General features: G+C 40.9%; 10 protein-coding genes across 15 annotated transcripts; 6 read left to right on the forward strand and 4 right to left on the reverse strand.

The window, feature by feature from the left end:
- Window positions 1-428: 428 nt before the first annotated feature.
- On the forward strand, window positions 429-1,683 carry LOC115746752. The gene has a single exon (XM_030682662.2). It carries the CDS (start codon window positions 968-970, stop codon window positions 1,547-1,549), a length of 582 nt encoding a protein of 193 aa, XP_030538522.1. The 5' UTR covers window positions 429-967; the 3' UTR covers window positions 1,550-1,683.
- Window positions 1,684-9,059: 7,376 nt separating this feature from the next.
- LOC115746768 (pectinesterase inhibitor 3) lies at window positions 9,060-9,940 on the forward strand. The gene has a single exon (XM_030682681.2). The coding sequence runs from the start codon at window positions 9,094-9,096 to the stop codon at window positions 9,760-9,762; it is 669 nt and encodes a 222-aa protein (XP_030538541.1). The 5' UTR covers window positions 9,060-9,093; the 3' UTR covers window positions 9,763-9,940.
- Window positions 9,941-12,138: 2,198 nt separating this feature from the next.
- On the reverse strand, window positions 12,139-20,793 carry LOC115746735 (3-oxoacyl-[acyl-carrier-protein] synthase II, chloroplastic-like). Of its 2 annotated transcripts, XM_048277543.1 has the most exons (15): window positions 20,021-20,793; window positions 18,891-19,096; window positions 18,600-18,803; window positions 18,103-18,213; window positions 17,915-18,010; window positions 17,711-17,756; window positions 17,527-17,606; window positions 16,793-16,861; window positions 16,640-16,687; window positions 15,328-15,412; window positions 13,743-13,897; window positions 13,567-13,647; window positions 13,280-13,339; window positions 13,009-13,160; window positions 12,139-12,530 (listed from the first exon to the last, which is right to left on the reverse strand). In XM_048277543.1, exons 1-14 carry the CDS (start codon window positions 20,370-20,372, stop codon window positions 13,044-13,046), a joined length of 1,710 nt encoding a protein of 569 aa, XP_048133500.1. In that variant the 5' UTR covers window positions 20,373-20,793; the 3' UTR covers window positions 12,139-12,530; window positions 13,009-13,043. The 2 variants fall into 2 exon arrangements, with proteins under 2 accessions (XP_048133500.1, XP_030538491.1); XM_030682631.2 differs by lacking the exon at window positions 16,640-16,687 and having other exon boundaries at window positions 20,021-20,791.
- A 9,392-nt stretch (window positions 20,794-30,185) lies between these two features.
- On the forward strand, window positions 30,186-35,761 carry LOC115746755 (DEAD-box ATP-dependent RNA helicase 17). The gene is made up of 10 exons (XM_030682664.2): window positions 30,186-30,402; window positions 30,495-30,567; window positions 30,725-30,834; window positions 31,196-31,339; window positions 32,093-32,201; window positions 32,308-32,666; window positions 32,748-32,821; window positions 33,285-33,586; window positions 34,018-34,264; window positions 34,911-35,761. Exons 1-10 carry the CDS (start codon window positions 30,294-30,296, stop codon window positions 35,157-35,159), a joined length of 1,776 nt encoding a protein of 591 aa, XP_030538524.1. The 5' UTR covers window positions 30,186-30,293; the 3' UTR covers window positions 35,160-35,761.
- A 16,113-nt stretch (window positions 35,762-51,874) lies between these two features.
- On the forward strand, window positions 51,875-60,719 carry LOC115746728 (auxin response factor 19-like). 3 transcript variants are annotated; one of them, XM_048277179.1, is made up of 13 exons: window positions 51,875-52,786; window positions 53,611-53,723; window positions 53,814-53,909; window positions 54,177-54,233; window positions 54,340-54,486; window positions 54,575-54,659; window positions 55,242-55,332; window positions 55,419-55,583; window positions 55,674-55,869; window positions 56,289-56,427; window positions 56,859-58,723; window positions 59,782-59,972; window positions 60,054-60,719. In XM_048277179.1, exons 1-13 carry the CDS (start codon window positions 52,744-52,746, stop codon window positions 60,232-60,234), a joined length of 3,369 nt encoding a protein of 1,122 aa, XP_048133136.1. In that variant the 5' UTR covers window positions 51,875-52,743; the 3' UTR covers window positions 60,235-60,719. The 3 variants fall into 3 exon arrangements, with proteins under 3 accessions (XP_048133136.1, XP_048133135.1, XP_030538477.1); XM_048277178.1 differs by having other exon boundaries at window positions 51,876-52,786; window positions 54,331-54,486; XM_030682617.2 differs by having other exon boundaries at window positions 51,877-52,786; window positions 54,331-54,486; window positions 56,862-58,723.
- Window positions 60,720-61,716: 997 nt separating this feature from the next.
- Window positions 61,717-64,105, reverse strand: LOC115746732 (20 kDa chaperonin, chloroplastic-like). 2 transcript variants are annotated; one of them, XM_048278383.1, is made up of 6 exons: window positions 63,940-64,105; window positions 63,675-63,823; window positions 62,815-62,994; window positions 62,525-62,680; window positions 62,188-62,265; window positions 61,717-62,026 (listed from the first exon to the last, which is right to left on the reverse strand). In XM_048278383.1, exons 1-6 carry the CDS (start codon window positions 64,103-64,105, stop codon window positions 61,853-61,855), a joined length of 903 nt encoding a protein of 300 aa, XP_048134340.1. In that variant the 3' UTR covers window positions 61,717-61,852. The 2 variants fall into 2 exon arrangements, with proteins under 2 accessions (XP_048134340.1, XP_048134339.1); XM_048278382.1 differs by having other exon boundaries at window positions 63,645-63,823.
- Window positions 64,106-69,710: 5,605 nt separating this feature from the next.
- LOC115746734 (ethylene-responsive transcription factor ERF017-like) lies at window positions 69,711-70,699 on the forward strand. Its single transcript, XM_030682629.2, has one exon. It carries the CDS (start codon window positions 69,833-69,835, stop codon window positions 70,469-70,471), a length of 639 nt encoding a protein of 212 aa, XP_030538489.1. The 5' UTR covers window positions 69,711-69,832; the 3' UTR covers window positions 70,472-70,699.
- A 7,157-nt stretch (window positions 70,700-77,856) lies between these two features.
- Window positions 77,857-79,034, forward strand: LOC115746733 (FCS-Like Zinc finger 13-like). Its single transcript, XM_030682627.2, has 2 exons — window positions 77,857-78,493; window positions 78,638-79,034. The coding sequence occupies exons 1-2, from the start codon at window positions 77,913-77,915 to the stop codon at window positions 78,798-78,800; spliced, it is 744 nt and encodes a 247-aa protein (XP_030538487.1). The 5' UTR covers window positions 77,857-77,912; the 3' UTR covers window positions 78,801-79,034.
- A 6,018-nt stretch (window positions 79,035-85,052) lies between these two features.
- Window positions 85,053-91,257, reverse strand: LOC115746729 (oligouridylate-binding protein 1-like). 2 transcript variants are annotated; one of them, XM_030682623.2, is made up of 12 exons: window positions 90,924-91,257; window positions 90,129-90,193; window positions 89,635-89,737; window positions 88,753-88,829; window positions 88,619-88,680; window positions 88,430-88,517; window positions 88,212-88,287; window positions 88,053-88,083; window positions 87,342-87,458; window positions 86,890-86,975; window positions 86,224-86,397; window positions 85,053-85,529 (listed from the first exon to the last, which is right to left on the reverse strand). In XM_030682623.2, the coding sequence occupies exons 1-12, from the start codon at window positions 91,002-91,004 to the stop codon at window positions 85,245-85,247; spliced, it is 1,245 nt and encodes a 414-aa protein (XP_030538483.1). In that variant the 5' UTR covers window positions 91,005-91,257; the 3' UTR covers window positions 85,053-85,244. The 2 variants fall into 2 exon arrangements, with proteins under 2 accessions (XP_030538483.1, XP_030538484.1); XM_030682624.2 differs by having other exon boundaries at window positions 90,129-90,190; window positions 90,924-91,255.
- Window positions 91,258-96,834: 5,577 nt separating this feature from the next.
- Window positions 96,835-99,235, reverse strand: LOC115746731 (protein TIFY 10a-like). The gene is made up of 5 exons (XM_030682625.2): window positions 98,999-99,235; window positions 98,146-98,299; window positions 97,466-97,767; window positions 97,297-97,354; window positions 96,835-97,195 (listed from the first exon to the last, which is right to left on the reverse strand). The coding sequence occupies exons 1-5, from the start codon at window positions 99,156-99,158 to the stop codon at window positions 97,093-97,095; spliced, it is 777 nt and encodes a 258-aa protein (XP_030538485.1). The 5' UTR covers window positions 99,159-99,235; the 3' UTR covers window positions 96,835-97,092.
- Window positions 99,236-108,155: the final 8,920 nt, after the last annotated feature.

The following is a 108,155-nucleotide window of genomic DNA, read 5'->3' on the forward strand; positions in this document are numbered from 1 at the left end:
TTCCCGATTCTTTTGCACACCCGTAAGGTCGCATATGTGTTAAAATTAGTCACTAGATTTGCTTTGTAATAAATGGGTCATAAATATGTTAGATTAGTCTTCTTGAGTCAGATCATTTATGGCCCATCCAACCAATTCGTTTGACAAGTTTACGCATGCCATCAATCCATTCACACTTCACGCGTACTGGCCGATATCCCAGTCCGGGGAACCAGTGATTCGCTCCATTTTCACGACCCATTACGCTTTTACTTTCGGGGGTTCTGCACGCCACCATGAAAGGATTGGGAGTAATAGAATACGGTCTATCGGAGGATAATTCGAGCTTCACTGAGCCAAGCCAACTGTGTTTGCCTGTAAAACATTGGGATCAGACGACCATTGACTCTGCTCTTTATGGCCGGAGAAGAAGATGTAAGATCTGTGACATGAATCACGACGGTTTTGCTGGTCAAGCTTCAACCAGTTTTCCTGACGTCACTCTCCAGGATTCCCATCAGTGCACACTTACCTAATTTTCTACAAGTTCCGGCAAAGTACGTTAGCCTTTAATGACTTTAGGGTTTTTACACCGGAATTCCTCAGCTACCCTGGTCGTGCACCACGTGCACACTTACTGCTCACGACACCATTCTTGTTTTTAAATGCGCCATTCCCCCCCGTCGGTGAAACTGTGTTCGTCGCCGTCGACATGTGTTTCTTTGTTTCTGTCGTATAAATTCGGGGATCTAGCTAACGCAGTTTGGCGTCTTCTGCTCTCGGTTCTCGGCTTCACCTTCTCTCCCATACTTCTCTCTCTTTCTCTCTCTCTCCTCTCCTTCTACCCTCTTCGTCCGGCCCCTGACTCCTCGTGGGTTGTCTTTCGATCCGCCGCAGCAACAGACGGCGAAGGCGTCGCTTGTCGATCAGGCTGTTGGAGAATTTGCGGTGGGGCCTTCGGTTTTCGAAAAGGAACGGTTGCTCAGGCATGAGCGCCGTGCTGGATTCTCCGCTTGTGGCGCTCGCGTCCGAGTACGCGAGCTTCGGTTTCCTCGCCGCCGCAAACAGTTTGTGGACCTGGATCGCCGTCATCGGCGCGGCTGCTCTCAGTTTCTGGCGAATACGAGCCTCCGCATCGTCCGCCTCAGTTTCCAGTCGAGTAAGCGAAGAACCCTCGCCCCCGTTGCCGTCTCCGTCGTCTCGTGAAGATGAATATGTAAACGCAGATCCATCTTTTCCGCAACCGGCGTCTTGTGGCGCCGTGGAGGAAGAAATTTCATCTGGTGCTTCGACTTCTTCTTTGTCTCCTCCTCCGTCTCCCACATGGTATGAATGTGACGGTGGCGCAGTTACAAAGGGGAAGTTCACGATATATTACGAGGAGGATCGGAGAGAGGACGAACCGGCGGCGGCAGCGGCAACCGTAGATGAAGCTGAGCTTGGTGGCAGAGAGTGGTGGTGGCGTTGGGAGAGAGCGGTGAGATGGAGGGATGGAGAGAGAGGGTGGTACAAGCTCCAGGACTTGAGGGCGATCAATGGCAACGTGGTGAGGCTGTGGGATGAGAGTTAGCAGAAAGACAGAAAAGATTAGTAAATTAGGAACCATTATTTGCTCCTTAATTTTCCTTTCATTTCGGTACGAGGTTGTTGGTCTATCAATATAGTTACGAATTAGATTAATAAGCTGAGGGGTTTTTAACGAAATTGCCGTCGATAATAAATCTTACTCGTTGATTTTAAACTCTTTTAGCATCACGGTCTTGTATGCGAATCGGGATAAATAACCTCCTATAAACATGTATGCACAACTAATTTACACAAGAATGCAACACGAAATGGATGGCGATTGCAATGTTGGGAGCACACTCTTGATCATCGCATCGAAGTGATGCTCTGGAACATCTCGAAGATGGGGTATTACAATTCGTGTATTGCGTAGATTTCGCCAATTTTTTCCATTGTTCAGGCTGAGCAAGTATCACTGTGCCGAAATGGTTTTACAAAGCATTATTAGACGTTTTTCATAAGAGGTCGGATCCATCCTAGAATTTATCCATACTAACTAGAGAGAGGTTATGCTGCTGCCGATTTATGCACTTAACTTAAAGATCAAGAGAAGAGACCATCTATCAACGAAAAGAAAAAAGATCCAATCTAATAGAATAAATCCCCTGTCTCTTTCTCTATCTCTCACATGGGCCTGGTCGGCTAGGCCCGCATGAGAGATCATCGGTTACTGTTTGTGCAGTCGTTTGGCGATGCACTTTCCCCTAGGGTGAGCGGTTCCCGGTCCGGTCCGGTTTCCGGGCAATCCAATGGAACCATAAAAATGTCTAATAATCAAGTGAAAAGAGCACTAAATAAAGCAACATGCCCAATTTTTGAACAATCTCGTCTCATTTGGCCTCACGATGTGGTGATTTGTGAATGATGAAATCGCAATGCGAGCAGAGCAACCATAGGAGCAACAATTGAATAAAGAAAAAGAACAAGGTAAGGACAAAATAAATTTCTTCAGTTCTCCATTCTGTGAGATCAAACTGAAGAGAATAAAACTCTACAGTCCTTACCACAGACACAGACACAGGGTGTGAGAGAGGCGGCTAGGAAAGCAAGAATGAAACAGTAGGGTAACTTTTTTTTTTTTTTTTGGGGGGGTAGTAAAAAAACATTAGGGTTATTTAAAAAAATTAAAATTAAAAAATCGATCGGTCTGGTTCTATACCCCTAGACCGAGAACCTCGTTCGGCCACCTGTTCCAATGTTAAGGATCAAGAATAGGACCGCCGCTCTCTGGAACAGAGAACCGGACCATCGGTCCAATTCAGGCCAATCCCAATTCCGTCGGCCCAGCTTGCTCACCCCTACTTTCCCCCTCATCCTTCCATGGAAGCCTATTTTCTTGATTTGTTCGTTCACTCCATTTTGTTTTTATTCTAGTATTTTCTTAGGTTAACCTACTACGCCCAAAGGGTACCGGATAAAGCTCCACTCATGAGACGGTGGTCCACATCGTGGTTATCATGACCGGGAGACAGGCGTGGTTTTGAGCAAAGGAATTTGTGACATTCAAATCAAGCGCTTGATGGCCCAACCAATCAGTCGAACTTTTGCTCCTTTTAGTTGCTTGAACGAACGTATACAAGCAAGTAGTTAATTTAGTAAACCGAGCCGAACGACACGAGACAACCGAGTGCCGGCTCAACGGAAGTAGCTCCTCGCGACGCAGAGTAGTCTCATCTCTAACCAAGCCGATAAAGCGGACTTGAGTTTTGTTTGGGGAAGTGACCCCATAGCTTTTGCTGGCGGAGAAGAAGGACGATCGATGGCCATCACAGACGATGATAAGGGCCAAGATAGTGACCGCTGAGGGGCACTTGATTTGTGCTGCAACAAAGAGAGGCATCGTGGGCATTTTGCCAGTACCGCTTTGGATTCGTACACTTAAAGCATGACTTTTTAGGTCGAACTCATCGGCTCCGGGTGGGGTTCTCACATTCCATGGCCACCAAGAATTGAATGCGGCCATGGGAGATAGGAATCCGCTTTAACCAGAGGACCCACCCGCGATGGATGGACCCGAACCCGGGTTTGGGTTCGGGTTCAGGTTCGGGTTCTTAGGGCATCGATTTTTCTTGAAGTAATTGGACGAACCACGAGGGTGTGATATATACAGTTCGGGAATAAGAGAAAACTCCTCGTGCTCTAAGTACATTTGATTTCGGTGGGAAGTTTCGAAGAATTTATTTAACCGGAATTTAACATAAGAAAGAGGAAGCAATATGTTTTATATTAAGATCAAGACCAAATCAGAAATTCTTATGAGAACTTGGAATTCCCTCTTCACATGTCCAAAACTTCAAATAAAATTGAAAAACAAATATAACGTTGCTGGTAAACTATGGATAGCATGCCAATCCAAATATAAATTATAACGTGGAAGAAGTGATCACACAATCTGCAAAATCACATTTGACCACCTCGGTAATTGTCTGGTTTGAGACACTTTATAATTACACTAGGAAAGATTTTATCGCCACCACGTGTCTTCAAAAAAGTATTAAAAATAAGATAAGTGGGCATTTTTCGTTAACGAAAAGATTTGATTGAACCAATTTAACATGTTTTCGAATTTGATTGCGCTGCTTGAAAATTTTAGGGCTTTTGATACAATTATTCTTGACTCTAAATACCAGACAAAAATGGGGGCTAAGCTTTGAGGGAGGGGGTGGTTCCGTACGTGGTGTGAGCAATAGCCAGCATCGAAGCGGGACCTCCTGTTTAAGTAGGGATCAGAGTGTGCTCCAGAAAGATGGGGTCTACTGCTCTTGTATCCTGGTTGAAACCTTGTTGATGGTTCTGTTCGCAACCCACTCGTATATGAGGTTCAGAGACTTGCTAGATCACCCCCCTCCAGTTCAAGAAGATCTGCAATGCTTATCTTAACAAACGGTATGAACTTACAACAAAAGGCAAAATCGCACATCAGAGGCGTCCACGCTCTTGTTCGACATGCGAAGTCACCGTCGAACTTCGATTTTAAACCGGTTCGTCCTCTCCGAAATGATCGTCGAGTTAAAAACGAGATGGTTAGCTCTTAAGGGCAAGGAATATGCAGCATGCAGTTCCTCGCGATTTGGTTTCTTAACCTCGCGCCTTGATTAACTTCGTCCGTTTAGGATGTCTCAAACATTTATCATGCATATCCCAAGGAGCTTAGTGCAAATAATTGATAGGTCATATAATTGGGAACATTGATATTTGTTGGGATATGGTTCATACTCCCCCATCGACAGAAAAGTACGGGGTCCTACTCCGGCAGAGATTTGCAAGTGGCAACGCCCCCTGTATACCAAAGAGTTTTTATGATTTGAGGTCATATTTTATTAGTAGTTTGGGCTTAGGGCCATGAATATCTACTATTTTATATACTTTTTTTCGTTTGTAATTGAGTAATGTAATAGAGAGGTGCGATGTGCTAATTATAGTGAAATTCTTAGCTGGATGTAATCTTAATTTAATAGTGAAACAGAATCAATCTTGTGTTTGGATTTCTCTTTCTCAATTTTGTGATATTTCGTTATAATTGTGCCCTAAATCCTAACACTATTTAGGAGAATGAGGAGCATATCAAGATTACATCAATGCTTCCTTTTGGCTTTCCTAGAAACATGAGGCGTGGAAAGTCACACCCATTCGAGACCCGAACGTCCCACTTCGTGTCTTTATCCCATGCTCAACGTCAAATCAGGAATCTCTACTTGGAACTGTCTATTGAGAATGATGGTAGTGTGTTTGTAAATTAAACTAAGAAGTGTCTTACCCCACATCGAAAAGATGTGAGTGCGCGCGTGAACAAGATTTGACACTAATCAACAATTGCCATTGTGTCCTATTGAAATAGTACGACTATTCACAAAGGGCAGTTACCATTGTGTCATATTGAAACAATGCGACTATTCATAAATGGCCCTTACAACCCCTCAAGAGATATGTTCGAATTGTGTCTATTCGGATATAACTGCTTAACTTTTGAAATGTCGTATCTATTCGGACATAAATGCTTAATCTTGTGTTTATTGAAAGATTTTCTATATAAATTCATGAATGTTTCTCGTTCATTTGAGAACTTCAAGTTTTAGAACTTTCAATTTTCATTTTTCTCAAAGAAAATACAACAATCTTCTCTAATTATTTCCCTTAAGAGATTCCGGAGAAATATCCGAATCGTTATATGTTATTCTCACCAAGACTTTGTTGTATTCTAATGGATATTTGCCAAGAACCATTAGCAATATTGCGGGACAAATAAATCCTTAAAGAGAGTATTATCATGCCAGTCTGATTTCGTTGTTCATCTCATTCGACAATATTTTTTCAACAGAGAAGCTTGACAAAGTGCCGGAAAGAGAACCTCTTTCAAGGGGCAAGGCGGTGGCCATCACCAGAAAGAAAGAAAGATGAGACATTCTATTTAGAGAAAACACGACCTAAGAAAACACTTAGGATGGTACATATTCGGAGCACGCAGCGAAAGCTCGATACTTTCGTCCTGAAGAAATCACCAAGAGAGAGTCCGAGTCTAAGCCCATCAATATATTCAGTTAGACCCACCTCCACTCAAAAATCTAAACCAGTGAGTTATGGGCCAACTTGGATACACGAACTGCTTCTCGCCACACCACTTGTCCGATATGCGACTTTTCCAACACTATCGACACATGTACCTCGATAGCATAAGCAGATCTTTGTGTGATGGTTAGCCATCGGTGGATCAATGCCTGCTCTGCGATTTCGCAACCGGCACGTGTCCTGCTCTTGAGGGCACAACATGGCCCGTGACTGTGATCAGATCACGAGGCTTCTTCATTGGGTCACACAGACACCCATCTTCTCCTTGAATCTTGATTCCCACCAATAATGGAAAAGCAGGGGCCACAAGCACGGTGCTTTCCCATTACATGGGCTTCAGGTTTTGGGAGACCGAAAGATGTCCAGTAGCCCCCTCTCCATCAAGCAGTGTAAGTACTCACTCACTAGATCTCCCGTGGCGGTGATTAGCGGCATTTTTGTCTGATCTCAGCATTTAATCATCCGGTTGGGCCTTCAAGATTGTATCAACCTTGTGATGTTAAAGTGACTCGAAAAGGACAATGGCCCCAACGACAAGAAAGGGTTTACTAGGGAGGACCTCGAGATTACATTCAAATCTCGCATTACGCGCGTTCAGAGTTTTGGTTTTATTGTCCGGCTTCTACTACAGATTTAGTGATCAGAGAAGATACATTCTAGGAAGTTCGCGGGGAAACCTAATCTTGGTGTGCGCGGCTTGTTTAGATCTTATGGCCAATATATATAGAACGTCACGGTTAAGACTCAAGATCGGTGATAAGAAATCACGTAATGACGAGCTGACGGAAATGAAGCGATTAAATAATCTACAGATCATTTCGTGCAGATTTTGCGTGCTTGGGTATATAGTCTTGAAATAAGCCGCGACATAGCAGCCGCAGAAACCAGACATTTAGAGGAGTCATGCGAACTTAAAACACATATTACGGATGTGAACAAGGATGAGAGATTTCGGCGACAATATAGCCGTGCCTTTAATGCTAGTCACTCCTCTTTGTCAATCTCCTGTCTCCAAACAAGTGAAAAACTCACTTGCCGCGCTAGTTCTATGTCGCGTGACCTCTGAAAACACACACACAAACACATATATATCGAGAAACATCCCTTGAAATAAGACAGTTATAAAATGATGGTACTTATATAAGATCTCAAAGGACGCTGAGCGGCCGGACAAAATTTTATTCTAAACTATATATGATTTAGCCATATTGAATCAAGATGTTGATAAGATGAATTTTATACAGTATTTCTTCGTAGTAAAGGTAAGGTATCAATCTTAGTTTAAAAAACACAAAAATAAAAAATAAAAAGTGATTTCTACATTGGAGGCGGAGAATTATAGGGGACTGGTGGGGTTAGGTAGTGAATTATTGAGGCTGAGAATAGCCTCGAAAGGGCATGGGGACATTGGCTGCACGAATGAATGTCCTCCATTAATGTGGACCATAGCTTACCCATGTGCGCTCCACAAGTGTAGATCTCACTTTTAACCTAAAGCTAGGATTTCTCTAACTCTGGACGCTATTTCGTGTGCTAATTGAAGTCCATTGCACTCTAATAAATGCAATATAATAGCTTAAAAGGACCCAATAACTTCGAAAGAATTGAACGAGGAGTCGTACGAGGTGAAAATCTCATCTACGATTCTGTAGGGTGGCAGTAAGGTTGACTTATGTGGCAACTTTTTCATTATCATACCCTAAAAAATCAAACTCTGCCTTACAGAAAGTTGCCAGATTACAATTAACCTCTAAATTTGAAATCAAAGCTTATATACCTGATATTAGCCATAATTTATGAGAACATTATGTAGTCTTAGTAAGAGTGGGAAGGGGTAAAGGATTTACCTGGTGTGAGATATCACATTGTTCGAGGAATCCCAAATGCCGTCGCAGAAAAGGAACGTCAACAAGGGCGTTCTAGTGCGTTGCAGATTCTTATCCAAGACTTGTATCATTTGATGATATCATGTGAATCGCTAGATACGCAAAACTACCAATTCAAATGAAAGAATAAGTTCAATTGACAATCGTTAATTCGTCGATCATTATAGGCGGGATTAACAAAAACGTAGAGCGAGGGAGGTAGAAAAAGAGATCAATTAATCATTTGTAATATCTACCCATCCCTTAACTTCGAATCCTTTTCCGAGAGCATTATTGCTCTCGCCGGCATCAGAGATAACATCATCGCGCAAAGAAGTTAGATGAAACGAAACCCCGGATTGTTCCGGCCGGTGCGCACATCGGTCTTTATCATGTGGTTGTCGGATGGAAGGTTGCGTGACCGGTGCGGGTTACACTGGACTCTTGAAGAGCCTTTGTAGCCATCGTACGAGAGTTGTTACGAGCGAAAAATGGATAGCTTTGCATAAGGTGCGTAGCCAATGGTTCATAAGGTGTCAACTTCCTCCTAGAGTCTTCTAGGTGATCTTTTTTTATTATTATTTTATTTAGCTATGCTTAGTCCGCCATTTCATATATAAGATCCGTCGAATTAGTTCGGATTTGAATTAGAATTCGAGTTCAATTGAGGCGTCAAGTAAGTCTACTTTCTCTTTATTTATTTATGATTATTGGCATCTACTTTGCAGTTTTCGAGGTCTAGGCTATTTGATGGGTGGTTTATCAGGGTCCAGATGAGAGGGTATCACCACGCTATGGTGCGGGAAAATTGGCGTACTCGTCTAAGTTCCTTTACTCGAGTTAACTGCATCGGATATTGCATTTTCATTGCTAGAAAACCAATTTGCAAATAGATTATTCACCCTACAAATTAAGTACATGGGAACGTTATAATTCCTTAGAATTCGTGACTAAAACGTAAAGTATAAGTTTTTATCGACTCTCGAATTTATGATGGCGCGAAATGTACAATTTAAAATGTTAATTCATGGGCATTAAACAAATGGAGACTCTCCCTATAAAACCGTCCAAACCACCACCTTCACACCAACATACTTCCTCTCTCTCCCTCCCTCCGATGTCTCCTTCCACACTCACACTCTTCACTCTCCTTATTCTCCTCCCGGCGGCGACCCTCAGCTCCGCCGCCCTCCGTGGCCACAATGCAGCTCGCCATGGTGGGGACCTCGTCCGCTCGTCGTGCTCCCACGCGCGCTACCCGGACCTCTGCTTCCACACGCTCTCCTCCTACCCCGGCCCCACCGACAACCCACGGGACGTCGCCCGGGCGGCCCTCAAGATCAGCCTCGCCCGCGCCCGCCGCGTGTCCAGCTACCTCAGCGGCCAGGCCGCCTCCTCCAGCTCCAAGTCCAAGCGGGAGCGCGGGGCGCTCGCGGACTGCCTCGAGCAGATGTCGGACTCGGTGGACGAGCTGAGGCAGTCGCTGGCGGAGCTGAAGCACCTGAGGGGCGGGGAGGAGCTGCGGTGGCAGCTCAGCAACGCGGAGACGTGGGTCAGCGCGGCGCTGACCAACGAGGACACGTGCCTGGACGGGTTCCAGGAGGTGGAGGCGAAGGTGAAGGGCGACGTGCGGCGAAAGATCTCGAACGTGGCGAGGGTCACCAGCAACGCGCTGTACCTGATCAACCGTCTCGACGAGGGCACGAGCCGTCGCCAGAGCGGCAGGGGGAGGAGGCCGGCAAGAAGGGCCGGGTTTGTGATGGCCGGCGATGATGGACGGCTTTGATCCCGCTGGCTCGTGGAATGTGTCGAAGCAGATTACTATTCTCGTGGGTCCTTCAAACCTTCCCTCTCTCTCTCTCTCCATAAAATTATAAATGAGTAATGGTTCGAATTTTGGACCGACGACATAGATGGATTTGTAGATTAACGTGTTTATGTTGGTGTGATTTTCAGTTTTCGAACTATTTTTGCTTCTGTTGGCCTTTTTGCTTGTGTTTATAGAGTGTCTATATACTATATGCACGTACATCTTAACATGTGAATACAACATATGCGTCTGTTGGCCTTTTTGATCTAGCTGATTATGGGCTGCGAGCTCTTCTTGTTAACACGATAAGTTCCCATGATCGCGTAATATGTTCGAAGATTTACGAGCGTGAATAACTCATCAGAGCACCGTTCGAAAATCCAATCTAAAAAAGCTTAAATTAATAGGTGGAGAAAGACCACATGAATACAAAGAACATTTAAGATCCATTATCCACCGATATTGGGCATATTTCAACATCTTCCATCCCATGTTCAACCTTACTTTCGAGTGTGGAAAGGAGTTGACTTTTTCGAGAGCTTAGGATTAGGACATCATATGTCTCTAACCTAAGTCCCTTTTGAATCCGAGGAATTCAAGCTCGTTTAGCAACCCAGCTAACTTCACTTTCCTTCCGAGGGACCTATTGAAAGCAGTGGTTGAGCAGCAGCCTCGAATCTCATATCATAATGGTGAAAATCGCCGTGGCTGTGCTGCTGATTATGAAACCTAAGTTACTACCTAATTCATTGACAAAAGGGTGTTTAGGACGATGGCCAAAAAGTCAATTTTTCTAGAAACACGCACTCACTAACCACTCCGGACATTTTTGAAACGAGCGAACAGATAATTCTCAATAGGTGAAAAGAAAGAAGTGAACACGAGAGGGAAGTCATAAGACATGTAAAGAGGAGAGGGAATTAGGGCTCTAATTTCCTTTAATAAAAAAAAAAAAGAACCCCTCAACTTTAAGTCCAGTCCTCATTCTATCTCGAGCTATTTTTTTGTTTCATAAATAAAAAATTCAACTTTCACTCTAGTTCCAAATTTATCCACACATGCTGCTGATTTTTTCAATATTATCATCATCAAGAGGTTGATATTGTTCCTTACGAGGTGAAGGGTGTTGATAAAAAACGCGGACTCCGATAATAAACTTTCAATGGGTTCTGATGTCGACGATTTTGAGTAAATTAGTGGCAGCTTTTGGACATATGGGCAAATTTGGGACAAAAGTAAAGTTTGAGAATTTTTATGAGACAAAAAAAAAAAAAGGTTCGGGATAGAAATGAGTTGGACCTAAAGTTTTTTTTTTTTTTTTTTGGCGGGGGGTTGTTGTTTAGAGAATTAGGTGACATTTATTGTTTCGGGAGATTTTTTCCGTTGAAGACGGAGAGGTGGATGGCTGTCCATTGATGGCGTGATTTCAGTTGGGTGTTGGGATTCAGACTGGGGATACGGACAGAGGGCGAGAAGCGTACATAATGGAGGCGTGTCTCGTAAAACTGAAATCAAGCGTTCTTGTTTTTAGCTCTAGGATATCATATGTTTTTTTTGGGGTAAGGATTAGGATATCATATGTTTAGTCGTTCTTTTACTGAAAAACTGGCAGCCGAACATCAAAAAATACAACGTTATCATTTTCCTGAAAAATTACTTTCCAAAAACCATTTTTCATAAACATTGCATTTTCCGCAGATTGAAACGGAGCCTTAACGTGCCATACACAAATCAACATCAACTAATTTGTCACGTGATTGGTAATACTAAAATGACAGAGGCGAGCGAACCGGTAAGGAACATCCCCGTCCACAAGCCAAATAGCTATATCACGTGACATCGGACGTACATTGGCAAGACTTCATCTCTTTTCCCTCCTGCAGCAGAACCATACATGTGCCGCGAAAAAACTTAAGCATGATAAAACGGAATTTCTTTAGACAGCTCGTTTTAGCACTCGTCTTCCGCGATATCGCCATCTGAGTTTTGGTACCCATTGAATTCGGGTTGGTTCGTGCATTTATGCACAGGTAAGCACACTGACCATCACTGGCCCTTCAGATGGCGACCTTACGTGCGCACCGACGGAAGCTAAACTAGACGATTGATGAGGCCTGGACGCCACTCATTTAAGGAATTCATCAGGAACATGAATGAATCACGGGTCATACAATCTTCTTGTTCGTTTCTGGTTCTTCCTAGCTTGCTAGACAGAGGGAGACAAAGCTCGAACGACTCCGTGACTGCGAGAGCAGAATACGTGGAAATTGTCCGTTTCCATCAAAGTGCAGAGAGTCGAGAAAACCCGCTAGACAATAGAGTCGATAGTTGTTGCCTCATCAAACAAGAAGATTTGTTCCGAGCTCATCATGAAACTACAGTAAAAATTGACTAACGGCTAAGTATCTGATTCGGTAATGAAAATGGTAGGCGGAACATTTTTTGAGGAGCCATCTACTTGTACAACGGCGCTAATGGAGGTAAGCTTCCCGCGGTTCAGCGGGGCTATAATCAAGGCCCGCTACGGCTAACACCAATGACTAAAGGAGTAACTCTAGCGAAAAATGATGGCAGAAGAGTATGAGCAATTAGCGCATCACGAGTATCGACCTTCATGCTACAGATGGTTCTGTAAAGACTTGCTGCATCGCACCCCCAGCTGTACCGACCAAATTATACATGGCCACATGCGAGCGATCAGCCACGAAGTAGCGCGTCTATGAGATGCCATTTGCCCGCAGTAGCTGCACAATTTAGATCAAGAAATTATCAACACCCAATCTCATGTTACGAACAATAATCCAAGAACTCGTTAAAGCGAGTTGTAGCAATGATGTTGAACATAATCGTGGAGCCCTACAAGTAGGAATATCTCACTTAAGTCCAACATTGCACGACAAGTGGTGACTGGCCCCGCCTTTCCCCAAACCCCTCAATTCCTTGTTTAAGTAGGAACACGGTACCGGATGCTTGCATCCTTAATTTGAAGAACTGACCACTTGAGCCAGGCTATAATCTTCAAAAGCTAAAGCATTGATTATGCGCCCCATGAGACCCTCTCTGTTCTCAAGGCTGTACATGTAATGCAGGTTTTACGTGCATCCACAGCCACACAACACATGAACAAGAAGAGAAAGAAAGGGCAAAAAAAATTCAAGAAAGTTTCTGCAAAATCATCTTTCAACAACTAATGTGATTAAGAAGCAGTATGTACCAACATACCTCTAGAAATATCAAAGGTAATTCGAGTAGCCATATCATTTGTAAGGAGCAAATAAGATCGAGGAGTTGTGGCCACCAAAACCGAATGAATTAGATAAGGCAACCTTGACATCCACTCTCTCCTTTCTTGGACCGACCAGCACGCTCGTGTCCTAATCAAAGTTCATCATAGATTTATAGTAAGATTATCCACTGCTGTAGAACCATGTACATCTCACGTAATGGTTTGAGCTCTAGCCGAAAAAGAGACAAGGACAAGAAGGAAATGTACCACTCCATCATCTGGTGATTCCAGGTTAACATTTGGATGGACCCACCCTGTCCTTATTGCCTGCATGTGAAGGGCACGTGATTAAAAGCAAAATATCTGAGGAGGAGGAGAAAATACATATGATGGGGCACCAACATTGATCCATATAATTTACTGAAATGATTTGTAGCCAAGGTAAGCGAAGTTAATGCATTTATTAGATACCTTATAACTTCAACAGCCACCCACATAATACAAAGTCCCATAGTTTCTAACACTCTATCTAGAACAAAGGGGGAATTAATTACCTGAACTGCTGCAACAGCTTCCACTGCACCAGCTGCTCCAAGGAGGTGACCGATCATAGACTTTGTAGAGTTCACTCTCAACTATATGATTGATGGAAAAAAACTCCATGAAGCACCAGAATATTGTCGAGAACCAATTTAAGGAGCTGGAAAGGAAATCTACGTTTTCAACTTACCTCCCCATTCTGGCCAAAACAGTGAATGAGAGCTTGGTACTCCATCATGTCTCCCGCCATAGTGGATGTAGCATGAGCATTGATGTAATTTACATCTTCCTTGGACACCCCAGCCCGAGATAAGGCATTCTCTATGCACATAATGATGCCAACCCCTGTTTATCAAAGGACAAATTTGAAAAGTTCCATATTTTGACGAGAAAGTTTATTAAAGCACCCACTATAATTTGCTGAAGCAACCTGTCATATTGGAGGAGGTTTGCATGCCCAAATGACATACAGCAATTAGAAAAATATCAAACAAGTGATTGCTCCATACCCTCATTCCCGATAGGCGATCCTAACATTTATAAGTAAAGGAAAATTGCTACGAAATAGACTAGAGAATCAGATCCTAAAAAAGAAAAACTGAAAATTGATTCTTACTATGACAAGTTTGTGTTTTACTGTGCCTTTTGACTGTTCTCAGTGGGGCAAGCCGGCGAGCTAAACTTCCATTACAGACATACAGCTTTGAGAAACTCTTCTTTATCGAAAGAGTTGTAGTTCACTGGGATCTATTTGTAACCAATAATTAAGTCTACTTTACTATTCATAGTTTAGGACTAATCTGCCATGGTGTACAGTTTTAATAGCATGAAACAATCAACTGGATGAATAGTAGATGAGATGGTGGAAACGAAGTCAGAAGAGGAACTAAGAATAAACAGGTAGGTTTTTTTTCCTTATTGATGAATATAAAGAATTTTGATATGGTTGAGAAATATGCAACTTCAATGGAATATGCAAGAACACAATCAACATTCTATCTTCTATGTCATTTAACCCTCTACCATATGTAGAATATAAACAGGGCTAACTCCCTAAAAAAGCACCAACTTTAGGTCTAATGATGATTATGGCCCGAACTTTTTTTTGTCTCATAAAAAATCACCAACTTTAACTCGAGTCCTAAATCTGGGCCCCCTTAACTTGGAACCATTTTCTGACCCAAAAAAAAAAAAATGGAACTGTTAGTTGTCCAACACGACAATTCTACGCCATCAATAAATTCATGTAGCTTGCTGACGTGGATTTAAGGCACGATTCATCGATGAACAGCTTAACCATCGTCCTTCAAGCTGTGACTGAGGTGAAGTGGATGAACAACTTTGGATTCCATGCTAAAGAAGATGATGAATAGTGCCCTAAATCCACATTAGCAAGCCATGTGGATTTATTGATGACATGGGATTGCCACATTGGACAACTAATGGTTCCAAGTTAAGGGGGGCCAGATTTGGGACTCGAGTTAAAGTTGATGAGTTTTTATGAGACAAAAAAAGTTTGGATCAGAATCGTCATTGGATCTAAAGTTTGTGCTTTTTAAGGGAATTAGCCCAATATAAATATGTCTACTAGAGTAATTACCTAATCATGTTATCAACCATCCTCTCTTCAAGCAAAAGTTGACGGAATGAAGAAGAAATACTACCACAAAAAGCTCTGCTACAATCATTTAAAGGTTACTATCTGCTACTTTAATTAACTAATCTAATGTTCAAAAGAATGCATTTGTTTAACCAGAGAGACAAAAAAAAATTACCATCTGGGCGAGGCTCAGTTATGTGATGGGCATCACAAGAAAAACTTCCACCAAGAAACTCTGCATAGATATTCGCACCCCTTTCCTGCAAAATGAATGACAAATCAAGCAACTATGCTCTAACTAGAAAGGTTTTGAGAGAAAATGCCATCTAATCAACTGTTAAAGATAGAAAGCTAGCTTACTTGACAAAGCATTGACTGACTTAACCACTAACAGAGTTCTCTCCGTAATACCTGTGAGTAATACTAATGCACGGAAAGGCATGCATGCAGATGATCAAAAGCTGTGCATAATTAAGAGCTCCCTGGAAATTAGGCAGCATCGACACTTTAAAATTTAAACAATGAACAGCTCATCAAACCAGGAAAGAGAGGCTTGAAATCCAGAGACTTAACCAAGTGAAAACAGGGGTTCATTTTTTATCAGTTAGTACAATACTCTTCGAAAGTTCAGCATAATATCAAGGTTCTTCCACCTTTTAGTACAATGTGGGTGTTTAAAACAGAGACCACTTTCAAGATCTCAAATTAAAAGCTAAAATCTTTAAACAGCCCTGGTAGCTAACAAGAGTAGCAACAGCTCCTTGCTTTTAGGAAGAAAAACAGTGTTGCATTTCAGGTATGTACAATTTGAATAGTGCTGTCGACTTGACATTTGCTTCTTAGACTCGGGGCAAAGTATAGTATAAGTAATAAACATTTGTCCAAATAGGATCAAAGCACAAGTTTTTCAATTTGTACAAAAAAGTTCTAAACTTTCTTTCAAAAATGCAATTAAGTTCTTCCATTGAACAGATCCACAAAATCGCCTACATGGCACTTGGAAATTGCCTGCTTAGCAGCATTATATTACACTTTTTGCTCTAGGTTAAGGACTATATTGCACTTTTGGCTAATTGTTTGAGACTTGATTAAATTTCTCCGTGCATAACATCCATAATTTCTAATGCAATCTCCCCCTTAAACTCCACATTCGTTCTTGAGCTAAGGTGCAGAACAGCATCGTAAAATGAATGAGTTCGTCAAAAAATTGAATTTGAAGCAGCATACAATAGGTCCTTTTTAACTTCAACTAAGCCAACTATTAGAAAAATAAATGTAATTTTTTTAGCATCAGCAAAATTGGTAGAGTAAAATATGACTGTGTGCACAGGATCCCCAGTTCAAGAAAATGAATTAGCACAAAGTATGAAGAAATACTTAAGAGAGCTAAATATGCCTATAGAACACACAGTATGTGAAATTCTTGAGCTAAATGGAACAATAAACGTAGCATATTGGACTGAATCTTGAAGAGGGACGGATCATTCTCTTTTTCCAGTTGCACCATAACAGTGGAGAATAGAAGCAGGAAACCACTACATAAGCAAAACAGATCCTTCTATATTCAATTGGTAAGCTGAGCAGCACAAGATTGGTAATGCCCTAGCATCAAGTAGCTGTGATGGGATTATCAGATATACCTTAGCATGCTCTAATTCCTCTAAGAGCAGCACACCAGCTCCTTCTCCCATGACAAATCCATCACGACACTGCAGACAAAATAGAAGGTTAGGATGCCAGTAAAAGTGATTCCTTATAATCTCACAAGAGATGGTAGAAAAGAAAAAGATGTTTGCAAGTCTTCTTTTATTATACGTGCCATATAAAAGAATGATTAAAGTCTTTCAGTCAACAAAGTAGAAAATTCCATCGAAATCCTGATAAGAATGACTTAAAAGTTGTTCACATGTATAACCTATGTGGTGCCACTCAGAGGAGATACCATGATGCACCTACTGTGCAAATCCCGATACACAGGCAAAGTTACCTCAGACATACATATAAGTTCTCCATGAAAATCTAGCCTAGTATGCGACCTCCCCTAATTTATGAAGTCGGCACTAATTGTAGAAAAAGTTTCAAAGACTACTTTTTTTTTTGGTCGAATAAACACAGACTACTTCAAATGGCTCAATTAGTTGAAAACAAGAAAAAATTTCTATTTGTGATGTTTGCAGCAAAAAGTTGTAATAGTGCACTACCATCTGGCACTTACTTAAAAAACCAGACCAGAGACTATCGACAGGGGAAAATTTGGTGTTAACAACTCATCAGACTCAATCTCTCACTGCGGAAATGTTAGTCCAAGGAAAAGTAATGATAGTAAAAGATAAGAAGCAAGGCAGTAGAAAAGCAACGGGTGCGGCAACACTACCATATCCCATGGTCGGGAAGCTTTGGTGGGATCATTGTTCCTTTGCGATAGTGCCCGACAAGCAACAAAACCTCCCAAACCTGCAGCATACATTATTGAAAATATCAATGAAGGCCTCTCAACTTCATGGCCCACCAAAGCACTACAAGCACAATACTTGGAGCAGCCAGAAGGAGATGAGTACCTATAGGAATTATTGCTGCATCAGAACCACCACAAAGCATGACATCCTGCAAAATCCTCACAACTTAAATGAAGAAAAGACAGTTGAACCGACAATCTAATATTTGAGCTTCCAATTTAAAGAATCGTTTTAACCAAATATCAAGGACAAATTAGGACCTAAAGGGTTTTCATTCCGATATATGGTTTGTTTTTACACACTTACAGCTTCGCCTCTTATTATATGGTTTGCTGCATTCATTATACAAAAGTTGCTTGTCGCACATGCTGTAGATATTGAGTAATTAGGTCCCATCCATCCCTGCAATTGAGTGTGTAAAAGTATCCATTAAATATATCTTTTCCACCAAAAGAAAGAAAAGCCATATAATTTCATGCAATCAATGAGCTGACCAGATCCATTGCAAGCATAGCAGATCCCATGTTTGTAGTAGCGAAAGGTACACAAAAGGGATTCATCTTTCTATACGAAATCCTCAAAGCTTCAATGGCATCATTAAATACCTGCACAGTCGACATAAAAAACGGTATCAAAATGCAAACTAACAAAACAATGATGAATTGCAGGATTAATATGCCTCCTTGTTCCATCTGGGAGCAATGCGGCTGTGACATAGGCCATTTTAGTGGCAGCCAACTTATTACAGAGCATAAAGCTTCCAATATAGTTACATTCACTAGTTAGATTCTCTTCAAAGATACCCTGTACATTTTGAAGCACACAAAGCCCAACATAGGCATCATTCCCAACTTGTCATTGTCCTCATACAAACAAGATAGCTGCAAATGTGAAAAACAAGTCGATTGAAGGAGCTTGTCCTCAGTCTCGGCACACATTTTCCCTCTTTGAAGCACTCATCTCAAGAAACATCACAGGAGTTAGATGTTACCTTCATGCCCCCCATTGCAGAGCCAATCAGAACACCACATCTAGTTTTGTCTAACTCATTCATTAGATCTTCTGTGATTCCACCATCTGCTAAGGCTTTCTTTCCGGCAGTAAGCATGTAAAGCATGAATTTATCCATCCTTTTAGAAAGTTTTGGTGCTACCCAACCATCAGTTGAAAATGACTTGATTTCTCCTGCAATCCTCTGTAAAAGTAAAAGATGGCGCGTCATAAAGAAGATTCAGAACAAGCAGTAGCAGAGTAGAAATCTTCCAGAAGCAAGAAGCGTTACCGTCGGAAACTGGGAACAGTCGAAGGCCTCTATCTCACTTATGCCACTAGCACCTTCAAGCAAATTGTTATAGAAAGTGTCCAGATCATGACCAAGTGGGGTTACGACGCCCATCCCTGTCACAACTACACGTCTTTGCTTTGTCACAGGTTTCTTCTTCGTGACAAACTCTGGTGCAGCTTGCAATGCCACAGCCATAACTTCACCTAAATCGTCAATCACAAAATGTTGTGAGATTTTTGAATCTCAAATGGTAACTCAATCAGGTAGAAATGCAACTTGCAGCTTAACAAGTTTATGGACATAGCACTAATCCCACCCTACGATAATGATACGATGGCAGGTAACCGAAAGCAGTGAGCTAGGATGTCATGGCGAGTGTCACACGAATGATGGCAGTGATGATAAGAGTAAAATTCCTATGTCAAAGGTCACATCCCCTGAAGCAAGAAAAACATGATTGCTTCCATCATTCACGTGTAATGATCAAACAGTATCACCGTCTAATTGTCTTGATATCCATTCATAGAACATTAAATTGCTGATTGATTGCCCGATGAAAACAACAACTCAAAAAGCTCAGAAGGGAAATTTCTCGAGATTCATTTTCACCGGAAAATCCATGGAAGGAGTAATTTCTCAAAAATTCTAGGGGAAATGTGGACATCAGAAACCTACTTCCTCTTTAATTCACATAACCATCCTTGTTTTTTTTCTATTGTTTGGAAATTAAACTTAGTTCCAATTTTCCTTCGTAACGTGCATGTCAGCCAGATTAAAAAGTCAGCTAGGGTGATAACGAGGCAAACACATTAAATTGATTGGCAGAGTCTCAACCTCAATCATTGAATATGCATTTCTATCTCCAAGGTAAGACTCCTGTCTTCTAGCTTCTTAAGCTTAAACGAAACTAATGATGAATCAGAACAAAAGATGTAGCAAAAACAAATATATTTTAAATAAATAAACAAACAAGTAACAGCAAATCAAGCTTTCGACAACAAATGGAGCACACCAAGCCCGTGTATAAAGTAACTCTAACTGGACTACAGTGAAGACGAAAAAAAGCTATCACCGTACGATAACAGCTCAAATAGCCTATAACAATAACAACAACACTATTATTATACCTGAACCAGAGGCGCGATTCAGACGCCTCTGCCTTCGATTCATCGGGCGACTCCTCGATCCGAAAAGCGAAGCGAATCCATTCTCGCCGAAGAATCCCAAGGACGACGCCGCTCGCGAGCTGTAAAACTCACCGCAAGGCTCAAAGGCCAGGCAAGAGGTCACCAGGCCGAACGACGACGCGCTCCCGGCGCCGCCCCCGCCACATTTCGACACGGGAAGCCGCCGCCTCCTCCGCCGCGAGAGGCCGCACGAGGTCGACCTCTTCGCCGCGCCATCCGCCTCGCACGAGACCGACATGCAAGCCGCGACGAGCCACGTGCAGAGCGGCGACGCAACCGCGGGCGCAGCCATCGTGGGGGAATCGATCCGCAGCAGGCAAGGGAGCTCGCGCCGATTCGCAGCACGCAAAAAAAAAAGGCGAATCCCGAAGCAAACAAGAAGAGAACACCCGAAGAGGGAAGGGAAGGGAAGCCAGGCGACGCCGAGGGGTGGAGATTCACGTGGAGATGGCCAATCTGCGCGGGATTTGCGGATTGTTGACGGCGCGGATCGAAGGAGGTCGCATTTGGGATCGCCGCCGGCGCGAACGGCTGAATCGGCGATTGCAGCTTCGCTGTGGTGACGAAACGGTTCGGGCCAGAGAGAGAGAGAGAGAGGGAGGGAGAGTTGGATGGTGGTGAGAGCAGAGGATTGCCAAGTGCTCTCGAACACTTTGGCCTTTGTCTTCTTTCTGTGTTATGACATTATTGCGAGAGAGAGAGAGAGAGAGAGAGAGAGGTGGGGGAACGCAATCTGACTTATGTAAGGCAAAATAAATATGCCGGGAAAATTAAATAACAAAAAAAAAATGATAAAGTAAATAATTAAAATGGACGCGTGGATCTGCGGCCAGGAAAAATCGGAGGCTCCTCTTATAATTTAATAAATGTTTACTTATTCAATATGATTTTGAAAAAGGAAAAAGATATCCAATATTCATTTAATAAAGGCAAAATAACACCAATGATCCCTGCACTTTGATCCAATGTGTAATATGATCTATGAACTTTTAATTGGACTAATATGGTCCCCGAACTTTCATGTAATATGATCCATAAACTTCTAAGTTGACCAATGTGGAGTCCATGAACTTTCGAAATATGTTCAATTTAGTTCGTGAACTTGAATTAATGAAAAGACTGTATTGAACATCTTCATATAGTTCAAGGACTAAGTTGAACATGTTCCAAAAGTTCAAGGACGACACTGGTTAAATTAAAAGTACGGGGACCACATTGCACATTGGGTTAAAGTTCATGGATTATATTTGTCAAATTAAAAATTCATGCACTATATTACATATTGAGTCAAAAGTTCAATGACTACTTGTGTCGTTATCCCTTTAATAAAAGGACGAATTGAGGTCTCTGGCGAGCGCGCTAAAATGCCCACATGCTCGTCACGTGATTTAAATGCCGCGTTTCTCTTCTGACCATTTTCAATTGAAGCCATTGAACTTTGAACATATTATTTGATGATCCGGATGAGTTTGCCAATTGAATGCGAGAAGATTACCGGAGATAAAAGCTTTGCTTGAACGAGTTTCGATGCCTAAGTTAGTCCATGATAAATTTATCGCAAGTGTACCAATTAAATATTTTTCGTAATCGAAAAATTAGTTTGGGATAAAATTTATCATAAACATACCACTTTTGGATTTTTCATGATTTTGGCGCTGCCTTTGTAATTCGAGAACGTGAACATCGTTCGAAGCAATCCTTGTGACGGGCGTCTTCGGGACGCTGAACCGCTCTTCTCGTGTCATATTAGGGGTAATCATCGTCTTCTTACCAGAGACTGTAAATAAACTTGTTAACGAGAACCCTTTTACGAAAAGAAGAAGAAGGTAAATATGGTTAATGGTCTTTTCAACGAGTTAAAGTCGCATTATAGTTTATTCAATGAAAAGAAAAGGAACAAGCAATCGACGACCAATGTAGATCGAACTGAACTCGAGTTCTTTCTTATTCCGGATAATTGCTTTATCGGAATTACCACCTTGCTAGGAAAGAAATGTGCTGGCCAAGATTATACCCGCATGGCGCTACGTTAACGCGATACGTATTACAGTATTTATATTTATTCCATTCTTTTGCTATACCGCACTACTAGAGATCGATCTGAAAGTGACCAAAGCTCGGGGGTAAGCATGGATTCCAGGTAGAACTAAGAACTGGATCGGACTAATCAAAAAAATTGATATGATCTCGGGTTTCAAATTTTTTATTATTATGCGGTGCAGTTCCCGGTTCTCGATTTTTGGTTCGGTGGGTAGGAACCGAACCGAACCAAATCGAGAATCGGACCTAATCGAGGTAATCCTAAAATTAGTAGCACCAATTTTTATACGAGTACTACAAAACTTTCAGAATTCAGAAAATCATTTCATTACTAATGCTATTCAACATGTTCTTCCATTACTAGGATTGGTTTTAAACTCACTTTGGTGTAGGTGGGAGATATTTATCCATTAGAATCCACTTGCAACATATATACTCATTGCCGGAGAAATTCAGTCCGCCATGCACTTTGAAAACCTCAAGTTAACTAATCACTATTCGTTTACACGTGTTTCTAGTTTAGTCTTGAATCAATTCCTTTCATTTAACTCTACGTGATAACATAATACGACTTCTCTTATTAGTTTTTACAGATTACTTCACTTTATATATAGTTTTGTCTGAGATAAATAGTCTTGCTAATGAAACCCTATCTATTTGACGGGGAATTTTTGTTGTTTCTTTAACTAAAAATGAACAAAAAAAATTAAAATTTTGAAAAAGAAAACCACCAACTCCAACATACACGGGGTAGATTTTATGTTGCAAAAATTGGAAACCGATCCGAAAGAAAGAGTAGGTTCTAGAGGAACCTACACTATCCCGAAACCGCTCGCCACGGACCAGAGTCGCTAGACAATGTGGTCTGGACGGTCTAGTGAATCTCCAGATGTCTTCTCTCGTGGGATCGAAATTGAATCTCAGCGGCTAAGGATAAAGATAGGATGGAGAAGGACAAAGAGAGGCCGTGACTAGAATGTGACGTTGATTTTAAGGAGACTTAGCAGTGTCTTTCCATGGCTCGCCATGAGTCATGACGCCGACCACATATATTGATACAAGGATAAAAAAAAGACAAGATTTTCTTGCTTTTGGTACCTAATGGAAATAGTACGATCAACGAATTTGAACATCACTATGTTAGTACTTTTCTTTACAAAATTATTCTCGAAGAGGCGTGATTAATATTGTCGATTGTTTCAAATGGGTACTTGCGTACCGTTCAGATCGTGCTATTACTTATGGCGCGTGCAGTGGTGATAATAATGGCCGCCACATTATGGATGTACAGCGGATAATTTGACTGTTATGTTGGTTACTTGCGTGATAGTTAGTGCAGCATAAATTCTATCACGGTCGCGTTCTAACAGTTATTTCGAAAACCCCACGTCTTTTTTCTCCACTCGTTGTGCCAATGTTAGATAATTAATTAGACTTTGAGTAACGTGATCTACTTAATGACAACACAAATTTTGATTATTTCGACTTAGTCGCATGTACGCGAGCGTTGAGAAACATGTAGATTTAAGATGAATAATTGATGCGATCCTAATGAAGTTACCTTGGTAGCGTGATGCGAAAGATTCCAAGTTCACGCCCCTTCGCCAATTTCGTAAGCGGATCCAAAAGTCTCGAGAATCACGATCTGTATAAATCGTTCATTATGGTCGACACAACGTAAACACCGCATCGATAAGGCAACATATAGACACACACACGATAAACATCTTACCGCAATTGTGCATCCTTTCCTCTCAAATCAATCACGATGTATTGATGGTTGGAAAAGCTTAGCCTCTCACTAAAATGCACAATCCATACGGAGCTAGAATTTGGGAAAATTACTACGTACACTCCCGGAAAAACTCATAAATTGCAGGATTCTCCCAATTAAAATTTCACCAACTTGTTTTTTTTATTTTTTATTTTGTCGTCTCTCTTTCCACTGACGAAGCATTTTGGACCCATTAGCTCCAAAGCCTTGTGGGCATCACATGCTACAATTTCTCGTCTTTCTTTTATTTATTTGGTGGAAGCAGATGAGAATCTCAGAGATTTTGTAAATTTTTTTTTCCAAGCGGGACCGGCTGTTTTTTTTTTTTTCTCGCCATATAATTAATCGAAAAGATTCGACTGTCCACGTGTGCCATCAATCAAAACAAAAAGAAGAAATAGAAAATAAAAAAAAGGAGCAATAAATTTAATCAGTACTGTCCCAAATAGGCTGCTAAAAAATGAAGGGGGTTGACCCCCTCAAAACCGAAACGGTGCCGTTCGGTGAGTTTGGAATCCGCCCCCCAACTATTTCAGACCAACCACGAGCAACATCGATATTTGCTCGGGAGACGATGAAACACCACCCACGTCACCTTTTCCCTTCAAAGTAAAGCTCATGTGACAGCTGACGTGGCGAGCGTCATGGTGTGTACAAATGACACGGTATCTAAGCAAAAATTCGGGTGACGACGTGTACGAAACGATTTGGATTTTGTTGTGAATCTAAATTGATATTCAGCTTTGTAGATTCAAAATGACGTTTTGTATACATCAACACCTTAGTTTTCGCACGTGTGACGTATAATTTGTGCGTAGACGGATTGGAGTTGATGAATTTCTCCGTCCGTTGTCGATCAAGAGATGAATGTTTTTCTATCCGGCGAGCGAAATTTGGTAATTTTTGTTCTTGTTCGCTTCAAAAGCAAATTAGTTTTATCCTCTATATTTAAGTTCATGCTTTTCTATTTTGCCATTTTCAGCTTTCCTCGCATGCTCATGGTCATGTATGAGTGCACCGGGTGGATCAATTTTGGGAAGAGCCGTTTTCCTTTTCTTTTGATGGGTCAAAATCCAAAACCAAAATTGTTTGGCCATTTCTAACACCGGTTTATTATATTATATTTATTTAGTATGAAAAGGAATTAAAGTCGAATACAAAAATTTATCACCGTAAATCTGTTGTCCCTATTTTATCACCTTGTACGAGGGAATGAGAAGAAATTAGTATCCAAGCGCTTATCGATTTCAAGATTAGAAAGCTAGTAGCAAAGCGATTTCCTTTCCGAAAGTTCTGTTGCTCTTTAATCTCAAAATAAGAGGGCGACGGTCTTCTAATATCTTTAAGCAAAGCATGGCCAACATTATCAATCGTAAGCTCTAGGATAACAAGACTAATGATGATTTTAAAGTCAATCTCAACAATGATCTTAGGAAAATCAAGTGATTTTGCGAAGTTGAGAACCAACCACAAAGTTGAAGTTCTGCTTGTGTCGACGAACATATTCCTGCGAATACAACAAAACCACAAAACTAGTCACCCCATTCATTTTTGAGTAAACCCTTGAACCGTCTAGTATTCAGTTTAACGCATCCGTAAAGTGGAGGATCCCATTTGACCAAAATCAAAAAAGTGCATGATCCACTTAACGTCGAGTCGTTCACAGACGAACAATGGCCTTAGGGTCATGCAGAGTCGGTTGGGATCATGTGGAGATAGGATCATGATTAAGCTGGATGCAAATTGACAGTTATGACCGCATTTCCATGGCTCGAGGCTCCATAATCGGGCGTCAATGTCATCTAACAAGTGGTTACAACTTCTCAATCGCCATTGGACATAACAGTCACCGACCAATCGCCATCGTAAGTGGACGAGCGTATTATGGTTGTCGATGATCATACTCATTGACAATTGTGTCCGTCATCAATAACTTGTCGGATGATCAATTCACATCGGCATCACGTCGATCAAAAAAATTTGGTCATTTTTTGGTGTCAACAATTCAAATATGAGGGATAATGAGACATGCGCATCCGGGAGTATGAGGCAATGTATGTTCCAAGCAAATAGCGTGACAAAACTTGCATTGAAAAAGGAAAATGACCATTACCCACCAACGCCAGTAGTTGTTGCATTAATCGGATGTTTTCCCACAATATCCCTCGATAACATCATTTGTCACGCCCCGCCAGTTCGGATCTCGTGCGTGAAGAACGATCGTGCAAGTCAAAGGGATTTTTTTTTTTTTCGGGTCACGCGTATTTCGTGCTCCTTCGTTCCTTGGGATCTTGTATGGAAGTTTTCACACCTATTGCCGATATTAAGTAGCAGTCCAAAATTCGTATCCATTTTTCATGATCTTGTATGGAAACCTTATCTCGTTTGGGTTCACACGTTCACTTTGCAGCTTAAATTTTTAGAGCATTTAACGGTCGATTCCGTAAAAGTTAGTTGGGTATAAGAGTACAAGGCCGTGTATCCGAATCATTTCAGGACCCTTATTTGTTCCTCGGTTATTCGATTTTCACGTTTTGAACTTTGAGCCAAGTTCGAGCTGGCACGTGGTGGAGAGGGTTATGATATGTCCATATGTGTATGTTGATCGGGCATACGGCAATGGTTCGATTATCCGTTCAATTGAGTGCAAATAGTCTCGATTTGACCATCTATCCAACTATTCCATAAAGCTGATAAACATAACATGGGATATGCAATAAAGAGCTTAGCTATATAGGGCATATTTGTTTGAGTGAAAGTGTTTTTCGAAAATTCGTTTTCGAAACTTTCACCTGTTTGGTTTGCTCAAGTCGACTGAAAATACTTTCCGGTCAACAAAAATAGACATGCATAAAATCATGAAAGTGAATTTCCCAGTTTGAAGAGGTGAAAATATATTCTGGAATTGTTCCTCTCAATTTTTTTAAATATTTTAAAATTCTTGATATTTTAATATTTTCTTTTCTTTTATTTCTTTTCATTTTTTTTTTGTTTTTCTATTTTTCCTTTCCCTCGGTCGGTCGTCGGGCCTCAGCAACCACTAGTGACCGGCCACAGGCTCGGGTCGACAAGGCTCTATCTCGCCGGCGAGCTCGAACCTTGCTAGATCCTCGTTGTGGCACCGCAACCAATGAGGTAGAAGAAAAAATAAAAATAAAATAGAAAAAAAATTAAGAATGTCATAAAAATATTAGTAAATGAAAAAATATTTAAAATTTTGATTATTTTTTTTGTCTAAGATAAAGTCATGAGATGAAAATTCTTTTCCAAATGAGAACGAAACAACATAAAACATTTTTGGTCACATATCACCAAACAAAAGAAAACAAACTATTTTTCTAAAACATGATTTTCCTTTTTCATGGAGTTTTCCGCAAAACAAACGCATCCTTAGATGGTTTTTCTCATTGCAATGAAAACAAGTGTTTTAAAATTAGAGTTGGCTGACGATCCGGGAAATTGTCCAAAAAATACTAAACATGTTGTACGATGGCCAATTCGACTCCGCACCTGTCAATTTTCTCAATTTAGTTCTAATTATTTTTTAACACTTTGCCTATTTAGTCATAGATCTCTTGATAATTTGCTAACTTAGTCATTCCGATCAATTTTGATCGAAAATCGTTGGAATGGCAGTCTAGTAAGCGCTTATTGTTCTACATGGCACGCCTAGTGTGAAGGACAATGTATGCATTTTTTTTATAAAATTTCTAAATATATTCTTAATATTTTTGAATTTTTTTTTTCTTCTTACTCCACCGATCGCCCTGTCTCGACAACGATCGGCAAGCGGCCTTACGCTACGGCCAACGAGGCTTGGCCGTGCCGGCCTCGCCAATCCTTGCCTATAGCCAATCGCCAACCATTGTTGAGGCTTGGCGACCGACGTAGCAAGAAGGGAAAAGGAAAAAAAAATCCAAAAAAGCTACAAAAAAATCGAAAAAAAATGTGAAAAGTTTTCCACGTCGGCGCCGTCCACGCTATGTAGGATATTCGATGTCATAGCGATTCCGACTAAAATTGACCGAAATGACTAAGTTAGCCAATTGTCGGAAGATCTAGAACTAAATTGACAATCATGAAACTGCTTTGAGCTAAATTGACATAATATTAAAAGGTTTAGGACTATTTGATACAATTGAAATCTTTAGAACCTAAGTGACCGCCGCACAATAAGTTTATGTTTTTGTGGACAATTTTCCCACCAACAATTAGAGCCAATCAAATGTATTCACGTAATTATAGAAGTGTTTCAGCTGCGATTGCTACCCATCTTTCATTGAAAATACGTGAAAACGCGTTCCTCAAATGAAGAGTCCAAGCTATGTCGAAGTGCCATATCGAATCCGACTTCATTTTCGGTGAATTCGTATCGCGTCGTGTCGAGAACTCGCATTTCTAAAGTTCAGAGCTTATGGTTATGGGACTTCCAGACCCCTGGATCATATGGCTCGACAACTGCAAAGACCCATGTCGAGATCGAGAGAGACAGAGAAAGAGAGAGGAGCCTTAAATGCTGGACTCGGGCGTCAAGACCGGCAACCAAGAAGACCCAACAGATTCCTTGACAAAAGACACCATCATCCATCACCCGGACAACGCTTTGCTTCATGAGCAAGACCCCCCCACGAATCATTCCAACGAAGGTACAAACACCCGAGCCAAATATGTCAACGGCAGCGACGGGCAGCTAACTTTCCCTCTTGTCATAACCTCATCCCAACCTCCCCCACCACTCGAGATCCAATGAATTCATCAAGAGAAAAAAGTGGTTGGAACAACGATTTGTGTATGCTAATTGTATCATTGTATGGCCTTCCAAAGCAAATAGAAGTTGTACTTGGAAATTCGACTGCATTGAAGTTAGCCATGGACTTTTTTATCATCGCAGACTTTAGGCCCACTTCATTTGACATATCGATCATAAGAAAAGACACTCGATACATATATTTTTGCTGTTTCTTGAAGAAATGGGGAAAAGCTGGGTGTTACGTTGTTAAGAGGCGGCTCTCGAGTCCTTCCACATGAAATGATGAAACAGACATATATGCGAGAGGAGAGAGCATGCTATCGAAACGCATGGTGATGTCTCGTCCGTTCGACCCGTCCTTAGTGCCGATGACTGGCAAGTAATATCATCCGTCTATACGTGGAATAGTGTCGGGCATCTTGCTAAATGCGTGTTCGAGTATGTCTATGATCCGAAAAGTGATCTGATGAGATTGTTTGGGACGTTCGACTGATGTGAGCGGAAATAGAGAGCATCCATATATAGCAATAATTGAAAGGCTCGCTGAAAGCATTTTGCTTTCGTCTATATCCCACCGGAAGCATGGCGCATGCATAGTGTGCTGGTCCTTAGGACTTGGTCGGCGTTACACCTTTCCGACATGTGCACATTGGCGAACTTTAGGATTTTGAGAAAAAAGAGTATGGAGATACAGCCGGCCGGTGTCGGTTTCGAGCCATAACTATTGTCGTTTTGAGCGAGCCCCTCACTATGCTAGTGGAAGTAGACCCGGAGACATCCTATGTCATGTCGCACGGTCGGACCAGACCTACGCTGCAGATGAACTAAGCCTGGAGCGACTTGAGATTTCGAACCTGCGATCGAGAGGATCACAGATCACTTGGGATTAAGCCCTGCATCATTAGGCCATCCAACTTGGTTGTCAAAGTCCAGGTAAAGAAAAGATCGAAGCGAGTTGATTTACTTGATGCTTAGAGGGAAGAGATATTGAGTGTTGGGCCAGAGGTGTGTTTTAGGCCCATATATGCCCTAGGCTAATTGTGTATGTGTAAAGCATTTTATGAAAGGATGTCTTGCCGGCCATGATTATTAGAGATATGATATTTAAAAACAAAAAGAAATAGAAAAAAAGAGAGCCCTCAGTAATTGGAGAAAGAGCATAAACTTTGGGGCATTCCGACTCTTTTAAATTTGAGAAAATGCTCACTGAATATCATCTGTGAACTTGAGATTCCATCATCGATTACAGTTTATCGTCCAACTTTATCCACTTGCCTCGCTTCCTTTGCGATTTCGAATGTTGGCCGCTCTACACGCAAGGACTATGAATCCTAAATTTTAGTCAAAACATTATATCGATTGATGACATGGCATGCAACGCTTTTTATATATATTTTTTATTTTGTCTAGAGAAATTGGATATTCTTAATTTGATGAAGCATCCTGGGCCTGGCCCGGCAACATCAGTGCGCCGCATACAAATTGGTGGGGTTGCAGCTAAAAACGACAGCGTCGGGACTATCGCTTTAGACGACGTCGTTAGGAAGTCTCTCTCGGCTCCTCCACCGTAACTAATCTCAGTAGTCTTGGCGCCCAAACCTCGGGAAGAACCCTAGAGAAGCAGCTGATCCGGAAGCAGTGAAGCTGCGATGGAGCGGCAGAAGTCGAGCTCCAAGAAGGGGCACAAGGACGAGATCTTCGCGGACTGCTCTTTCACCAGCCTCGGCCTTCACTCTACGTTATGCGACCAGCTCAAAGGTTCTCCCTTTCGTTGCTTTCTCTGGCTGTCGATGTTCTTACGCGATCATCATTCGTGTTTACGATGTTGATTTGTCTCGAGTTTTCCACAGAACGGCTGGGATTCGAAGTGCCCACTCGTGTACAGGCCCAGACGATTCCCGTTGTCCTGTCCGGGCGGCACGTGTATGCTTCTCTTCTCTTCTATTTCAGTTTTCACGCTTTCACCTGTGTTCAGAATTAGTCGATTGGTATAGTGTACATAACCACGTGAGTGTGAATATTGTTTAGTTCTGGTTGGTGCTCCGGTTTGTGTTTTTACTAAGTGAAGAAATTATTCTAGGTTGGTCAGTGCGGCCACAGGGACCGGGAAGACAATTGCGTACTTGGCGCCAATTGTTCATCACTTGCAGAAACGTGATCCTCGGATTGAACGGTCCGATGGAACTTTTGGTGCGCATTGTATCCCACTAATTTTCTGATTTTGTACTTTGATTGGTGCATGGTTGAGAAGCGATGATTCACTAGCTGGGTTGTGCTGAGTCCGCAGTTAATGCCAATATTTCAAATCTGGATTTGCTAGAGATTTTGAAAATTGTCCTTGTCATGGAGTGGTTGCACGTATGTGACTATTGAACTTGGAGCTCCTGAAGTATGCTGATAAGCATGCTGCATGGACACTATCACGTTTCTCTTTGCAATCTATGGTCTTTTTCATCGACTATAGAGCAGAGAAGAGGTGTGAATTGGTGCCAATCCAAACTTTCTGGTGGTCATGTAGTTGGTACATGGATTATTGATATCCTGGTTACAGCGTTGGTACTTGTACCAACGCGTGAGTTATGTTTGCAGGTGTACGAAATCCTGCAGAAGCTATTGCACCGGTTTCATTGGATTGTCCCTGGTTATATTATGGGTGGTGAAAACAGGTCGAAGGAGAAAGCAAGGTTGCGGAAAGGTGAGAAGTTTTGCTTGTATCTGTTACTATTTTGATTACCTCTAAGAGTACAGTTGCAATATAATTAATCTCATCAAGTTGACTACTCTTGAATTCTGAGTGATGATAGGCTTATTGATCTTTATCGAGTTACTCTCTCACAGTTGTCCTTAGTTTTTCGTTGTTGTGCGATTTTTTATCTGGACCTGCTAAATGGTTCAACATATTAGAGTTTTTTTTTTTTGGTCAAACAACATATTAGAGTTCAATATAGAAAATTGTGGCAGCATCTGAAGTTGTAAGCTTTAGGGTGACATGTGTTTTGTCAAAAAATAATAGCTGGCATTCCTTTAGAGAAGGAGTTACTGCCAAGATTATTTGCTTCCACTAGCTGAACGGTTTTTCAGTTGAAGAGGATGTTGCTAGGCAATTTTAGTTGTTGCTTGGAATATGTTTTAAAGACGTGCATTCTCTTTTTAGATATATTCAGAAGTTTCAAATTGCTTGGGAATGACTTGCCAACGGCTGCGTTTTGTTGACTTCTGATCATGGCCTCCAGTTAAAACTGGAGAACTCCCTCTTAATGGGATAACTTAGATTGGGTGATTTTGGATTGTTAATTCCCTTGTTTATCAGTTGGGTACTCATTCTTTACCAAGTTGAAGGTTGGATCATTGATGGAACGATGAATTTTTTAGGTTGTGACCCTTTTTTTTTTTAATTGTTGTCATTGTTATGCAGGATCTTAACATGAGCAATGTTATACATATTCAGGTATATCCATTCTTGTGGCGACGCCTGGACGCCTTCTCGATCACTTGAAGAATACATCGTCATTTGTCCGCATGAATTTGCGATGGATAGTTTTTGATGAAGCAGATAGGTTTGTATGAAGTCCTTTAATGAGGCTTGCTGTGATTATAATATTGTGATACGCCGTCAGAACTTCCTCTTTGATCAATTATAACTACTCCTCTGAATGTTAACAGAATTTTGGAGCTGGGATTTGGGAAAGAAATAGAGGAGATATTAAACATAATCGGGTCAAGGCAAAATGGTTCTATTGGCGAGAAACCTGGAGCTTTGGGGGATGCTGGATTTCAGAGGCAGAACTTACTGCTGTCTGCCACCTTAAATGAGAAAGTAAATCATCTTGCTAATATTAGCTTAGAAGATCCTGTTCTAATTGGTCTTGATGAGAAGAATCTGCAACTAGATCCATCGCCTCAAAAAGTAGGATATTCGGGATCTGACATCGAGGAGGAATTGAAATTTCCTGGTAAAAGAGAAATGTCAGTGACAAGCAACTATAATCTTCCGTCGCAATTAGTTCAGAGATATGTGAAAGGTATATATTGGTAAATTCTTAGTTGAAACCTTCAAAATTGTATATTTATTGCGGGAGTCCTGACTGAATGTCTATGCACAGTACCGTGTGGTTCCCGGCTTGCAGTACTTCTGTCCATTTTGAAGCACCTTTTTGAGAGAGAAGCCTCACATAAGGTTCCTTTTTACGCTCTCTGTGCCTTCAGTTCTATGACATTTTAATCAGTGCCTGTTATTCAAGTTGCCGGATACCTAATACGCACTTTGGTATTGGTAAGTTCTTTAGCTGTGTCAGGTGTAACGGCTTTGTGAATTTTTTGGTGCAAGATGGATGCCTTGCTATTAGAAGGGTACCCCTTCTGTTAATGGTAGTCAATGGACAATCTTCCGTTGATTTCTAACATTGTAATAAAACATAATTTGGGTATTCTTATATTCAACAACTATAATGACTACTGACAAGGCATATTGCTCTTTTTTTTTTCTGCTATACTTTCTTTTTATGCATCCTGAAATTCCTGACATAAGACGTCTATTATTCTTGAATATTTTTCTAAGTTGTGCTACTTATGTTAGGAATGTATTACCTATGGATAAAACAAAAGTGTAACAAGCTTGCGTTCTTGTGCTCTCCTCGCAGATTGTGGTATTCTTTTCAACATGTGATGCAGTAGACTTCCATTACACATTGATCAGTGAATTTCTGTGGTCTCCATGTTCACAAGATACTGAAGTCAAGAGCAAGTTCTTGAGGTGCAAAACATTTCGTTTACATGGCAATATGAAGCAGGAGGATAGAAGAATGACATTTCAGTCCTTTAAGACAGAGAAATCGGCTCTCCTTGTGTCTACGGATGTATCTGCTAGAGGCTTAGATTTCCCAAAAGTCAAATGTATAATACAGTATGATTCTCCAGGAGAGGCTACTGAATATGTGCACAGGTATCTCTCTGCTTTTTGCCAGACCCCAATATACTTCTTGTTTAAGTTTTATAACGTCTGTACCAATTGCTGCATATTTGGCTTTGGACTTCAATATCATCGATTGCCTGCCTAGACTATAACACGTTCTGCTTTGAGCCCTGCACACAGCCTGTCCTCATTTTGGTTAAATACCCATTTGCATCGAAAATGGGCGATTCCTGAACTTGATCTGTGGTTTTGGGGCAAATTAATACACCATAAAACATGTCAGGATTGGCCAAGACTAGTACCTGATTTCATGTGCAGACTGGACCTTTTTAGTACATTAGTGATGAACCTTTTTCATGAGGGATAAGTTTCAGTGGATAAAAATCTTGATTATAAAAGCACTGCAAAAATGTTTGGAAGTCTTTTAGTGGGTATGATGCCATCTGAAAATGATTTGGCAGGGTTGGCAGAACTGCCCGTTTAGATGAAAGAGGCGAAGGTCTGTTGTTCTTGCAACCGGCTGAAATGGATTATTTACAGGACTTGGAGAAGCATGGTGTAGGTTTGGCAGAATATCCCATCTTGAAGGTGTTGGATAGTTTCCCACTGTACGGCCAGATGCTTCATGTCAAGAATTTTGTTTCCTTGGATTTACATCCTTGGGTGCTAGCTCTGCAAAAGGGACTTGAGCTCTTTATTTCAGCCGAGGTACTTGTCTTCCGCACTCATGTCATTTAATTCTTAAGATTCTTGTGCTTTCCTTTATTTCTTTTTAACTCTTTCGCCAAAGTGTCTAGGGCATGCTCTGGAATGGTTTTCATTTGTATTGTTTAGAAAATAGAAACTGGAAGATGATCTAGGCTAGATGTGCAGTACCTTTAGTATAATTTTAGCTTGTTATGGCCTGTGTAAGTGCTTCCTAAACTTTTGAGACTTCCGATGTTCCTTACAGTTAACTGAACACTACTGAATCAAAAGTCAACTTGATCGAATATAGCATATTGAGAAGAATTTTGCGGCTCATTTCTCTTATGTTATTGGAAATTATGGACATGTAGCATTATTCCATTTATTGCGACAAGTATAAGACTTCCACTCGTCTGAATGGGGCTGAAAATAGGGTGCCCCTAGATCTCACTCAGCTGCAATAGTTGATTGTATTATAACCCACAGTGGGTGAAACTGATGGTTTTGTTATTTCTGGACTCTTTCTTTAGTAGTGTTTGCTGATCATCTTAGACAATCTCTAAACCCTTTGCAACATCTGGTTTTGTTGTGTGTTGTCATTTTCTTATGTTGGGCCGAACGGCATCTTGTTTTTACGTGCTGTTAAGTGTTCTAATCTCTTCCTCAGGCAAGAATACATATGCTTGCCAAGAGTGCGTATTGCTCTTGGGTCCGTGCATATGCAGCCCATCGTGGGGAGCTTAAGAGAATTTTTATGGTGAAGAAACTTCACCTGGGCCATGTTGCAAAGAGCTTTGCTCTGAAAGAACAGCCATCTTTGGTGGGGCAATCATTCCAAAAGCAAGCAAAGAAGAGAAAACGAGATCAAAGGCTGAAAGGCTTGTCGAAAAAGAGGAAGGTTAGCAGGAAAACATGAGTACGGAACGGAACTGGAAGCCATCCTCGTGGACATTTAGCCTGACTGCCCCTGATCTTGGAAAATCTTTGGTCATACTGGCTATGAATTGACCGTCTCACTGGACTTCTGTTTTCATCACAGCTCACTTGAAGGCAACCCCGGTGACCATTCAATGAATCAAACTGCATGATTGAGCTCATATTAGGCTTCCGGGTTTCATACTCATTCTGAAAGAAGAAAGGATGGATATAGGTTTATGGTTGGTTAACCGAAGGTGAAATTTTGAAATGAAGTTATGGAAAGTATATCCGCATAGTTGCTACTTCTTCTTGTTCATTTTTTCCTGTATAAGCTAATTTATTTTTTAGCTGGGAAAATTATTTATAGGCTGTGCTTCAGGTATGATCTAGCCCTGGAGTTTAACATTAAGTGTAAGCGGAGTGACATCCATTCTGTGTGATACTGGCTCCAAGAGAAATATCAGAGAAATGAAATGTGATGGTGGAGCACGTATACTGTTGTGAGCTGATCTCGTATCTCCACTCTTGCTACCTTAATTGCTTTCTCGTCTCTGTTCATGCACCAAAATTATTGATCTGTTGGGCAGTCATTGTCTGCGATATTTCGTGTCGAAGGTGGTACTAGAATGACTGAAGCAAGATGCATCCTAAGACCGTAACAAATCAGTGGACTCATTTGATGATCTTGTCCTTATCCCTGTTACCTACTGCAGAACTAACCTCGCTTTCAGTTCTTAATTTCTGGTTATTACTTCAGGCGGTCCACCTTACTTGGTGGAATATCTGTTCATCGTCGCTGTCTTCTCGGTTGTCACTGTCATCTTTATTGTAGAATCTCGCGGTCGATCGTGTTTTAATGCCGTGAAACGACGCCACGACCTTTCGGCTGCTCTTTTAATTCGCAACGGAGGTGGGTGTTGGATCAAAGAACATTGCTCCGCATATGCCAGACTATAACATATACCTAACATTAGGGACCTCAACGCGGAACAGAGCCATGTTCATTGCCTGCATTAACCATCTTACACATGCAATGTGGATCGCTTGTATCGGCCCCATGGAGAGATTTTTTTGCCCGCACGGAGCCACTGCATATGAAACTACCAGTCCGGTCGGCTTCGATGATGGGGCGGCGTTAAACAAGGGCGAAATCCCCATTCTAGTCTCTCGGCTGCCCAATCCAGGTTTCCGAGTCGCGCTTAGAAGGTCTCATACTCAACGCTTTGACGAGTGGCGGGTTCATTCGCTGAGAGAGCGACTTTACGAAGAACCAAACCGAGTCTCGTGTTAGTGCCATCGGATCAAAGAAGAGATTTGTGACTAGCGACCAGCAAAACAATGAAGGTTTGTGGGGTTCAACCTCAGGTTTGGCGTCTCTTCGGATCATCAATGCACCACTTGTGTGCCGTCGCTATAAGCATCTCTTTCCCTGTTCTTTTGGCCCCGAGTCGTCGCTATAAACATCGACCCTTAGTCTAAGTTCAATGGAGAGAGAGGGAGGCTCTCTCTCCATTCAACCTCCCTGACGGGGAGTCAACATCTAAAGCACATGGACGGATGAGGCGGGGCCCATCGACAGCATAGATGCCACCTCAGACCATCCTACACGATGACCGGCGCGCGGCCACAAGCTCCGCGGTGCGGTTCGAGCCCGGCCACGTCAGCCCGGCCGTTGGATCCCTTGGTCGGGCTCTCTTACGGGCCCACGCAGAAATTGACAAAGTAGGCCCAGTGCTGATCCAGAACGAGGCCCGTCATCTAATTCGCTTTGGCCCACTCCACGCCTCGGTTGTCGGAATCATTTATTTTTTTCACGCAAGCATATTCTGAAAGAGAAAAACAAAAGATTAATTATAAAAAATTCATAAAGAAAGGAAATCTAGCCACTCTTGTTGATTGCAAGTGTTAGCAACTCGCATAGAGAAAGCTTCGGCTACGCCATCGCTATTGGAGGATTAGCACCATCATTAAGGCCGTTGGCGTCGTCCCCAAGGTTTCTTGGCAGTGATCAGCAGCCCCGACATGCATCATCGTCGATGATGGGCTGTAATAATCACGCCGTTAATGATTTGTCCTTAATTTTGTAGCGTGACTAATTGTGGCTCCTCAATTAGTCATTGTAAAGTGCAATTAATGTCCCTTAAGTGTATTAGAGGAATTTGGAAGCTTATCAATTGATGAACATGTTTGAGTCAACTGTTCGTCCCCAAGGATAAAATGGTCATTTTGAACCGGAAATCTGATCATGTACTACAGATGCGTTTGTTTCGCCAAAAATGAATGATTTGAAAATATTTACCTAAAAGTCTACGCTTGTAGCACATACAAACTCCGTCGATTAACGATGTGGGGTTCTTTAACAAATATCTCGTTCTCTTGCCACAACTTGTTATAATTCTCATTAATTACGACAGAAATAATGAAGTGAGAGGATGGAATTTTTTTTTTTTTTTGTGTGTAGCATGAAATTATAATCGAGAAGAACTGTTGCAATGCACGCCACATTATAACTCAATAATGACATTCCCATCATATTATTTCCCTAACACATTAGTTTAGGCCTGGATAGTCGTGTGTGTATGGTCTAGGGTTTTATAATTTAGCTCTATCCAGAGAAACTTTGAGATATAGGTGACATTTATTGCCACCATATTGTGGTGAGTTGGGATGTTAATGGCACGCACTTGCAATTAATATCATCGTATAGCTTGCAAGCCACTGAATGGAGATACATGCATAGGAATGCAGAGGAAAAAGCAACTATAATAGTCATTGGAATACTTTTATGTACTTAACCTATGTGAAAATGAATAATTGCACGACAGGAATGGATCGATTGAGAAGCTCTAATTAGTATGGCAAGTGCTCGTAGAGTACTAGGATTAACACTTAACGCTCACGTTCCTCCATGGAAAATTACTCATTCAGTTCTAAATATATTGTACGAATGTTAATACAGTCCTAAACTTTTCAATTTTGCCAATATAGTCTTAAACATATGCGCAAAATTCCCATGCGATCCTTCCGGCCTAGTATCGTTGGGATCAATGACGTGACAATCCGAAAATTGTCCACATCAACATACCACGTAGGATAGCCGGCGATGACCGGATGTCACGTAAGCAATTTCCAGAGGCGATTTGGTCGAATTGACCACATTAGTGACATTTCGGGCAAAAGTTTATGACTACATCGATAAAATTGAAAAGGTTTAAATTGAATTGATATCTGTATAATATGTCTATGATCGAAATTGATAATCATCCACGTTCCGTCGATGTTATCAATCATGCCCATCACATAAACAAGATCCTTTCTCCAGACTCTTCATCAAAGTTGAAATTCCCAGGGACTTCCTTTGGACATCTCTACAAAAAAAATCCCAAAAGGGCTAATTCACACGCTCTTTCCTTTCCATCATCTCTTTCCGCAACATCTTCAACAAGAATGGTCGTTCCATAATGCAAAAAAAAAAAAAAAACAAAGGACCCAATGTTTACGACCACAGCCCCACGTGAAGGCCAATAATAGCATGCAAACATATGCAACTGTAGGAGAGAAGCTTCAAAGAAAAGACCAAATTATCGATAATTCGTGAGCCGTTGGCGTCATACACATAAAATAATATGCACAAAGCTCTCCGCATTAAGAATTTAAAAATGGGTTTGTTTCATTTTTACTTCATTTTCAATTTGTGCTATTATTTTATGACTTTTTCTAGGGTTAGAAATGCCCTAGGGGGGACAGAGGCAATCGTTATTTGCAGCTCCTCAATTATTTTACGAGGAGGAGGAAAAAGAACATGGGACACGGTGTAAGACGCAGGTTCCCTCCGGCGCTCACCAGTGCCGTGAATCTCGCTTCTCTGTTCCCTCTTTCCGGATCTTTGTGAATGAGTTTGCACTCATTGTTTCCCTGCATCTTCTACAGTGCTTTCATTCAACGCTCAGGAGAATAATTCCTCCTGTTTAATAAATAGAAAGATCTATCGCTCAGGTATTAAGATCATGCCTGTGCTGTTTGGCAAATTTGTGACCGATGTGAGACTTGAAAAGGGTACCTGTTCCATAAAAAAAAGAAGCAAAAAACATATATGATTCAACCTGTTATCATGCATAAGAGGTGAACATGTTTCGCGCGTCGGGTAACAGGGGAGACTTGCAATGATTCGTAACCATATCGGTTCGTTTTCCATTCGCAAGGACACGGAACACGAAGATTTGCCTCGGCCAAGGTTGCGATGAACCGAAAAGAAGATCAATCTATTTAGACAGACATCGATCGCATCGTTCGGCCGATCGGACGCTTGCGATAGATTGTGGTCGACGCTATGTTTAGCTTGCGGTTGCAATAATTCTCACATCTTTTTACCGTACCCGATCGGTGACCTCTCTGTATAATGTTTACAACATGAGAGCCTGCGATTTCTCTCTTTGGTGAGTAAGATGAGATTGACAATGTTGGCACTCAAACTAATAATATCTAGGGCTAAGGCGAGCTTCTAGGGTCCACCTCTTTTTGGTTCCACTTAAATAATGGTGAGCTTTTGGCTTTATTCTCAAAACAAGCCTGTTAATCTCGATTGATTCCTCCAAAGCGATAAGAGTTGAATTACTTAGAAGGGGCTACACTATTGGACATTTAGTTGATCATTAAGAGAGAGAGAGAGAGAGGAGGTCCATGTGAAGGAGCAAAAGGAATCCTAATGATGGCATTCACGAGTCATCAAGGGGAAAGATAGGAGGAAAGCAATGAAAAAGGATGAAGAAGAACATGCAGAATATTCACCCACCACCCGAAAATCTCTTTTTATCTTTATATCCTCAACTAGGAAGAGAAGAGCAAAGAGGAGTTTGATTGATTGAACCCCACCTTCTGAAATGGTGCAAAAAAAAAAATTGAATTGCTTTTGCCAGAAAACCCCAAAAAAAAAAAAGTTGGGGACCCACAAATGGGGGGCAAAAAACAAGTAGCAAATCAAAGATAAGGTGTAAATCTGTATAATATTTGTAAAGAGGGCTTTTCAGATCTTCCTTTAGGGCAAAATATTGTGTTGAATCACCTGGATGGAGACTTGAGACTTTGAGTGGCTTCATTATCAACATCAGCTTTTTGCTTTGTGTTGTCCATGTGGGAACCCCAAAAGACTTCCTTCCTCCTCTTTTCTCCGTTGGCCAAAAGATATATACAAGATACAACATAAATAACAATAATAATAATAATAGTAGTAGTAGTAGTTGTTGTAGAGCACCCACTGTATATCTATAGATGCAACCACCATTTGCTCTCCTGTCTTCATTAATTAGCCAGAGGAAGGATACAGAAACTGATAAAGATATACATTCTCCGCCATTAAAGCTTCTTTGTCGTTTCGTCTTTTTTCTTTTTGGGATTTTTAAAAGAAATGGTACAAATTATTAAAACCACCGTACAACCTCGTTATTGGAAAAGTTTAAACTGTTAAACGGACGAGGACAGTATACATAAATAATCTTATGATGGCGTAACTTTCGCTCACATTGGCCATGCGTATTGACTTTCGACTCGATACTTTTCGGTGAACCAAACGAGCAAAAACCCCTTTACGACACGATTGCTCAAAACAAATGTAAATAACATCAACATAAATCGGGAAAGTAATAATACTTGGTACAAAAAATAATAATATACGTGTTAAAGTATCCCACATCACATATTTACGGGGTTCGTATCACTTAGTCTTACCTTACTTGAATGATTAGGTTTTTGGATTGGAAATTTTAACACGGTATCGGACCTAGGTTTAGCCCCCCGATTTGGTCAAATTTAACACCTATCTCGCATCGCTTACTTAAACTTTTGGATCGCATATTCTAACAATTTTGTTTTATACTTGCACTCGGAGCTGTACTGATCTCTCCTCCATCTCTCGTTCCTCGATAAGACCAGGTCTCTTGAACCCCACATGGATGCTAAAATCTGCGAGGGATGGGGACCGGGCCTCGTGCTCAATGGTGGCTGAATCGTCAAAAGGAGAGATATTGATGTCATGTCATTGTCTTTACATATTCTAACATCTGATTCTTTACTCAACATTTTCATCAGAACAGCTCCCTAAACTTCATCACAGAATTTAATTTTTTGTTTAGCGGAAGGAATAATCCCATGATTAGCCAAACAAAAAGGCACATTAGTTTGAAAAAACATCCTAGATGGTGTTTATTGTTTATTCTTCGCTTGTCTCTTCTTTGTTTAATCTCTCCACCGTTTTTGTTATGGAATCTTCGAACCCCATGTGGGTTCCTGAGAAAAAAAAAATGAGCCCCATGATATATTCTAACACGATCTATTTGCACGACCAGACAGGATATAAGGTTAAAAAACGAATCATATAGAGGAAAATATCGAATACAAACACGTCACAATATGCTTGATCCCTGTTGAGAAAAATTAATATGTTTTGTTATAGTTGATTAGTTGGCTTGTAGGATCATGATCATGCTATTTTATGCTAATACATAAGGAAAATTTCAAATAAGGGCCCGAAATACCCTCATTTTCTTAAATAAAATATTAAAGTGATCATGATTATTTCAAATAAAGACCCGAACTCGCCAACAAGCTATATATTTCGATCGGTCAATGGCATTTTTGTCCAAAGACAATTTTGACATAATTTTTAGTTAATTAAATTAAAAATAAAAAAATTAAAAAAATACAACTCTCCCATCGGCCTCACCAACGCCGCACTGGCGGAGGGCCCAGTTCTCTTGCCTGGGTTTTTTCTTTTTCTTTTTTGTGTTTTTCTTAGTTTTAGCTTTCTTTTTCTTTTCTGAAATTGTCTTTTCCATGGATTTTTTATTTATTTTTTAACCTAATTTAATTAAGATTTTGTATAGAGAATAGGATTCGGATCAAAACGACATCGTTTCGGTGTTTTAGTTAACCTTGGTGCCACATAGGATATATCAAATATTAAAAAAAATCACGTGAGCATTTTTCATTAGTCATATTAAATGGAGTTAGCGGAAAATCGAGTCCTAAGAGAGGGTTGGCCTTGATCGTGGTTAGCGAGTCCGGCCCTCGCCCGTGACTTTTGAGGGAGGCCTCACCCGGCCCTCTCGAGGCTCCACAGATGGGCGACTATCGCCTAAGATCGGCCACCATGAAAAGAAAAGAAAAAAATAGAAGAAATAATAAATAAATAAATGATGAAAATGCCCTTGATCGGCATGTGATGTCAAGTTTTTAGTCACTTCAGGCTCTTATTTGAAAAAATGTCCACTTTAAGCATTTATTTGAAAAAATGATAGTGTTTTAGGCCTTATTTAAAACAAGATCTATTTCGGACCATTATTTGAGAAAATGAGAGCATTTTTGGCTCTTATTTGGGATTTTCTCCTAATATATATCTGAACAAATTAGAATAACTATTACTACATGCCGACACGACTTCTAAACCCTTGATTGTAGCACCCCGACCTTGCGTCGGATGGAGGAGGACTTGTAGCTCGCGTCATGAGCAGAGATTATTACTATTATTTGGGTCGAATCATAAGTAGTGATCGACCACCAAATTTTCCCATGTATGTAATCCTTCGGGTCTCGTTCTTTTTGCTATTGAATCAGCAGATTTCAGCAATATATCTCAGCAACGATTCGATGATCCCACACCAAGATATGACAAGCCATAATCACATATGCTGATCTTGCTACGCAAGATATATAGCGTGAGATTTATGTCTAGGGATTTGGTTGTGTCTTGTCGACTTTCATTTGGGATAGAACGTTTTATTCTTATCCTCCATGATTGAACAAATGCGCATGCCAAAGAGCCACCACCACATATTAATTTTGTTGAGTATTTTGAGCAAACTCAATAACTCTAATCCTCGAGAGTGGGTTGTAACATCATATACAAAATTGCGATTCATTTGGTATCGAATGAGATATGCATATCATAACATTGGAGGTGAGCAATTTCAAGATGGATGTTGAGATCAATTCTCATTTTTTAAAACCTAAAATCTATCATGAATGCCCTGAAACTGTCAATTCGAGTCTAGGGTTTATCCAGGAACCAGCCAATTCTTTTTTTTTTTGGGTTTTATTTCTTCTATTCCTTGAGAATGTTGTTCAACACATTGATTCTTCAGTTACACAAAGCAAATGCCTATGGAAAACCTCTATATCTACTGAATCGAGGAAATGGAGTTACAAGCGTCTTCGATTCTTCTTGTACGATCAAGCAACCGATCTATAGGAGGGTCATGAGCTTTGAATGGTCAATTCGTATCTAGGAAATGTGAAGACTTGGGCAAAGCAGAGCAAAGAGTGAGAGAGAGAGAAATCAGAGGTAGAGGCGGCAACAACACGAATACAAGATGTAAGGTAAAGCTAAAGGAAAAGAATTAGGGTTTCTCGGTTCAATTATCCGATCCAATTCTACCCCAAAATCGGGAATATGACCAGTAATAGCCGGTTCCAAAATTGATCGGGTAGGGTTGGTACGGTATGCTTCCATAGTAGGGTCGATACGGTCTAATTTCAGAGTCTACCTTGGATCGGTACTCACCCCTCCATTACCCTATCATAAGCTGAAAGAGTTGACAAGGTGGAGCTTTGCTTAGGGAGATTTTACTGACTTTTGAATTTTACTATTGAATAGTGAAATACACAAGCAACCAATATTTATCGAATTTGAGAAAGAATAAGAAGAAATGGCCGTCCATTTCAACTCGAAGAATTAAGAATGATTAGTTAAATTTCATATGCTTCCAACTTTTTGAATTGTGAGAGAGAGAAATTAGGGTTTAACACTATTTAATAAATCTACGAACAAAATATCAGACACGTACGAGTTCAAGATCATATTAATTGTGCTCGACATGATCAATCGTAGAAAGATGAATTGCTATTAATTATCCTTTTTAAATAACTCAACATATTTTAGTAAAACGTGGTAGCATCCATAGCAAATTTCGAGGATACTTACCAAAAATATTCTAAACCTATTTTTATGGATGTTGGTTCAATCCTAGACTTTTGAATTTAACCAATTTAGTCCTAAACCTTTTGAGGATATGCCAATATTAGCTGGAAATTGCTAACGTGGACGTCGAATACCTTACGTTACATGCCTCAATGTTGACGTGGATAATTTTTTCAATTTCCTCAATACTTTTTGAATTTTTCTTTTCTTTTCATTTCTCTCTTTCTTTTCATTCTTTTTCCCTTCTTCCTCTACCGGTCATCAAGCCTCAGCGAAGACCATAGGCAAGGGCCAGCAAGGTTGACCTCGCCGGATCTAGCCCCGTTAAGATTTTCCTTAAAATACCCATCTTGAATTTGAAGAAGAGAACACAATGGAAGAAACAAAACCCCGTGAATTTTTTTTTTTTAAAGACAAATCACAGACAACTTTAAAACAAAACAAGCTCATAACAAGAGAAATCATCGGGATAATGTTATAGGTCAACACTCAAAGAGCATAACTATGACTTCTTTATATCAAAATTGGCGGTCAATTACTAAATCCGTCTTTATTAATGAGCACACACCAAGAACTATATTTGTTGCTACAGCTTTGCTTTTTAGCGGTACACGCCTATGTTTGGCGTCCCCAACACCGTCACTAAGCAAGGTAAAAAGGTTGAACAAGCATAGAGCCTTTAAGAGCGAAACCTTCACGAAGCTCCTCTGATCTTATTCAAAACTAAATTTGTTCACCAATCAAATTCAAGGAAAGCAAAACCTTGAAAATATCCGTGAAAAACTCCAAATTTAGACTAGATCGAGATAGAAATCTCCTCAAAATGAAAGAAAGAAGCTTCCAGATCCAGACTAAATCGGAAAAGAAAAGCTTCTAAAACGGGAGGGAAACAAGAAAGGAAATAGAGAATGAGAACAATTTAAGAAAAAGGGGGAGGGGAGGGAGAGATCTAGCTCAAACCCTCCCCTTCATGGTGGTGAAAGAAGGAGGCGCTTAATTACAACAAAACCCCATGAAATTTTTTTTTTTTTGGTCGAAAAAAAACCCCATGAATTAAAAGCACCAGTTTTGTGGCAGAAGAAACGTAGCCTCCTATCGTCACATCACCAATTGCTGGCCACAGTTGGATGGAAAGCCTTGTGAGATTTTGAGGACCACTAATCTCAAAAGCTAGCTCAAAGAATGAGACTTTCCTTATACTTACAAACCGACCATCAGCCCCTTCTACAATAGATGTGGGATAGCCCAACAATCTCTCCCTCACACATCGAGTCTTGGGTCAGAGTCGAAACAACCCGTATTTCTCCTGTGTGATTATTGGGTCCGGACTTGTTAATAATCGGGGCTCCAGTACCATGTGAGATTTTGAGGATCACCGCCAACTGTTCTAAAAGTTTAAGTTATTATGTGAAGGCGTGATTTAATATTTAATTATTCTAACAAGACTACATTGGCAAATCGTCTAATTATTTAAGATTCAATTTGTCAAATGGAAAAGTTTAAAATTGAATTGACATGCGTACAATATGCTCATGACTTTTTCTATGTGATTTTCCCGCAACTTCCGTGGTTTTTTCCACGCAAATCGAGCTCGCGCGCTTCACGTTTTAGAATTCTAAACATCAAATTTTACCCAGGAAAGACTCGGCGGTTCGACACGCTCATGGAAGTGGGTATCATTCGAAAGTAACACAAACGCCGGCACGAACTCAAAATGTTCAGTTGGCCCTCCAATTCAACACAGAAATCTATCGATGCCAAGAAAATTTGCTGTTCGATTCCGCGCCAGTCCCTAAGTTTTCACCCTCGCGTGTTGGTGTCGTTCTCGCAAAATTCAAGTCCTATCAAACCTAAAACGCGGGTCAAAAAGCCAATTCCTCCTTTTTGTTTTTTGGTACCGCATTAAAATATAGGACGCGGGGGTCAAAAGTCGAATGATATTTCACACCATCTTCTCCTTCTCCGCACTAAGTGTCAGCGTACGCACGGGGGTTGCCTGTTTCTCGTGGAGAAGTAGAAATCCCCTCCACCTACTTTTCCACAAAAAGCTATTTTCAGTTCACACAGCTTTTTCTTTTTCTTTTTCTTTTTCTTTTTTGAAAATTATTCAAATAATCATAATATATTGTACGGAAGCCAATTCGATCATAAATTTCTCAATTGTAATGATTTAATCCTAAATCTTTTGACGATTTATTAATTTAGTCCCAAATATTTCAAATGTGTCAATTCAGTTTTGAACATTTCGACGATTTCGTCCTTCCGGTCAAATATCCAAATAATAAATTTAGACTTGACCGACAAATCGTCAAAATTTTTAGCACTGAATTGATTTCCGTAAAGTAAGTTTAGAATTTTTTGGGTAATTATCTCATATTTTGTTAGTCCAAACACCCTATTTTATCTCGATATAAACAATAAATAAATAATACATTGGATGTCGTTACTAATTAGAATTCACTATTTTCGAGAGATTACCTCACAAATTCCCTACTTATCTGAAATAGATATCCTCGCCTTTGAGATCCATATTCGTGCTCTCCTGCTAAAAATCGTCCGATCCAAATCCATATCGCACAGCTCATGGGAAGGGACTGATAACGATAAATGGGAATTCAAAAGGGTCAAAATGATAATTCTAATCATGGTATCCCTGTAATTTTCCTCATAAATCCTAGAATTACGGTAAAACTTCCCCGTTCTTTAAGAATTCAAATTCATTTCTTATAAGTCATAAAATAAAATAAAAAACTATGGGCGCGCGTATGGCAACATTTATGTTTTAGAAATCACCTTCTAACAACAAGTTGGTTTATGACAAGCAATAATACTTTTCAATAGTTTGGTCTGGTACTTGTTGAGAACCTAAGGAGAAATTCCAAATAAGTGCGTCTGAAAATGACATTCACAAACCCTCTGTAGTGCTTTGAAGGGTGTGAAGAATATTGACAAATAGAAAAATCCATTCAATTTTGCCTTCTCAACATTAAATTTCCTTACTTTCAAGAGTTTGAGAAACAAGATAGATGACTTGAGAAATTTAAAGATGGCGACAACAATTGCATAATCGTGTCTTTTTGAAATTGCTCGGTCCTCTTTAAAATATTTATGGGATGTCATTTAACCAACTTGGGTCAATTGCTCGATCTACTTTGCCATGATTTTGTCTTTGCGGAATACCATTTAAATAAATCATGGAGCATTTATTTCTTATAATTCGTTAAAAAAAAAGTGATATTGCTAAAATACTTTCACGCAATACAAAATTTAGTAAAAAATTATTATAAATTTATTATTTTTCATATTTTTATTTTTTTTGAAAATAGATATTTTTTATTTAACAGTAGGAGGAGACTAGCGGAAGCGGACAACGATCACCAGCAACGGTGGACGATAGTCACCAAAGGTTGATTGTCTCTTTTTGATTTTAACTTTCGGAGAAAAGTAACTTTTTTTTACTTTTGAAAGTTGCTCAAAAATAACTTCTGATTACTTCAGAAGTAAAAATAAATAAAATTACATAACCGATCGAATTTCTATTTAAGAAATTGTGCGACCACACGGGCCTCATACTAACCCTTCTCATTAATATCCTCGAACACGGTTCATCGTTCGCCACGTGTGTGCTTTTTGCTAGTGGGGGAGAAAGGAAGAGGAGAGGGGGTCCGTATTCCGTACCGTAAGAAAGGTCAGAAGGCTCAGAACAGAACATACAGAAGATCAAAAACGACAGTGGTTGGAATCAACATTAATTTATAGCCACTTGACCAAAAAAAATAAAAAATAAAAAAAGGAGGTGACAACTTTTTCTTTTTTCCTTTTTCCAAGCAGAAAATAAACAAGAAGGTGAGGAGGAGGAGGAAGAAACGCGAAGTGTCAGCGAATGGAAACCCCACATTGTGGTCGGAGTTGGAGGTGGTTGGCCCGACAAAAGCTGTGGTCTCTCACATGCATTCTAGGATTTCTCACGTACACACAAGCTTTTATATATATTGGCCGCCTTCATATAATATATTTGTACCCATATATTTTTATATAGATATTTTAAAGTTCCGTTTATTTTACGAAAAATAACTTATTTAAAATTTATTTTTCTAAAATAATTGTTTGTATTGCTTGAAATAAATAGTTCACCGAAAAATATTTTCATTACTGATAACAATATATATCTAAACATGTTTGTGAACAATAAAAACATTGTGTTGGTTATTGATTTTAAGTTGTACAAATTCAAACTTTTTTACGAAAATATTTTTCAGATCATTCATTTATCGTTAAAAAAAAAATCGGAGCTTAATTCAGTACCTGAATTATAAAGTTGATGTAGTCCGTATAAGGGAAGATATGGTATTGTGGTGTAGGAGTCAGGGCATGCCCTTATTTATCATGTATAGGACAATTCTTTTCGATGCATGTTTTATCTTAGGTTGGGTCGAAATCGCAAGTGTTGCGTAATTGTAATTTCTCCAATAGGACATGATTTCGAGATTCATTTGAGCCTCGTAGTCTCCACTTGTGTCCCAATCTTCTACGAGGATTATGTTAGCGAGGTGAATAATAGATATTGATTTGGTCTAGCAACTTAAGTTTTGTCTCGTTATTTTGTTTACCTCTGTGTTCAGAAGCGGCCTCCGTGCTTCGAATTATAAAATAGACTACATCCACGAAAAAGGATCATTAGTATGTTGATCATGTACGAGTCAAAGTGCTATTACTAATTTAAATTAGAATACAATTAATCGACAATGAGTTGGTAATTATGTTTCCAGATGATTATGAAAAACATGGTGGTACTTGTATTTCTTTGTGGCAAATCGAATGCATGCGGATTATCCAAAAAAAAAAAAAAAATGGAATTTCTGCTATAGATGTCAACGTCGTATGTTTGTTATATTATAATATTGTTTGGCTCCATTTCGTTTCACTTTTTTGACATTTGGACAAGAAAAGGTACGGCAATTGGCCTCTTTTATCTTCCATCTTCATAATTACACTGAAGATTAGCCAAGTGAAGATAAAATAATAAAAAGCCCATGTCGATAAGAAAGATAGAGGGAAAAGTATTGAAAAAAATCATAAAACTAATCTTAAACCTTTTAATGATGCCGATAGCTGACCTCGCCCAGGTAATGGTTGGCCTCTCCAACATTCGCCCTCGCCTGTGACTTCAAAGACAAGGGTCAATAATTACTTAATTACATTAATATATATATGTCTATTTTTTTCCTTTCTCTTTTTTTTTTTCTGTCTTTTCTCCATCTTACTTTTGGTGGCCAGCAAAACTACCCTGGCATGGGCGAGGGTCGACCTCTTCATATTTGGCGAGGCCAACCATTGCCTAGACGACAGCCTCGCCAAATCTAGCGAGGCTAACCTTGCCCAGGCGACGGCCGGCCTCGCTAGCGTTCGCCCTTGCCTCGGCGAGGCCGATCCGAGCTCATTAACTACATGATTAAATTATGGTTTGCCTGATTCACTTTTCTTTTAATTAGTGTTCCTCGTTGTGGGGGTTTAGTTGAACGGCGAAAAAAGATGATGATAATTATCGACCCGAAATTTGAGAATCCGGAAAAGGGTAAAGCAAATTGATACCCCGAATCGTCCTTATCTTAGATGGGACACATTAATTGTCAAACCATACCTAATTCCCTAAAATAAAAAATTAATTTCTTTTGATGAGTATCTCGGCAATGATTTTTTTTTTTCCCTTCGCATGTTGATAAACAATGAAAGCCAACACTTTAATTGGGGTATAATGATGTCCGGAACCGAAGAACAATGCTTGTGACATGTGAAGATCTCCTGCTTTTGCGGCTAGTTGGCCACCCTAATGACCATTTAAAAAATAATCTCCCCTTAATTTATTATTTTCAGCAATAAATATTGTTAATTTTCCCACTAAATTCATAAAAAAAAATGTTTGCTTTGTATGACCTTCTTTTTAGCAGCTGGCCTTGTTCGTACGAGGGATTGGCACAGGAGTGTCGACATCAATGACATAATCCCATTCCCACGCCACGAAAATTTTTAATCTTGCTTTTAAACAAATCTTTTTGAATCCTAAACTAAACTAAAATCATGTTTTAACTAACGTTCGAGTGGCCAGTAGCGAGCTGTCTTATTGTACTCGTTACTATTGACATATTTTCAAATTACGAATGCAAATGCCTCATGCTGGTCGCATCATTTATTATTTTGATATTTCAAGCCAATGTTAGTGATTCGGTATATTAATATTAATGACCTTAAAAACGACACCATGACCTAGTTTTGTGCTAAATCCTAATGTAGCAGTTATTTGTTTTGCTTTTTCATTTGATTTGAAAGTAAAGTGATTTTACCCCATCTTCTTATAGTTTCTAAAATTATTACCTCAAAAGAAATTTCAGGATTTTTTTTTTTTTTTTGCCTTAACTTTATAAATTCCACCTCTTTGATCAGCCCGTGGTGCCAATAGGCATGATGTCCTTTTGGTAAATGAATTGGGGGGTAGGGATGCTAGTATCAGAGTTGCGGAGTTTGATTCTTGCATTCTGCAAAGAGGCAGAGTAAAAGTCAGAAAGATGACCTTTGACCATTGGTTGATTTTTTTTTTTTTCAAATGTGGGTAAATAGTAATTATTCACTAGAAGCAATAGCCCTCCACGTGAAAAAAGGTAAGCGTGGATTATTCTCATTAAAAGATAACTTTATGGAGCTAATAATCATGCGACTGACCCCTCTGCTTGATCTTTAGTTAAAACCCTTCATTACATATTAAAGCATGATTAAAGCTTGAGACTCTTTCAAGAGAGAGTGGACTTTCTTTATTTAGTGAATTGGATAAGTAATAACGTGGGGGAGAAATTTTGCTTTTAAAAGAAGGGAATCATTAGACCGTGCTTAATCTTTATGTTTTATTTTCCAATTTTTTTGGTGGGTGGGTCCAACCTTGGATAAAAAAATTTGCCCATCAAGGAGAAAAAATCAAACAGATATCCAAGAAAAGTGAATAGGGCTTGGATTAGTAAATATTATAAGAATTTTGATTAGAGCGTGAGCTTTCGAGTTAAGTACATTATGAAATCGAATCAAGAAAATGGACTATTATCAGGGTTTTCGATCCCGATCTTGATCTGACACCATATGCGAGAATATGCTCTCTTTTTTTCCCTAAAAAATGGATGATTTGAAAAATATTTTCCTAAAAATAGTCGGTTGTATTGCTTAAAACCAATTAATCAATGAAAATATCTTCATTATCATCAACAATTTTTGTCCAAACGTGTTCGTATATGATGAAAACGCTTTCTGTTCATTCATTTTTGTAAGAGATATAAGAGTCCATATTCAGAAAAAAATTCTTTTAAGTATGAATTTTTCACGAAACAAACGGAGAAAAAAGATTTTTAAGGGCAAACCATGAGATGCATGAACATTTCACAAAGGAATATCTTCTCAAGGATGCCCCATGCACCATTGCTCCACTAAAAAACTTGCCTGAAACAGCACAATGTATATGCTTAAGTTCGAGAGAGAGAGAGAGAGAGAGAGAGAGAGAGTGTGTTCATGGTCATCAGTATGAATAGCCAGAGAAACAGAGCATCAAGAGAGGCGTGTAAACTTAGGTGGAATCTTGAGGAAAAGATGTCCATGGGATTGGATTGGGGCAGAGGGTAATGTCCCACAGGAAGCATATAGCCACGCGCTCTGCGGATAAACTTCCCGGCTCGCTGCGATTATTGTAATGTTAGCCCACTCGTATATCAAGAATTTCAAGAAAAAGGTAAGGGGAAAAGATTATGGTTTCTTTAACCTTTGCCTTGCTCAGCTCAGTCTATTTCATGTCGGCCTGTTAGAATAGCACGAAAACATAATGGACATTTTTAAAAAAAAAGGGCTGTCTTTTGCTCTGCTCTTGCTTGCCTTTTCTCTCTTTGCTTTTCTTCTTGGTCTCTGATTTCTCGGCGACAAGTCAGTTTTCTCTCCACCTTGATCCCGGCCGCACCTCTCTCTCTCTCCCTCTGTGTTGCTCTCTGTCTCAAATCCCAAAATCTCCCTTTTTGTCTCTCTCTCTCTCTCTCTCTCTCTCTCTCTCTCTCTCTCTTTCTCCTTCTCCATTTTTTGTTTTGGCCCCCTGTCATTTGCTACTGCCCACCGGTTCTTGATTTTCCCCCCTTTCCTCCGAGGATCTAGAATTCGGATTAGTGTCTACCCAGAATCTCTTCTTGACTAAAGATTTAGCTGAATCATCTGTTCTGTTCATGATTGGAACTTTACAGGCGCAAAACAATTGGGTTTTGGTGGGCAAAGTGGCGATCTTTAGCAAATCTTTTAGGGTCACAGGGTCCCTCTGAAGTTGGAAAGGGGAGTTTGAAAGTTTCCGGTGAAGTCTTTGAGCTGAAAGCACTTGCTGGGCAGAAACAGAGGGTGGGTTCTGATTGGTTGGGTTCCTGTGTGACGATGATGTCGCGGTTTTATGTCAAAGAAATTAATTGCGGCAGTTGCTCTGTGAAAATGGGTCGGAGACGGAGTTCTTTCTATAGTGAAGTTCTCTAAGGTCTGTTGTGGAAGCCAACTTGAAAGAAGCTTTAGAATAGAAGTTTGGCGGAGTTAATTGGTGGTATTAAGTATGAAGGTTCCTTCAAATGGATTTTTAGCTGGTGGTGGTGAAGGTGGGTATAATCTTCTTTTCCTTTTCTTTTCTTGTTTGATTTGAGTGTTACTAGCTTGCTCTTAATGTTGTGGTATTGGTACTAAAATGTTGTTTTTATCTGAAGAATGTTGCTTCCTACAAGTGTTTAAGCTGCATATGGAGAAGCAACTTTTAGATGCATAGATTGCAAATTGGAAAAGATAAGCAGTTCCATTTTCTTTGAGACTCATGGTTGTTGAGGGAAAAATCAAAGTTGTTGTTCAGGGCAAAAATGCATTGAATCTTAAGTGAAGTCCTTGGAATCCAGCCTCTCTTCCCCGCCTAAGGGCATGGGGTGAAAGAAGTTGGAGTGAGGTTGGCGGACGATGATTCTCAAAGTTTCTACCATTGAGCAGCAGGATCTGAGGATAAAAGAAGATTCCTTGGTCTCAGATGTTAATTGTATTCTACTTCATTTACTTGCTGCCTAGAAAATACGACAAATTATTCTTCATATTCATTTGCTAAAGATTGTGTGCTTCCTTATGTATGTGTGCGCAACATTCTCGTGATATAAGATGCTTTATTTTTAGTAGAATTAATCAAGTTTCTTGGGCTATAGTTTCAGAAGATTCTATCAGACTAAACCTAATGAAAAGTGGCACCTGCTGACTTCTGTTCTAGTACTATATGGCCAAATGATCGTGGTGGAGTTGCTGCATTTGTGTTTATTTTCTTTCTGTCTCATCAATCGCTGCAATTTCCAGACAACTCTTTATAGTGTCACTTACAGCATACGCCCCTTTCTTTTCTTCAAAAACCTATCTAAATCTTTGTAAGAAATTTGGCTTTCTTTCGAAATAGGTGAAAAGAAGAGTATAAATTCAGAGTTATGGCATGCTTGTGCGGGGCCTTTGGTGTCTTTGCCTCCAGTTGGGAGTCTTGTGGTCTACTTTCCCCAAGGCCACAGTGAGCAAGTATGCAGTTTCTTCTCTGAGGATTGACTGGTGGTTCAATTTCTTGATGATGTCAAAGCTATGGTGTTTATTGGATGTTTAATATTTCAGGTTGCAGCATCAATGCAGAAGGAGACTACTTGTGTACCCAGCTACCCTAATCTGCCCTCAAAGTTGATCTGCATGCTTCACAATGTGACATTGCATGTATGGGATTCTCTCTTGCTATCTGGAGCAAATCATTAGCACCATAATACTATGACAGATTGATGCTGTAGATAGGCATGATCGTGTCATTTTTTGGACCCTTGTGTGCCTGAACTTAGCCACTTTTTTATTGCGTGTCTTCAGTCCTCGTGCGAGTGGATCCCTCTGTTGGTTTATGGCCATTTAAACTGGATTCATATTTGTGAATCGATGTTCCTTCAATGAAAATAGGTGATAATCTTCATCCTTTGTACTGCTTTGAAACAGGCTGATCCTGAAACAGATGAAGTCTATGCGCAAATGACCCTCCAACCCGTAAGCAAAGTAGGTCAGCTATTATAGTAGAGCACGGACTGCAATGCTTGAGGGCATTTATTTGGCCTTGCTTTATAATGTGCTTATAGACTAATTTCAACTACAGTATGACCAGGAGGCATTACTGGCATCTGATATGGGCCTCAAGCAAAGCAGGCAGCCTACAGAGTTTTTCTGCAAGACACTTACTGCTAGCGACACAAGTACTCACGGTGGATTTTCTGTTCCTCGTCGAGCTGCTGAGAAGATCTTCCCACCGCTAGTGCGTATGGTGCTTTTATTTGGAAATGCAGTCTGTGCACTAGTGAAAGGTTAGGTGCTTACTTCAGATTCTTTTGCTCTCTTTCCAGGATTTTTCTATGCAGCCACCTTGCCAGGAGCTAACGGCTAGAGATTTGCATGATAATCCATGGACATTCAGACATATTTACCGAGGTACTCCTCCCATTTAGCTGAGTCCACAATTTCTTTGATCTTCTCTTCATGTCTTCTGTTTACAGTTTGACCATGAAGATAGGTCGAGTTGACTTCCAATTTCCCTACTACTGTTTTGTATTTGTGCGCAATGAATTTCATCTTAAGACACGCAAAAATTCTTCTTTTTGTGTATTTGTCCTTTTCCCAGAGATATTTCCTTTTAGATATATTTAATATATTACTAAGTTTCTCAACAATATATATCATCAAGTTGTAGCTTGTTTTTATGACAACAACGAGGACCAGCAGGTCAACCTAAATGTGTGATTTGTGATTTATGATACTGAAATAGGAATCCTTTGCACTTTAGCAGTTTGTTCCAGTCTTCTATGTCTAAACTTTGAAATTTGATTCAGCTTCTTGGTAGTTGGATCTACGCTGCTATAACTGAATGAAATTTAAGGGTACAAAAAATGTGCATTTATCGTGAAGCTGTGAACCAATCATGGCGATTAAATTTGAGTTTTGGTGTATACACTGTGAAAGGGAATATGTCAACTGTCGACATATAGACTAAATTGTGTGCTTCGTTACCTGCAGGTCAGCCAAAAAGGCACTTGCTCACTACTGGTTGGAGTGTCTTTGTCAGCACAAAGAGGCTCTTTGCTGGTGATTCTGTTCTCTTCATTAGGTATGTCTGAGATGCTGGGAAAATACATTCAAGACGAATTACTATAGTTTGGTTTCTGAGCCAAAAGCATCTTGTTGGTTTTGAAGGGATGAAAAGTCACAGCTTCTATTGGGGATAAGGCGAGCTAATAGGCAGCAGCCCGCTCTCTCCTCATCTGTCATATCTAGCGATAGCATGCATATTGGAATTCTTGCAGCTGCAGCTCATGCTGCAGCGAACAACAGTCCATTCACTATATTTTACAATCCAAGGTGGTACAACACCTAGTTCTGAAATATGGTTGAGAGATGTTATGCCTATGACAGCATCTAACGATTAATACTTTATCTCATTTTCAATAGGGCAAGTCCTTCTGAATTCGTGATCCCCTTGGCTAAGTACAATAAAGCATTTTATACTCAAGTTTCTCTTGGCATGAGATTCAGAATGATGTTTGAGACCGAGGAGTCAGGAGTCCGTAGATACATGGGTACAATCACGGGAATTAGCGAATTGGATCCTGTGAGATGGAAAAACTCCCAGTGGCGCAATCTCCAGGTAACATTTGTTTTTTGAAGGTGCTTTTAGCCAGGTTATGTAACATCTTAGCTTTTGAATCCTTAGGCTACTATTATTTTAGTTCAAGGTCGGGGGCATCATCTTTGTTCGATTAGATATTGGAATGCCTTTCCCTGGCGCATCGACTTGTTGCCAGTTGGTTATATTTAATGGGTGAGTTCAAGTAGTGAGAGCTGTGAAGTTTAAGAGAGATCATATATAGTTTGCTTGAGTTTATCTTCCCATCAGATTTATGTAACAAATTCTTCATCAGGTGACTCTAGATACTTAAGGCGAGATTGACTTTGGATTTTGTTTGTGTCTCTTATTTTGACTCTTTAACATCTTGATGCAGCTGCTGGTCTTGTCATGGCTTATTTTTCGGGCAATTTGACATCTCCTAATTTGTTATTCTGTAGGTGGGGTGGGATGAGTCGACAGCCGGTGAACGACCAAGCCGAGTTTCAATGTGGGAAATAGAGCCTGTTGTAACTCCTTTTTACATATGTCCGCCTCCTTTTTTTCGGCCCAAGTTTCCTAGGCAGCCTGGTATGCCAGGTAAATTCACAGCACTTACATTCTATTTTGACTATAGCTAAATAATTTATCTAAACGAGCTTTAAACAACCCAGATATTACTACTTTATCATATGCTCGCCGCTACTGATAAATGTAGCCTTAGAATCTGCAGTCATTATTGTGAATCTAATAAGAATGAAAGCTTGTATCCTGTCAGCTTTGTTTAGGTTCATTAGCTTCTTGTGACTGAAAAAGATTGAGCAGTAGGGCCTCTTGCAATTATGTTGGAAAATGGACCTTCCAATTTTTTCAGAACCAATAAACTAGTCCATACGTTATAACTTAACTACCATATCAGCGTTGGGTGAAATTAAGTACCAAATGACGTACTTACTACTTTTCCCTAGCATGGAAGATTTTCCATTTGATTGCCTCTACTGGTCTCCCTTCTGATCGCTGACGTGTTTCGGCAGATGATGAGTCTGATGTAGAAAACGCTTTCAAGAGGGCCATGCCTTGGCTCGGAGATGAGTTTGGCATCAAGGACACGCCTAGCTCAATCTTCCCTGGCTTGAGTTTGATGCAGTGGATGAGTATGCAGCAGAATAATCCACTTCAAGCCACTCAATCCGGACTTCTACCTCCGATGCTTTCTTCCACTGGTCTACACAATAACCTTGGCATCGATGACCCCTCCAAATTGCTAAGTTTCCAAGCCCCCACCCAAGGTCTCCAGTTTAATAAAACAAATCCGCATAACCAAGTCAGTCAATTGCTGCAACCGTCTATGGCTTGGTCTCAACAGCACCAGCTTCAGCAACTGTTGCAGAATCCTCTGAGCCACCAGCAACAGCAGCAGCAGCAGCAGCTGCAGCGCCAACCACAGCCGCAATTGCAGCCATCACAGCAGCAGACACCCCAACAGCTGCCGCAATCACAACCACCTCAACAGCAGCCTCTGCAGCCACAACAGTTTCAACAGCAATCACCTCATCAGCCATCACAACATACATCACAACTGCAACAAGTACCGCAAACGCCTCTTGGAAATGGTGGGGCAGTCACATCTAATCAGTTCCCCAGCCAGGTCGTGCAGCAATCAGCTTTATACTCTCAACTACAGCAGCAGCAGCAACTGCTGACCACTCAAAATGCACCGTCCCAGTCAAGCATACCCGGTATCAATAAAGTTCCTGTGCATCCAACATCTGTATCACAAGATTCAAAATTTCAGCCACAGATGGAGCAGCAGCAGCCTAGCCTCTTACAGAGGCATCAGCAGCAGCCTGTGCAGATGCAACCTTCCTCACTTCTGCAACAGAGCTGGACACAAAGGGCACAGCCACAACCGCAGCCACAGCTTCCACAGGTATTGCAGCAGAATCTATCAGAGCAGCAGATTCAACTGCAACTACTGCAGAAATTGCAGCAGCAGCAGCAGCAGCAGCATCAGCAACAGCAACAACTACCCAATCCTGCGGTCCCGCTTTTGCAGCCTCAATTGCAACAGCAGCAACAACAGCAACAGCAACAGCAAGTTGCTCCACAGAGTCAGATGCCTTTGTCTCAACAACAGCTCGTCTGCAACAGCCTTCCCACTCCAGCTCTCTTGCCACCCCAACAATCAACTCCCAACCACCTCCATGGACAGCAGAAGCCACTTACTGCCGTTAGGGCTTTCTCTGGGCTCACAGATGGAGATGCTCCTTCATGCTCGACCTCTCCTTCTACTAATAACTGCCACATCCCCTCATCTAACTTTCTCAGCAAAACTCAAGCAGCGCAACCTGTATTAGTTGGGGATTCGTCTTTAGTAGAACCCATGAACCATCTAATTCAAGAACGTCACATGAAGCCCGATGCCTGCATCAAGCATGAATTGCCAAGCTCAAAGGGGCATGATCAACTGAAATATAAGGCTTCTGTTACTGATCCTCTAGAAGTGTCATCATCAGCCACATCATATTGCCTAGATGCTACCACAGTTCAGCATAATTATTCGCTTCCGACATTTTGTTTGGACAGTGATGTTCAATCACAACCTCGGAACACCTCGCCTTTTGCTGCTAATATCGACAATTTGGCACCTGATACATTGCTTTCGAGGGGTTTTGATTCTCAGAAGGATCTTCAGAACTTGCTTTCAACTTATGGTGGTACTCCAAGAGATATCGAGACCGAATTATCCACTGCTGCAATCAGTTCACAGTCGTTTGGGGTGCCAAGCATGCCTTTCAAGGCTGGCTGTTCAAACGATGTTGCAATCAATGACGCTGGGGTTTTGAATGGTGGAATGTGGTCAAATCAGACTCAACGTATGAGGACATATACCAAGGTCTGTACCATGTACATTCTTTACTTTTGGCGGAAATAACTTTTTATTAGAGCACCCGCACATACAAGGAGAAGGCAAGTTAGTCAATCCTTCTGAGGGGAATATATATTTGGCATCATATCCACCTGGACATCTTGATGTTGCATTGAAATTACATGTTGCACCAACAAGATTAAATCCTACATCTATCTTTATGCATATATAGGGGCACCTCCTAATAGTCTAATCTGGTGTGCTAACATGCTTTCCTCACTATGCAAATGGCTGAAAAACTAGTTCACCGTAAAACAAACCCCCCTTCTCACCCGAAAAAAAAGGAAGAATGTGGTAGGGATACCCAGGTCTTATGTGTGTTAATATAAATATTCCACTGCCATAAATTATTCCATTAGAACCCTATCATCTCAGCAACGCAATCATTTGCCTGTGATTTAGTGGTAAGGCCTAGTACTGCACAAACATTTGAAACCACTTGCATAAATAGTGCATATATCTAGCTTATGTACGGAGGGTTCCTGACCTTGTGAAGAATGCCCCTCCTCATTAGACGACCCTACCCACCAAGCTTTAAATTTCAAACTCTTAACTGAGATGTATCTGTATATCTTATTACCTAACGAGTCTTGATCTCTTATTTATTATCTGTAGCTGTTGAAAAGTGCATTAGCCATAGGGATAGAAGTCAAGTCCACTTGATATCAATCGTTTCCTGTTCTATTTTTCCTTTTACGTTTTTTTTATTACAGCCTGTCACGCCAGTTCTGGTAGATACCTATTATTGCTTTATGGAAGACCAGAACTGCATAATTTTGTTGTAACATTAAATTCCCTATATCTTTCAGAAGTAGTCTCTGCCTGTAGGAGCTAAAATAGTATCATGAGTGTTATGGGATGCTCTATCCTTTAATTATTTATTGAAGAGAGTTCCTAGCTTTCCTCTGTCAAGCCAGTTTAAATTATTTTTCCTCCTTGTCCCTCGTTACAAGAGGTATTTTGCAAGTCATGCTTTCTTTCTGCATCACCTCTCTTTGTACTAAACGTGGTCCAAATTCTTGAAGGTTCAAAAGCGTGGTTCCGTTGGGAGATCCATCGACATAACTCGTTATAGAGGTTATGACGAGCTTAGGCGGGACTTGGCTCGCATGTTTGGAATTGAAGGACAGTTAGAAGACCCACATCGGACAGACTGGAAGCTAGTCTACATGGATCATGAGAATGACATACTGCTTGTTGGTGATGATCCTTGGGAGTAAGTGATATCCTTAAAATTTCCAGTTTTGCATCGAAGTGCTTTGTGTTTTCTAAACTGTTAAAATTTCCTGTCTTGCAGGGAATTCGTAACTTGTGTTCAGAGCGTAAAGATTCTGTCATCTGTTGAAGTACAGCAAATGAGCTTGGATGGGGACTTGGGTCATGTACCCATCCAGAACCAAGCGTCTAGTGGAACCGACAGCGGAAACGCATGGAGAGGTCACTACGATGATAACTCGGCCGCCTCATTTAACCGATAAGATTTGCAACTGAAATAGTGATTATTAGATAGTGCCAATGGTTTTTGCCTGCGGGTCAGCAGAGGGAGATTGACTGCTCGCCTAGATCCGTGACCAAAGAGATTCACGTGGTAACATTCAGGATCAAGGGAGCTGTCCTCAGTTTCAAGCGGATGAGAAGCCATAATATTCGGTGATCGCTTCATTGACTCACATCATATATCGGTGTGAAATCGATCTTATAGCTAACCCAGAGTGGCTGTCTTTTTTGCGACTTTTTTTTTTTTTTGGTGGATTGTAGAAGTAGATATGAAGATTCAGGCAATAGAAGTGGCAAGAAGTTGTTCTTTGACACATGGGGAAAAAAGAGGAGTGGAAGTATATATATACATGTGGAAAGCTGACTGTAGTTTCCCTCTGTAAATTGTATGGTGATCTTAACAGAATCATATGGGCAACTGCAGGTGGCACCCTCTTGCCAGCTAAAACAAGTCAATTTGGCCCAATCTCGACTTGGACTTGGAAGTCGACGTTCAATCCTGGTCAAGCTCTCTGTGGTCCCAATGTAGGATCGATCTGGAATCACCAAACTGTGATCATTCCTTCTTTTTAAGTCATATGGAAGGGTTCTAGTATGCACTTTACTTGGCGAACCAAATGAGCGATATTGGGTTTGTTAGGACAAATTTACGATATTGGTATATTAAGTGATGTGGCATTGTCAATGGACATTAAGTGGGTTATATAGCAAATCAGAAAAGCTCACAAGAGGTTCGAGTTAAAAATCTTCGACTTGTCTCACAAAGCCGATCTCCCAAGTGATTCTCCCTTTCGACATACCATAACAATCCAACAGAAGAGCCTCCTCTGTTCTGGATAGCTTCCAGCCATAGTATTCATTGAACTAATCGGACCACCTCTGGGGAAAAGAATTTGCTGTTAGGACTAGTTTGAAACAGTTGCAACCTCCTACTCAGACCACCAGGAAAGCTGGTGGCGGTTCGCAGGAAGAAGGGCGAAATACTTCCACCGCAGCAGAAGGAAGCTTCTCCTTGCTGTTCCGACCCTTTGCAACTCACCAACAGACTTCCTTTGAGCAAACTCCCCAGCAGAGGCTGAACCATGGAAAACCTCGCATAGCTTTGCGAAGTCATTATTCAGTTCTAGAGTACTATCCCATATCATTAAGTACATCCGAATTTTTTACCCCTCTTGATAGGTCTACCGTTTCTATTTCACCATAGCAACAATGTATCGGACTTCGATCCAACTCGAGCTCCTCTCAACTAACTGCAAAAGAATAAACTACTCAAGGCTTGCCAGTTTGCTTCAGCCCTAATTTGAATAGGTAGCTGTTCAAGGTTTGCCAGATATGGTCTAGAAGCAAAAGTCACAAATTTATCGCACAGGGCATTCATCTGCCCAAGACATTCCTGTAATAACTCAATTCTCTCTGCCAAAAAAATAATAATAATAAATGAGACAAGTTGATTCCTGCAGGAATTGGAATGCTGCACTTGCATCTCCACATTCTATTTCACTTTGGTTGAAATGAAAGATTAAATCCGATCCCAATTTGCAGCAAAAGTTCTCGTTACATTTATGGCACAATCAGACACTAGACCTGAAGAGAGAAGAACTAGGAGAGCACTGCCATTACATCAGATGCCCTCAAGACAATGTACTCCAACCCATCGCTACCCTTGAAGTCATTGCCTGCGTACTTGGAGTACATCACTGTGTTTCCTTCAGAGACTGACAGTGGTTTCCTGTTCCCTTCTTCGTCAAGAGGACCAGGTCCCACTGCGATCACCTGTCCAACCGTAAGCGGCACGTGTTATATTAGCAAACAATAACCGACACAAAAGCATTGAAATAGCTATTGGTAAATAGGTCATCAGCATCATACACTGCAATGCGCGGATGCAGGCGTGGGCAAAATTATGTGCTGCTAAAGGAACTTATGGGACATACCGTTCCAATAGAAGGTTTTTCCTTGCTAGCTTCAGTCAATAGAAGGCCTCCAGCAGTCTTTAGCTCGGCCTCAGCAACCTTCATGAAATGACAAGACATTATAAAAGACTGTCATTTTATCTCTAAAAGGGGACAAAAGTACATGCTTTGTCAATAAACACCAATTAAGTGCATCTCACAAGCACTCAAAAGATTTCTCTTTTCCCCGTAAACCAACCATAATAGATGCCAATAGCAATAACACTATACCAGAAAGAATTGATGATATGTGGCGATCGATTTAGAAATTTTAAACCGTAATTGCAACTGAGCATCTGCACCTGGTCATGTAACAGACCTTAATTAGGACTCTCTCATTCAGGGGCTTCAGGTCCTTTACATCATCAGTCTCCAAGATACCGAGAATGTCGTCCTCCTTCAAAATAAGATGATTTGAACCATTGAATTCCAACTCGGTCCCTGCATACTTGGAATAGACAACCTGGCTGCCAGTCTGCATAACAAATCCAGACTCGGCTTAGATAGTCTTGCCACATATTCTCGTTATCTTTCTTATCATCATGTTAAAGTTCAACTAATTAAGAACAGTACAAGGCTATTGGCTTGATATTTGGATCACACAAGTACCTTCACACTGATATCAATGTGCGACTTTCCAATTGTCCTACCCTCTCCAACCGCAACCACTTCTCCTCCTTGGGGCTTTGTTTGAGCTGTTGTGGGAAGCAGTATACCACCCTGGGTCTTCTCCTCAGCAGTCTTGATCTTGACCAGCACTCTGTCACCCAGGGGCTTCAGAGAAGTGTACTAAATTATCACAGCATGGGGTCAGTCAAGAACAGTTAAATGCATGCAATCAAAGTTGAGAGAATAACGCAGCAACCCACTCCATAGAAGCAGCATTGAATTATACAACACCCCTGACACCATAATCCAAGAACCAGTAACCTGGACTTGCCACTACTTTTTCTACCCATTAAGTTATTATGTTAACTTCTCTCAAGCCAAGCTAAACAGTAACAGTAACAGCAAGTGATACTCTCCGCAGTGCCCAACATGTCTTCGAGTTTACAAATAGATGCTCAAAACAAGAAATTCCTCCACTTGTTAGCATCATCATCAGCAACTAGCACGACTAGCTTCACAGCCAATTCAACGGTCAAAACTCTGTAAATACCTACATGGGGCAGTCATGAAAGTGCCACTCTTAATAACCCGTCAATATATGCTCCTACCCAGATGAAACCCAAAACTCGAGGATTCTTAGAGACCAAAAGTACTGGGGATCGTAGTAATTTGAAGTAATCATATCAGACGACCAATAAGCCACCTCAACTAACAACACAATCCTCTACTTCAAGCGATAACTATTAACCTCATCATCAGCAAGATAAAAGGCCATTCAAACAACAAGCAACAGAACAAACGAACAGGGAGACACAAAAACAAGAAACCACCTTAGGAGCAACAACGGTGGCAGCTCTCACAACGAGCCCTCTGAAGGAGCTCTGCGTCAAAGACACTGCTTTGAAAGGACCCACGGAAGCAAACTTCACCGCGGAAGGCTTGAGCCCTTCAAAAGACGGAACCAATCTAGCCGAGAATGTGGGCACCGTGAGCTGACCACTCGCCATTTCTCTGCCCAATCCCAAGAATCCACAGCAAGTCAGTCGCTTTTCAAGATTAATCAAAGAGAGCTGATCAAAACTAGCAAGAGGGAGGAAAAAGATTGCAACTTTGTGATTCAAGTACCTTGTAAGAATGAGGATTGGCGAGGCCCTCTGAAGATAAGAAGATGTGGGGAATTGTTCTGAGCAGGAGACGATGGAAGCTTCAAGATAATAACCCTAGTGTGGACTGGGGTTGGTGTTTTGGCGATGAGAGGGTTTTTATTATAAAGATGACACAATAGAGACATCTGGAATTTTCACCAGCGTTTTAGTGAGTGCACGCGCCCCCACGGGCCTTCATTTCCACTTTTCAAATTAAAAATCCAACCTTTTCATTGTTCTCCCAATATCTTCTCGGATCAGAATCTTCCCTCTTCCTCCTCCAATGGACCGCCACCACCATACCCCTAGCTTCACCCGCCGTCACCGTTGCCCGCGTCACTCTACAGTCACTCGTCTCTACCATACCACCACAGCACGATCATCCGTCTTCTCCTTCAGATCCGATCTGTTACGTCTGCATCTCTCTCTCTCTCTCATATTGCCGCTTTGGCCCTTGACCACTGCGCCTCCCTACCTCTAGCTGAAAGCTGGTGCCACTGCAACCTCGGCTCAAGAGCTCATTCGAAGCCCCGAATAGGTTAGGGGCTTTTGAGGGTCGCATTAACGCCCCAATTCGAGGCGAGGTTGTGGCCATTGCCAAGTGGAGGGCCGGGAGGGCATTAGCGAGAGAGAGACTGGACAAACAAGAAACCAGGGCACGCGTAAGGACATGGGAGAGAAAAGTGAAGAGCGGCGGCCGTCGTAAGGACATCTACGGTGGCTAGCGACGGTTTCGTCGGAGGTGGCATCGACGGCGAGTGACAAGTTTCTCTTACGAAATTAGTAAGAAATTAGGTGTAAATAACGGCTGCCTATTACATAACTGACAATTATGCATAGACATGCTGCCATACCATTACATAATGATCTTATCAAGTGATAGCGATTCTTAATCTTGAATATAGACGTACGAAAATAGTTTTGCACATATTAAACATGACGCGTATAAAATTAAGTTTTGCATTATTTAATTTTCAATCTCGACGGAATTTAAGGAAAAATGTTTTAAAAAAAAAGTGTAGCTTATGCACTTGTTTAAACTTACTAAATATGCTTGGAAAATTTAAAATCTACTATTTGAGGTGAGTGTCTTTATTAAAATATCTAATTTTCTCTTTTGATAGTATTTTGAAAAGTGTCATTTCCATCTTTAGTAAATTTAATTAGTGACTTATTAACAAAAACCCCATAATAAATATGTTAAAAAATGAAAATATGGGTGAGTTTAAATACTAAAATCACATGTTAAAAATAAAATCCAACCAAAAGCCCAACAAGAGGATTAGTAACTTAGTACCGACCATAAGTATGGGCCTTATGATCCGACCATAAGCCCAAAACCAAAAGTCAACTGAGAAATGTTGATGTAAAAGCCTTGCAATAGATTTTGGATCAGGCCCACAATATGCACTCGGAGTAAGGACGGGAAAAAACTATACCTTGAAATAATTATACATCCGACCAACAAAAAATAATAACTATACAAAGAAAATGTGAGATTTCTTCTCAGCAGCCAAAACTATACTAGGGTCTCAATCCTTCGGTTCAATTCGATTTTTTTGAAAAACCGAACTGTTAGAGTGCATACTTGAACCAAACCAAATATTACCCTGAATAGTAGTTAATGTTTTAGTTCGTTTTATTTCATATCGGTTCGCGACCAATAGTTCCTCTCTATGACGCTTTGTAATCTAAAAAGCATGTCATAACAATTTTCATTTCATGTATATCCCGAAAAAAAGGGCAATTACCCATTTTAAATGGGCTAGCTTTAAAAACTTTCCGAAAGTGCATATGTTAAACAGACACGATAACCGCCACCGTAGTATAATCGAGTTTCGAGTACACGTTATTTAAAAGGGTCTTCGATGATCAACAGTTTAGCTAGATACCAATTAAATATACGCTACGTGGTTTCACATATACTCAAAACGCAACTCTATCTCAAAGTAATTAATCATGCATTTACTATATAGCTAGAATGACCCTCGCAAATTGCAAAAACTAATCTGCTAAGAATTAACCGGATTAAAGTCGCCGTGTGATCATTTGTTGGAATTGAAATATATGCAAGAGCCGGGTCACAATTTGTATGGATTGAAAAAATTGTTGAAATTCCCCAAAAGTGATACAGTCTCGAACATATAGGTCTTTGACAGCATGCGGCCTATTTAATTCGGGTAATCGATCTGCTTCTTGGATCAACGGGCAATTGCACACGTTCTTAATAACTTTGTGAATGATTGATCATATAGTAGTCAATAGGACCTCAACTTAAACGTGCTCCATTTTAAATCCTCACATGCTACAAATTAAAAGAAAAAAAAATACTATTCACAGCATCATAATTTTTTTTCATATGTAGCTGTTCATTTGGTACAGAAGATGGGGCCCTTTAGAAAAATAAATAATAAAAGTTTGCATATTTAATTAGGAAAAAGGTGAGGAACTTGATTAATAAAATGGTTAATACCATTCTCACAAAAAAGGAAAAAAAAAAGTTAATACCACGAAAAACTCTAAACTGGTGCACATTTGACAAATTTATCCCAAATTAATTATTTGATTGCGCAAAAATCTCAAACTGGTATACCTATAACAAATTTACCTTCAGTTAATTTCTGTTAAATTTTACTATCAAATTGCTAAGTTGGATAATGCATGGTAATTGACATGTGTATTAATTTGGGATTTTTCATAGTATTAACTCAATTTAACAAAAACTAACAAAGAGTAAATTTGTCATACGTGTACCAATTTGAGATTTCTTATGGTTAAAAAATTGTTTTGAAGTAAATTTATCGTATATGTACCAATTTGAAATTTTCGCGGCATTAAGCCTTAATAGAATTAAGCCAAAACAATAGTTCCCTCTATGGCGCTTTCTAATCGGAAAAGGATGTCATGACAAGTTTCATTTCATGTTGTGTCTCCCGATTGCCCTTTTCGAATGGACTAATCTTTAAAAACTTTCCAAAAGCGTATATGTTAAACAAACACGATAATCGCCACCGTAATAATCAAGTTTCTAGCCTACGCGATATAAAAAGGTCTTTAGTGATCTACAACTTAGCTATATGCCAACCAAGTATACAATACGTGGTTTCACATATACTCGAAACGTAATCTCACCTCAATTGAGGATTTCATATTTAGCTAGAACAACCCTCATAAATTGCAAATATTAATTTGTTAACTAAGATCAAAATAGTTGTAAGATCTGGGCCATAATTTGTACCTATTAAACAAATTATTGGATGCATGAAACTTAGTCCCCGATTCTAATCAGCATACGTTCCCAACAATTTCGTGACTGATTGAATCTAGCAATTTATACAACATTGGTAATAGCAAATAGGACCTCGACTTAAACATGCTCCATTATAATTTATAAACCCCCACATGCTAATTGGCAAATTAAAAAAATAATATTCGCAATGTCATATTTTTTTCTTTCTCCATATGTAGCTGTTCATTTGGTACAGAAGATGGGGCCCCTTAGAAAAACAAATAATAAAAGTTTGGATATTTAATTACAAGAAGGTAAGGAACTCGACTCGAACGGGAGTTTCGAGCAGCGAGTTGACTCGGACGCACGGGGGGTGTTTTGCTGATGAAGGAGGTGACGCACCGCTTGTCAAGTGACGATGTTTTCTTAGGTTTGACTTGGAATTTGCCTCTGCGCGTGTGCTGCTCATCAGTTTTCTTTCGTGATTGACCGATCAATGACGAAGCACTAAAATTCTTGCAATCGGATCGACGACCGAGGAACGGATGTGGTACGTATCGACCGGGCACGGGACGTGTCTTCGGTTTTCCCCGGTCGACCAGCACCGGTACTCCGATGTTTGACTCCATCGTCGATTTCGAACCTTACACAATTCGCGAGGTTAGTGTGATTTGGAACAGTACCACTAGTTTATCTGCTCGAGGAAAACTTTCTCGTCGCACTAGCCCCTTTTTGATTCAATTTGTTCGGTAGCAATAGCGACCCTAATGTCGACGCGTATTCGGAACCCGAGACTAGCCAGTCATCCGATAGTCGTTATCAATTTTCTATAGAGAAAAGCATCGAGACCCCATAGAAAAATTTGAAAATTAACAGTTGCGATTGCTTCCGGAGAAGTAAAAAAAACAATTCGCCTCTTTAACTAAAGATAATCGCGCGCTTCCGACTAAGCTCGGAGGAGAGTTCCATGGGTTATAAGAAGCTCCGAACGATGCAGAGTTTCACGGTTGCGACGGGGAGACGTTTTCAGGTGCATCGAGCACGTGCGAGTCCAATTTATTTTAATTTTTAAATCATGCGAGGTCCTTGCGAGGCCCCTTGCTGACGTGTGCGATGATGTACTTTCTTTTAACTCACCAAAGTTGAGTTCGACGAGATACTTGATGCTGATGAACATGGTGACGCAGCCATTTTGTTTTTTGTTTTTTTCCTTTGAGAGAGACTTTGGCCACTTGCTTCTTTACTGGGAGGCCAGCATTTCTAAGGTTTGATGTCCTTTCTTGGCTTTTGGGTTGACTAAAAGCGGCTGGCATACCACCATTTGCTTGTAAATCGGATTACATCTGCCGATCACAGACATGGCATGTCTTGTTCCCCGGTCCAGCCACGCTGGCTTACCATCTCCTCCTAATCCTAATCCTAATCCTAATCCTAGTCTCGGATTAGGACAAGCTTTCCAGATTTTTTTTTTTTTTTTGGTAAGGTAAGTATTCAAGCTTTCCAGATTTGATAACATCATTTGGCAATTATCTCGACGCTTGAACCAAAATTACCTGTATCATCACCGAAATAAGATAATCGTGTAAAAAGTCCTAAACCTATCGTGTGGTGGCTAATTTCTTCTTAAACATTTCAATTGTGTCAAAATTTAATTATTAAATTAGCAAATCGTCAAATAGTTTATGACTAAATTGGTACGATTAAAAAAGTTTATGATCGAATTAACAAATTTATCAAAAAATTTATGACTCAATTGACACAATTAAAAAGTTTAGAACTAAATTGATTGCCGTGCAATAAATTTAGGACTTTTTTGACAATTTTCTCAATAACCTTATGCATATTCACTTCTCGAGACCGTACGGTGGCGGTTGCATAAGATTGAACGAAAATAAAAGAGTCCATTACGGCGATTCTAAGATTCGTTGAGACAACCGATTTCGTCTTACATTAAAAGAACACATTTATAAGAACTTCATAATAGGGAAAAAAACACGATATCTTGCAAAATCATACATTAAACTGAGTTTGGAACCCGCACATAAGTAATTGTCGCAATATGATCGAACTTAAAGGATTTGGAAATGGAGGATCCCCGTGCCGAACACGTGCCAAGGTTTGGGAGGATTTCATTGCACGCGGAAAAATGTCTAGGGTCGGTTGGAATAACGCTCTTACTATTTGGAGTTCTCGGTTAAAGAAAGGAATACTAGGCGCATCGCATGCAGAAGCTTAAGTCCTGTTTTTTTTTTACTTGGCTTTTCGCATCGTCGCGTCACGAGTACAAACCTCACCCCCAAAGATCAACCGCGTAAACCGAACTAACCAAACACGTCGCTGACGTCATCTCTCACGTGGCAGTCCGGAGTTCTGGAAGGAACGCGCATGTTTGACCTCGCTCCCCACACTGGACACAGCTCACTCTCTCTTTCCTGGTCTCTGCATGGAGACACCTATATAAACAGCCGCAAAATGTCTTCTTCCTTGTCTCAACACAGCAACGACAATCTTCTGCAAAACTCAAAGAGATTCTCCCAGAATCGAGCGGCAAGCTCGACCCCCCACCTTGGAACAAGTCAATTAAGTTCGTCAAAATCGAATCTTGACTTGGGAGAGGAGAAGAAGAAGAAGAAGAAGAAGAAGAATGGTGAAGCGCACCGCAGCGAGAGCCGCCGGTCTCACGGCGCACGAGGACGCGGGAGCGACGAGGAAGGGCCTGAAGTTCAGGGGGGTGAGGAGGAGGGCGTGGGGCAAGTGGGTCTCCGAGATCCGCCTCCCCAACAGCCGCCGGAGGATCTGGCTCGGCTCCTACGACTCCGCCGAGAAGGCCGCCCGCGCCTTCGACGCCGCACTCTTCTGCCTCCGCGGCCGCGCCGCGAAGTTCAACTTCCCCGACAGCCCCCCGGAGATCGCCGGCGGGGGGTCCTTCACGCCCCCGGAGATCCGGGAGTCCGCGGCCAGGTTCGCCAACTCGGGAGCCACGCCGGCCCCGCCTGAGCTGTCGTCCGGATCCGTGTCGCCGGCCCCGTCGCCTTCGCTGTCGGTTTCGGAGGAGAGCAGCGTCCTGACGACCGACAGCGACCTGTCCCTGGACGTGTCGTTCTTGGATCTTTTGGTGGGTTCGGATCCGGCTCCGGGTCCCAGCGAGCCCGATTTCGGGATGTTCCCGGGCATCGAGGAGTTTCCCGACAATTTCTACGGGTCGCAATTCCCGAGCGTGGGGACTGGGGAACTGAACCTTGACGAGTTCTTGGCTCAAGATAACTTCCTATGGAGCTTCTGAAGTGGACTGAGGGAAAAGGCCTGATGGGTCAAGATAGAGGATTTATTTAAATTTGCCATAAGATTTTTTTCTTTTTCATTCTTTGGATGGACCAGATTTTGTACGGTCATCGCTTTAGGATGATACAGACAACAACGACAACAAAAATTTGACTTCTAGGTTGTAAAAAGACGTAGCTTTTGTCGATTCGGTTCGTCCCTTCAATGGATTTCAACTGAAAGCGGAAAAGATGATTAGCAGTTCTGTTGGTAAAATCGTGGACCGTGGAAGTTCTTCCAATCATTTCAGCTGTAAAACCATCTGGACGCTTGAACAGATCAAAATGGGGCGGATAAGCATCGAATTGAAAGTGATATTCGGCTCGTAATGAGCTAAGATCGATTGTCCGAGGAAAGTTTCTCGCTTTCTCCTTTTGATCATCAGCAACCGGGGTAAGTCTAGTCGTGCGACAATCAAGACCGGGCAGGGGACAGCGCGGCTTGCTACTCGCAAGGGATGGCGACCACGACTCGCGTGTGCGTGCTTTTCTCATTTCGGCTGGTCTTATTATGAGATTTGCATGCAAGTCTACGAGCCAAGTGTAAGAGAGTCTATAATGTATCGTATGGCTCACGCGATTGCAGGCTCGAAGGGAATCGCCCGACCGTTAAACCGTCGTCTCCCTCGATGATCTGATTCCCTGGAAAAATTTTGAAAACCAAGAGTCGAACGCTTGTAGCGATTACTGTGTAGATCGACCCTTAAACAACACTGGATGCATGAGATCCAACATCCTGGAATCAACTCAAAGTATTTGCCTCGTATCAAGGATCGCAATGTCAGTTGACAATATGAAAACTCTGTGCTGAACGTCGGCGGACGAGCAGATTGATGGACAGAAAATATTTCGAAACTTAAAAGCTCATGCAAAAGTAACTCCTGATTCAACTCAATATGACTCTTGCTGACCATGATAATACTCTGTGTAGATGTATGACGAATCTTGCATTATGATGTGTTATTCTCATAATTATTCGAGCTCGCTGTTCCTATTGTGAACGGCCTGCAACTAGACTCGGATAGGGCCGCCGCCCATTTCTCAAACATTTTGTCTACCGTTTCCTATGAACGAACTCAGGTCAAGTACATGACAAAGGAAAAACGAACACACTATGACCAAATAGATGGAACCGATCACAAGGTATATTGCAAACAAAAATGACCACAATCCTAGCACTGGATTGTCGCAGTATGTCGAGCATTAGTTAGATATGTATTGACCATGGTAATTGCGCACGTCGGTGCATGCTTTGGCATGGCAGGACAGAAGGCCAGAAGGATCCTACCTGTGTCCGACACCTTTGCCCATGCTCCCAATTCCACCGAAACTGAGTCTTTTCCTGGAGGAGGCCCGAAATGGGCTTAAATTGACAGCAACCTCATGTCTCGTTGATAGTCTTCCCCAGTAACCTACTTGCAGAAGTATGACATGTATATGAGAATTAGGCCTTTTTAGGTAAGAAGAAATGGGGCCATAATGAGGTAATTGCGGTGCGAGTGGCGCTAAACATGAAAATACATTATAATGTCGTGATTGTCATCGTTCCGGAGACCTGAACTCCCTCCGAGTGCGATATTCTGTTAATCCAAGAATCGGTATTATGCAGCTTCTTGTCCTGGTCATTGAATCCAACCTTTCATGAGGGGGCTAACAAGTTTTTTCCAACTGAATGCAAGTCTGGGAACAATTCTGAAGTGACAAAAAGCTCAACTGCTGATCCTGATTCTACTCAGTTTCAGCTGTTCTTACCTTATAAAACCATGGTTTTGCCGACAAATCCCCCGCACCATATTGATGAGAGATCTGAACCGAGATGCCCGCGAAGTGGGAGATGAATCATAAATGCGCCACGACTTAGCCATTTACAAGGAAAGTAGTTATTCACCTATCATGACCTCGGTGAACCGACTGACCTGAACTGCCAAAAATTGCTGTGAGCAAGTGTGGCTCTCCAACAAAACTCTAGAGGAATTCATTAGCAAGAAAGCTTTCCTTTTATCAGCTTCAGCGGTGTTAATGACATTCCGATGCGATTGGAAAAACTTCTTATGTAAAGTGCGATACATAATGCATCTGTAATGGAAAGTTCTATACAGATTATGAATTATATCATTGCCGAAATAGTCATCATGCCATTTATTCTAGGCTTGAGATCGAAAAACTACCAAACAAATGGTGCTACCGAGTAAAGCCATAGTTTTCTTCGAAGTTTTCGGACTAAATGTTTCTCGTAATTCTAACTGAACAAGATGAGGTGAGGAATCATCGCAGTCGTGACTCGATAAACCTTGTCACGTCACTCTTACTATTGATTCCTATCAGCGAAAGAATGTCATATTCAGTTATCAATTTCAGTTGCGATTGCACGCTAGTTTAGAAGTTTGAGAATTCACCTGCATAATGTCTACTGAACTAAGTCATTCATTTTCATCTGGTTACAGAATTTGAGATGACGAGCATGGCAATGTGTATAAAGGGCAGCATACAAGTACTTTCCGCTTTTGCTGCGTTATAAACTCCGGTATTTCAACCTTAAGCAATGCTAACAGAGGAAGCCAGTACTTAATATTAGCTGTCTTGATGAGAGTCGGTTTTCGCATCCATATCTTTCCTGAAGTGCTATAGGAAGAATCTCTCAGAGGTGGCATTGTTCATGTTCGCAGTGATCTAAACCAGAAGGAATGAGTTCATTTTCTTATCGTGACATCGATGCTGCATGTACTTTTGGCCACTTCCAGACCAGAAGAATCTCGTCTTCATGAAGGGACTGACCGAGCCTTCATGAAGACGATTGCAAGTCTGGGAGCAATTCTGAAGTGACAAAACCTCAACTTTGTATCCCGATTCCCGCTCGGTTTCAGCTGTTCTTACCTTATAAAACCGTGGTTTTGCCGACAAATCCCCCATAGCATATTAATGAGAGATCTGAACAGAGCCGCCCACCAAGTGGGAAAGTAGTTTTTCATCTATTGAACAGAAAAACTGCCAAAAATTTGCAGTGATAAGTGTGGCCCTTGAACGAACTCTAGAGGAATTTATTAGCAAGAAAACTTTCCTTTTAGCAGCTTCAATAGCGCAAATCGTATACCGATGCAAATGGCTATTGCCGATGTTGTCATCATGCCATTTCCTCTAGGCTTAAGACCAAAAAACTGCCAAACAAAAGGTGATATCGAGTATAGCAATGGTTTTCGCCGAAGTTTTAGGATCCACTGGTTTCTTGTTCAAGAAACCGGACCCGGACTGGATGCGCCATTTTAACTCCGGTTATTGTCAAATTCTGCGCAATCACAAATGCTTCAGAAGCTGCACCATCATCTTGCTACATAAGTACAGAGAACTGCAGGCTAATGCAAAAAATGAACACCTATATTCGGCTGATCAACGTAACCATGAAGGACAAGACCTTCGTATTTCATATGGAGGATCCCGTTATGCAATGACGGCTCACTAATTATAGGGCTGTATCTGAACTAGATAGCGGATGGAAGAATTTCTAACAGCACCGGATGAGTTCAGGAATCGCCTCGGTCATGACTTGGGTACAATAAACCTGGTCACGTCGCACTTACTATCAAATCTGATCAGCGAAAGTAGGTTGTTTGATTATCATTTTCAGTTAGGCGACTCGCCAATTTAGAAGTTTGACAATACACCTGCGTAATGACTACTTAACCATTCGTCTGGTCACAGCAGCTGAGATAACGAACGCGGCAATATGCTTGAAGGACAACATACATATACTTTTCTCCGTTTTTGCCGCGTTATAAACTCTGGTATGACCACTTCCAGACAATGTAAACAGAAGAAGCCGGCACTAAGTAGTCGCAGTCTCGATGTGAGTCAGTTTTCGCTTCCATCTCTCGCCTGAAGCGCTAAAGGAAAAAGCCAGAATCTCTCGGAGGGGGCATTGTTCATGTTCACAATGATCTAAACCAGAAGAAACGATTTCACTTTCTTTTCGCGACATCGATGCTGCAAATATTTAGATCCACTCAGGTACTTCTGTTTCACTTTGATGTGCGCTCTATGCAAGTACCAAGCTACACTTGACCTTTTGACTTCCAAAGTTTGATTTCATCATCATTAGTCAACAAAAGACAGCGTTGATTTTCCAATTCGGCTTAGTCATTCTTCATATTTGCAGCTAATATCAATTCAACATGTTGCATGACATGCTAAAGCTTAACTCTACCCTGTCAGAACAAAAAGAAAAATTTACTCCGTTTTAGGTAATACTAGTACATCGCATCGTCGCGATGCCGGTCCTGTTCCAGTTCCCGATCCCGACTCCGCTCATGATCCTGCTGCTGTAACTACTTCGCCTTTCTTAGCCACGGATAAGGCCCAGCCCAGCTCCTCTCTTGTCGGTCCACGGGTCGCAAGGATTTGGGCCGGGCTTCTATAGAATATGCAACCATTTGCCACAAAATGCAATAATTTGGTGATAGCCCCAGTTTCCTACTCATGATAATGACAAGATGGAAAATGCAAGCTGTGACTTTTACCAAGAATTTGGTGTCATACCTACTTGGCTTGTAACTTTTGGGTGGTGCGCATTTTGGGCAAAACTTCTTAAGCCCGGTTGCCTAATCATGCTCAATCAACATCATCTTCTCATTAAAGGGCCTCCATTAGCAATTTTTTGAGATTATGTGTACACCTTCTCTAAAAATGAGCCAGCCTTTCCCATGACCACCTTCTAGATTTTCATGAAATGCTTTGACTTGGGGCTCAATGAATTTCGAGAAATATTTGATTGCTATGTCGATGACATCATTCTAATGTTCAAGAGTAGGTGACACTTTTGAAGATTTGTGCCTGTGGATCATATGAAGTCACGACGGTATCTTCTTTAAGGCACTTGAAATTTCTCATACAGATCATCTCCCCCGCATCCTCGTTTCTAGTAAGTCAATCAAACTATAAATAGCGGTTATAATGTCAATCGACATCGGATATAGTTTACTTATTTGAATAACCCTCTTCAAATTTGTCACTCCCAACTCAAAAACTAAAAAATCTGCGTCCGCTACTTTGACGCCTAAAAATAATCTGCTACAACATTCGAATGGTGGGACAATGTTGTCGACATCCCTATGTTGTCCGAATCACAAATCGAGTCGTGCGTGTCGTGGGGGGTAGCTTTCCGCTCGGTTGCCTCGTCCGCCGGGTTAACCCGGGTTCACGCGACGTCGTCCTCCAACTACCGTCGGATTCCCGACACGTGTCCGCTGTCACGTGAGTGGACATCTATCAGTGACTTGTAGACTTGGAGGACCCCGAATGTGAAAGCAACAAGTTGGACAGTAATTCTGTTGCACATTATTGCCTCCTCGAATTCAACAAAATTACTCAAATGCCCCCTCCGATCGCCATCCGCAATCCCATTTGTTATTGTAGGTGCGGACGGTCGAGATGTAGAGAAGGTAAGTTTTGATAAAGAAATAAGAAATTGAATCTACAGATTTGGCCCTCCATCAAAATCACATAACACTCTCCAAGTACAAACCAACGATGTCGTGACGACTCAAATCAACAACATCGTACCACCACCAAAATCAACGAATTCGCGATCGAATAGATATAATATGTTTACAACACGATTTTTTGTTTAGAAAACACATTTATATATAGAGAGAGTATGTTGGTAAATGTTGAATTAAATCTTGAAATTGAAACTAATTTGGTCAATTCATTTGAAATACACGTGCCTTAATCGGAATCGCACATTTATCGCTCAAAATTCAACGTCAAAAGATAAAGGGCAGCAACCCAAACTAAAATCAAAGCTGCCCCTTTACCTTTTCTAATCCCAACAAAGGGCAATTCATTCATGTGGATTGTAAAAAGGGCTCTTACTTTCATGCTCCTAAAGGGGAAAAAAGTAAAGCTTCTTTCCTCCTCTCACGCCTAAAAGGAATGGCCAGAAAAAAAGTGAAGAGCACACAATCATACAAAGAGGAAAGAAAAATGACATGAGGAAATTGATTTCCCCCTCAAAATTTCCCATCTATATTCCTATGGAAGACAGGCCACAATAACATGGGTGGTGCTACGATCCCGAAGAGGCCCGATATCTCGCGGGCTCCTCGCTATCGAATTGGCAAAGCAAAAGATCACAACTAGACTGAAATCTACTGAGAAAATGACGCAATTAGTTCCTAAACTTTACTTCAATAAGCAATATGGTTCTTGACATTTTAATTTACCCAATGTGGCCCCGAACTTTAACCCCATATATAATATAATTCCTAAATTTTTAATTTACTCATTGTGATGCAATCCCTAGATTAGATAATACGGGGACTAGATTGAATCTAACGACATGATAATACGGGGATCAGAAGTTCAAGGACCACGTCGCGCATTACGCTAAATTTCAACGACCACACCGAACAAATTAAGAATTCGGGGACTGCATTACACATCGAGACAAAGTTCGTGTGTTGTTTGTATCATCATCTCAAATCTATCATCGCAGTCATTAGATACAAATCCGCTGGCGGCAACGTATTACCAGGGCACGTCACCTTCCGAAGAGTATAGAATCACTCGTGATAGCAATACCCTTTTCAAGTAATGAAAAACTGTACATTTGGATCCGTGAGATGTCTAAAAAAAAAAGAAGAAGAAGAAGAAGAAGAAGAGGGGAAGCCTAAATAGATATAGCTTCTTCTACAAGCATTGTGGTCCAACAAATAGAGTTGTCAAATAATGGAAAAACAAATAAATTTCGAGGAAATGTAAATCATAAACAAAACCTTCCATGGACTATACTGTCAAAACAAGGATCACATCACAAAAGCAAAACACCCAAGTGGTCACAAGCCAAAGCAACTCGGGCCCACAACCCCCCGCCCTTTCCAACCCTTTCCTTTTCCAAAACCCTTAAAAGAGCGGGCCCCAACAGTTTCAGTGGGGCCCCTTTAGACTACTTAGTGTCTCAGGCAATCATTTTAGCTTCCACAGCCCGCCCCAGATCCTCACCACGCGTTCCCGGACGGACGGTCACGATGGGTTTGGCATCTTCCCGCTGTGCGTGTCGGGCTCGTTGGGGGGCCCCACAAGCGGGTCAAATCCCCCCAAAGCCCTCCCCCCTCCCCAAAGAACGTCCCAATCATTGGACACAGACGTTATAAACAACGTGGGCCCCACTGACAAGCGACCTTTTACTAAAAATAATGTCGGAATCCCGATTTTTAATAATTAAATTTAAAAAAAAAACGGAAATGATTTATTGGTCTTACTATAGTGATGACCAAGCAATAGCTCTCTGTGTACACAAAACCATGGGCTCAGTCTAACCACTCCCAGTCATTATATTGGAGAGAATCAGATCCAGTTTCCTCCAATTCTCCACAATCTTAAATCTTTTTGGCAAAGCGAGAAGGCGTAGCCATGTTGGGAAAAAGGCCGTTCATCCGGAAGTTGTCGGACCTCTTGATATCCGGCTGCGGCGGCGGCCGGTCCGGGCCCTCCGACCACCCCGTGGGGAGCCCGAGGACCCCCTTCGACTTCAAGGCTCAGTCGCCGAGGAGCCCGAGGGGCTACGACCTCGGCGGGGTCGGGCTCGGCATCGTGGCGGCTCTCGGTCGATCCGGCGGCGAGGCCTCGGGGACGCACCTCGTGTGCGGCCCCCGGTGTCTCGGCCGCGCCCGGATCGGTGGAGGAGGTTTCGAGGACGCGGAGGTGGAGGCGGAGGCGGATGATTGCTTGGAGAACTACACGTACGTGACTTGTCACGGACCCGACAAATCCTTCACCAAGGTGTATTACGATGGGGGTCTGGATTGGCCAAGTGAGCAGGAGAGTGATTATGGTGTTTTGAGAGAGCCAACGTCAAGGATCACGAGTGAAGAAGAAGAAGAAGAACAAGAAGAAGAAGAGGAAGACGTTCCAGTTTTTCAGACGCTGGACTTCCTAAGTTCATGTCACTTGTGTGGGAAGAAGCTCCATGACATAGACATCTACATGTACAGGTACCATACCATAGAGATCCACCGTTTCTTTCTCTTGTTTTTTTCCAATCTAGTGTTGATTTCAAGAGCAATTGAAGTGTCAATTCCGCCCGCCATCTTTCCGATTCGGGTGATTGATGTTCTTTCTGTTTCTGCGATGAGCAGGGGAGAGAAAGCGTTCTGCAGCACCGAGTGCAGATCGACGCAAATGACCATGGACGAGCGGAAAGAGCAGAAATGCAGGAACGAGGCGTCGAAAGCCGCCGACGTTTCGAGCTCGCCATACACGAAGGACCGGATCTTCTCGACTGGGATTGTTGCGATTTAGGGGAGGGCGGGCTAAAGGCACACGAGCGCAGACACCCGGAAGATGGTAAACAACCTCGTACATATAGACGGCATGATACGACTACACGAGAGCTTAATCTTAGCTTTTGGTTTTTGAGAAGAAAGACGAGAGAAAACGGAAATTTTGCTCGGATGTAAGAGTGGAGCTCCAAATTCTGTAATGAAAAATCTGGTGCTCAGAAGACGAAATGAAGTGAATTGTAACTTCCAATATCGTCTGGAAGTCTCTCTTTCTTTATTTTACTCCCGATGCAGGTATACTTTAATTTGGTGCAGTCGTCCCAGTTAATACGAATTTCAGATACGATCGATGACTCTTTCGAACATACCTGAAACAATTCCTAGCTCATGACTATCAGAGTCTGCATTTTTTTTTCCCCGGACCGCGCTGCCCGGCGTGCAGTGCATTTGCGGGATCTAAATTGACCATTCAACAACTTCGATCCACCTTCAGCCAAAAAAGAGAGAACGACTCTTGATCCGCCATAAAGCTTTGGAATTTAACAGCAGATCATAGGAAAAGTTTTGCTTGGAAGTTGCATGCCAGCACCAGTAAGATAAAGCCGAAGCCAAGCATTTTGTTTTAAAATTAAAACTAACCAAAGCAAACCTTCCTCGATTAACAGAACGTCCCGCTACTGACACTTGAAAAAAGACCTTTTCCGAGGAAAAGCGCTTTTGCTCTGCTCCCTGGGCTTAAGGATATGTAGGGGTGTCAACGGTACGGTTCGGTTCGATTTTTTTTAATAACCGAACCAAACCATTATGGTAAATGGATGAACCGAACCTGATCATCACTTGAACCGAATATGTACCGAACCGAACCGAACCGAATTTTCGGTTCGGTACGGTTCGGTTTTTCGGTTTTCCTCATTGTTTTTTTCCCCTTTTTTTAAAAAAAGAATTTACCCTTTAAAACAAGAAAATAACCCGATTTCATGTAATTGTTGCATCGATGGAACTTATTCTTCTCCCAAAAATGATGATAAACAAAATAGAATCAATTCTAACTTTACTTGGAAATCAATTAAGGATCCAAATTGCTAATTGCAATTCTGAATCTCCATCTCTGTCTTCATCTATGTACTAATATTTCCCAAAAAATATAATAATAAAGAGGCAAGAAACCCAAAGAGAAAACAATGGGCTGTTACAAGTCATTTGTACATGTACAACTACAAAGTCACTTGCCCTATCAAAATCCCATTTTCTACAATTCGGTGGACTTAGTACAAAGACCACTTAGCATGCAAAGTAATTCTCGACTTAGCAACAACCTCTCCAATTAAAACTGTGATAAAAAGGCAATAACTACAACATTTTTCTATGGGGTTCTGGAGGACATTGACATTTTCCGAGGAATGCATTTGCCTTTTGCGATGACTTCTCCTCCCTCTTCTCCTCCTTCACAACATCTTCCACCTCGGTCTTGGAGCTCCTGTTGCACAAAATTAGACACATTCACAAATTGGAACAAAAGAGAAAGGAATTTGCAAACTCTGCAACCAAGTAAATGTTAAAAGCTTTGGTATTTGTTACCAAACGGGGACATAAAGGCCAAGATTATGTTCAAGATGAAGATAGATAGATATGGATGTAGTTTTTCCACTTGCGACCTAGATAACCAATTCAATGTCTTCGATACATCGGATAGTTGGAGTGGTCTATACTTGATCTTGCTGCTTTGAGATGATGCTAGAGAGTTCTATTTACGTACAAGAAAAGTAGAGAAGAATCAGTACAAGGATGTAGAAATCATCCAAGACCACTTCCATATCGATGATGTACCTTCTCCTAGCTGGAGTTTGCTATGAGAAAATCAAACACAAGTACTTAACTAATCAACCAAAAATAGAAGGCCAATTTGAACTGCAGGAGTTACGTAAAAGAATATGATATGTCAACAATAAATGCTGAATCCTCTGTTGATCAGAAGCTAAGCAAACAATCTCCATCGCGCAAGAGAGCATAAACACCGATAAATTACGTAACTCCTTTTGATTAATAAGCAATAGATATAACCAATTAATGAATTGCATGATTACAAAACTCATGTTACCATGCTTAGCCATACATCCATAATTCAAATAAACCGCATGAACCCTATTACCCTATATTTTGCGGGTTCAGTCATTATTCTTCCTTTAGCTATAAGCTAGCCAAATCACATCTCTTTTATTCCAATGTAGCAAACAACTCAAAAGACAAACATGGTTTATGCAACCATAAACTGACTTTACACCGAAGTTAAGAAAATAGTTTAACAAGTACCTATCTCCAACTTCATCAATCATCAAGAGAAAGCAATATCGAGTTCGGACCCATGACCGTACTTGATAACTCTGCATTAAATTCACAATGCAAATGAGAATTGATGTATCTATTGTAAAATTGAAATATGTATTTCACAGTAATGTTTTCTCACCCGACTCAAAATTTTGGAGTTCTTCTAAGTCCTCCTCGATCGAAATTGAAAGTGGCGTGGATCGTATCCAATCTTGAGCACATATAAGAGCATCCGCCATGCTTGGGGTCAATGAACTACGAAACACGTCAAGTACACGAACTCCCGTGCTGAATGCTCGCCTCGATGCTATGGTTGAAACGGGCACAACCAAAATATCTCGAGCGATGGAAGAGAGGATAGGATATCTTAAAGAATTGACTTTTCACCAATTTAAGATATCAAAGTTGGGGCTGTATTATTCACATCCTTCTTCCAAATATTTATCTAATTCAGATTTTTCTTCCAAATATTCTTGTCTTGTTTGGCTAAGATACGTTTCAGTCATAATGTCCGCACCAACCACAGGAGACATTGACACGCTCATTGTCCTTGTACCCTTGAACCTAAAGTTGTCCTAGGGGCATACACCGGTGCGATCTTGCTCAAACAATAACATCGGAGATGTTGTTACTTTATCTCGTAACGTTTACGCCCGCGTGCTTTCATAGACGTGATTAATCATCCATTTCACATACTCCAACTTATGTTGAGGGTCAAGTATGCAGGCAATGAACAATGTTAAATTGATGTTGTTCACATTACTAAAATACTTATTGAATTTGATCTTCATTCTCTTGGCCATATCCCGCAAACTCTTATCCTCATTCTCACAATATCTTTGAATCATCGTATAAACACCAAAGACATTTTTCGCCATATCATTACTAGTAACATAAGAAGATCCCGATACTTTTAAAGTTGTATCATAGAACAACTTCAAGAAAGGAAGAAATAGGCGAGCATATTCCCAATCATCTCTAGTAGGCAAACCTCTCATCTTGGAAAGCTCTTCAACAAATTTTTTATCACCAATTTCTAATGAAATAAAAGCCTTTTGAAACTTCAAAGCTGCTTCCAACATCATGTATGTCGAGTTCCAACGAGTCTCTACATCCAAACATACAAGACTCTTGGACTCGATATTCTCTACCTCAATGCACTTCTTAAATCTTTGCATCCTCAAAGGAGACGACCTCACATAACGTCTGACCGAGCGTATTCTAACAATTGAATCATTTATATCCTTCAACCCCTCTCTCACAATCAAACTCAGAATATGTGCACAACATCTCACATTGAGTAATTCACCCGCCAATACTAAAGAATTCCAATAGTTAAGTTTTTTTTTCAAATATTGAACTCCCAAGTCATTTGAGCTTGCATTATCCACGGTGACAAAAAAAATACTTTTAATCCCCCAACTAGTCAAGCAACTCTCAACTGCTTTTCCTATAATCTCACCAGAATGTCCCGAGATTTAACAAAAATTCAAAATTTTCTTTTGCAACTTCCAATCAGCGTCTACAAAATGAGCGGTGAGACACATGTAACTTAAATTTTGACAAGACGTCCACGTGTCATTTGTGAGAGAAACTCTTAGAGATGTATCGGAAAAATCTTTCTTCAATTTGCCTCTTTCCTCCAAGTGTAACTTATAACAATCTTGCCTTAATGTATTTCTTGAGGGTAGTAAAAATTTCGGTTGGATTCTACTCACAAATTGTCGAAATCCCTCATTTTCTACAAACTTGAAGTAATTCACCAATAATGAACATGGCCGCTAGATCCTTTCGACCAGCATCTTGGTCAAGTTTCCATGGTCCGGATGAACTAGAACTACCGACCCCAACAATCCGACCCGATGAACTTTTTTGCCTTTTCTCCATGTTTGCATATGGATATTCCTTGCATCTAGCTAAATAATTATGCATCCCACGGATCTTGTCCTCTTTCTGTTTATGCCAGTAGGTTCATTCATTGAAGACATCTATAAACCAAGAACAATTTCAATACCATGATTAGCAGATATTTTTGCTTAAATAGCGCTGAAGAAGAAAATGAAATTCTCAAACAAAACGATAAAAGCTAATGAAAACTCAGCATGATAATGGGAACAATGAATCGAATCAACTCCACAATTAGCAATTAAGAAACAGAGATATATAGATAAACATCCCCATTTTGATTCGGACAAAAGGGATTCCATCAATCAAAAGTTTGGAAAAGAAAATAGCAACATCTCACAAAGACAGGAAATGGGTGAGAAAAAATAGGGTAAGAAATGTAACCAGATGACACTAGCCAAAGGGACAAGTACAACAACTTTGAGTTCATGTCAATGCCATACTTTTCTGTGATGGCAGAGTTTATCATTCCTTTCTTATTGTTCTCTCGTATTACTATAGTGAAGACCCAAAGAGGTTATCTACCGTAACAGAACCCTTAAAGCGGGGAGCCCCAAGACCCTTTTTTTTTTCAAAAGAAAATCAACTAGAAGTAGCAAGAGAGAGATACCCATTTCACGGCATGGAATGACAAACAAAAAGCTATAGACCAGAAATGTGATTATCAAGATGGGACTCACGGTGTCTTCTGTTTGGATGCGAACTTGCGTTGAAGGAGTCGAAGCAGCCGAAGCAGGTGAAGCGATCGCAGAGTCGGCCATTAAGCGGATAGCGAGGCAAGGAGCCGAAGCGATCGCGTGCAATCTAATGGAGAGAGAAAACAATGTAGTCCAAGAAGACTAAGACGTTCACCAACCAACAATTTTTAAAATAGACCAAGGCTTTCGAGGGATGCGAGGGAAAGGTTAAACAAATCAAAATTAAATATACAGAGCATAAATCAATGGAGTGATATGATCTTGGCTTCACAACAACACAAATTGAAGTAACAATTTTTTTTTAACTTGAAGTAACAAAAATTTTTTGTCATTAGACTTGTTATTAAACTTGACAGCAAGTATTTGACATCAAGGCATGAAATCGGTTTAAGAACCAAAATACGTTACTACTGCCGCCTCTTCTTTTGCTCAAAATATTGCTTTTGCTTCCATTCATAGAAAGATTTTAGAAAGAATAGGTGGTTGCCTCTTACCTTTTCCAAGCGGACTTCCCGGAGCGGATCGGTGATCGGGATGAGATCAACGATAGCAATCCAGCAAGCACGAGCGCTAGGTTCGGACAAGTAGGAGGAGAACACCGTTCGACAGGGGGGACGAGAAGAACGGGCTATGGCGAAGCAAAGCGAAATCGAGCTTGCTCCGGATCTTGCCGTGAGGTCGACCGGACGATCGGATGAGCTCGTCTATTTGGATCCGGTCCTTATCTTGTGGGTCGAGCGGGTCCTTGAGGTGATCGGGAGGGACCCAACCAAGGGTTTGGCGGTCTCGGAGGGTTTAAAGTGGAAAACATTGAGGGAGAGGACGGAATCGAGGAGGCAGAAGGCACGAGGGATTGTGAACTGTTCGTTGCGGATACGTCGGATTGAGCCGTAATCGTCGGACTTGGTGGCGAGGCGGCAATCGGGATCGATCCGGAAGATGGCGTATGGCTTGAGGTCGCCGTTCTTCCGGTTGGCGTGCTTGATGAGGTGCTCGACGTTGATGATGGTGAGGTTGAGCTTGAGGGGCTTCAATGACGGGACGCTAAAGGAGAGGCTAATTAGGGTTTCACGGAAGCACTTTTTTTAGGGGTGAAAAAGAAGAGAGGCATTGTAAAACGTTAAATTAATAAAACGGGCCTTTAAGAAGATGGGCCTTTTTTTTAGTTCGGTTAACCGCATACCGAACCAAATCAGTGATAAATTTCCCAAACCGAAAAACAAGAATGATTTTTCATTTCATTACCTAAACCGAAACCGTACCGAACTAAAATGTGTGAAATTTTTGGTTCGGTTAATGGTTCGGTTTTATTTTGACACCCCTAAGGATATGGACTGACTAAAAAGAGTTAATAGCAGCGACGATCACAAGAGTCGACCAATCATAGCGAAGCATCAGTTAAGCAATCTGAATCCTACGAGTAGCAAATACAGTATTAACAAAGTAAAACGCCAAACATTTGTTCTTTGTTCTGCCAAGACTTATTTCTGCTTCGGGATCATTGTACAGTAGGGATGAGAATCACGTCTCATAATCTAATGGTAATACATGAGCTGCTGGGTTGTCGCGGCACTTGGAAACCCGCCATCATAGATTGCCTGACTGGCTCCAGCGGCACCCATCCCCATGGCTGCCTGTTTGAGCATGTGTTGACTCTGAGGGTGCATAAGGGCTTGCATGCCACCCATCTTGCTCAGAGCCATTTGCCGTTCATAAGCAGCCAGGTCAGCAGCTGAAAAACCTGGTATATGGGCAGCAGCTGGTGGTGGAAGGGGAGTGGAACTCGTTCCTGGGGGAGTTGGTTTGTTACCCCAGGAGCACTGAGAGAAATAGAGGTAGTTTAATCAAACCATCATTCACGTCAAGCATAGTGACAGACATATATCTGCTCCACACTCGGAAGTTAGGCAACATAAGCAAAGTGCAATAACAAACAATCTCTCTCCCCATCTCTGCAGTACAGGGCAACATAAGCAAAGTGCAATAACAAACAAACAATGTCCATCCCTCTCTGAAGTACCATCCATGCCCAATGTGGTTGTCACATTAGGAGATATTGGGCAAAGAAAGGCAGTTGCGTTAGTAGATTCCAGTTGTCATTCAACTCGGTAGGATATTGCAGATGATAAATAGGACAGTTCCACCAAGGAACAAGATATGTGTACTAACGTATGCAAGGAAACTAGATTTCTTACTTTGGGGATGACTCCAAGGTCATTAAGAAGCCACCAACAAACATGATCCTATTTTTCAATTCTAGCCTGCTCAATAGTGCTCCTATTCTTCAAAGATTCAAATCTTTCAATGTCTTAAAAACCTCATTCATGAATGTATGACTCGCATGAGAGACATGCCTCAACAACTTATCCAGCTGTAGAATAAGAACAGGCTTGGACCCATGAGATGCGCTAGCAGTTCAAGTGTTGATATGCTGATTTATTCTACCAGAAAATTTTAAACAAAGGAAAACTACGGAATATGTCAAAATTAAAGCTAACTTTTATATCTAAATACCTTGATCGGTTTACCACAGAGAATGCGAGCATTTCCCATCTGTATGGCCAGTGCAGCTTCAGCATGTGTGCAGTACCTAACAAACCCAAAACCTTTATCGCGTTGCACCCGCACATCTTCTATGACCCCAGCACCAAGGGCATGAAAATGCCGATGCAGATCAGCTGAAGTAACCTGCAAAATCACCAATATGAGGTTAAAGAAAAATTAAAAAGCAGATGCTTTAGCTCTAGTATCCTTTAGTTTGACAGATCCAGTGAATCATGACATTTGCCATCCAATCGGCAATCAAATACAACTGAATAAATATCGCACACCGAGAAGTCAAAGCAAAACTCAACACAGTGTGGGTCAGTTTCTAGAACGACCTTCGACTACCTTTTAGATCTGTCATCCCCCTGAGGTTAGATGTTCTACACTACATGAGCTTCATTGATATGAATAAGCCTACTGACAGAAAATTTTGATCTGAACATGAGCAACATGAATTTGGATGGTCTTAGCCACAAGCAACACAAAATGCTTTCGATCCAAAGACAAAAAAAGCCGAGCAAGAGAAAGATGAAAAAGAAGTAGCTAATGTCGATGGATCACCAAGAAAAGAGGGGGAAAAGACAAAAGACAAAAAACTTAGAATGGTCTAAAAAAAAGGGACCAAATCCTTGCCTCAGGAGCAAGATTGCCAACATAAACAGTTGTATATTGGGGATTGTTCTCTGGAGCATCATCACTATTCCTCTCTTGACCATCATCTGCATGGTGGAAGGAGAATGAAAAAGAAAAAAATAAATCAAAACACAGACTTACCACCTCACACTTGGAAAGTAACATGACAAACTTAAAAGGGCATCAGGCCTAGTGGTTTGGTGGAGGGGGAGAATGACAAATTGTTTGACCCGGCCATGCAGAAGAACCAAATCATGAAACAGCTTATTAAGCACCACAAATTGACAACCAATGTCTATTGGCTTCTAAATGAATCGTACTTCTGTATAACTACACCAATCCCAAAATAGCTATCAATATCTCAGGATGAGCCACATCCACCCAGAATAAAAATTAAGAAGGGTATCATATAGAATCTAATAGAATTATACACACCATCCAGAAAACGTTACCCGATGTTCCAGTTGTTAGCTCGACCACACTTTTGGCATCACTCTGTTTATCATCATTAGAACTAGCACCCTTCGTCGCCCAGTTACAACGTATTTGACGACTTCCAAGCCACTTTCCTGCATCATTAAAATGGATGAATTGCATTCAATAGAAACTAGAAACAAAGAACTAAAAATGGGTTGATTGCAAAGTAATCACATGTAATTAGAGGATAACACAATATACAGACTATCAGTTTTGACTTTCCAAAGTGATACTCATAATAGTAAAAAGCAAAGAATCATAAGATGCTCCTCCATCCCTCGCTCCACCATTCCACTGGCATGAATAAAAGAAGAAAGGCATTTTGATATCAAGTATATCAATCAATCACGTACACTTTGATGTTTTGCCATCAGTGAACACCCGCGAATAAATTGAATGTTAATACCATAAATGCCAGTCAACTACAATAATACTGAACAACCAGAACTAAATTTTAACACTCGTTTCATTAAAGGAAGAGATGCTAATTCAAGCCATATCTAAATAACATAGCCTAATAAAATAAATAAGAGTCCACGATCATACAAAGACAAAATGATTACTCTTCCTATAAAGAAATACCTAAAAGGTCCAACCCCCCAAATATTTCCTCAAAGCAAATTACAGACATGAGCCAGAACAGAAAATAAATTGAATATAAAAGAATTGGCAAGGGATTCACATACCATTCAAATCATTTATTGCGCTCTGAGCCTCCTGTTTAAAAAAAGTGTCAAATCATGTATAAGGAACATTACACAGTGATTAGAAAGTACGCCTTTTAAGAAGGATGGAGTATATTTGTAGTGCAAAAGAAACATTACCAAAGAAATTGAACTATGTACCTGCTGATTACGAAACGAGACAAAACCAAATCCTCTGGAACGCCCGGTCTTTTGATCCCACATAACCCTTGCGTCTCTACAAAAAATCGAGCAACATCAATATGCATACAGTGTTTTTTCAATCATAGGTCACACATGTGGATATCTTCCAATTCGAAATCACAAAAAGATTGCAAACATGCAAAAGAACATATAAGAAAGCAGAGCAGGGAGCTTACGAACAACTTGAATAAACAGAGAAGCAAGCAAACAATGTCGCATCTGTAACCTCTGGGCTCAAATCGCCAACAAATATATTAAAGTGCCCTGCATTGAAAGAGGACACTTATCATGTGCATGCCAGAAACATGCTAGTGTCCTATGCTATGGACATACTAATTGCAGGATGTATTCATTCTACTACATACCGGATGTGTCCTCTCTCTGATTACTAGCATATGCCCAGTTAACTTTGATTGGTTGTCCAAACCTGCAAACAAATCATCAACATACAAGGAAAAAGAGGAGAAATAAAGTGGGCTTTATTTCTTTCTGGACTTACAAATGCCTCCCATTGAGAGTCACAATGGCAAGGGCAGCAGATCTTCTATCAAAGTAGTCCACAAAACCATATGATGACTACAAAAGTACAACAATTAAACCGAAAATCAATGCAGTCAGCAACTACCAACAAATAAAACCGTGAAAAGCTCCATCAATAGATAAAAACAAAAGCTAAGCAATGGCCACTAGCCGTACTACAAATCCCAGCCAATTTTGCACAACCAAATCCAGATACAACCAGTGTAGTCAAAGGCAAAAGCGCACCCTAAAACGGCTAAAATGCAAGGGGATGGAAAAGCGCTCGCCTGAGCGAAGTGAGGCACTATAAAGCAGAACCTTTTAGGACTGACAGTCTCAAATAAGAATAGCTTATACACAAAAAATATAAACCATACCTAAAGCGTAGATGATGTGCAAGAAAAGTGTGCACTTATCCATTGAGATGGAGTAAAAAGTAACCCGTACATAATGTCATACAACTTGAAAGAAAACAAAGTCACCAATTTCGTCTAGGTTTAAGAATTACTTTATTCTAGTTTGGGGTCCCTTTTTGGGTCTATCTTTTTGAAATAGAAGGATAAATCTCTTTCAAAAGAAAGACACCTTAGGGTTTCCATACAATTTGCATCAGACAAGCACCTTGCGCCCCGTGCGCCTGATGGCTTAGGGAAGAAAGGCATGCACTTTATTAAGGGAACGAGGCGCAAGGCCATCGCCTCGCCTCATCTCGTTTTTGTACCCAGGCGTGCTGCCCTGTGCACTTTTGACTACACTAGGTTCAACTCCCCTGAAGAAGTCCCTAAGGGAACATATGCAAGTTTGTTTCTTAACATCCTCAAGTTGCAAATGTTGCCACTGGGGTGGAAAAGCAAAAATTAACCTTCTCTTTCCTAATTAGCTTGCATCCTTCAATAGGACCAGCGCTTGAGAAAACCTCTTGAAGAAGGGGTTCTGCGACCTGAGGGTGGATGTTTCCAACATACCTGCAATAGATCATCAGGTAAGAAGAGTGAAAATGAGAAATCCAGATAGATTACTAATGAAAAGGATCAAAGTTAAAGATGACTTAACAACACATCATAGCAAAATGAAAAGGATCAAAGTTAAAGACAACTTAACAACACATCATAGCAAGAAAAGTGAGAAATAGAATCTCTGGGATCACTTGGGCTGAAAAATTAATCAAGTCCTGACTCGGGATGACTTTTTCAGCTGCATATTTTCATTGAGGAATCATTCCTCCAATTTAAGGGCACAAATAAGTGCAGCAGCCACCCAAAAGATGCTGAAAGATGTTAATGAGAGAAACAATAGCTGACCAGCAGAAAAGAAGAGCTAAGAAGCTACTAAAGGAATTTATACGCAGACACTCACACACTGCGGCATGTAGTTGAGTCAAACCCAGGTGGCAGATTTCCGCTCAAGATAGGCTCTATCTGCTAAAAGACCAAATGTCAAAAATCCAGAACCATAAAAAGAGGAAAGAACAATAAACTCAACCAAACAAAGCCCTAGCGCAAAGTGGTGCTCCCGCTCACATGCCTAAATAATGAATTCATTAAAATGCCACTTGAACGTTTAACCTCAATATCACATTAAATCCAGTGCAATTGCAACCTCCTCCCAAACCACACCCCCCCCTTCCCCAAATCCCCAAAGCCCCCAAAACAAACAAACAAAAAAAGAGAGAAAGCATATTGACGAGTAACTCCGGATAGCCGGTGAATGAGTCGTTCCCTTCAATGAATGCTAAACTAGACAAACATCACAAGCATTTCAATCCACTCTAAAGCTTTGAAATTTAAAACCAAAAAGGAAGAAATTCTAACACCCATCATAGGAAAAAGGTCTTCCTGGCCGACACCATAAAGAATACGCTAATTTAACCAAAAATAGACTATCACACAGAAGCTTCTCACACAGAAAAAGCTCGGATTGATCGACAACGAGACGAAACCGAGAGACCACCAACTCATCACACTCACCCCGCGCATCACACAGGGCAGACTCATCCCACAAGAATTTCTCCGCAGAGCAAAAACCCTAAAACGCCCACCCGTCGCAGTCGCCACCCCCATCTGCCCAGCTCCCACAAAGACGCCAAAACCAAAGCGAAAACGAGCTACGAAAACCAGTGATTACCAAAATCAAGGGGAAAAAAAAAATTACCTGAGGAGCAGCTAGAAGACCGTGATGGTAGAGCGACTGCTGCATCATCGCGTGTTGCTTCAGAAGCCTCTGCTGTTGCATCTTCCAATCCCCGATTATCTATTTATGCAAAAAAAATGGAACCAAAAAAGAAAAAAAAAAATCAAACCCCCTAGGGTTCGGTGTCGCAGGAGATGCGGAGACGAAGAGCAAAATCGACGAAAAACGAGGGGGCAGACCCAAAAAAAAAAAAAAGGAAGAAGGGAAAATTGAAGGAAAGAACAGAGAAAGGAAAAGAAGAAAATGAAAGAAAACCCTCGAAAAAGAGAGGGAAAAAGAAAAAAAGGCAAGATCGATCGCAGGAAGCAGATGAAAGAGGAGACACAGAGGTGAGAGCAATGGATGGCTCCGTTCCTGCATATTTATACGGGCATTTTTATTTGTATTTTCGTTTTGATTTTTTTTTTCAGTCTCTGTTTTTATTTTATTTTGTTTTATTTTAAGGTCTCTTCATGGGACGTATACTACATTTTATTTTATTCCTAAACTGGCAGGAACTAGTCCGGTTGCCGGTTCCAACTGTCGAATTGCCTACCCCCGCACCCGGACCGGACTGATAATATATGATCCTTAATTTAAAACTCGTTCATATCGTCTCAAATTCGCACTCTCACATCGGTCCTTCCGTATCCGTCTCTCAACTTACGGCCTCGACTCATGGCCGTGCCTCCAACAATACATTGCCTTCCTCTCTCGCTATCGGTCGCCCCCTTTTGCTTGTTGGACCGGTTTTGTTGACCCATTCGAGCAATTTCAATCGATAGGAACCGCCCATCCGGATCATGCTCATCTCTAAATAAAATTAGCTTCTTTCTATGCAACTCCATATCAATATCAAGTGACAATATGGAGTTCCAATTTTTTGATTCAAAATCTTCCGAGTTAATATGATGGCACGAGAGAACCGAGCAAACCGAACTCAATTTACAGTTTGGTTCGGATCAACGATCGCTTATAACTTGGTCCATTTAGCTTACGCTTATTTGGGAACATAATGACTTGGTCCGATGTAATTTGGACGCCAAACGGAATCGAAATGCAGCAGAAAATCACACGATCGGGATGCATTTGCTTGAATGAAAGTATTTTTTTTAAATTAATTTTTCGGACTTTCAATTGTCTAATTTATTGAAAATAATAAGACGATTGGAAAATCATTTAAGGTTAAAGAAAATATGCATGTTTAAAGGGGGAAAGGTACAAAAAAAAGTCCAAATCTATTGCATTGATACCAATTCAGTCATAAACTTTTTAATTTGATTAATTCAGTCATAAACCTTTTTATTTTTATGCCAATTGAGTCCATCCATTCAATTTTAGTAGAATACCGCTAGATAGACGTCGGCCGCACTATGCGGTGCGACCGGCATTGACACGGAAATTTTTTAGTAATATTTTTTATTTGAAAATTTAATTTTTTTCTTTTTTTTTCATTTCATTCTATCCAAGTGACCCTCGCTAGATTTGGCCGAGGGTTGGGCGACGAAGGCCCCGACGAGGGCCAGCCGAAATTAAACGAATAAAAACCGAAAGACAAAAAAAAATGATAAATACAATTTCATTTAAATAAATAGTTAAAATGTCATTGTTAGCGACAGCACGCCACGTAGGACGGCCTACGTCAGCGATTTTGAGTGAAAATTGACTAGATTTATTCAATTAGCACAAATACAAAAGGTTTATGATTGAATTGACACAAATGTAATAGACTTAAGACTTCTATGGTATTTTTCCCATGTTTAAATTTTGTAATATGAACTCCCTGACTTGAAAAGGGAAAAATATTTTTTTAGGAAAATGATTTAATGGAAAGCATTTTCTTTTACCATGAAGTCTTTCTCAAGACTAACACATCCTTAGGGTCTGGTTATTTCGCAGAAAAATGAATAAATAAAGAATGTTTTCCTAAATCAATGGTTTGTATCGTTTACAAAAATAAATTCATCGTTCACGAAAATATTTAAATAAATAAATCATCGTTGATAATGAATTTTTTTTATTAATTAATTATTTCAATAAATACAAATATTATAAAAATAATAATTTCTAAATCATTCAATTGAACCATAATCACCTCATTGTTAAGTCCAAGACTTTCGGACAATATCATCGGTCCATCACTGGTTCGTTCGTCATGGGTGGTGTTAAGATCCATTAGTTACACGGACGGACCATGGCCCGCTTAACTGGCCCGCCTGTGTAATTGAATGGGCTCATTGCAAAATTTCCTCCGGTTGGGCCGGGCTTGAAGTTTTAAACGGGTAAAATGTTTGCCAGATCCGAGTGCCCTGGTCCGACTAGACCCGTCCACATCAGACTCGAGCAGGAGCCCGAGTCAGTATCATTAAACCCGTTTCGTTAAAACGGGTCATAAATCCATTTCTTAACCCATATACGAGAAGGTAAGTTATTATATAGGTTAGTTATATTTAATAAATGAGTTTACATATTATACGGGTTGCATAAATGGGTCGTAAATATGTCATAAATGGATTTACGACCTAGACCCAAATCGTCTCTATGAATCTCTCTTCATTTTCTCTTACCCTCACTCAATGCAGCGCTTACTTACCTCGGTTTGGGTATGAGTTCCCTTATATTGGGTCGGGTATGATCGAGTATGAGTTGGGTATGTGTCGGGTTGTATACGAGTCACCGAATTTGCATTGCATAAAAATTGGTCAAAAACGGGTTAAACGGATCTATTGGGGTTGGTTCATTTTCAACCCTGATCCATTCGTTTGACGGGTCTAGGTAATGGGCCCTAAAATTTTCGGAGAAACATATAGGGCCCGCCCGACAAATGCAGAAACACGTCAAACTGGCCACCTGATTGGGAATAAAGAAAGGGAATTGCCAATGTGGAGCTTTTGCCCATTTTACAACAGAATTGCCATTGCAATCCAACGTTGCTGATCGAGGCCTCCTTTTACATTGGTTATGTATGTGAATATAAGAGACCGGGCTAGAAGTCGTGTGAAGTGAACATTTCACATGATGAAGAAGAAGCCACGGCCCAAGCTTGGCGAAATTCATATTTTTTTGCATATTCCTATTCTGTCATAATTTCGGAAGCCGACGGTCCAAACTAGGGACGGCAATACGACGGCGATTTCGTCCGGCCCGACTTTGCCTGTGTTCCGATTATGATTCGTCTCATCTCGCCGTGCTCGGGAATTCGTATGTTCATATGTTTGCGGATCGAAAGACTTGTTCTGTTAAAAGCCATAATCTCTCAATTCCTTTTATGTTCTTCGATAATTGTTGATTTTTTTTTTTGTTTGTTTGTTGCAACAGCCATTTTTCCTTTTACATTATTATAGCTCTATTTAACCTTTTGAGATCAGCTTCATACTTTACCATGTTTTACTCAAGGATGATCGATTTCAAAGTGGGTAAATTACTTACCTGTTAGAATTGGTTTCCCATTTTGAAACCGTGAACTAAACCGCTTCCCTCTAGAAGGGGCGTGAAATCGAACTAGCTGGTTTCAAAGTCGATCGAAATTTCCCATAAAACTTCCTGAGCATTTCCGAACCGAAAGCTATCTTTCTTTTGTCTTATTATTTTATGTTAGTGAATCGAGCATATCTATTTTGTAGTCATGATGTAAAATCCCCCATAAAGCAAATCCAATATAAGACGGAATAGGAAAGTATTTAAGAGATTTTAAAATTTGGTCCAAAACCAGGCCTCACGTCGATAATTCTCGACATAAAATAGGGAACTGAATCGCTCGAGGCAGGTTTTTCAATTTTTTCATCCGGATACCGAACCGGTCCTTATGTAAACCGGCCTAGAATCAATCGGGGTACTGCCGGTTCAGTTCGGTTTCGGGGTTGAACCCGCCCGGTTGCTCGCCCATTGTTTTGCTCGAACAACCTATGCAAGTCTTCCGACAACGAAGCTAAGCCTCTTTGTCACCTTTTCAGTTGTCTCGATGGCTACTCAAATGAAGCTTTGCTTTTTGACGATGAATCCGACACCCATGTTTTTAGCGACTGAGGTTGGTGACTTGGTAGTCGTGCTTAACCAGGAATGCTTAGCGTAAGCCGCCTCTAACTTAGTACAAAACACGATGATCATTCACGAGGAAGAAACGAACCAAAGCAAGGTTATAAAAATCGAGGGAGACATTAACGCGCGTGGAAAACATGGGCTGCCAGATGGGCCAGCTTTGATTTTCCGACCAGATTGCGATTTTAGTGCATGCCTCAACTTGCTTTGAGTAGTAAGGAATTATCAATTTTTCAAAGTTTCCAGTTTTATTAACAAGTGGCATCACATCGTAAAGATAGATTTTCTATATGTTATCGTGAGGTGATTCATCAAACTCACGAGCAAAGCCTTCACGATCGTGGGAGACAGTTGATGAATCGATCGTTCTTTTCTTCTTCTTCTTCTTTTTCAATGTTATCGTCCCGTGGTATGCTGGGCCACTTCATAAGGCTAACTATTATCGTCCGTATCTTATTAAAAACAAGTTATCTGTATCGACGTTATAGTGTTCGATATTAATTTCCTTTCCCCGTTTCTTGCCCCAAAGAAGCCGTATCCAACGAGAATCGAACCCGAGATTTCACGATCTTTAGAGAAACTTGATGTGTCAATAGACATGATATGGCAGGCCACTTCATAGGCTATCATCGTGTGAATCTTTGTCAAGGACAAGTTATATACATCGGGGTTTAAAGTATTCAACAATTCCTTTTCCCCGTTCATTGCTCCGGAAGAAGTCTTATCTAGTGAGAATCGAACCTGAGATTTCACGCTCACCTTTCTAGAACATAAGTGGTCGTTACATGAACTCGATCACGAAAATTTCGACCGAAGCGGGGCCATACTTTGTGCACGCGCTGCGCCTACAAACCGAAATATAGGGAAAACGACATGCATTTGCTCCTCATAAGAGGAGAAGCCATTCCAATTGATGTAAAGAGAACAAAACAAAAGCAATTCAAATTAGCAAAACCTGGAGACTCTGCTCCCAAAAACCCAAATCATTCCCTAACGCTATCTTGTCTCCAAAGAAAGAATAGAAAAAAAACCAAACCAAGTCGTACCACCAAATGACCTAAAAGAAGACCCATAACTCTGGTCAGCATTGGTTTCCTTCCACCACAGGACCAAGTTTAAAAAAAAAAAAAAAAAAAAAAAAAAAAAAAAGCGGGCCCCACCAAGAAAACAAAAAAGGAAATTAAAAAAAAAAAGCACCCACATTCTTAAAAAGAAAAGAAAAAAAGAAAAAATAAAAGAGAAACATGCATCTCATTTGACAAGTCAGAAGATTTAGATGGATTCGGTCAAATCGGGTCGACCCTACCACCCATGAAAAACAGGGCATGTGAATGTGATGCTGCCGATCCTCCCAAGAGGGGTCTGTCCAACCTACGCCCATCGATGCTGTCCTAAAAAGACTCGAATTTACTTACCAAGAAAGGACAGGGACGTGAACCATGTGACCAATTTGAACAACTCTCGAAAATGGGTCATCCCCCATTTTTTTTTTTTCCCTTTCCTTTAGGGCACCTAATCTCCTCCTACTTGTTGACTTGCCCTTTAGTTCGTGGGACCATGCAAAAAATATTGTTGTCTGCTGTCTGCCCCTATTTTCCATCTTTCACTCCTGCGTTCAACTTTCAAAGACGCGTACGCTTTTTTTCTTCGCCAACATATTTGATTCTGATTTGGTCAAAGCATGCCGTCCTTTAGGTGTTCGATGCGTATCGATTCGAACGCGACGTTTTATTCATATTGAAAATGTCCCCTAATCGGTCCTTTGGGGCACCAAAAAAAAGCGCGACTCTTCCGATCGGCTGAATTCACCGCGCGGCGGTGTCGCAATTGATGGGAAATTTCCATACTTGCACATAAAAAAGTTACATTTAAGCAGAATTAGTAGTAATTGTAGCAAATTGAAAGCGGGGTGCTGGAGTTATTAATTACAAATAATGGTAGAATTTAATGGACAGTTAGGCCTAATTGGCTTTGCTGGCAATGGTCAGGAGAGCCATAGCTCGAAGAGCTAAAAAGGGAACTGGAGCTAAGGAAATCACCATTAGCAAAAACTTAATAATTGCTAAGATTAATAACTAATAATGATGATGATGATGAAAATAATATGCTCAAACTACTGTGATTGAGCAGCTAAGGTGAGCCATGACTTGCTCTCAGCAGGCTTGGAAGGAGGTGCGGGTGAGCCGGTTGTTGGGTATGGTGCTCTCGCTGTTATCCTGTGAAAATGAAACCAGAAAGACAAAGATTAGCAATAGATCCAAAGATGGAAAAACACAGCGAAGACCGCATATGTTCGGACTGGTGTCGGAATGCCTACCTATCTTTTCTCTTCTCCAGGAAGCGGTGGAGCGAGTTTCTCCGGGCGATAGGCAGATCTGCAATCACAGGGAAATGAAAAATATCAGCAGAAGGCTTGGTAAGAATTCGAAGTTCGTCCCTAATCAATTAAGAAATAACGCCATATGGTCCAAAAAGAAGATCATTACCTGAAACTGTTGGCTCAGGGAGGCACGCTTGGATAATGTTAATAGCCGGATGATGCGGGGGGAGGCCACGGCTGAGGACCGGATTGACCCGGCTTTTGACAGTTTCAGGGGCGTAAGCATTTCTCCCGTTGGACAGAGTGGGAGTGCCCGGAGGGGTGAAATTGGGCGGGCTTCCCTTGCTTGCCATGAGCATGACCTCTTTCGCCTTATCAGCCGGAAAATCGTTGAACACGATGACTTGCCCAGCATAGAAAATGGTCATCTGTGCAGCTTCTGGCTCCTTAGTAGCAGGTCTGGCCTCACTGTAAAACCATAAACACAACTTTTAAATCCATCTCCTAAAAAAATTACAATACTTTCGATAAAATCGAATAATAGGTTCGACAAGTATCTACCAATGTCCCTGCATGAATTAAGGAAGAGACTTTGCATTTTCTTGAAGTAAAGAATGTTGAATGGCTCAAACATAGATGAACTCTTTATCGCTTTGCCTTAAAATAAGCTAATCATCAGATTCATTTGAGCATAAAGCTTCTTCATCAAGTAATTACTATTCAGCTACAGTGCTTGTCATATACACCACTTCATTATCATGTATAGTTCTAATTTTTTTCCAACAGTAATTTCGTGTTCCCGTTGAGAGAAAACCAAATGATAAAAGAAGGCAAATCCCGACTTACATTGAATCAGCAGCAACTCTTGCAACACCTTCCTTGGTGTAGCCGAAACCGACTTGCTGAGGGAACAGATCCATGGACTTCACTGGCCGAGGAGGAGGCGCCGCGAAGTTCATCGGGTTCGCCCCGGCAGCCTGACGCAGCATCTCGGGCGCGCCTGCATAATAATAGTGTCGATACATCAGAAAATAAGTCATTTCGATCTCCCTCTCCCGACAGAACATTGTCCTATGAACTTCATAAACCTCTTCCGAGACCAAACTTATATAGTCCCCAAGTGAAGGGAATTGGTATACTAACAATACTCTTCCAAAATAAATTTATAAGAGAGAAAAACAAAAGGCCCGGTTCTCTAGCCAACAGAAGAGAGAAAGTCGCAACAGAACGAACCCAATTAGGCATTTTCTTCACGTTGCGTAAATCAGCGGAAGGCAAATTCAAAGCGCGAGTGTTTGTCGCGGACAGGTGTCGAATCTCGAAAATTCCAAGGAAAATTATCGTGCCACAATAATTCGAAATCACCAGAATCCTAACTACGAGTCGCCAGCGCCAACATCCACAAGCAACCCTCCACTGCACATGACCCGTTTGACGTAATGCACAGAGGAAATGGACATTTCGCAGGTGGGAACGCCCACGAACACGGAACAAGAAAACGAAGAAGACGGCTCTCGTATTAAAAAACAAAAAAAAAAACAAAAATCACCAAACACCATCGAATCGAAGAAAAAGAATTCAAAAACCCATTTCCAATTTATTCTCCACGAGGAAGGGACATGAATCTACAAAACAGCGTTTCCACGACAACGTCGGAACGAACGTACAAAATGATGAAAAGGGTGGGTCATGTGCGTACCGAGGGTGAGATCGCCGAGAGTGCCCTTCTCCTTCAAGTACTGGCTCAGCAAGCTGCAAGTCTGGGAGAAGTTGCTGGCGGGCTTCTCCGGGGACCTGGACAGGTTCCGCCCGGCGAGCACACCGGAATCCGAGAGCCCCGACGAGGTCGTCGACGACATCTTCTGGCCCTACGCCGTAACACCCAGCAAGAAACCACAAAAAAAGAAACGGACACGCGGCTTCGGGCGAGAAACCCCCGGAATAATGGAGGGAGGAGGAGGAGGAGGGGGAGTTGAGAAAAGCCGTGTGTGCTTTCCGAGCAGTTGGGCCTTTTCCTGTGATGCTCTGAGAAGAGAGAGAGAGAGAAACATAGAGAGACAGAAGGAGAAGGAGGAGGGAGGTTAAAGGACGTGATTTATTGTGGGTTGGGGGGAGGAGAGAGAGAGTGTTGGTTGAGTAGTAAGAAGCACGAGGAATATGTGGGAGGAGGAGGCTTTTTCTTTTTCTTTATTTTTATTTTTGTTATTATTTTAATTTGATTTTTTTTTTTTTTTTTGGTTGGGGTGTGTGTGTGGGAGGGAAGAAGAACAGGTTCCTCGTAGCTTCCGAGGTCTCCTCCTCGTTCTTTTTTCTTTGTCGGGGAAATTTCTTTATTTCGGGATTTCAAATAATTTTTTGGGATTATTTTAATTGTCTGGCCTTTATTTGGGGGGGTGGTGGTGCGCGTTCGTGCTCCGTGGAATTGCAAAACACGTGGGCCTTTTCGTTCGAGTTGTAACGCCGTCCACGTTTTTGCACCCCCCGCCCTCGCTTCCGTCGGATTTACGAAACTGCCCTTCTGAATTTTCTTGAGACGATCCACATCCACTAGCCGTCTCCTTTGCAGTCAGCTCTCTTCCATTTATTTTTTGAATTTTATGTGACCCCGGCTTTTTTCTTCTTCTTTTTTTTCATTAGTTGAATGTTCAATCTTTTTTTTACGGATAATTCGATCATTTGATATGATAATCTCTTTCTATAATATGTCGATCTTTTGACAACTTGAAGCGTGGGTTATCCTCGATCTAGGATTTAGTCGTTACATAATAGCAGTAGGAATGTCCAAAAAAAAAAAAAATAGCGTTAGAAGCTTTTTTTTTTTTGTTTAATGAATGACATGCTATGATTAATGTTAGCAAAAATATGTTTAATCATGAAATTTGGCCTGCTATGTTTCATTTTGATTGTCGAAGTGATTAAATATTGAACCGCACGCCTTCATTTAACTGCTTAAAATTTTAGAACAATTGGTGATGATTCACTAAATTTCACGTGCTATAAGAAGATGAGATGCTAAGTTCGAATCTTTCGGGCCCTTATTTACGTCCCAAATTACGTATTAGGCCAAACTACTTGTGAGTAGCTTGAATACGAGCCGATGATTATTTGAGATCGCGCACTTAATTTAGAGTTGGCCCTAAGTTCGAATCTTTCGGACCCTTGTTTACGTCCCAAATTAAATATTAGGTCAAACTACTCATGAGTAGCTCAAATACAACTCGGTATTTATTTGAGATCGCACACTTAATTTAGAGTCAAGTTTGAGCCGCTCGACTTTTTGTCGGGCTTGAATTCAAACTTGCCAATACACATCTCGGGAGGCTTGCTAGTCTCATTGAATTTCGACCGATCTTTTCAAGAAATTTACTAGTTATAGAAATAGACACAAAAATCCTTAAATTCATGTGGTACGCACGTGGGTGAGTATGCTTACACATGTATACATGCCCATATAAGCATACATGTAAGGAAAAAAAATATTCAAATTAATTGAGTTCGAGTTTTTAATCCTTCTACGTCTCAATTTGAACTCAAGTCGAGTTCATTCGAGCTTGAATCAAACATGGTTCGATTTGAATTTCGAGCATTATAATGTTAGAAACTAAGTCGAGTTCACTCAATTTATTTATTAGTTTTTTTTTTTTTTAGGAGGGGGGAGGGAAGCATGGCATATATTAGCTGAGTGAGTTAAAACTTGGCGTTGTATCGGCTCGGCTCGGCTCGGCGCGCACCAGCTACCCAAAGCCGAGGGAGCGTGGGGCCGTGGAGGGATCGACGGGGGTGGTTATGGATTTTCGAGTTTGCCCCTCCGACCCTCAATGCTCACGTGGCGTTAACTGCCGTTAGCGGCGTTTGGAGGTGCCGTGTCGCGGGTGAATGTGGAGACCGACGTGATGGGGTCGGGTGTGCCCCACGCGCCTTCTTTTTCCTTCTTTATTCTTTATTCTTTATTCTTTTTTTAAATCCCAGCTTGAAAAATCAGGAGCGTCACGGCAAAGCGCGCGTTACCCTTTTCCGCCAACCGCGCAACGTGGCGCGTGTGTGGAAAAGCCGGTGACAGTGACGGTCGTCTCGCTGGAAAAGATTGTCTGCAGTTCGTTTCACGTTGGCCTGAAATGCACTCGCTTCACATCCAATCCCGTTTAGCCAACGCATGTCTATGCGTACGACTTTCTAGAAATTAAAGAGCTCTTTTCTTCTTGTGTGTGTGTGTGTTTTTTTTATTTGTTGTAGCTTTTATCATATGAATGATATCAAGAAGCAAAATGGCAACCACGAGGTGAGCACCCGAAAGAGAACAAAAAATCGATTTCGATTAGATGTGTCAAACGGGCAGATTAGTTCAAGTTTGGATCGGATCCTATATGATCTTATTCATTTTAATCTATTTAACTCGTTTTGACCCATATTCATGCAGTACACTTTTAACGACCTATACACAATCCGCATTACTTTTTTTTTTTTGTCAAACAATATGTATTATTTAGACACTTCTATATTTAACCAAATTATAGAATAATTATTTCTTATAATTCTATGAAAAAAAAATGATATTGCTAAACCACTTTCATGCGATATCAATTTAGTGAAAAAATAAAATTTTAAAATTTTAAAATTTTAAAATTTTAAAATTTATTATTTATTTTTATTTTCTATCGTCTTTTGCTTTTTTTTTTTCCTCGGCAACCGACAGAGGGCTACTGTGGGTAATGGTCGATCGCGATGTTCCGCCTCTTAAACAGTTTTTACATTATTTATTTATTTTTCTTTCTGTCTTTTTCTTTCAAAAAATAAGAAATAAAAATAAAAAAAATAATCTAGTACACTCGACGTCCATTGACCCATGGCAAATCATTTTCACATACCTTAATCAAATTTTCTAGTATACTCGAGTTCCTTTAACCCATATTGATGGCTTTAACTTGGATGATCATAGTCGGAGTATGTACATTAAAATCCGGACCGGCATTCATTTTCACATATCCTAATAAAATTTTCTGATCATATCGAGTCGTGTCATTAAGAAGCACCGTAAATTCATTACTTATGTTGGAAACCTACGTATCGCATTCGTGTCTCTTTCGGGGTCGCTACTTTAACCAAATATGAAGGTGCTAATTCATGTAAAAAAAATCGTCCCGATGGAAATAATGTTAATTAATGTTGATTAATTAAAAAAATAATGGTAATTAATAAGGTGGGAATGTCAATGTTGTAAGCATACGTGTCCGGTCCGCCGAGTAATGCGAGGGAGCAACAAAAGCGTGCTCCTCCCCGCACGGGTGTCGGATGGAGACAAAGTCACGAGATTCCAGTTCGAGTACTTATTCAATAATATCCCATGTATCCTCTATAGCATTGCTACGTATCATTAAGTGAATCAATATGTACAAGTATCGTTACTATTACTCCTAGCATTGCTTGTTGAACAATTAGGATTACTAGAGAGTTCGTTTCATCGGGACGTACGATTCGAAAGTAATTTTGCGACACAACCTGTTCCGAGAGCCTACGCATGATACGAGAGCATCCGATACCGTTCTCTTCCCTCGGAAGGTAATATGACTCGACATTTAATGTAGCCAAAGTATACATATTGGGATTTTATTATGAGAACCGCCGGTCTAAAATATTTCTTAATCTAAATAAACGGCAAAACACAATTTTCGATGTTAACAAAATGAACGCAATTACTAAAAATAAAAATAAAATGTGTGTATGAATTATGATCCATGCTTGTGTTGTGAATGCAAATTCTCTTCTCCGACTTTTTTTCACGGAAAGCGAAGGACACGCGGAGATTGACCCGTGTGAAAAACGGGGAGATGTAGAGAGAGAGGGCGGGGAGAGGGGCGTGCACCGGCAACGCTCCACATGACGACACGTGGCGAGATCGCAAGGGTGGGGTTGGGGTGGGGTTAGTTGGGGGTGGGGGACAAAATCCCTGGCGACGGTGACGTGGCGGTGAGCGATTCCCTGGAAATCACCGGGAATGTTGGTGCTCACGGGCGAATCGTGACTTTCGGTTTCGATTTGATTCTTTTTCTGAGGGCGGGGGTGGTTTCGGGCGCACGTGATCTTCGTGTCTCCTCCGCGTTTTCTTTCGTCGGGGGTCGGTCCCAGGAAGCAAACCCCGGACGTTCCCGTCAAATAACGATATCTCCCCACTCCGATTCCCCCTTTTTTTTTTGTAAATTAATTTTTTTTTTGAAAAAATTCTCATTCACTCTTTACGATTGGAAGCAACTAACTTGATAATTTGATAGTGCTATCGGTTATTTCTGACCACACGATCTCTTAATCAATAAGTGCTTTATGTAAAACATGAGATAATAGTGTGTGAATTTGTACCGACCATGACAATATTATCAAGAAAGTATTTCCTTTTAAAATTTTAACCATTCTATCTCCTTATTACCTTATCTTTCGGAAAACAAAGGTTTTAGCAACATAAAAGGTTCGTTGCGTATGACTTCAATTCGACACTTGATCCTCTTTTTGTGACGAGTTTGAAGCTTTTACGAGGTTGAATGTGGTCGCCATGTCTCGCTCCTTGCAGCGGGATAATTTGAAGCAAACCAATTATCGATGCATGATATGTAATACATTCCACGAGATTAATAAACATCGAAGATGGACGGAAAGGATTTTTGACTTAACCTGCTACAATTGTAAATGTATTACGGTCACGACGGACGGACCGTCAAACATATCTCCCCTTTTTGCAAGGCCATTATTTCTACTTGGAAAATTTACCGAAAAGGCTCGTCAGCCCGAGCCGAGCACCAAAACATTCACTACACGCTCAAGACCCCCCCTACCATGTACGAGACGGGCGTCACCGATTGTGTCGTGGTCGACGGGCTCGACCCGCCCGGTTGCCGGGATCGGAAAATCATTCACCCCGTGTATCTCCAGCTTTCACGAGGCATCATTTGAACTCGAGCGTTGATATGCATATCAACAGTGTCTTGGTTCCAAAGGTAGTGTACAGAAAAGTGGACGGAGTCCACCCGCAATGAATGTGTCTGGTTTTCCGTAATCGCACGTACAGTACAGTGGTCTCGCCAGTTGTCAAGTTGAGTGCGACCGATCCGGTCCTAGCCAGTTTTAGTCAGCAACGTTTTCAATGTTCCGGAAAATGACTTACGAACTTGCTCCGAAATTCCTTCGTTCCCCATTCATCACGAACATCGCAAAGTCCAGGACATTTCTAAAAAAAAAAAAAATTTATCGTAATCGTATCGATTTACTCTTAAATATATATTTTTTTTACTAATTTACTCATAAACCTTTTATATTTGTACCAATTCAGTCCATTTATCCGGCCGGCACCGACGTGTGCCGACTTCGGTCTCGAGGCAAACAATTTTTAATAATAATGCAATAATTATTTATTTTATTTTTCCTTTTTCTCTTTTACTTTTCCTACCGTGTTCGACGATCCGTGACCGACAACGGTCGTCGGCATCCTCTAAGTTTGGTGAGACCATGGCCACCTTCGCCCTTAGCCAACGAGGTCGAACGAGGACTTCACCCTCGCTCAATGGCCGACGAGCTTCGACAACTCTCGCCGGCCACGATGGAAAAAAAAAAAGAGAAAAAAAGAAAAAAAATTATTACTAAAAATTATTCACGTCGGTATCTATGATATCATGTCAGTATCGACCGGTCAAATAAATTGGATTGGTATAAATGAAAAAGATTTATGATTTAATTGAAAAAAATTATGATTATATTAACACAATTATAATAAATTTAATATTATTTTTGATAATTTTCCCTCAACTTTTCTCGGGCACGTGACGGTCCCGCATCCCGCAAGTGAACGATCAGCTCGATCGCGTACCGACTCAAGATCTTGGTTGTCGATTCGCTCGATCACGTTCTTGGTAGGTTTGAACGGAAGGGGAGCAATAGCGTGGGCTCTCGCATGATACATTATGGTGGGTTGCGTGCACGAGCAGGTTTCGATTTTCACGGGGGCGATGCTTTAAGTTGCCGGATCTTGTCATGATCTCGTGTCCCGTCAACTTGAGATCGAGCTCTCTAGCGTTTGCTTGAGCATCCTTGGAAAGTTGTCTTAAAAGTGAATATTGATGATGGATTTACAAATGTCCATGGAGTATGTAGCACGTTCTAAACTCCTAGTCCTCCCAAAATCTTCACCTAAATTGACCTCAGATTGCCTCTCCGGAGGCAATGAACACGAGCTTTCGCGGGGTAATTCTTCTTCTTTTAAAAAACTGCACAATTACATATACCGGCAACAATGGCAGCGTGAATTCTGGCATATATCCATCATGACCAGTATGTAATGGCCTATTTTCCGATCTAAACAATCAATATGCTGCCTAGTAACATCCATACTTTTTTGTGATTTTTCGACATGACAAAGGGGTGAGCAGATTCGGGTGGGCGGTTCCTACTCTAGAACCGGGAATTGCCCACTAAGGGCTGGTTACGAAAAATTGAGACCGGGAACCACCCGTTGATTCCATGGATCTAGTCGGGAAATAGATTGGACGGGTTTTCGGGTGGGTCCATGAAACCGGTCCCACTAAGCAAATGGAGGAGATCGAGAGCACGAGAGGGCGGCGATGAACAGTTGGAGCCGGATAGAATAATTAAATATTAAATCACACCTTCATCTAACGACTTAAACTTTTAGATCAATTGGCAGTAGGCACATAAAATCTCAGTATCATAGGAGGATGTCCCGAATTCAAATCTTTTCATGCCCTAGTTGCCTCCTTAATTAAATATTTTCACGCCTAATGCTAGGCAAAAGACAAGATTAAGCATGATGGATGAGTGAGTTTCAAATTAGGGATTTAAGATTTTTCACTTTTTTTAAAAGTTATAAATTGAATAATACATACTATATGTTACCGGTCTAGTCCGGATGGGCGGTTCCACACTTAGAACAGGGAACAAGACCAGTTCTCTTAGGAACCACCAGTTTTGGGCCGGTTGGGATGGTTCCCGATTCCTTTGCACATCGCAAAACGACATATCATATAACTCGAAATCTTGTTATGCATTACTAACCTCTAAACATGCATTTCTGGCTATTTAAACAAGCATCATAAGGACACATCTGTATCGTGTCGTTTTTATAAAATGAGGGAGTCGGGATTTACCATGAAATCTTGGGAGTTTTGATACCCACACAAATAGAAAGACACGTCAAAACAAGATAAACCTAAGAACTTGACTCATTTTTGTGAGATCAAGATCAGACTCATGCCCATCAAAATGCAAAAGGAAGGGTATTTATAGAAATGTTAGCACGTTTCAGAGTATTGTCGGTTATTTCTGACCGGTAATTGACTTTGGGAGCTGCTAGCCTAATAGTCTAATAGTATTATAAGTTATTTCTGACAACACGATCTCTTAATCAATAAGTGCATTATGCAAAATACGCGATGATGGTGTGTTGGCATACGATTATGATTGTACGGTCTCGACAAGATCTTGTCGGGAAGCATTTTCCTTTTTTGAAAATAATTGATATCACTTGCTGTTGCAGAAAACCTGGCTTCCTTCTGCTGCGACAACTCTATTAGCTCCCAATAGTCGCTCGGACACCTCATACACATAGGACAATAGATTCCCTTCCCGAACTATAAACCACACTTATGAATGTATACACATAGCTTTCATGCACCGTTTCTCTCATCTAGATACAAACGGTCACTCTAAGTGCAATCACTTCTCTAGTGTGTTTATCAATGCGTTCGTCGCTCTTGTTAACCCTTGGGAAAAACACTCAAATGGATGATACAAGCTTACAAAATAGACGGACTTAAAATCTCTCAAGAATGCTCGATTTCTCTTTTTTTTGCCCCTTTCTGGCTCTACAACTTATGGCCGAGTTGTCTCCAAACTATAGAGATCCAGATTCGAACATCGCACTTGGATCATGTAGCTGTAATATCCATCTAATTCTCCGTAGAAAGATCATGGCAAAGTTCCTTGAAAGACATGTGAAAAACCTTCCCTTAATCTGCATTGTCGACAAGATTTTCTGTTGATGGCAAGTTATATTTTCTTGATGACAGATTTTGATCATGCCCAATCTGTTAGTCCGCTTGTAAGACATTAAAGAGCAAATAAACCTCTTGCTAGGTCATAGGAATGGGATCATGTCCTTCACCTATTAAACTCTTCTGCACATTCCAACCATTTGTCAGAGATCTTAACATTTTTGTTATAAATTAATCATTAGGTATAGTTTTATGAAGAGCAGCTTGGCTGTTGATAATGTACACAAAGCAAGTGAACATATCCTTGATGCTTTCATCGGGCTCTGTCTTGAACAATTCATAACTGTGTTGTAGCCCACTAATCTTGGCCCCTTTCACGCAACTAGTTCCAACAATGATTGCCATCGATCTTTATCTAAAAAATAATTAGACCTTTAGAACAAGGACACCGTGCTCCAACACCAATTGTGAGGTCCAAATAAAGCAATCAAGAAGGGTGCGGATTGGCTTTTCAAGAAAACACAAATTAATTTTGTATAACAATTCAAAGTTTAAATTATTACGTTTATGCACAAAGGGAACTAGCAATACAATCAGCAGGAATTAACGAGTTTAGGAAAAATATCGTGCTAATTTAGTCTTAAATATTTTGCATTTATACCAATTTAGTCTATTTGACTAGTCGGTGGCGAGTCTTGACATAGACTTTTTTAAATGATATTTAAAGTTTTTTAATAAATTTTTTATTTTATTTTCTTTAACTTTTTCCCAAACCCTTAGGGCCGGGATGCTCTCGCTGGTCATAAGGGCTCGTGGAAAAAGAAAAGAAAAGGAAAAAGAAAAAATAATAAAAAATTCAAATATTAT

This window comes from Rhodamnia argentea, chromosome 4 (assembly GCF_020921035.1).
Source record: "Rhodamnia argentea isolate NSW1041297 chromosome 4, ASM2092103v1, whole genome shotgun sequence".
Lineage (NCBI taxonomy): Eukaryota > Viridiplantae > Streptophyta > Magnoliopsida > Myrtales > Myrtaceae > Rhodamnia > Rhodamnia argentea.

What these genes read in the sequence shown, in the direction of transcription:
- LOC115746731 (XM_030682625.2), bottom strand. Translation starts at nt 99,158, where the DNA reads ATGTCGTCGACGACCTCGTCGGGGCTCTCGGATTCCGGTGTGCTCGCC. An exon ending in TCTCGGCGATCTCACCCTCG is followed by an intron (nt 98,300 to 98,998) that starts GTACGCACATGA and finishes ATTATTATGCAG; the next exon opens with GCGCGCCCGAGATGCTGCGT. An exon ending in CTGGAGAAGAGAAAAGATAG is followed by an intron (nt 97,196 to 97,296) that starts GTAGGCATTCCG and finishes TCATTTTCACAG; the next exon opens with GATAACAGCGAGAGCACCAT.
- LOC115746729 (XM_030682623.2), bottom strand. Translation starts at nt 91,004, where the DNA reads ATGCAACAGCAGAGGCTTCTGAAGCAACACGCGATGATGCAGCAGTCG. An exon ending in CGCAATAAATGATTTGAATG is followed by an intron (nt 87,459 to 88,052) that starts GTATGTGAATCC and finishes TTAATGATGCAG; the next exon opens with GAAAGTGGCTTGGAAGTCGT. An exon ending in GCTAACAACTGGAACATCGG is followed by an intron (nt 86,976 to 87,341) that starts GTAACGTTTTCT and finishes TCCACCATGCAG; the next exon opens with ATGATGGTCAAGAGAGGAAT.
- LOC115746728 (XM_048277178.1), top strand. Translation starts at nt 52,744, where the DNA reads ATGAAGGTTCCTTCAAATGGATTTTTAGCTGGTGGTGGTGAAG. An exon ending in TTTAGCTGGTGGTGGTGAAG is followed by an intron (nt 52,787 to 53,610) that starts GTGGGTATAATC and finishes CTTTCGAAATAG; the next exon opens with GTGAAAAGAAGAGTATAAAT. An exon ending in ATTCAGACATATTTACCGAG is followed by an intron (nt 54,660 to 55,241) that starts GTACTCCTCCCA and finishes CGTTACCTGCAG; the next exon opens with GTCAGCCAAAAAGGCACTTG.
- LOC115746752 (XM_030682662.2), top strand. Translation starts at nt 968, where the DNA reads ATGAGCGCCGTGCTGGATTCTCCGCTTGTGGCGCTCGCGTCCGAGTAC.
- LOC115746735 (XM_048277543.1), bottom strand. Translation starts at nt 20,372, where the DNA reads ATGGCTGCGCCCGCGGTTGCGTCGCCGCTCTGCACGTGGCTCGTCGCG. An exon ending in AGGAATTAGAGCATGCTAAG is followed by an intron (nt 16,688 to 16,792) that starts GTATATCTGATA and finishes TTGCTTATGTAG; the next exon opens with TGGTTTCCTGCTTCTATTCT. An exon ending in AATCACCAGATGATGGAGTG is followed by an intron (nt 13,161 to 13,279) that starts GTACATTTCCTT and finishes AACTTTGATTAG; the next exon opens with GACACGAGCGTGCTGGTCGG.
- LOC115746734 (XM_030682629.2), top strand. Translation starts at nt 69,833, where the DNA reads ATGGTGAAGCGCACCGCAGCGAGAGCCGCCGGTCTCACGGCGCACGAG.
- LOC115746755 (XM_030682664.2), top strand. Translation starts at nt 30,294, where the DNA reads ATGGAGCGGCAGAAGTCGAGCTCCAAGAAGGGGCACAAGGACGAGATC. An exon ending in ACGGTCCGATGGAACTTTTG is followed by an intron (nt 30,835 to 31,195) that starts GTGCGCATTGTA and finishes TCCTGGTTACAG; the next exon opens with CGTTGGTACTTGTACCAACG. An exon ending in AGTTCAGAGATATGTGAAAG is followed by an intron (nt 32,667 to 32,747) that starts GTATATATTGGT and finishes GTCTATGCACAG; the next exon opens with TACCGTGTGGTTCCCGGCTT.
- LOC115746733 (XM_030682627.2), top strand. Translation starts at nt 77,913, where the DNA reads ATGTTGGGAAAAAGGCCGTTCATCCGGAAGTTGTCGGACCTCTTGATA. An exon ending in ATAGACATCTACATGTACAG is followed by an intron (nt 78,494 to 78,637) that starts GTACCATACCAT and finishes TGCGATGAGCAG; the next exon opens with GGGAGAGAAAGCGTTCTGCA.
- LOC115746732 (XM_048278382.1), bottom strand. Translation starts at nt 64,105, where the DNA reads ATGTCTCTATTGTGTCATCTTTATAATAAAAACCCTCTCATCGCCAAA. An exon ending in CCACCGTTGTTGCTCCTAAG is followed by an intron (nt 62,995 to 63,644) that starts GTGGTTTCTTGT and finishes GTGATAATTTAG; the next exon opens with TACACTTCTCTGAAGCCCCT. An exon ending in AAAAACCTTCTATTGGAACG is followed by an intron (nt 62,027 to 62,187) that starts GTATGTCCCATA and finishes ACGGTTGGACAG; the next exon opens with GTGATCGCAGTGGGACCTGG.
- LOC115746768 (XM_030682681.2), top strand. Translation starts at nt 9,094, where the DNA reads ATGTCTCCTTCCACACTCACACTCTTCACTCTCCTTATTCTCCTCCCG.